Raw genomic sequence first — 122,637 nt, forward strand, 5'->3', positions numbered from 1 at the left:
TCTGAGTGTCAGCTCAGGTAGAAATAATTTCACCCAGGGAAGTTTTAAGGTATTCATACTTTAATAACATTAAGGTTAGCAAGAAACTGACCTATAAAAAGAGCATTGAGGGTTTTCTCTGAGTCAGGACACGCCATTCAAAAAGGGAAGAGCAAGTTTCATGTTGCACTGATCAGATGTTTTATTTGATCCGACTATTTGTTCCACTGGTGTGCAACATCTACTACAAACCTGTTTATGTTTTAGTCACTGGTCTTTCATACACTCAAACACCCTGTTATTATGGTCATCTTTTAGCTGATTTATCACATCGCTGGCCCACTGCGCACAAAACCTTTCCTTCTCTGCTCCTGCACCCACACATTCTCATTCACAAACACATGAACATTTAGACAACCAAACACGAGCGCGCGCGCGCGCGCGCACACACACACACACACACACACACACACACACACACACACACACACACACACACACACTTTTACACACAGAGAGAATAAGCTACCCTGAGAAGGGAATGCTGTATTGGGTTTTCTTCAGGAAGCACAGCTCCTCCAAAGCTCTGGTCAGATGAAAGGCGAAGAGCTGTATCGATCGGCCCCGAGCGGGGAGTGGTGAAGCGAGTGGTGTGTGTGTTCTGGCAGGGGTTGGTGGGGGGGCAGAGCCTGTGTCTGTGTGTGTCTGCCTGATGCAGGGCTGCCAGCCAGGCGAGGAGCAAAAGGCCAGAGGGGTACGGGGGACTGTGAGGGAGGGGGGCAGTGAGATGTCGCGGTGGCCCTGTGGCTCCAGCGTAACCCCCTGGCCCCTCGGTGGAGAATGTACAGCACGTACACACGCGCAAACACGTATGCACACAAATACACACACACACACAATGCCAGCGCCAGTCTGCTGCTGTTGATGAGAGCTGTCAGAGAATGAACAACATGGCTATGAGCGAGAGAGAGCAGGCTGGCAAACATGCACAAAACATTTTTTTTCTTCCAGTTATCTAGTCTTACTTTTAGGAGTATTATGAAAAACATTTTTTAGTATCATAACAGATACTGACTTTGAGAGGAAAAATGCTTTTTTTTTCTTTCTTGTAAAAACAAAAATTAACAAGTGTTAAATATCATAAATGTAATTTGTTTTTAGTTAAATCTGGAGCTATCTGATAGCAGAGATATGGCAAAAAATTAACTCGCTTAACAGCTGTGAAAGTGGACCCCATGTCAGTTTTCAGCATTCTTTATAGTCAGGAATATAAAGCACTGAGTCAGTCTGATGATAATAACTTTAGAACAGCTGAGGTATTTACTTTAATACAATGATCTGGCATCCCTCCCCTTACTTCAAACTTGGGGCAACAGATGGCCGCCCCTCCCTGAGCCTGGTTCTGCTGGAGGTTTCTTCCTGTTAAAAGGCAGCTTTTCATTACCACTGTCTTCAAGTGCTTACTCATAAGGGGTGGTCTAATTGTTGGTGTTTTCTCTATATTATTTGAGGGTATTTACCTTAAAGTATAAAGTGCCTTAAAGTCATTGTTGTTGTTGTGTGGAACCAAATAAATAAACCTAAATTGAATTGGCATTCATGCATTACTTTTCTATTCTTGATTTGTTGTTGAGGATTTTCTCAGTGCTAAAAAAACAAACAATGAAATTGTCTCTTTTTCTGTCACTATCTATAAAGAGTGAAGCTTGTTGGCTATTCTAGTAAAGATAAATAGCTTTTTGACAGAATTCTTGTCTTTCTCTTTGCCTATTTAGCAAAAACAATTAAAGGTGCTACTTTTATTGTGAAATTTAATCTAAACCCAGCCTAAATCCTCATTTCCCAAGTCCAGGTTGGCCTTCTGACTTATGTGGCGGTCCCCTGTTATTCAGTGGACAGACTCCTACTTTGCTTTGGACCGCCATTGCTAATGGTGATCCCTGTCTCACTAAATGATACAAAGGAGCAGTGTCCTCAGCTCCAAATCTTAAATGCCATGTTGGGTTCTTGGTCTTGACAAATAGAAAACGATACAAAATATCGACACAGTCCAAGAGTTCGAGTCAGGACAAGACAGGAGACTTGCAGGAGAGGCAGCTCTGGATGACGTTGAGGACTACCACTGCTGATAGGGAATCTTGAGACACACTGAAAAAAATATGTTGTTGGATTTACTTAATTCAATGGTGGACATTTGTTGCACACAGATGTTTTGCTTTGGCAGCAACTTAAACAATTGAGTTAAATTAACACAATTTATTCATGTTCAATAAACCTGTGCAATTTGTGTTGATAAAATGTGACTTAAACATGTTTTGATGAAGTAATTTGAGCTCTTGAAATATTTTAATCCTTCACAATTTTCTCACTTTATCCCAACACCATTCAATAACTTTTACCCAATACTACTTGGTCACTTAAATACTACATGTTATCTTCAAATTACATTTTGCTATTATATTCTAGTATCAAATACACAATTTTCAAATGGAGGCCTTATAACAGATTATATTGTCCTCTTCCAAGATGGTTGCTGGCATCCACCAGTAACCTTTCAAAACAAAATGTCTAATTTCACTGCATTGACAGTAGGTAAAGAATTAAACTGACATTACTCCACTACTGAATCTATATAAACCAACAGTTAAATAATGTCAGTTCTTCCGTGTTCTCTGGAATCAATCACAGCAAAGAAATTAGACTCTTTCTTTTGAAAAATGTTGGGAAAGAACAAATCAAAACATTCTATTTAAGGCCTCTGACGTCAAGATTCAGTTAAACAACAATTATAACTAAACAATTTGAGGTAATGTTAGTTTCCATTAACATTAAATTAGGTTACTGAATTGGCAAACACCTTCCTATTAACATTACCCATTTTACCCCAATAACTAAAGAAATTAGCACTTGCAGGTCAAAACCTTTATTCAAGAGATGCAAAAATAACATTGATACAGTGACTGTCAAAAATTACAGCACTAATCATACTGTGACATCTTGGTTCAAAACAGCACACTTAGAAATATTCAACGTTCCTTACTTCAACTGAATGAAACTGAAAATACCATTTCACACGGCCCATATGGGATATTTAGACTGCATAACTGTTCATGCTACATCTCTTCACTAGTAAAAGAAAGAAAAAATACAAAGAGAAATTTAAAAATGCTGCCAAACAGAGAACTTGTACAGAGTAAAAGGAAAAACAAACAACAACAAAAAAACGGCTCGTCCCCATGGCAGTTGCAGTGTATATAAAAATGAACCCTGCGATCTGTTCCTGGAATTGAGCTTCAAAAATGCAGCAGAACAAGTGTGAGATTTAAATGTCTTCTCACCTAGAGCTGGTCACCTCACATGCATAACAGTGAGCTTTCATTGCAGGAGCAGTTTTGTCTTAGTTGTGAACTTTTCTTGAGCGCTGAGTTGCTTCCAACTCCATTACCACCCTTTGAATCACCTCAAAAGTGTAGCAGAGTTGTGATGGGTAACTCATATTGAAGGAATAAAAAAGGTCCAAACAGCATGGCTACTGCAAAGGTCACGTTATCCAGATCTTGAAGAACTACTATACCCTCGATGATGATGCCAACATCAGAAAAGTCATTGCCTGGTGCATCCTCTGGAGACAGATGTTCATTGTGGTTTTCTCAATCTGTGCAGTGGCCTCAGTCAAGTCCTGGTTAAACACAAAACATTTTTTTAAGATTCCCTTTTAAACTCATCTCTTTTGAATCTACCAGTTCTAATGTTAGAGTAATTTAAACCAATGCAAGCAACATAGTAAATAGCTATAGCCAAAGAGTGGCCTGCCATGCTGCCATTCATGGTCTAACAGAGTTTCTAAGAGAGGGTGAAAAACATAATTTTACATTCGTTTTTGTTAGAAAGACACCGGCCCATCAGAAATCCAGGTTTTGTCACTCAGAAGATGTTAGAATTTAGACTTTCAGCCCCACAATTTGGTTAGCTGTTGGTCTTTTTTTTTTTTTTTCAAACAAAAGCTAATGTAAATATTGGTGGGATTTTCCTTTGTTCACTAGAATGACAAATTTAAAGTTTTTTCACACTGATGTGACCCCTAATACAGGGGTGGGGCCTCAAGGGCCGGCGGCCGAGTTCACTACCAGGCCTCATGTGAACTTCAAATTATTAAAGAGGACTACTGGTCCTAACCAGTCCAATGAGGATCAAGTGGATAACTAAATGCATTTTTAAATGTTGCAAAGCCACAATCTACTCATAAAACACTCACCATGAACTCCTGCACCAAGATGTTGCAATTGTCTTTCACACAGATGCGGAGCACTTTGATGAGGGACTCCCTTCGAGCATTAATGTCATCCTAAAGTATTATAACAAAGAAAACAGAGATTTGTGAACTTTTCAGTAGCACAGAAGAAAATGATCCCAGACAAAAACTTAAACCAGTCAACATGCAACACCAGCATCTACAAAGCAATATCAAAAGTTCCTGTTTGACATCAACTTTATGGATATATAGTTTCCAGAACATTTATTTTTTTAAAAAGATCAATTTTTCTCAGTGGGCCAGTAAATGCATGACGAAAATTATGGCATCCTTTCGGTGGAATCAGTACTCACAGGTAATAGTTGACTGTTTCAATGGATGCAGCATAAAAATCTTTTACTGACCTAATGCAATACATATACACTTTGTAGTTAAAGAATTTTAAAGTTCTTACTGTCATTATGGCAGCTACATCCTTTAGCTTTGTGCCCTGTTCCCCCGATCACTTTGCAAACACTTTCAGCAGACTGTCAGAGAGAAACTCAGCTCCGTCAGAAACCTTGACTGTAAAGGCATGGTTGGGATGCACTGGAATGCTGCATTTCATCTGAAATGACATAAAATTATTTTGAAATAACAGCAGGCACTGTGCTTGGTTAATAATCAGTAATGTTTTGTTGAATAAAAACTGTGCTTCCAGATCTTATGGGATTAAAAAAAATCCAAAGATGTTTGTTTCTGATTTGCAACCCAAGAACCCACAAGTTACAACCTCATTTTAGTTCAAGTGTGCATTAATGTGAGTCCAGTAATCACCTTTCTGACAATACATACAGGTATAAGTTAAACCTATGGCAGATTTTGGATTTCTCAGTTGTATTAATAGGGTGGTCTATTTGAGTATGCATGCACCTAATAATTATAAAAAACCTATTATAATTAAGTTACAGAAACCTTAAGCGAAAATAGAATATACTTTCTTACCATAACACCTTGAACCCACAATCCATCAGCTGACTCCTGGTGAAATGCAGAATAGATGTGGTCTCTCAATGTGCATCAACAAAAACAAAAACAAAAACAAAAGGACAGCAGGTGAGGGCAGGAGGGGTAGGGATGTAAGCTAGCATAATACCGCTGATGATATTAGCTAAAGCTGTTCAATGTCCAAAATCTCACTAACACCACGGTGCAGTAAATACACAATGTAACTGAAGAGTCAGTTGACAAATCTATTCACACAGAAAACCAAATTATGTTATGAGTGCCTCGCAATTAGGTTTAATGTGATATTACGGCTCTTGTGCCAAAGACAAATTCAAATGAAAAAGCGCCAATTCTTTGACAACAGATAAAACAGCAAATAAGCTAACGGCTCTTTTTTAGCATGTTACATGGCGGCACTTTAGACGTTTAACTACATTTGGCTGAAATATGGTAAATATTAATTCAAAAAATCAAGACATACCAAAAAACGTAGAGTTGGCTGCTCGACTTGACTGAGATGGATGCATTTTTTAAACCACGATCCAAAGCCCGCGAGATGAAATCACGCGTGGTTTCACGAGATTTAACGTTGCTATCTTATTGACTTACTTCACCTGAACATGATATGAACAATTTAATACACCCTTTCTGCATATCATGTCGTTTTTACACTATATAGTTACATTTATCTTTAAAACATGAGGCAATTGTGTTAAATACATGCAAGATGCTTACATAAATCCAAGAGATGGCCAGTCCCTTTTTTTCAGTGCAGGACAGGCTGAGACTTTCAAAATAAAACACCCACATATACAGTAGCCCCTTTAAACTTGCCCAACACTTTTAATTTAAAGGAAACAACTGAACTGTGTTCACATGGAGCAAAATACTATTGTTTTTAACTTGTTAGCGAAGTTAAATTCAGTACTGCAAATGTGAAATCTACTTATACTCTTGTTTTTCCTAACACTATTCAACGAGAAACAAAACTACAGCCTGAGATAAGTAGCTTACACCAAAATCCGTACGGAAGATTAAGTTGTAAATCATCCTCTGGGTGTTAGATAGCGCTGCCACGGGCTCATTATGAATGAAAGCAGGTTTTCTAAATAGGTAAATTAAAAGTTAAACACTGATGGGCTATAATTTCACTTCTTAAAATTATGTCATGTGAGCTGCTACCAGCTCACATTACATTGGCTGAATTCTTATCCCTCCATGCGTCTTTTGACCGGAAGCCACCCGTGTCAAACAACCCAGACTCTTTAAAGGCCTTCAGAGACTGTAGTTGCTTTTAATTCCAGATGCATGCAGTTGTTTTTTGTTTTTGTTTTTTAGCTTACAATTTGTACCTAGTATTAGACAAATAGCTGTGGCATACATAAATTCCCGCTCAGTGGCTTATCAGATTCGTTTAAGCCAATGCAGGACCATATGTTGACTTGGGCCCTCTGTGCTTTGTGCCCCAGGGGAGAGATCGGCCAGGGCGGCTCACTAATTGAAATGTGTTGGCGACTCATTGACGTCTCGGCTCCAGTTTCAGGGCTATTTTGAACCGCAGTGCTGATTGCTGGTTTCACATCACACACAGGAAAAAAATCAATAGTAGCTGGGAGAGCTAGGGTTTATTCTTTGCAAGCAGACATTAATGCTTTGCAGAGGAGGGTTTGATATTTATCATTTGTCATTTTCTCTCAGCAGATCAGGCTGAACTGTAAAACACGTCTAAACTGCTGAGACTGATAACCAGCACTGCTTGTGAAGAGTTTCCAGAAAATGTTCCGATTCAGAGCTGCGTTCACACAGCTGACCAGGTCAAGTCACTGCTCGACTTTTTCCACTTTCCCTTAAAACTTTTCTTGTGTTTCTTTTTGCATGATTTCATCCGAGAGAGAAACTCTTGACCCCAGAAGGGGCCTTGTTATGGAAAACAGGCGCCTTAAAAGTATTTCTCTTTTCAGAAGGTTGAATCTTTTGGTGTCTTCCAAAGGCATCAGCGTGATTATATACTGTCTTTTCAGTTTTATTTGGCAGCTCAGCGGATAGAAGACAACTATTTCAACATATCTAATTGAGAGAATTTATTTACCCAACATTGTCCAATTTCCACATGCAAAAAAACCTATAATTTAGAAATTCTTTAAATCACTAGTTTGGACAAAGAGTCCATTTTTGGTCCACTGTTAAATCTTGTAGAAAATCTAGAAATATTTAACATTCAAGGGCTTACCTCTTAGATCCACAGCTGCATTGCCATTCATTTAACTTAATGATCTCACAGTGCCTGCCTTTGCTGTGGTGGAAATGGTGACCATTGTTTTGATCTTTTGTTGGATTCCAGAGGCCTAATTTGGTATTAAATTGTGGTCATATATGGTACTGCCCATATCAATTAGTTCTGTTTTTATTGCATTGTTTGAAATCACGAAGTCGGATCTCTTGAAGGCTAATGTAGCCGACTATCTGGGCTTTGGCTGCCGGCGCTGCTACCCTTCAAACACAGAGTGAGCCCTTTGAAAAATGGATTGCGGAAGAGATAAGAAATAATTTATGTTCCTATCACTGCCTCGCACAAATATGGTGGGGAATACTGTGCCAATAACTCCCACAAACTCAGAGAGGCATGCTATCTTTTACTGCACGAATTATTAACGGCGCTTGGGAGGAAGGGGAGACGCTGTGCATTTTTTTTTTTTTGCTAGATAGACCTGGCTCATTGCTCGTCGAGGCTTTCAGTTGAGTTCACCACACAGCATTACAATCAAAGATAAGGACTCCTGCTAAACTGCAAAAAAATGGCTTTGAATGCAAAACTGAATAAACAGTCATGCTGAATTTTTTTAAATGTTATAATTTCCAGCCACATCATAACGTAAGTGGAGGTTTTATTTAAAGAAAACGAGAGGCTGTGAAATCATTATTTTGTGTGTGTGTGTGTATGTGTGCATGCTCAGTGTCTGTGTGCTTTTTCTGTGTGTGAACAGGGAATACAAGGAGGAGGAGGGGAGACAGTCCAAAGGGGAGTGTTGAGGGAGGATACTCGGGGTCGGGTGTCCGCTCGCCTCTGTCGGCTGGCGTTGACAGCTACAGACGCTGGTCTAAAATGAGAATCCTCTTGGGCCGCCTGCCTGCCCATCCAGCAAGAAAATAAATCCCATGTGGAAGAGCCGCTGTGTGGGATCACAGACAGCCGCCTGACCCCCCAGATCCACTGGGGGAGGCCAAGGGCGCCGGCACGACAGCATAACCCCCCCTCCCCTCCACTCCCCAGCCCTCCCCCTGGGTTTAATGTTTCTCCGCCTGCTTGCCAACTCTGAAATTCTGGAGTTACAAGACTGTGTTGATCTCACACTTGTGCAGTTTTCAAACTTATTTTAGGCTAGTTTTTTGGACGACTGTTTGGTTAAAGATTTAGCTTTAGGCCCAGGTTACACCACAAAAATAGCAGAGTGGTCTCTTTGTGTTCACAGGCCAATGCAGTGTTAAAAATGTTTTAAAAAGCAAAATGAAAGGAAAACATGACTTAAACCGCTTTGAAGAAGCTGCTGATTTTTGTTGCAGGTGTTTAGAGACTGCAAACAGGAGCCAGAAAAGCTGCCGTTGTAGCACTCTGCACATATTGAAAATGCTGTAGACAAGAATGCTTTGAATTGATAAATTTTGTGCTTTCCTTTCCAAAGACTTGTTAGAATCTGGCACTTTTGATCTATCATTTTTTTTCTTCCCCCATCTTGTGATTTTTGATCATTTTCTGTGTCTGCTAACAGAGGTAGAGTCAAGGCCTCGGAGACTGTATCCTCTCTGAACGTTTGTGATATTAAATTCCACAAATTCCAATTTAGAAGAGCCAAACTCCCTGCGGTCCCTTGAGAAGTTTCAGGTCTAGATCAAATGAAAATGAATCAGCAAAGGTAGCATCCTTTTACTGGAGCAAATAACACCGAACAGGAACAACTACTACAACAGAAGTTTGACCTGAACCAAGAGGTGCCATACTCTGTGAATGCCAAAAGAACCAAAGCGAGTCTGAAACGTGGAGAAAGATGAAATCGGTATCAAGGGCAGGTTAGGATTTTTAATTTTTATAATGGCCCAGATTTTTTTATAATTTGTTTTAGTCACCCTCTTTTGTTTAAAAAAACAAACAAACAAACTGATATACTCGCTCGATCGTAATCTCCATCTTGCTGATACTAGGGATTGTGTGTCCTTATGCAAGGGCTGTTTACCATTGTTACTCATTTTATTATATCACAGCTGTACAGTGTTAAAAATGTGTTGAAATATAGAGTAGAAATTTTAACACCAATGTGTTGTTGCTGTTTTGTGTTAATTTGGATAACCCAAAAGCCTTGTGTGCATTATTAATGAAATACCAAAGTGAGCTCCTGCTAACCTGTGCGCGGTGTACTCTGAGGATTATGATGGAAGAATCATCAACTCTGTTTCATTAGTTCTGTTCCAGAAATCTGATTCATCCACAATGAGACAGGTTTATTATAAGTGCACCTTTTCCCTCTCCTTTAGCCTTTAGCTTGCTCTTTAGCTGAGCAGCAGCAGCTCAAACCCTCCATTTGCATCTGCCCTGGAAGTGTCCCGGCACAGTGTTGGGCTGTAGGTCATCTGTGAAAGTGTCCTATGTCCGGTGTGTGATTCCAACACACATTTAATAGAGTTGGGTAGGTTAGGTTTGTACGCACTGTGTTGTTTCAGTAGGTGTATATCTGCCATGATCAGGACCCAAGAAGCGTGATGGATTGTTGGTGAACCGGAGACAAGGAATTGTAAGCAGGATCAACGAGGAATGGATTGCCGGAGCTCTAAATTGACAGGGAGACAGAGCGTGGGTGGGTTTCTGGGTCGGCAGGTGAGTTTCCAGAGAAGCGAATGGGTGTAGAGGGGAAATGCAGGCTGAGTGCAGGTAAGCAGCTCCTCTGGTTGCTGAGGTGGTGCCAAAAGGAAGCAGAATTGTTGGAGCTATCACCAGACTGCAGGTCAGTGGGCTCCCAAATAGACAGGGTTCGGACGAGGTTTCCAGGTAGGTTACTATGGAGAGCACTGAGATATAAGGTAAGTACACTAGTCTTTATTTGAAAACAGGTTTAACACAAAGGCGGTCTAAGTGTCACCATGTTGATGGGGACAGTGCTGAGGAACTGCCGACTGATGACTTCATTACAAACAGGTGCGGGAGGAATGGCTCACAGCAAGAGGTTCAACCCCAGGACAGAAACCACCAACAGCCACAGTAGAACAATGAATATAGGAAGGAGGAAAAGAGGCAGAAAAACAAAACCTTATAACAATATTGTAACATCTACAGACGGGTAGATTAATTAAAACAGTAGCCGTTGTGTCACACGACTCAAATGAAACTGCTTCTATGAAGACTCTGATTAAAATACAGTTTTTTTTCTCCTTTTAAAATGGAGCTTGTTGAGAAGAATGTGTAGGTCTACGGAGCAGAGGTGATGAGCTGTGTGACAGTAGAGTGAAGTACCAAAGAAATCTTAGTCTTCATATTCTCTATCCTAGCCCATGCCAAAACAGTCACAGCCTGTTATCTAATACAGGTCTGACATCCCTGGATACTGAAAGTCTTAATATTTCTCCATGTTTTGCTTAAAAGAGCCAAGACCAGCTGTGTGATCACAGTTATGCTAATACAGATTGTTTGGTTCTTCAAAGCCGCAGAAGAACCAAACTAAATTCACTAATCTGGAAATTTGTACTCCGACTAGCGTCACCAGCTAGTCGGATACTAGTAATGATGACCATCAAGTATGTGATGAGAGGAAGGATGAATTGTAAGATGCAAAGTATTCACTGTAACAAGAGCTTCTGCTTGAATGTTAGTGGGAATTTACCGAGATGACAAACGCATAAAAAAAATAACTGTACAGAAAGCAACTGAGAAATGTACTCATTTTAGTTTAGTTATTAACTTGTGTTTCCATCCACTGCCTTGATTATATCAGTTATGTTATTATCATTTAATTATTCACATTTTGACTATCAAAGAAGCTGAGGACAAAAAAAGAATAAATACAAAAAGTATTTTTCAAATACGGATGAAGACTTTTTCTTTCTACTAAGGTGAAACTTCGCAGGTCGCAGAACATTTTAATGTTAGCTGTCATGTTAAAGCAATTATACAAAAGGCACAATTTGGGGGGGGAACAAAACTTGAACCCAGCAAATGAGCCAAAATACTAATTCCCTTGTTTTTCTTCAGAACAACTCATAAGATGTGGCAACAGCTTCTATTCAGGTAGCGTAAGCTCACTGAACCTGCTGTTTGCATCATATCACGGGCCTTGCTTTATAACATCTTTATTTAGCTCGCAACTGTTTAGGGGTGATGACGGGAATTCCCTTGTTTGACTCATATGTAAATGATCTCCTCCTGATTGAAGTGATGCATCTCTAAGACTAATGAGTCAGTGTACGCTAAAGGATCCTGATTATAATACCATATTCTCTATACTTAAAATGCTGGTGTTATTATCAGTGCACTACTCACAGCTGGTTCCTCTTGCAGGAAGGGGCAGAGCATCGTGGTTGGGTGATGGCCTATGAGTCAGACGTTTAGTCTTGTTTACGTTGAATAAACCTCCTTGTGGCTGTGACAACTGGTCCAACAGTTGCTTCTAATAATTGAAAAATCCGTGGTCCCCAATTTTTCACTACTTTGATCCATCTAAAACAAAAATGTATACAAAAATGGGGTGTAGCGCTACATCACATGTTTAGGTTAGGCCTATCCAATTGGTTGATGGCACCAACTGGAAATCTGAACTAAGTGACTCCAATCCATGTGGTCTTTGTGCTCTTGCATGATGTTACAGGCTACAGTTAAATGACTATTAATACTAATTTAGTTGGGCAGCATAATAGTGTGGTGGTTAACACAGCAAGAAGGTCCTGAGTTTGATTCCAGTTGGGCCCTTTTTGTGTGGAGTTTGTCAGATATCTGCACTTTAGGTTGATTGGTGATTTTAAACCATGTATTAGGGTACACTGACTCATGCCAGCGTGAATGTTTTTTGTCACTGTGTTAGCCGTGCCATAGACTGGCAACCTGTCTAGGGTGTAGCCAACCTCTTGCACTGGGTCAACAGGGATGGGTTCCACCCCAAACCTGAATTGGATAAACAGGAGACGATGGATTGATATATGTATCAAGAGAACCCCCGTAAACTACAGAATGAAATAGCTAAGGCTTAACACCACAACTTTGGTCAGTTATCTGTCTGCAAAGGTATTAATTTCACCTTAGTGTTTTTAGCTGCTGACTAACAGCTTGTGTATTGTTGATGCTGTGGTTTCGACAAAAACTAGCAAAAGTAAAGTAGAAACATTTTTAAAATGATGTTCTGAAATTTCTTCAGTCCTTTCCACACGTACACGGGTGTTTTAGAAAACGTAGGTTTATCTATGTGTTTTGGCCTTTCGTACATACTTGCATGCCATTTTGGGTCACTGAAAACTGAGCTTTTGGAAACTTGACTTTAAGAAATTCCTTTTCTCTGTTTACATGTGAGCAAGGAAAACAAAGATTTTTTTATTGCAACATCAAAAGTAGGCATCTTTATCATCTTTTATGATGCAAGACTGTGATTCTTGTTATTGTTTGCACGAGGCTTGTGACTGGGACAACATTTCTGTAGAGTTAGGGTCATATTGCCACCTGGTACTTGAGTATGCTCTTGGCAGTGCTGGATGTTATTTTTTTTAGTGTTTGTGTATTGATATTGTTCAAAACACTGCTCATCTAGATGGGATAATTATTACTGTTATTATTATTTTTTTTTTTAGGATTTTAGGAACCTATTAAAGTAAACAAATGGTTGTGCGTGGGTGGTGCATAGCTTTGCAGGAGTCTACACGATGTAGCTTTCCACTGTCACTCTGTAAAAAGTCGTGGGGTCAACAACTGGCCGTGAGGTCCTCTTGATTTTTCTGTTGGTCCTGCAGTCAGCTGTGTATAAAACCAAAGTTGTATAACATAAGAGCTGAAGTGAAACCAAATGAAAGGTGTCCACTGGGGCACTTTTTGAGCTGCTTGTGTTATTTTTAAAATCTTTGGTCTGTACTTGGTAAATTGCACTATTTCTCTTTCCTGCTCAGGCACAATTTTTAACAAATCAGCATTTAACCTAGAAAACCATATCAGTCTGATTGGGCTTTGCTGTTGGCATAGACGCTATAAAAGATGGGCGTAGCTGCTGTTTTTGAAGTCCCGTTTTGAAACTTTGAGATGAGCTTTTCTGGTTGCCCAAAAAAAAAAAAATGGATGTGGTAGAGATGGGTGGGTCTCTGTGTAAAGTTACACGCTTATTAGCAACAGTTTGTCAATCGCAAGGCGTTAGCTAATGATTATATGGTTTCATGATCACAGATTATCCTTAATTTAGAGTTGTTTTTTTATTCGCTATGACTCAAAATGACTGACTGAGCTCAAACTCAACATGAAACTGTTGAGAGGTCAACGCAGGAAGCTGTTTTCCAGTAAACTTCTAATGGACAGGAAGTGTGTTTGAAACCACAGCTGTTGCTCTCTGGTGGTTTTCAGATGAAATGCAAGTTGAGCACACTTCAACATGGGCTTAATTTTTCCAGCTGGGAAGCTACCTGAGTGTTTTATACAGTCTGTGGCTGGTTTTCTTTTTTAGAGGACTGCACAAATGCGTGTCTGTAGGTTGCATGTCCATAATCCTTAACAGTACAGTTGCAATGCAATCGCACGCAAAGGCGTTATCATAAAACTAATGGGATAACATTGGAAGTTTGGGGTATAGGCACTAAAATATGCTCATTTTTAATCAAGGACATTTTTGAAATTGTGAACCTAAGTTCACCAGTTACAGTTAGCAAACAAGGCAGAACATTAGTGAACTTGTGGGTTAAATTCAGGCTAACTGGGTCATTTCCATGTCAAGCAAAACTTAAAATAGTTTAATCTTCCTGTAACTTCCTCTGACTTGTTTATCGTCTCCTATTTTGCCATAGTGGATTTGGACAGGGCGTACTTTGATGCTTTCAGAAGGAACTTTAAATAGTTAATTACTCTCGCCGTGTCTCCGGCGGTGTCTGGATGTGAATGCGGGGGGAGAGACGGAGACGCTTCTGTCTTCTTCCTCTCCTTGTTTTTTCCAGTAGGGGCAGGCCTATATATTTTGCAGCTCATGTCTGAAAGGCTGGCTCCAAGCGCTAGGGGTGGGCTCTCGCTCTCTGATGGTTTTCCAGTGAGTATTTGTCAGGTCAGACTGTGCACCGCCCGGCGGTCTCCGCTCCTCTCCCCGGGTTATTTATTACCACTCTCCCCCGCCGGCAGCGCTGCGGCTCCGGGCCGCTGCCAACAACGGCGCAGAGGCGGAGGCCGCTCTAGGGGGGTTCCCGCCGGACGACAGGGAGAGAGAATGGCTGTAAAACACACTTTGAAGACTGACAAAAGTTGTGCTTCATTAGCCCACACGGCCAAATAAGCCGACCCCAACAGTTTGTGTAAACATCCTTTATGGTTTACAGGGGAGGACTGATCTCTGCGTTTTTGAAGTTTTGTAGACAGCTTATCCTCTGCGTAATGTAGCGCTCATAGACAGAATTTCCAGAAAGCAACAGTGTAATTTAGCAATATGAATGTTTAATTTATCATTTAAAAATATTACAGTGATGAAATGTCAAAAGAAAATACACAAACAGTGCAGTGAAGCGGTGTCTGTATTAAGTTTAGTGACCAACCTGAAGAGAAAAATTCAGTAGTGTTAAAGTCTCTCTTGTTCCTTAGTGGGCTATTGGTTTGCTTTCTATGTATATTTTGGGGTTGTTAAATCAGTCGGTATCTCATTTCTAATCTAAGGGTTTGTACTGCAGGCTCACCAGTTTATTCACATGTGAACAGGTGTTTAGCATGAGACTGAGAAACTCTAAGCTGAGGTGATGCTAATATCTCCACCAGTGTTTTGCTGTGCGAGTGCAAGGCTTGACTAGAGTACGTCATAGCTGAAAGATGCACAAGTGTGCGTCTGTGTAGGCTGCTCAGAGACATCTCAGGAAACACAGAAAGTCACAGAGTGAAGAAGTATTTGGCAACAAAAAGTTAATTATATCAAAAGAACTAATGTTTATATCATCTTTGTGGGAGGTACTTTTTTGTAGAATCTACAACACATTTTATTAAAGCTCCTACACAAGCAAAGCTGCCTGACTTTATGCCCTGTGGGTTATTTCTACTCTAAATTGGTTTCAAATGTAACAGAATTAACTTCTTTTTTTTTTTTCTTTTTAGCTCAAAAGCAACACAAGCAGAGGTAACGCTCTGTTAACTAAAATAAGATACCATTTTACTGTAATATAGCCATTATACATTGATGCTGGGATTTTCTGTTTCACTGTAAATTTATGAGGTGTATGAGCAGGTGTGGGTTTTTCTTTGGTATTTTCTTTTCTATTGTACACGAGACTCTTCCACACTGCAAACTGCAAAAAGGAAGTAAAAAGGTTAAAGGAGGTAGAAAGGTTGAGCAAGGTTTCCCCATCAAATCAAGAGGTTGTTTTTTTTTTTTTTTTGCATTTTTTTTTATGTAAGACGCACAGGTTGCTGATGGAAAGTTTTACTCATTTAACACCAAACCAATTTTTTGAAGATGTGAAAGTTGAGGTGTCGTCACTAAAGTTTGGGGAACCCCTTGAATGAGTCACATTCAAGGATGGGCAGTGGGTGTAAGTAATGGGTGTCCCCTTTATGACTAGTTTCATCAGGGCTCTCCCGACGGTGCAGCCTCTAGCACCAACGCACTTATCAACAAGGTTTCCATCGAGACATTTTGCTGCGGTGAGGCCCGCTTTGATAAAGTATCAGAGCTTCTAATCTGAAATGCAGTGTTCCACTTCCTAGAAACGACTTTTTAAACATATGCCATAAATGTCAGCAGTTCATAATTAATGTCAGTGCTGCTTTTCGGCGAGCTCACCATCACGTGGAAAGATATGTCGAAAAATGTTTGATTGGATTTTTTTTTTTCTTTCTGTTTCAGGCGAGGCTTTTCAGAGAAGTGATCTCAGGTCACTTTTTTCTTCCTTAGCTGTGAATGTAACATCTGTTTTGGTCTCTTCCTAATCCACAAACCCACTAATTCCATTACTTTTCCCTTCAGACATCACAGCTTCTCATATCCAAAGGGAAAAATGTCAATCTACAGCCTGTCATCATCTTCAGTGAGGTAGCTGGCATCTGTTTTTATACATGTCTGCTGTGTGTTTGCCTGCTTGGTCGTGGCTGGAGGCTTTTATACCAGTTTTGGCCCGGGCTGTGGACTCCGGCCTTCCCGTGCAGCGCTTCCGCCTGCGGTGTGGCGTGCCTCTTTCCTGTGTGTGTCAGAGGCAGTTTGGCCTGATTTATAAGCTCTTGACACACAGCGCTTTAGACCCCACCTCTGCTGCTGGAATGGCTATTCCATGTGTTGGTGGTGGTGGATCCACCTGGGTGGTTCTTCACTGATGGGGGTCAGATGTGGTCTTGCTCATAAGCTCCAGGAGCTCAGGGGAGCCTACCCTGCAGACAGCGTGGAGAGAAAGTGCTTTCAGAACGTATGGTTCCAGGTTTTGGGTTATACTCCAGTTAAAGAAACAAAAGTCTGCAGCAGTGGTTACATATAAGACCAACCTTTTTAAATTTGCTATATGATGATTGAGTTTAGTTCAATTTTAACACTTTTACTCAAACAAACCGCCGTTACTTATGACTGTATTGAGGACAAAATAGTCTTAGACCACAAAAATATATTTTTAGTCCATAATTTGACCTTTATTGCATGTCACACCAGTGTCTGTCTTTGTATTTCCTGTCTACATCAAAAAAGAAGCTATATAAAGGACAAAACACAAAAAAAACAAGTTTTCCATTAACTTAGTTATTAAGCACACGTCTAACAGCTCACTATTTTGCTGTTTTTGTAATACCTGAAAATGATATCAATCTTGTTTTGCTTTGTTTTTTTATTATAATAAATAGAAGCACAAGGTTAACACCAAAAATAGAACATGTAGAGAGCTTAACAGGTGAAAATGTGTTCAGCGCTGAAAGTGGCGGCTCGCATAAAGACACTGCAGCAGGTGTGGCGGGAGAGGGCAGAACGGGGTCATAGTAGGTGAAGTATAACAAATAAGATGGTTGAATTTAGACACCAAAACTGAACACAGCAGTGGCCATGTGTGGATCTGGTGGTCTCTGACGTCCATCCAGCAGTCCATTTCTTTTGTATAGGCTAGGTTAATAGTAAAGGACTACTTTAGAGCTGTGAAATTATATGATGATGAAGTGATTACAAGTTGAAAATGTGAGTAAAACTGGCCTTTTTTGTTGTTGTTGGCTAAAAACAATGGCCAAAGCAAAATTTGGAGCAGTTCCTCTAATAGTGAAGTTTAAAATGACACGAAAGGCATATTTTTGGGTTGAATTTTGCTTCAGTTATTAAATTGTATGAGTGCGATTTTGTGTCAGTGTTCCACTTAATAATTATATGATTGTGAGCTTTTGGGTAAACAGAAGGAAAGAGCTGAAAGAAGTTTAAGAGTTAGTTAAATAGGTGGAGACAGTTTACTTCCTCGTGGTGGTTCCTCCATTTTACGCACTGAAGTGCCGTCCCTCGCGGTACCCCCCTCCCTCTGTGTGGGTCTCGCCTAGCCTCCGCTGTTTAAATGGGCCAAGTTGAGAAGCGGCGGAGAGTGCAAATCTTGTTTGGTCTGGGTCTGTGAACTTCAGCGTGACTTCAGCGACATACACAGGGGTTAAAAACTAACAACTCTTACCAAACTTTAAACCGCACCAACGTTTGCGCAGACACTAAGGATTATTAAGTCTCATATTTTATTATTATTACTAATAATAATATTGGGGCGCGTTTCTGATCAGTGGCACATATAACTGTGGTTTAATTGAAATAAAACACGCACTCTTATCGGCTTCTTATTATTGGCTGTAACATTTGGGCTCGTTACATCTCCCCCAAGTTTCCACAACAGAATCGCTTTTTTTTTTTTTTTTTTAAGATTGCACTGGCGATTGGTTTACCTCTACTCGGTGGATATTAAAAAAAGAAAAGAAAACTCCCACTTTTAAAATTCTCAAACGCTAAGAAGTGCGAGGTAAAACGTGGCCGCTACTGATTAGAGCAGGTAGGAGAGTGTGAGGGGCTCAGGGCTGCCCAGCATGTCAGGTATTAACAGAGCGAGTGTGATTAAATGTGGGAGGTAGGAGCTGTGAGGCTGGCGGAGAGCGCTGCTGCCGCTGCGAGCTGGAAACTACTGAATGGGAATCTATCCGGCAACTTCATCAGACCGCTGTCTCTCGGCGACACGGGACTGCGTAAAACCAAGCGGCGCGTCTCCAAGTCTGGGTCAGCCCAACTCGCAGACGAAGAGGACGCTCAAGTTGGATCGGGCGAGCAGCAGCTTTTCACTTGTTACCGGCGCTCGGCTCCCACTAACATGCCTGCCATCAAGAAGGAGAGGCTGGATGGAGACGACATGGCATTGACTGCGTTCAACCCCTCTGAATACTTGGCCCCTTTAAATGCCACCGCTATCCCCGTGGTGACCCCGCATCCGCCGCCCTACGACCACATTTTCGCCCATCATCGCGCGTACTTGGGGCTCCACGACTCGGCGCTGCATCACCAGCACCTCCACCATCACACGGACGACTTAATGGTAGAGAGGTTCTCCTCCATCCCCGACTTTCAGCCCTTCTTCGACAACGGGGAGCCTTGCATTGAGGTGGAGTGCGGGGAAAACAAGGCTTTGCTTTATATCAATAAACTGTGTCAAGGCAGTAAGGGACCCTCAATTAAATACAGGGGCGAGTGGCTCACCCCCAACGAGTTCCAGTTTGTCAGTGGACGTGAGACTGCCAAAGATTGGAAACGGAGTATCAGACACAAAGGTAAGAGCTGTATCTTCACTTTTCTGAAGGTTCACGGGCAAAGGAGGACACGACACTGTGAATTAGGAGCTTTATAGACGCCGCATAGTGTGGCTACTAACTTGAATCCTGTGGTTCGGTACTGAGTTTTGGAGTGAAAGGGTTACAGCAGTCGGTGCGTAAGGAGACAGATGAGAAAGGGCGCATATCCTCCACATACCCTCCGAGCCTTTGACACAGAGTTTGGGCTGCTCTCACACACACCGAGCCGGGGCTGCACTAGGAGTTGGCTGCACTGGACCGAGGTGAAAAGTTAGACGTAGTTTACTGAAATACGTGACAGTTCAGATATATTGTTTTCTTCCACATTATGAGATAAATCATTCCGCTAGGTGCAGCTGCACTTGTGCATGGGTGTTCACGTTTACGCATTGCATGTTAGATTTGAGGAGACTTTATGAGCCGATATTTTGCGTCAATTTAGCATCACAGTTCGTTTAATGCGACTTATTTGTATCCAGTGTTTCTCATTAAAGCTGTTGACTCATTTTGAATGTTTTTGTTGTCATTAAAAAAACCCAAGAAGAACAAAATAGCAACAAAACAAAAAAAAGCAAGAAACCGTTGCCAGTGATTTTTTTTAGCTTGGCATTTACAGCAAAGTATTCTTATGCAGTAACTAGGCTTGGTGCGCGCCCTTTCGCCTCACACTCAGGCGCATGCAGGGCTACTCAGGCAAAACTGACACGCATTAAGAAGTGTGTGGGTGGGGGTGTGGGGGGGTCGCCCACAGGTCAAAACTGATAGTCTTATAGTTTAATATAGCGATTCCTATAGACAGATGTCAGTAAGCTCCTGGCTGGCTCGCAGCCCTGAACAGTGGCTACAGCTGGACACAGTGATAAAATTAAACAGAGAATAGGCAAATCTTTACAGGTACCGACTCTTTCAGGTCTGTGTTGTGTTAATTATCTGGTTATTATTATTTATTTTTGTTATTTAACATTATTTGTTTTTAAAATTCTGAGGTGAAGAGCTGAAGACAGATGCCATGTTAGTGGGGAGCTTCTCCCATGCTACAGGAGATGAGTTTAGTTGATGGAGGATATGATAGGTGTTCTCTGAAAGTGTCTCTCTTGTTTGTTTCCAGGAAAAAGTCTCAAGACTCTTATGTCCAAAGGAATCTTACAGGTGCATCCACCCATCTGCGATTGCCCTGGTTGTCGAATTTCATCCCCAGTGGTAAGAATATTTCTTTTTTATATATATATATATATATATGTATATATATGTATACTGGTGGCTGCTGTGGCTTTCTGTATGTTTTATGTTGGGTATGGGAACACTACTTGCTGAGGTATAGCTTATTTGTCTTAAAGGTAACTTCTTTTTTTTTAGTGTGTAGGGTTACTGTAGTGGTGAAGAATTATCTCATTGGTGGTGAAGGTTATAACTGGTCAAAGAGCACAGTCGTGGTATAAAAAACATTTGTGTCAAAGGTTTTGTCATTTTCTTTTGCAGATAGGCAATATAATTGTTTGTTTTTCTGCTCAGTTAAATCAAAGAGGACAGTTTGCTCTTTCTCGGCTGGCACATCAGTTTATTTCTGTATTTCTTAAATCGCAAAATCTTATTTAAGGGCTTTGGAGTCTGTACTCCTTTTTGTTTATTATATATTTTTTCCTCTTAGCCTATAGTTGAGTTTGGCGTGGGTCAGAGCTGGAAAAGACATACCAGCATTTATTGGTATTTTTGTTGTCAGCTTTTATTCTACCAGTGGGGGTAGTCTGTAAGAGTATATTGTGAAGCAGTCTTTGTAACCTTGATGGAAGAGACCCTACAGGCACACATGTCAGCTTTGATGGTAATTTTCCTCAGCATGAATATCAAATCCACTTTCAGCCTTTCACAGATGTGGCGTATCAAACAGCCTTTTATTCGGAGGCATTGAGCTGTCCAGGTCTAATGCCTGACGTTGGGTATCAGTGGTCAGGTTCTTCTGTCTCGCCGAGTCAGTTTCCTCACCTGGCTGTTGAACTTTTGTTTGCCTAGTGCCTCCCTCAGGGCTCGGCCAAGGGCACGGTGCCAAACCTTGAGGCCTTGCAGGTGTGTCACGATTATAGCGTCACCGCTCTGTGTGTGTGTGTGTGTGTGTGTGTGTGTGTGTGTGTGTGTGTGTGTGTCAGCTTTGAGCAAGCACACTGCGGGCTCGCTGCCGCCAAATCTGTTCACACAGGTGCAGAGGGTTTTGAGCGTGAGTGTGTGTCTTTGCGTGTGTGTCTGTGTTTTCTTTCTTTCTTTTTTTTTTTTTTTTTTTTTATCACCGCGGAGCGCATCTGTTGTCGCTCCCAAGCTCTAATCTTGAGGGAAGGGTGTAAGAGGCTTAGCGAGCTACTGAGCGTGGCTACTGCTGATTATTGTGTGCGAGGCACGCAAGGCAAAGGCGGGTTTGATAAGCCGGAGGTGTTTGAGTGATACAGGTAAACTGGTGACATTTTTTACAGCCAAGGATGAAGACCTGCACCCTGACACATTGAGTTCAGCCAAAACAAATTACCTGAGGGAGGTTGGGGGCAGGAAAAATACACGTCTTATTTTTTAACGAAGGATTTGAAAATGTGAGCGTTTGCTTGCGCTGAGGCTCATTACTGATATCATTGGCTCTTGGCTTGCTATGGCTTGTACAGTTCCACTTCAATTACAGCTGTGACGGAGAAAACTTTGTTATTGACGTAAGCAGAGATATGAGAGCCTTAAGGTTGTTGTTGTAGCCTTTTCTGCCTCTTTCCCCTTTCCTTGGGTTGGTGGTGAAGCCTAAAGTCAAACCCACCAAGTGAATACCTCTATGACACACGCACAGACACACACACACACACATAGACACACAGGCTGAGTATGTTGGCAGTTCTATGTGGAGCAGTGAGGGTTAGGCGGAGGAGGGAAGGCAGCGGGACTTGTATGGCCTGTACTGGCGTCTCCCTTTCTCCCCACTGACTCCCCTCAGGGCATGGCAGCCAGCACTCCCTCACTGATGAGCTCTCGCTCTCTCGCACTTTTACACACACACACACACGCGCGCGCACTATATGCCTGCCTACTGACACAAATTACCTCATGCCGACATTTGTTTTGAAAGTTTGACGGCTGAACTTTGAGTGATCTTGTTTCGCTATAGGCATGAGGCAAGCCATCATAAAAAAGTGCAGCAGCTGGTGGGAAGACGTCTCACCTGCCTGCACAGAAATCAGGGAAGGTAATTTGCTGCGTCTGCCTGGGCACGAGCTGTTTTAATAACACCACGACACAAATTGGTCCGCTACACTGGAAAGTTTATGGATTAAATATGTTCTTAATGTTGGTGTATGAAATTAATTCCTTTACGACTCGCTGTCGAGGTGTCTTACTTTTCCATTATGTAATAACGGCAAGTTGCTTAAAGGATTCCTCTTTATTAGCGTTTGCTTTTGTTACGGTTATTCATTGAGGTTTTCAGATGCTGTTTATTGAGTGTCTATATAATACTTTATCTTAGCTCTGTGTATTTGTCTTTTTGTCTTTGCGTATGTTTGTGTTGATTTGTATTTGTGTTTCTCTTTGCCTGATACCGGCTGACTTGTCAGCTTGCTGTGTGTGCACGTACGAGTGTGTTTGGGTTCGTGTGTGTGTGTGTCTCTTCCCGGGAGAGCTGGGCTTCCTCTGCTCTGTTATTTCAGCGGAACTGGCGGAGGCCGGGAGGAAATTACACTCCCCTCCTCCGGCTCGTAAAGACCTCCTCCAATCAAGGGCTTCTTTTGCAAAGTGGAATTAAACACGCAGCCACGCATATCTGTACAAGCACGTACACACACACTTTTTTCCGTATAACTTCTTTCTCATTATGTTCATAACACCCATTTTCAGTTTGGTAAGAATGGAGAAGATAACTAAATAAAGTGCTCCATGTTGAGTGAAATATAGGAGGACGATGTGTTTGTGTGATGGCTAGACCGTATCCACTGCGTGACGTGTTCTGTGTTTGTGCACACGCACGCACGCATGTTGCTGATGCTACGTTGCTATGGTAACAATGGAATAGGTCATCAGCTCAGAAGTGTGCAGAAACTGCAGTTGTGCCAAGTGCATAACTTTGGTGCGCGTCTCTCTCTGTGTCTCTGCGACCAATTAGATATGGAGCCTCCAATATGTGCATCAGTCTTACTGATAGAGACATTAAAACCGTAATGTGGGTATGACATACAGAAATGCAATCCTAGTCATATACACACACACTTAAAACCATTTTTGTGGCTCTTGTTGTCTTTCCATCTATGAATAATTCAGTTAAAATAAACTGTTTAATTTAGCAAATTACCCATTAGCTTCCGTTAGTGTCCTGTTCAGCAGAGATGCCAAAGACTGAGAGCTGAATGTGTCTGGCAGTTTGTGTGAACGAGCTCTGTGCTGCTCTGTGGTGGGTGCGGACACTGTTAAGATGCCCCTAAAATAAGTTGGAACAGCTGTCTGTCAACCAAATGTGGTTTGTGACAGTGAAGACAATGGTGATATTTCTTGAAAAACCCTCCTCCTCGATATCTGTGTGTGTGTGGAGTAAAGTGTTTGTGCTTGCGTTCTGACGTGCGATTTCCTCTGATAATTGTAGGCCTGATCTGCCACAGCAGACCTTTGTAGACACTATTGTGTTGCTATCATACGTCTTTCAGTACACTGAAAAGAACTCATACCTGTATTCAACCAAAGAAAGAACATTCACCAGTTTGTGATGGTCTAATGAGTTTCTGGTTATTAATATTGACTTTAATAATGAATTTGGTTGTTAGCTGTATACTTAATGTAAACGCATAGAATGTGTATGTATTTTTTAATGTTACAGATGTAACAATTCAATTCAATTTTATTTATATTTTCCCCTCTTCTTCCCCCCCATATTTGTCGGGGGAAGGAAAGCCACGGTCGTTACCTGTCTGTAAAGCTCCCCTGTGGCGACCTCAGTCGGCGTACAAACACATAGAAAGAGTTGGAGAGAGAGAGGGCGATGGAAAGGCAGAGAGAGAGAGAGAGAATAAGTGAGGAAGGAGGAAAGAAAGGCGGGTGGGGGGGCGTGAGAGGCACGCTTGCACGCCTGGCTGCACCGGCACTGACCTCCCAGCGCCGAGCCTGCAGCCTCCCCTCCACCTCGCCGCCTCTCGCCCTCTGTGCACCTCAGCCCCTCCTCCACTATTCCCCCAACCCATCCACCCCCTCCCCTTTTGCCTTGTGCCGCTCCACTGGGCTGCAACTGCCCGCTTGGCTCAGCGCGTGGGGGCCGAGTGTGCAGGAGAGCATGTGTGCATGTGTGTAAATATATCTCTGTGTGTGTGTGTGTCGGGAAGGCGTGGGTCTTGGTCGCATGCCGGTCTGTCCTACAGTGCTTTCTCACTTTTTTTTTTTTCTTCCTCTTTCTCTCACATGGCCTTGAACAACCAAGTGTTGCCTAAAGACTGCACATAAACCACAGACACACACTTGCACACACTGCCATCCACAATCAGATCTATTTTTCAAAGTGCATTTGAACTCATAAGGAGTTGGTGCTTTTGTGCATGATCTCATTGGAGATTGATAGTTCTTTTTGCTATTATCACACGTTTTCAGTACGATATGTGTGAAGGAGTGAACACCACGAGGAGCCACTCAAACAATATTTATTTATTTATTATTAACCAAAATATTGACCTTTAAAGAAACCCCATGCTAATACCTCTGTCAGCACAAGCATGTTCTTACCAAAATTATTCCAAAAGCTTGGAAGATGATGTAACAACAAAATCTTTAGTGAACCATCTCTAACACTATACCAGAATATGTTGGAAAACTCAAATCCCATATTTACTCGTGCTCTCCATACTTGCTTTTAGATCATTGCTCTTGTTCTGTCTGCAAGCCCGATGCTGCTGTGTTATGTATATAAGTATGTTTGTTATTTGGTATTATTTGATGTTATTTTGGTGCGATGGAAATCGGGTCTAAAACCATCTACAAATTTCAAATGGAACCTGTGATACTCATTTGCATCAGTTGCAACTTTTCCTTGATTCTGTGCCTCAGTTAATCCACGCTCTGAAACCAAACAGCTTTAGCTTCCTTGCGCCTTCTCTTGAAGCTAGCCTTCTTTTGGTTGGCTACTCTTCGTAAACGTCTGAACAGGAGCCGCGTAGGTCTTCACTACTCACGACAAAAAGCTGTGCGCACGAGGTGAAAAGCATCGTTAATGTCCCCACTCTCTGACATCATACAGAGACAAAATTAGAAAGGGGGAAAAAAAATATCTGAAACAGAGCTTGTTGCTACCAGTGATCACTGATGCGTATACTGACATCATTATTTGAAACTTTGTTAGCATCCACAATTGTAGCCGTGTATGGACGGAAAAAATAAAACGAGCACTTTAGACTCTAACCTGAACAGACTGGATAGGAGCTTCATCTACAAATAAAATTTTGAAGTATTGATAGGATTTGCTTTAAAGAATAGGGTAATGGTTAGGCCGACAAACATGCTAAATGTTAGTATAGTTCTCAGGAACATGTAGCTAAGTCTTATCTTTTAACAGAAGAGCAGTAACAAGTTACTGTAACTGTTACTAGTAAAATATATGTATATAAAATAAAAGTGATGAAACTGTGTTGCTTTTGTGCACTTGTGTTGAAGCATAACTATGTTTTACTCCACTTGTGTAAAGCTGTGAGTTTCAGCTGTCATTTAAAAAAAAAATTGTTAAGTTTCTTAATGTGAAGCTCACACTAGTCATACAATTATAACCCCACGAGGCAAATAGAGATTTTGTCATTGTCCCTGCACAGTATACTGTGCCTTTGTCTGATTTCTTTCAGTTTTGTTTCTAAACTTGCTGAAAGGTCACGAAGTACGAAATGTTTTTTTCTTCTACAAACGTATGGGGTGTGTCGAAGAACGAAAAAACACCGAAATAACGTGGGGACGACAGTTAAATATCTTTCATGGAACGTAACGAAAAGTAACAGAGCCTGGCAATGAATGTTTTCCGTGAATTCACCAAAGCAAAAGCAACTCCACCAACTCCGTTTTTTGATGACTTGTGACTCCATTAAGAGATTTTACAGATCAGTAGAAATTCTTACAGACTTTATCCTGACTAGCAAAGAAATCACATAAACTTTATTATTAGGTTAGTGGGGGAAATCAGATTAACTGAACCATGTAAACACTTTAATCAAACCATTACCTTAATCTGATTATTCACAGTAGTTAGGTTATGCTGGTCGTGTTTGCACACTGAGCGACCTCAGGTTGACCAAAGCTGACAGATTTGTCGTTAATCACCTTTTTCGAAGGTGCACCTGTGAAAATGTCATAACGGCCGTACCGTCCACTGGAATCGGAGGCGAGGAGATGAGACTAAACAAAGTAGATTTTGCATTTTGTGACGAATTGGTTTTCAGTCTCGCGTAAACACACAACAGACAAATTGTTTGTTTTGGCCTTGTTTCAGAGCTCTTATGCTAGCGCGGTAATGACCGCTTCGCGCCCCCCCGCCAAACCCACCATCCTCATGCTCATCCCCGCCCACTCCCCTCGCTGTCGTCTCCTCATTCCCCCCTCCCCCTTTCCCCTAGTGCTCGCGCCAAGTCGGCCCGCCATCCCGCCTCCACACACACACACACACACACACACGCTGCGAGGTAACGGCAGACAGGCGCGTGACTCATTAGGCATTCGTCCCCCAGGGAGATCGCTGGGGGGGCGCGTGCGAGGGAGAGAGAGCGCCGCAGCTGCAGGAATGTCACGGGCGGCTTCTGCTCTGTGTGTGTGTGTGTGTGTGTGTGTGTGTGTGTGTGTGTGTGTGTGTGTGTGTGTGTGTGTGTGTGCTTGCTAATGCTGGTTGGAGCCAGCGGCGGGGCACTGCACCTTTCAGGAAATAACGCAAGGAGAAAGGGGAGGAAAAAAGGGGGAAAAAAACATACTTATTAGTCCTCTTTTTCCACCAACTGCTTATTTAAAAGTCTAAAATGAATTTAGAGAGAAAACATTAGATTGCCTTATAATTTCTGCTTTAATTTGAATGCTTTTGCTGTCCAAGCTGTGCTTTAGCTGTGGATGTTAGTCTGCGTTGTTTTTCACCAAGACGGCTTTTTGTTGCTTTTAAGCCATGCACTGGCCATGAATTTATGAGCGTTTATGGCTGCAAATGCAACAGCATTACTCACTGAAATATTAAAAATGTATTATTCCTATATGTTAAAATATGAGTTGATTTCCTGCCTCTTCATTAAATTTTAAATCATTTTAGTGAGCCCAGTAGCATATATTTCAGTACTTCAGTAAATCTCTTCCCACCACACTAAAGACCATATGAGACACAGGAAGTCAGTGCTGGCTTCATCAGTCTTTTAAAGTGATGGCGTTATGTCATTAGACGTAGGTCACTCTTAGGTTAATGCTCCTCACGACTTCGGACAAGCCCCCAACAGTAACAGAGAAACTATGTGCTCTATATTTGGCATATTTTGAGGAGGATCAGAAGTTTTTCTGAGAGTGCCCATCTTCTTCTTCTCCAGTGCAATTCACATTGCCCATTCCTCTCATATTTGTCTCTCTGTGAACCCTGTCCTTATATTCCTTTTGGTCCTGAATGTGGAAAGCCTCTTTCATTAAAATCTCTATATGTAGTAAAGGAAAAAAGAAACTAAACAGTGCGGGTCTTCTAGACTTTTGTCTCTGGTTGTTGTATCGGTGGCTTTGTGCGTGTGCCTACCCATCAGCGAAACTACATAATGCATGCAGTTCAGACTTGTTCCATGTTGCAAGCCATATGTAAATGTTGCCAGGTAGTAAAATTGTAGTCCCAGTGTTTGCAGAAAAGCATTCAGGCTGTGGATCCAAACTTGAAGCCTACACAGTATTGGCCGAAAGGATTGCAAGTGGGCTTAAGTGGCAGTTGGTGCTATTCATGTCTTTCAAATTTTGCCATGGAAATTGCGTTAGCATTCATAGAATTAAGATAATCACTTACAATGAATCCGTTGAGAGTGTTACAGATGGGCGTGTTGGTGTGAAAAGTAAAGATAATGCAGAAATGCCTTGAACCTGCATTCTTAGTAAATACCACTAGGGGGGCGAAGCTGTGGTTGCAAGACTTCCACGCATAGAAGTCTACGCCACGCCAGTAAATACTTTCCTGCTGAGTGTATGACCTCAGTCACTCATTTCGGGTTGCACTCAATTAAAACAAACAAACAAAAAAAAAAAAAAAAGCATTTTGGTCATTCTAGGGGTCAAAAAGAGGAATTATCCAGGATATGGTCATTGGCTAGTTGATACTGCATCAGTGTGCAGTTTCACAGACAGAACCATCACCTGCGGTCTCATCCGGTTTCAAAACACTAATATCTCGATGACGGTAATGCTACATTTTAGGCTTTAAAATGGGACTTCAGAAACCATTGGATGACGTCACAAACCGAGTGAACAAAGAAGACCGAAATAGTTAAAAATAAAACCTAAAGACACTAAAACTTTTAACGTCTCTCGAAAATTTGTTTTTAAAGCTCATACATCATTATTACAATACGTAATGCAAAGGTAACATGTTGTTTCACTGGCTAAAGCAGTTGTGGCCACCTTTTAAATTAATATGTAATGGAATAATAAATTATTTTTTATATATATATATCATTCATTGAAAAAAAAATGGACTGTAAATGATTGTAATCGTACTTAACCTAGATATTTAAGTTACCCCAATGCCTTAAATATGCGGGACTCCCCCAGTCATCTTACAGCTTTTATGATGTAATCCTAGCAGGGTTAACCGAAGAGATTCAATAAATGTAAACTATTAGTCTTAGATCCGCTTCTCATATAATTTGCTTAGTTTGAAAGAAGCTAACTAGTTACTGCATTTAAAAATGTGTTACAATCACAAAAGCTTGATTTAATCCTTAGTTTAATAGACAGCGCTAACTTAATTTAACATGTATGAAGGGCTAGAAAAACTCGTGTTTTCTATTTTGAAAAATCTCTGAGAATAAAAACTTTATATTTTAACCTTGAAATGATTTGTGTACATTAAGTTAAACCAGAAGATATTGATTAATGCCAAATATTTATAATTCCTTCAATGAATGGAAGTGAGTGCTTTTGTGTTATGTAGGCTTCAATAAGTGAATGCCATATATAGTAGATTCTGAAGGATGCTCTTGCATCAAACTTCATCTCTTATTATCTCTGACCTGTAATAGCATAATGAACACCTGCACTGCTGTTTGCCCCCAAAGTATCAAACATGCAGCGATCTGTCTGAATCACTGAGAAATTTCAGTTCAGGTTCAGTTAGTGTCGGCTTCACTGCATATTGTGAGTGATTGGCAGAGTGTCTGCGTGTTTCTGGATGTTTGTAGTCATTATAATTGTAATTGTCTATATTGTGCAATCAGTTCATCGTTATGTCCTTATGCGCGCGCGTGTGTGTGTGTGTGTGTGTGTGTGTGTGTGTGTGTGTGTGTGTGTGTGTGTGTGTAAATGTGAAGCCCAGATATATTTCTTGGCTGGCTGACTGTTAGATAGAAAGCGTGGGAGGTGATATTCATAGAGGTGCTTTTAGTGGGACTTTTATGAGAGACTTTTTTCCATGGCTGAAAGGAGGTTGACCACACACAGTAAGGTTGCCTCAGCTCTGCACACACGCATGTTTGTGCGTGCATGTACGAGCATGAGCGCTCAGGCGCCCTTCCTTTGAGCGCTCCTACGTGGGCTGCCAGGGGTGTGTTTGGCTTCATGTTTTGTTTCAGAGAGCCCTCCCCCGTCCTGCGGAAGTGTTGCCGGAAGCAGTGGGAGCTCACCCCCAGTTCTGCGTCAGTGCCACTAAAGAAAGGATTGGGGCTTTCCGGGAGGAGAGAAGAGGGAGGAAGGGAGGGGGGCTGTCAGGCTGGGTATGTCACGGCCATGTGGGTGGTTGTCACGCACACACGCACACACACACAGTCACAGTCACGACTGCTCTTAGACAAACTATTCTTGTGTACACTCTATTGCTGGCTTGCTCCGAGTAAAATCCCCCACTTTGGAGGGGAATTCTAAGGAATATTAACAGGTGTGCCTGACTGTGAGAGCATGCATGCGTTTATGTGTGTCACGGCGCGGGTGTAGTGCACATGTGTTTTCCCTGACAATGTGAAGACAGCAATAAATAGACCTGGAGGTGGAGAATTTGTATTTGCCAGATGTTTGTGTGTAAGAGAGACAGATGGATGTGGTTGGATCCATAAAGGAGTGATTTATTTATTTTTATTCCTTTTTGGGGGAGGGGTTCACTCTTGGCCCCTCCACTCCTCTTGATTATATATTAGAGCTCCAGCATTCTGGACTAGAAGAAGCAGAAGTACCAGAAAGTGATCAACTGTCCTGAAATAATGGTGCACAACTTGTAGAAAGGTCTGACAGGACAGGAAACAGATGAAAAATCTTTTTTTTTTTTTTTTTTTTAAAGCAAGACACAGAAAAGCAGAAAGGCGAGAAATTTTCAGAAATCTGTGGCCTGCTCATCCTGGGGGATGTTTTCATCTTTCTCTGTCCCCTCCCAACTCTTTTTAATGTGTGCCATTTGAGAGACTCCAGAGGGGCTGCACCTGTTTGCCTTTTGGCTAGGAGCCCCCAAATCCCTCCTTCTGCCCCCGCCTGCCACTCATGCTACAGCACCTCCTGGGATGGATGGAGTGAGGGAAGAAGGGAAATATAGGGAGGAGTGGTGGAGTGTGGGGTTGCATGCCGTGGAAGGGATAGCTGGAGGGCTTGAAGGAGTAAGAGCAGAGATGTAGGCACACACAGAGAGTAAGAGAGAGAGAGGGGAATATAGTTTCACATCCAAGTCCATTCTCCCACACTGGACAGACCTTCCCTCTGTGGAGCTTTCTCCCTTTCATGTTTTGACTCACCACATTCTCTTTTATTTCTGTGTTTTCTCTCACCTTTTTCTCTCCTGTGCAAAACCCACATCTGCTCTTCCTCTCTTCCTTGTTAACTTTTCTTCTCTGCCCTATCGTTCCCTTGCTCGTTCTCCAATTTTCTTCCCTGACTCAGTCTCTTTTACTCTATGCATCTCTCAATCCTCCTATCTAGGTTATTCCTCCCCTCCTCTTTATCACCCTTCTCCCATTGCTCTGTGATAGGGTCGTGTTAATCTGCAGTGACCTCTTCAGGTCACATTAAAGGTCGCCCAGCTTCACTTCCCGATATCCCTACGGCCATACTCTTGTCTTAATCCCTACTTTGCTCTGCTAACTCCAGGAAGTTTTGGAACAAAATAAATACACGGTTCACCGACAGAGTTATTTTCTTCCCATAGATTTGCTTTTGAAATAAAAACTCATGTAATAGGCAACATGTAACCTTTATCTTTTATTATATTATATACCCCCCCTTTCAACATATGACAGCTGGGATAGGCGCGCGCGCACGTTACATCTGGCTCACTGATATCTGTAAATGTCATCTCCCCAACATGCTTTTCACTCACGCAACCCCGTATCATCACGCTCCCACCTCCGTGCTTTACTGTGGCACTCCTCGCAGGCTGAACCCCGTCTGAGCCGAACACATTTATCTTGGTCTCATCTGACCAAAGCAGGTGTTCCCAGCTTTTATTGGGTTTCTTTTCATGTCGTTTTTTCAAAGCCTAATCTTGCAGATTTGTGCCAAAGAGCAGGGAAGGGGTTTTTCTTGCACGTTGCCCACAGAGGCTAACGTTATGTAATGTCCTTTGCAGTATCTGAGATATAACAGAGAGTTGGATTTTCATTGATAACGCCTATTCCAAGTGGGAAGCCTTTACCTCTGTGTGCTAATCGCACACTCTCTGCGGTGATTTTAGGGCAACAGCCAGAAAGGCTCTGATTAGCGGCACTAGCTCATTCTGTGCGTTCTGATTACTGCAGTAACTCAGTTTCGGCTGATCTTTAGTCTATCATTTCCTGTGCAGTCTGACAATCAGACTTTCCAAAATTTCTGCCAATTCTTTTTTTTATATACAGCCAGACTTGCAGATAGAAACCCATGGATCGCAAACTGAAAGAAATCTGGTGTTCAGGTCTGGTTTTTTTATTTATTTATTTTTTGACTTTGATTTTCTACTTTGAGTATCTACTTGTGTTTTCATCTCAAAGAGTGGCAACTTTAAATAACTCACATTTTAGTACTTTGTCTGTCTGGAATTACTGAATCCTGTTTTTAAAGTCTCGCCTTTTCTGTGTTTTGTAGAACCGCGGGCGCTTGGCAGAGAAGCGCACCATCCCCCTGCCACCTAACCGGGTGCCCAAGAAGGAGCTGGCCTCCATTTTCAGCAGTGACGACAGTGAAGGCAGTGACCGGGCCAGTGGGGATCATGCTCACATCAAACAGGAGGATGAGCTCCATTACAATATCATGAGAAAAAGGTCAGTCACCTCTGACTTGTAGCTATGACTTGCATGCGGTCGGTTGTTATGCTCTTTTACAAAATTAACAGGTAATTACCCAGAATTTTTTTTTTTTATTGTTGTAAGTCATATATTTTTACTCAGGCTTTTATTATGTCTTCAAAAAAAAGTACTTTAGTCACCTCATGAAGAAAAACATTAAACTAGTCTTTGTTTTCTTGTTTTTGTTTTTGCCTCTCAGATTGTGTTTAATGGCAGATGGATGTAGCTTTAATAAACTAATAGCACCTCAGGCGTGTTTAGTATTTTTATCAGAAGTGGCTTCAGGATAATTTTGCTGTTAAAGGCTCACTTTTAGACAAACAAAGAGCCGCATTTCAAAAATATATATGCATGGTTTTTGCTTTGGGATGTCTAATGGAAGCTGTTGAGCTTTCACGGCGTTAATTGGTTTGTTAGTTTGCGTTATCCTGCTGCTGCCAAGTCTCGGTGTGTCTGTCTTGAGTTGATATCGAATGACTGAATCACCTGAGTCACTGCTGCCTGTTTCATCCTATACTGTAGCAGCTCGCTCATAATAGAAAAGATAAATTTGCCGTCTTTATGGTGTTCAGCTGATCTAAAGATTGTTTCAAAACGCTTATGAAGTGTTTATGAACAACTCGAGTTAGATTAAAGAAAGAAGTAGCATATGTTGCCTCAAAGACACTTTGGCAGTGGTAAAAACATGCAGTGCAGTGCTTCTATAAAGCCTCCCTGGGTCCTCATCATTCACATGACTAGTATTTTATTTTTGTCAGATCTGGAAGGAAAGCAGGAGTTTTTTGAGTTGTGCCATTTTTATTTTTAAGAAGTAGCTGGTATCACATCATAATAATAATCCCCCTGGAGTATGTTTTAGGCATACATCTCAAATGCTTTCATAATGATTGGGGGTGTTTATTCTTTACATTGAGCAAGTTTATGTGTTAAATAAACAAAAATATTAAAGAGTTATTTTCAAAATGAAGATGATTTCTGTGCAGGATTTTTGGTTTGTCATAAAGTGCGAACTGCTCTGGATACAAGTGAATAATCACGTCTCCATTTTCATACATGCAAACAAAGACGTGCAAGGCTACAATGATGTCATACACCGCCACTGGTGGCGTATAGTCGATGGGGTTAGGAACAAAAACTAAACTGAGATGGAATTATAATTTTTCTCGTGTGTGTGTTTGTTTTTTGTTTTAATTGCCACCGTGGAATTTTGTGATTGCTCAGTATGTACGTAAACTGATTGTGATATTTAGAAATCAGACAGATTATTGATTTAAGGCAGAGCCTGTTCATTGATTAAACCCAGAAAGTCCCCAGCTGCATTAAAGGAGCTTGTGCAACCTCATTAAAGAAAGGGATGTTTTTCATGTCGTGAGATTTACGCGTGACACGGCGGACAGCGCAGCAACTGTGAAGCTTTAAATGGATCCACTAACCTCATTTAAGAGGGCTTCCCCTCCCCCTGACACTTGTGCCGCTGGCGTGTTAAGATGATAATGAATTTAAAGAACACTTATGACTAATATGTCAGGCTTTTACCCTTTGAAAGGCGACGGACTCGCTGGAGCCGCAGCTCCGGTCTGTCGTGGGTATCCGTCTCAGCCTTGCTTTATCCCCCAATGTGGGTCTGGACGAACAGGATAATGGGATGTCCAATCATGGAAATGTGATTTCCATTGACCGCAGCTTCGTAAGTGAGTCGTAGAAGGGTCTTAACAAATTGGATTTGTCCGATGGATGTGAAAAATACAGGGCCTCTGTATACATGTGCGTGTATCTGTGCTGTCTCATCCTCACATCATCAGAGCTGGCGGCAGCACCGTCACACCCACTCGGTTGCAGCAACTTGCCTACTGTAACTGTACTTTAATCTAAAAGAGCACATCAGATGTGCCATGTGGTATTTAACCGTTTGATCCTTGCATAATGCTTCATCCAGAAATTAACTTCCAGAAGGATTACGTTGGGAGATTCTCCCCTTTTTTTTTTTGACTCAGTTCAAGTTTTTCACTGCAGAGTTGCATGGAACTTGTATAAAGTGTCACATTTTTCACTAAAATGATTTTGCATACCAATGTCAGAAAGTTTCTGACCTTCTCATTTCCAGAATTCATTATCAGACACTCCACCTTAATCTGATTAATGGTAGCAGTCTCTGTCTTAACAGACAATTGTTTTTCTTGGCACTCTATAGATCTGCATTCGTCCTGCTGAATAAGCATAGACCAACTACAGACTGAAGTGCAGCCAAACCACAGAACTAACCCAATAATCATTATCGCAATAGAACGCATATGGACGTTTCCTGGATATCAGAATGTAGCCAAAGCTCTTATTGTGGTGTCTGCGCTACAGATTGTTAGGATTATTTACACACTGATTGATGAATTTCATCTTGGGGGGGAAAAGATTGACTTTTTGGTTGGTAAAAGGAGTGCAAATGGAGGTCAGCTCAGTGATTTTTCAAACTATTCATCCTCTGCAGCATCCTACCTATGCAGGCTTTATGGCTCTGTAATTACGCCACCTCACTTCCTCGTCTGCTCCCGTCATAATTACTACTGCCGCCGTCGTGTTGTAATGTAGCTCCGGTTAAAAAAGCTTTTTACACCATCAACCTATGGAGTCATTTTTCATAATTTTTCTGTTTTTTTTAATGGCAGGGAAATTTTAAGATTTTTAGCGTCTTACTCGAGGGCAAAACAAAGCCTATCTTAGCATTTGTTTATCTTGGCTATAGATAACAAGGGTTGATTGAAAAGTGCTGACTGAGAGTCTGGATAATTACTTGGCAGCCACCGTGGATTTTGTAAGTTACACCTGCTGACGTCTGCCTTCCAACCTGCAACCTCTGGAAGACAAACTTCTTCATACCCATTATTAGCCTTTGCCAAAACAAACACAAAAGACGCTTTAACAGTTTCTCAGTCATCCACGGCAATTAATTGTATATGCAAATTCTCCCTTCTAGAAAAGAGACGTTAAAGTAATGACAGGGAGGTGTTTGTAACAAAATCAGCAAACATACTTCATAAAAGGGTCATCTTTTCCTGTCTGGTCATATTAGAGCATGCTAATATCCTCCTCGTCATGGAGGCAACATTTTATTTTAAGTCAAAATGTAGAAGAGCTGGCATGAGTTTGAAGTACCTTTCTTACTGTTTGTTACAGGCTGTGGGTGATAACAGGCTGGTATGAAAATGAGCAGCAGGCAGGTGCTTACATTTATGAAGATTAAAAAAATTCTCACATAACTTTGTGGCCCCTTTTTGGGAAGCATCATTGGCTCATTTGTTAACAGGAGAGCTTTACTTAATCTGGCCAATGGAGAAAGACACTGATGCTGAGTTAGCTACTGTATGTCTGTTGCAATTGACATTTTGTCCTCTGGCTTCATTGAACAACCGTGTCATTGCCTTATGCCAGTAAGGGGTCAGAGACAGTGTGAAATTACTGGAAATGGCTCTCCCCTAAAGCACTAATTAATGAGCTTGGAGGTTTTATAGCTTTTTAGAGGAGCTTTCCGCCTTAAAAAAGGAAGGAAAAAAAATGGTCTTGTTTACATGCCTTTGCCATGGCGACATAGTCGCAGCAATTTAGTAGTTGATTGGGCGTTGGCTAGCAGCAAGGCATTCATTGTTTCCACACAGAAGAGTGTTTTCTCACTGTTAACTTGCTGTCATAACACAGGATGGACAGAAAGATGGTCAGCAGTGTTTCAGCTGTTAGGCTCAGATGTGGCTTGAGATATGTTCAGCTTTTCCACGTGTAAAGATCAAAGTGATTGTGCTGTTATATCAGTGCCAATCAGGTGAAATTAATACACAGAATGAAAGTGTCCTCTCTTGAGAATCACCACTCAAACTGCATATATAAATTTTATTTAGTCCAATTTTTCCTTAAAACTAAAAACAAAAATCTCTCTCCAAGTGAGGAGAGATTTGCATTACAGATGAGAAATCAAGAGTAAATAAAACCAGCAGTTTTCTCAAGGAAATGTAGCATGGCAGACTTGCTGTATATCCTGTTTCCATTGTCTTCCCTCACTTGGCTGCTTTATCGACCTCATGTCAGCGTGTACAGCGGGCGCACAACCAGGAGAAATGAAGCTGGGCTACTCTGACTTATTCATGTATCTGTTTCTGTATTTATTCATTACCCCCTCCACTTGCAGGGTTCCCACTTGCATGTTACCTTTGGATTCAACTGTGGAAGCCTGACAATTGTGCTTCTGCTGCTCACAATAAACCAGCAAGAATCCTGATTTAGACTTGATGGGTCTGAAAGGAAGTCTGTTTTTATAAACTCTTTTTAATTCCTTAATTTTTTCATCATAATACTCATGTGCATGCCTTTCTTCTCTCTGGTTGTTGAATATTACATACTGTCTGGTAGTATTTGAATTTTGCTATGGGGCCACCTGCGCAGGTTGGAGCAGGCTGTATGTTTGGGCTATTGTCTTGAGTAGATGAGGGTAGTAAACCTGCGCGTACCAGATGTTTCATAGCAGTTGCACCCTGCCTTTCTCTCCCGTCTCTGTCTCTCTTGCTCTTTCTCCTCCTCCTACTCCTCCTCCTTCACATCCCTGCTGTCTGTCTGTCAGCACTTTCCCAGCGGTGGTGTGAGACATGGCGTCAGGGTTCCTGGGCTGCCAGCTTCTGCCAGCTCACACTGTGACCTCCAGCCCTGCCACCTCAGCTCCACGTGCCAATGCCACAGCAGGGCACTACTGGGCATTTATACTGAGTTGACTCCCGGTGCCAGCAGAAGTCTTTTCATGTTGTTTGGGTTATTTTGAATAGTACTGAATTGGTAGAAGAGAGCACAAGCGTTTCTTAACAAAAGATAAACTTTTATTCTAATACAAATCATTTCTCTTGTTAAGCTATAAATACATATTTTAAATACTATCTAAACAATATTCACAGAAAATTGTAATACAGAGCACACTACTACACATAGTATACATACATAGTATATACCAGGGGTAGGCAACCTTTCTGATGACGAGTGCCATTTAAAATTTCCTCAGAGGTCAGTGTGCCATATGATTCCATTAGCAATAAATTTAATAACGCTCTACATGAACAGTTACGCACTATATAGAACCACTTTATAGAATTATATTTGTTCGCAGATGTTGGCAGCTATCAGTGAATAGTTATCAGCTATTTTGAAACAAAAAAAGACTTTTTATCCATGACAGCAAATGAACTGTACAACAGAAAATGCAAATGCTATTTATGGTCTCCTCACAACAATGATAAGAACAATAAACTGGGCCAATATGGCATGTCTGTTAATACAGAGACACACATGTTAATGTGATCTCTGGTCTCCCACTCAGAGACACAGGTCTCAGAGTGTCCAGCATTCAGACAGCTGCCTGAGGACTCATGTGAGAGAAAATCCGCTCACACAGATATGTAGAGTCAAATACTGTCAATAAGGCCTCTGCAATGTTCTGAAGACAGTTAAACCTGTCAGGTAGTGATGTCCAGCAGGTGAACATGCAGCTCCATGAACACGCACAGCTGTGGATTCCAGCTGCTTCGATGTTATATGTATGATTTCTAACATTTTACGTCAGATAAAAACTTTGGTTGTGAGCTTCAGATAATTATTTAATAACAGACATTTTAAATGAGAATAAGAAAGTATTTCCTTGTGCCCCCCTCTCCCTGTTAGTGCCCTACCTGCCCCCCTGGCAAAACTTTGCTAGACCCGCCCCTGCACAGTTACCAGCTGTCAGCTACTTAGAAAAGGATCCTGGTGTTATTTGTCTCTCAGAATCAGTTCATAACTTCCCTTCAACTCATTCATGTCACCTAAAAGGTAAACCTGTTTCTCCATCACAGCCCTGATGATTCAGTAAGGACATCTCCTGGTTTCCTCTTCATGTTTCCCTCTCACCAGATAACCAAACTGACATCATGACCAGCAGCTTTACAGCTGTGGCTCCAGCAAACATCAGCTGATACTAGAAAGTAATATTAAATACATTCTAACAACAGCTGATCAAGCTTAAACGCGCTGCTGTTGTTTAGCGCGACATCCGGCGGTTTCCTCTTTCTGGCGCAAAGTGGGCGATAAACAAACAAGAGAGCCGATCAGCTGATCATTGATCAGTTTCATGATTGAAGTAGCAACAGGAGATGGAGGGGAGAGAATGAGAGAAGAAGAGGCAGCTGTGCAGCGTAAAGACACAGAATAACTCCAGCTTTGTGTCTTTTTCCATTCTAGCTGAAGTACGAGACAAACTGTGCTCCTTTTCACCTCAACACGAAACGTAATATTTTCTCTCAATACGGGACGATTCCGTCTTTTTACGGGACGATAGGAACTCTACTAGCTGACCTTATGAATAAAATAAAGTTCACTATCAGTAACATCATAGCACCCACCCAGCTGTATAGAAACTCCGTCATGCTAGCTAGTACGCAGTACGAGTTACTGTAACTGATTGTAAAAAGTCAGCACAATGAGAATAAACTCCACCTAAACTTGGTTTATATCTGACCCAGATAGACTGCAGGTCATAAATTCTTAACTGAAGTTCAGTTCACCTGACACTCGGACCGGCGGCCGCCTCGGGTCTCTCCTCCTGCCTCCCCTCCTGCCTCCCCTTTCCCTCATCCACCTGCTGGCCTCCACCACTTGCTAATGTTACTGAATCTGTGGAAGCTCCGCCACCACCAAACAACTGAGTTATTTTTACACACCGACCAGCATCTGGCCAATCCAACACCTTTCATTGTTTATACCGTTACAAAGAAAAAAAAAGTCACCGGGCCACCGAGCAAATGCCCGGTATGCCCGATGGCCAGTCCAGCTATGGTCGTGCCATCAGTTAACCCTTCGCGTGCCACAGTTGGCACGCGTGCCTAGGGTTGCCGACCCATGGTATATACTATAATGCACATACAAAGTTATCTGCTAAATAATAATAATGCTAAATAATGCATTTTCCAATATGTTATGTGTTGCACCACACAGCAGATCTTATTTGTCAGATACTTTAGACATTAAAAATGTTCCAAAAAGCACAAAGGTGGAACCCGTTCCCCTAACTTTGAGCTTTACCAGCATCCTTTTTTTTTTTTTTATGAAAATGCATATGAAAAGGAAAACTATGGAGCCCAAAACTACTGAACATGGCTTCAAATGCTTTTTATTTAACAGTTTCACATGAGAGTGACTCACTTTTGAAGCCAGCCTCAAGTGGTTACTCTGAGAACTGCAATGTTCTGCTTTATACAGGCTAAAAAAAATAAGTATCATAGCTGGAGATGGATTGTATTGAAATTTAAATTCAGCCTTTGTGGAAGTTTACTGATGACATAAAACTGTCATAATCAATGTTAGTAGATAGTGGTATTTAATTAATGACACACTCTGGCTAACCCAGTGTCTGGTTCACTGTGTCCAGTAACAAAGGAACACTACTGACCAGTTTAGAGATAAGCAGGAGGTGACTGTCTCTGGTGCACGTGGGTGATGAGAAGTCGGCTCATGTCCTTCTTAGCAATCGGGCTCAACAACCGCTATATAACCCCCTCCCTCCATCGTTTCCAAGGCCTCCGTCCTTCCCAGCTAACCCTGGCCTTAGGAGCTCCTTAGGGAGCGCTGACTCAGGTGACTGGGTTTTAAACAGCATCCCCAGCCCCCCTCTCCGTCTTCCACGGCTTGAGAGTGACCTTGCCTCCGCTCGCAGACTGAGCGAAGGAGGGGGCTGAGGGAGGGCATAGGTGGGTGGGGATAAGGCTAGGCCCTCATTAGCCCGAGCTGAGGCGGGACGGCTCAGGAGAAGTGCGCTAATTACCCAACTAACAATGTCCTTGCCGTGCACGGCTTTGAGCGGCCACTTCACCATGGGATAATAACCCCGTCACCTCTCTGAGAAGTTCACGATGGCATTATCACGATCACTTTAAATGATGGACAGAGGGTGGTGTTATAATGCAGCTAACTGATTGATGGATTTGGCTGCAGCTTCCCACAGTAGAGCATCTAACTGCATTGTGCACGGATGGCATGGTTTGGAGTCAGTGGGTGACACAAACGCACAATAATGACCTTTAAAAAACCTTCTTTGGACCTCATTTTCGTTTTTGAAGAAAATCATTGCCCTCACAGACGCTTAGAGCTACCAATTTTAGTAAGTTGCACTCTAAAAAAGAAGTCTGTCATTAGTGTAAAAAGTTTGCAGTCACAGACCAATCAAGCGTCTCCTTGCTTAGCAACCGATGGTGACTGTTTTGTCTGCGACTATTTTCTGAGTCATTGGTTCTCTGTGCCTGAGAGGTGACTGGTGAGGCCAGCAGGGCCAGCATGAGGTCCTCAGCACTACCCTTCATCTTTTCTGTTAGCGTGTGGAAAACAGCTTGGCGACCGACAGCCTGACATTACAGAAGGAGCCTGTAATCATGGGACTGTAAAAACCCAAATCCAGCAGCCGCAAACAGTGTGGCCTCGTCATAGTGGTGGCAGCTAAGAACCATTCACCGCCTCTGTCCCATAAACTGTGCTTGCCGTGTCATACCAGACCCCCTTCATAGATGTTTCTGCTTTCAATAAAGTTGCCAGTTAAGGCTGTAAATGAGATTGCTGCTCACACGAGAGGTTGCTGATGCTGTGAAATGACGTGTTAGGGTTACTGTGAAAACAACACAGCATGTATGTGCAAAAATCTCTAAATCCTCATGGGCTTTGGGACAGCTGTGTGCAGCAGGTATATCGCATAACTATGACAGAAGATATGTAGACTGTAACTAAAAAACACACTCAGCCCTGTACCTCTCCTGCCGCACAAGCTGTTTGCCATTACACTGACTACACTCCACACACCGCGCGGCCACGCTACCCTCAAACGCTAAGCGCCTATTTCCCATCATTATGCCATTTAATGCGATCAGGATGGTAATCAGATTGCAAATGAAATGCCTCCATGACACAGTTGTGTGGGTCCGCTGGTGTGGGGAGTTTAGAAAGGCAGCTGGTGGAGAATTTGAAAGGACAGAGCGGCTCCAACCAAATCTGGGTCTAATCTGTTAACCCTCCTCCTGCTCCTCCTCTGGGTACTGAAGGGCAGGACAGGGTGTTTGAGAAATTCTTGTGAATAATAATTTTCTTTCTATTTTTTTTTTTTAATCATGTGAGGAACTTAACATTAGTGTAGGCACAAGACTAGAGAAGACTTGCAGCTCCTTTTTTTAATTGTTAGCGCAATCAATGGTGGCTTATACTTGAGGATTTTATACATTCTTATTAAATAAAACCACTCCCAAGCGCGATCGAATCGTTTATTTATCTTAACTATTCTTTACCTGTCTTTGCATATTATTAGAGCGGGTTTTAAGCTGTTAAACTGCTTATGGGTTGTGAATATGTTCATTAATACATCTTAGTGTGGAAGATGAGTAGGGATGAGACCTGAAAGTGCTGGATGCGGTAGTCTGTCAGAGTGTATTACACACCTCAGAGCTAAGAGCCAGTTGACAGGACAGCCACTTGTTGCTGCTGAGTCTGTGTGAAGATGTGCATTTTATAGAGCGCAGGTCTGTCTGTATGGAGGATTTCGGTGGTAAGTCTTATGTGAAACAGTATGAATGCTGAATGCTGCTGCTTACACACTGATTTGGGTTTACTACTAGTTCATTTCTTTTGTTCATTACTTTTAATTGTGCTCTCTTTCCTCTATGTGTGTTTGTGTGTGTGTATTTTGTGTGTTGCAGTCGTGACACTGACCTCTCTACAATTATCTCCAACCTGCACCACACCAGACAGCACGGCATGCCCGAAGGCCAGTCCGCCTCTGACCACAGCACCAGTACTGGACACACAGGTAGGATCATGATGATGTGTGTGTGTGTGTGTGTGTGTGTTTTAACAGTACACATTTGTAATGTATGCAAAATGTAAGGTGGCTTCTTTCTTTCTCTTTCTTACATTTGTCTTTCTCTTTCTTCCTTTGCATGTAGGCAGATGATACATGCCCCTTTACACCTCCTAAAACACATGTAAACGTTCCATTAACCATTTAATTTACTGTAATTTATGTGATTGAGGGAATTTAACATAAGCGTATTAGTAATTCCTAAAGGTCGCTCATGTTGATTACTTAATGTTCTTCCCACATTCTCTGCCGCACTCCAGGATTTTATTTTTTTTTGGCTAAACCCCCTGTTTTAAATTACCTCTGAATAAATAGCTTTGTTTGCCATTAATCCAGTTTCATGTGAGCAGAGGAACCATGGTGTGCATGTGCTAAGCTAAGAGCTTTGCTTCCAGCTTAAACACAGAACACAGACCACATTTAATCACAGCTATTTGTCAAGTAGACTGTATGAGGATATTGTGCAGCCATCAAAGACATATGGGTGTTCAGAAAGCCTCTGTGTAAGTCACTGTTTAGAAACAAGTCCATTGTACTGTATGTTTCGCTCACATTTTGTAAGTTGCACTTAACTTTAGTGGCGTACAAGTATGTTTATGTAGTTTTTGATGGTACACTTGCAAAATCTTCACATTATCACAGTAATATAAGAAGTTCACTAACTATAATTTTAGGGTTGTTGAAGACTTAAAACAGTTGGAAGGCCTTTCATGTTGAACTAATTAATCTCAAGAGTTTTATTTTTTCTTATCCCTGCTAATTTTTTTTTCTTTTTTTTGATTTTTTGCCTGCAGGTGAAAATATTGATCATGACACATGAATAACCCTGGATTATAAACTTCTATCAGATAATCCAAACACTTTTAAATAAATGCAGTTACCCTTAATTAAATAATTGGGTGCCTTTTTTATCAGTAAAGACCATACCTTTGCTTTGCTGTTACCCGGAGTTCAACCCCTGTCCCTTCTTATCCCATTAGTAGGAGGCACAGCAAGTGGCATAATCACCCCAGACCCAACACTACCATACTGTCTCTCCGTGTGCTCATATACTCTGTCTGCCAGATTAATTGTCCATACGGTGCCTGCGATATGAGGTAGAGTGGGTGCAAGGTGGGGAGAGTATTAGATTGCTAAACAGCCAGCTCAGCCGGTGTCTTTGGGTCCCTGTTTGGGACAGATTTCCACCAATACACCAGTCTAATCAGCTGTTAAACTTAATGGAGAAATCAGAGCCATGAATGATTTTCCTAATGGGGGAAGACAAGAGGGGATGGAGGTGGGTGTGGGGCAGCAATGGGGGATGGTGCGCGCACAGTGTGGCCTACACGTAGGGGGTCCAAGACCCTAAAATCTGTCCGCTTGAGCATTAAAGGGAGATTTAACAGGCTGCCTAAGCGGCTCGCTTCGTGTCTGTAAACGAGTCCAATCCGATCAGCCACTGGCTCTAATTCTGTCTGCCAGTGAAATTAGACACACACTCGTTCTCAAACACACAATTACACACAAATAACATGTAGTTATACATCTGCGTGCCTACGCAATATCAACTCAAGTTCGAATTTGCGTCCACATACTTAGGTGGGTGAAATGTACATGAAGTTTTAAAGCAGTGGATTATTTGGCTTTGGGATTGGCGCAGCATAAATGCTTGTGTTTATGTGTTTATGCTGTTGCATCAGTCACCTCTGCTGTTCGACTCCTCCAGAGGTGTTTAATGTGTACCAGTGAACAGTGGAGGGAAAGAAGGGAGAAAGGCAGCCAGGAGGAGGTGAAGAAAAAGTCTGCAGCAGCGAGAGACGGAGATGCTGTGATGGAGGAAACATTTGGAAATAGGGAGCCAGAAGAAAATGAGATGAATGAGTGCGGTAGTGGTATCAAGGGAGGGTAAGCAGCAACTATGGCGGCGGACTGCTCCGTGTGTGTGTTTGTGTGTGTGCGTGCGTGTGTGTGTGTGGGTCAGGAGGAAAGGGAAGCAGGCTTGCCGGGTCGTCTCTGTGCCGGAGTGGGCCGTTAATTAAATCTGAGAGACAGACAGGAAGGTTGCCTCCCTCCCTTCTCTTCCCATCTCCATCCGTCCCTCCCCTGCTTCGCTCTCTCAATCCCCAGCCACTGGCTATTCAGAGGCTCTGTTAGAGGCGGAGAGGAGGGTGGAGGGGAAGGAGGGGTAGGAGGCAGGAGGGGCAGGGGCGCCGATGCTGAGAGTCTGGCTGCCTGTGGAGACTGTAAACCGTGGCTCTGCGGTCAGACCGGAGACTCAAACAGGCAGATAAGGTGTTTTTGGGCCGCCGCTCTCTCTCTCTTCCTCTCTCTCTTTGCTCCCAACACTCAGGCTCTCAAAAGCAGTTACAGCCTGTCGGCGTGTGTGTGGTTGGGGGTTGCAGCAGCGGTTTGGGGCTTGAGCACATTTTTGTGTGTGTTTGTGCATGCGCACCTTTCCGTGTGCGGTTTCGAAAGGCCTGGTTTTAAATGTTTGCTTGCGTGTGAATCTGCAGCCCAGCGTGTTTGTGCAAGGCCTTTTTCTTTCAAACTGATTGCTTCTAAAGTATTACCAGCTAGTTATTACATGATTAGCATAGAAAGGCAATTCTGCCCCCAAAGTAAACATTCCAGGATGTGTGCTTATATTAGCTCTGTCATACAGCGGCTAAAAAGGGGAAATGTGGATAGTAAATATTTTAAAACATCCCACAGCTTAACAGGGATGTAATTGCACTGCCATAACAAAACGCTTTCTCATGGTTTCTCAAACAGACATGCTGATGGTTCTGTCAAGATGTGAAATTCAAGATGACAAAATAAATAGTTGAATTAATAGTGAAAATAGTTTTGTCCTTCATGCCTGGGCGCTTAAAAGAAACCCTGTAGTTTCTGTAGTTGTATTGTTTCTTTCTTTTCTGCTTGTACTTGTGCAAAGTTACACTTGAGCAGAATCAGCAGTCGGTCGAGTTGTGCGTCACAGAAATATTTCTTGGCACTTTTAAATCTTTAATTGCCTTTAATAACCTGCGAATTGCGCGTTGTTTGAATGGGAATATTAGCTTGCATATTTGGGCATGAACTGTTGCCTAGGAACAGTCTCTGTAAGCAGAAGAAGACGGATGAATGCTGGGAAGACTGAAAGATCTGACAAAGAAAGCAATACATTTAAGACTGACAGAAGATATTAGACATCATTTTTGGATTCAGAACAACCTTATTGGAAAAGTTTAATTGAGAAATTTTCCATTTACAGATTTTTTTTTCAGATATTTAATCTACTTATGCAATATTATATATAAATGTTTCTTGATGGTTTTTTTCCCTTTCTTTTATATGTTGTGTTTCTTGATTCAGGATGATGAAGTATTTTATTTATTAATCAAACTTATTTTTAATTCTAATTAGTTACTTCTTTCATGTTTTTTTTCTTTTGACTTTTTAAAAGGAAATTCAAAAATAAATGGTATTTCCATAGAATTAGGACAGACAGTTGTCAGATTAGTTTTGTAGCCGTTATTTTGGGAAATAGAGTAGACAACAAAGCACTCTGCAGTGGTCTTTTGCTAGATGGGTAGCCTACTCAACCTAGTGAGGTGTACCGATGCCTACATATTAGTAATTTTAAAAAACTTTTTTCTGGGTGACTGTCATAGTAGTCACAGTGGTTGTCATAACCGACATTATAAACAAACCACTGGTACTGCTGATGGAAACTTCTCGTGTAACGCCATCTGTTCAGAGGATTCCTACGAGAAGGGACTGACTGTATCCGGCTGAAGGCAGTGAGGACGACAAAGACAAAACCTACTTTTGGTTTTATTTGGTTACATAATTATGATCTCTTGAAAATATCACACTCACAGATTTTCATTTTAAGGTCAGATTTTTGGGGGTTTTTTTTGTTCCATTCCTTTTGGGATTTTTTTCTGGCTCTGTTTGTCCGTCTTTCAGTTTCTTCCATCATATAAGAAAGACGAGCACTTTTTGTGGCAGTTTTCCTATTGGTGAACATTTGCACATGTTGTTGTGGTGCATCCTCCACTCGTGCCAACTCCATCAACCACCCCCAACCCTCTCTCATACACCCCCACCACCACCACACCGCCCTTTCCCAGCTGCATCGGCCCGTAAGCCAATCAATGCCAGGGCTTTCAGGGCCGGCGGAGGCCCCGGCGCACGGAGGAGGGATCAATAAGTTATTAGCACCATTCTGTCAGCTGTAATGTGGAGATTGATCGGGGGGCTGCGGCTGGCGGCCCACCCCACGTCCCCGCCTGTCACCCCACCCCCCCAAGCTGCTCCCTCCACTCAGCCGCCTCCCCCTCCCCTTCCTCGGCCTGATAAAGATGACAGATTAACGGAGTAAGAGAGGAATTAAGGAGTCTGGCTGTCTGAGCTGTCAACGCGCTCCACAGGATGGAGAGAAGAGAGGAGGAGGGCTAAAGTTTGAGGAAGAAGAGGGGTAAAAAAAAAAAAGAGTAGGAGAGGAAGGGGAACGTTCTCCTGGCTGATGATTCGCCCTGCTGGTGTCACATGAAAGAGAAGTCGTTTAGGTCCTGCTGTTTCCTCTTTCTCTTTCTATCCCTCAGCTCTCATCTATCTTTTCTCTCAGTGGGAGGAACAGCAGATAAGGAGGAGGTTAACTAGCAAGGAGGAACTGAGGAAGAGGCTGGAACATGGTGTGTTCACATACATGTCTGAAAAAAAGGCAAGACTGCAGATTGTCTGTTGACCAAGAAAAGCTAAAACATGGGGTTATATCATTAGAAGCAAACGCTGTCTGCACTTAATAATTGCTGTATTTTGACAGTTAAAATGGCAGCCTTGAAGGCGGACTAAAACTCTTGACTCCACGACCACTAATTCCTTAGCAATATTAACAAGCAGGTGATAGGGAAAGGCCTAAGGTAGCAAACTTGACTGTAAGCTGTGTTAGTGGGAGTAAAAGGGTTAGTATAGATGCTAGCAGAGCTCAGGGTTTGGCATTAAAAGGGAGCGCCGGTGCTCTAAGAAGCCCCATTTAATTGGCTTTAAAAGCTTTCCGCCCTCAAATCTCGGGCCCTCGGGCACTCGCTCAGGAGACGCAGTGTCTTGAGTGAGGTCGGCTCAAGAGACGACTCAAGTGTGTTTGATCATGAGAGGCTGTGGGTGTGGGTCTAAGCGCGTGTGTGTTTGGTAGAAGAGGGGCTTTAACTAATGGGGGTTCTCTCTCTCTTTGTTAATATTTCACTAATAGGATAGATGGAGACCTTCGTTTTTTTTTCACCTGAAAGGACCAGTGAAAGAAAAGTACCAAGCGAGATTTGAAAACGAGAAAGAAAAACGGAAAGAGAGATCATAAAAGAGATTGGAGAAAAAGTAGAAATGGTAAAAAGCATCCAGTTTGTGTGTATGCATGCACTTGTCCATTAGCGTTACTCCCTGTGCCCCCCGCCTCCTCCTGCTGTTTCTTTTGGATGGTATAGGGAGTGGATCTCCTCAGGACCTGAGAGGTAACATCAAACACCGGATCATTAGTGAACCTCCTCCCTCTCATCCTTTCCCGCTTGCTCGCTCGCCCTCTCATCAACACCGGCACTCCTTTAGCAGCACAGCAAAGTCCTCAGAGTCCTGTCTAAATCCGTTTTTTTTTCCCTCCTCTGTTTCCCCTTACAGACAGGAACAGGCACAAGTTTGGCTAATAGGTTAAAGGTCAGAGCTCAGACACCATATCAGCTTTACTCTCACGTACCACCAGCAATATTAATGCTGGACACAGGAAAGAGGCGGAGCTAACTATATTTGCGTGGGTGTTGCGATGATGATGACGACGTGTTTTATTTCTACTCTGTGTTCGTTCTTTCTCCGCACTGTTTACACCTGCTGTGCAAATGATGAAAAATTGCTTTGCTGAAAAAGCAGAGAGAGAGAGATGAACCATTCTCCTTGAGGGAGGGGGGGGAACTCGCCTCACCCTGAAAACTATGCATTGAGATGGGAAAGAGAGAAAGTGGAACGAAGGGAAGAAGAACTCACTGCGATGGGTTTGGCTGTCTGTGTGGAGGAAGAAACAGTTGGAGAAAAATCAGAGATGCATGAAGTAGAAATAAAGAGAGAGAGAGAGAGAGCGCAATGACAAACGCCTCTTTCCTTCCTGCCGGCGCTGCGTGCGATGTGCTCTGTATCTCCTCCTTCTCTGATAAGGCCTGTATTGATTTGAGGTGTGTTTGTAGGGGAGGTGGCGGGGGGGTGGGAGGTGATGGGATGGGAAAGGAAGGAAGAGAGAGATGAGAGGGGAGGAGAGGTAAGGGGTGGGGGGGGGGGAGCAGCTCTAGTGGCAGGGGTGGGGACAACAGGGAGGAAGAAGAGGAGCCAGAGAGGTGTTAATGTGAGAGTGAGATGCTCCTGAGGTTCAAACACACCCAAATGACACTAACGAGAGAAGGAAGGGGATGGAGAAATGAAGAGACATGAGGGTTTATGGGAGGTCACCGAAAGTTGTTGTAGAGGTACAAAAACGAAAATTAAAATAAAAACACGTGAGGCAGACATGATGTCAGCTGAGCGGTATTTCTGAGAGGATCTCGTGCACTTTAGTTCAGTCAGAGGGTTTTGCTTCAACATCTGGAAAAAAGGAAGAAAGAGAGAGGAAGGATGGTGATAACACTTGAGGACAGACTGTTGGAAAGAGATTATGGCACAGAGAGACAGAGCCCCCCTCCCTGCTTTAGATAGACAAACAAACACGTGACTAAGGGGGGCAGATCCGTCATCCACGGCAGTGCAGGGCCTCTCTTTTCTCTGACAGAATATGCACCTCTCCAGACGCCCGTGCCTTGTTTCACTCATTCTGTTTTTCATCTTTCTCTCCTCCTCCTTGGTTATTTTTCACTCGCACTTCTCTCTCTCTTCTACCATTTCCAAAGCAGCCACCATGCACACAGGTAGAGACACAGGAGAGCGGCAATATCGAGTCTTTACTCTGGTTTTTGTTTCTGATTGGTTTCCGTGTGTGTTTACAGATGACCTTCTAGGCAAGAGGAGAAGCTTCTCTCCCAACAGCAGCAGCGAGTGTCCCTCTGAAAGCAAGAAGTTACGCAGTGTATCCCCCAAAGGTAGGCAGTGTATTTGTGTGTTGTGATGTTACAGATGTGTGAAACTGTTTGAGGGGAAAAAAGACGGAATGACTAAAGAGAAAAGATGGAAGTTGACTCGGCCGCTGGTGAATGTCAGAATGTTGACCCCAAATCATGTTTCTCCAAATATACATGCAAACATCCCTGCAGAGAAAGGTGTTATGGGTGACTACAGGTCACAGAGGCCCACAGAGCAAACGATGTGCCAGATCTCAGTTTGTCACATGCTCCTGGTTGAGATAGGAGCATGTAGAAGCAGCTATCTCGTTCCCCTTTCTTCCTACATATACACACATTAGAGGGTGCCACCAAAAACGAATAAATAGTTAAATAAAAAACAAAGTTCTTACTTACAAAGTGATTTAATATCAATAAATGAAAACCATTTAGGAGTTTCATTTTTAGCCCTGAAAAAGATCAAACATTGATCACCTCTATATATGTGTGTGTTCCACAAAAAATGAATGAAAACTGTGATTTGAGGGCATGGGCGCCTGTCCCGTCTGTCATCTTCCAAACAAACACATGTGTACAGTAATATCCTCAGGCAGACACACTCATATGAGCATAAGCATTTGCTCTCTAGGTGAAATTAGCACAGCGTAAATGACGGACCTTGACAAGGCACACCTTGGTAAGACGGTGCTCCTCTGTAGTGCTGCAATCCGGGCGCTGTCCTCTATTATTCATATCTCCCTCGTGTGGTGTGAAACCAGGCGCCCGGCGTGGAGCTGGCACGGCCACCGAGTCTGTCCCTCTGGGCTCCTGACGAAGACTTCCTGACTGATGCATTATACAGCAGGCAAAACCCAAGGGCAGCTCACCACACATCTTATCTTTGCAGACTCACAAGCGCTGTGCATACACTGCACTTCTTATTTGACAAACTAATAAAATCTTCTTTCTGAGGGTTAAAGTATGGATTAAAATTTAGATGAGTGAAAGCAGTTGTGTGTGATTCGGATGTAAGACTGAGCTGTGTCGAGCTCGGCGTGATCCCTGTTTTGACCTTTGGCCACCAGGTGACCTTTGACCGACTGCAGTCCTGCCTGGAGCCTCTTTCCTCTTTCTCTGTGTACAGAAGCACTCATTCGTGGCCATTATCGTCTTACTTAGACACAACCCTGCCTCTGAAAGATGCATGGGTTTGTTATTGGTTGAGAATAGTGTGTGGGTGTTTGTGTATTCTGGCTCGGTTTCCTTTTAAGGCAAATGGAGGTTTGTGTGTTTTGAGTTTGTGTTTTTGTGCCTCTCACAGTGTGTATGGTTAGGTTTCTGGTTTTAAAAACACAATCTCTGTATATGCTTTGCATATATACATACATACATTCTTCCTCTGCTGTACATGCACAAACTGAAACTGAAACAAGAGAAACTGATAAAGCAGACTCTGTTTCTGTGTGTGTGTGTGTGTGTGTGTGTGTGTGTGTGCAGCCAGCTGTCCAGAAAAGTGCATTTAAGCCTTGTCAAAACATTGCTGATCCTGTGTCTTAACCTTGAGCTCCGTCCACACCCAAAGCCTGACGCGGCACCTGTACGTGGGTTAGTATTTGTGTGTTATCTATGCTAAGTTACATCTTTTTGCCTCCAAGTGTGGTGACACAAGAGATCCTTTAATGACTAATGCAGGTGGAGAACAGACTAAAAGAGACAGACTGTGAGGGTAGTGTGTGGATGGAGCCAGAGAGATTGGATACCACTGTGTAAATGATGTCTGTTTTTCTTTCAGTTGCAAAGTCGGCACCCCCTGCTGTGTTTAGAGAGCAGGAAAACTTTAGACAGGCACAGACTAGTTGCGCACGCACACACGGACGCACACACAAACACTCGAGGACCTTGGGTGGATTAGCTGGAGCTTGTCGGTGGAGACAGAGATGCTTGCGTGTTCGCTTCCTCCCTCACCACCTCCACCCCACCTCCGCTCCTCAGCGCCACTCCTGCTCGCCTGCCCGGGGCCAGACTCAGGTTTCAATAAGGAGGAGGGTGGTAAAAATAACCCCTGCTTCTTTCCTCTGCTTCTCCCTCCTCCACCTCATCCTCTGTCTCCCTTTTCTAACTCCCTAACCACCTTCCTATATCCCCCTCCGTTCTTACCTTAGATCATGTTACTATTGACAGGGAGGGGGAAGAGGGAGGTCAAAGGCAGGGAGATTAAGTATGGGGGACTGACGGCTAGATAGACATCATACACCGCATTGTCTTCGCAACACCCTAAACACAACAGAGAGGTGTTACACACACACGTACCCACACTAACAGTGGTCGAAGCTGAGAGTTGTTTTGTACTGTTGAGTTTTCTGCATTATATACAGTAAGTTTCATCACTGCAGTGTTACCGGAGCTACTGATGCGCTTTGTGTAAGAGAAATTGTGAGTTCATGATGGGGTCAGGCTCTGAACATTAACAATGCATGGCTCTACGCATGTAGCTTCATGTGAAGAGGCTTCCAGTCCACTGGACCTTCATGATCTTTGAAAGCACATGTTCTGACTCATATTTAACATATGCATAAAACTTATACTTGTTTTATTAGGTAAAATGAGAAAATATGACCAAAAAATGCTTAATATTTAGGTATTTCTCAAAGGGTCTAGTACCTTTAAGAACTGAAATCAAATCTTAACTAGAAAAAGTTTGAATCACTATTTCTTATCTGACAATAAAGTTCGCAGTAATGTTAAAGCACAGTGCTTCATGTGTCTGATGTTGAATCGGCTTTTTAGCTGTTGAACTGCAAAATTTCACAAATCTGTGACCTCTGGTTACCATTTAGAGCCACTAATGCTTTGAGGCTGCTAACAGTATTACATTTCATGCAACCTCTTGCTTGTGGCGTGCTCTGCACAATCGTGACATGCAAATGAATGTGGACTGTTCTTCCTATAAATATCTCGTGTGCCACTGAGGTGATAGAAATTTATGGGGAGAGCTTCAGAGCCTGGAGATCAAGTTAAAAGAAATTTCCCGATCAGTTTGCTACTGACAATCGCTAATCCCTCCCCTCCTTTCTGCAGAAAACTCCCAGAGCCCAGGGGTGGAGGCAGGCGGCAGCCACGGCCACATGAGCCCTGAGGAACATTACAGGCGCATGATGTCAGCGCTCAGCGAGCAAGGGTCCTACGAGGAGCAGCAGCAACGCCTCTACCAGCTAGCAAGCAGCATGGGTCTGCCCGGTCACGGTCAGTACACAAAGCTCTGTCTTGCTATTTCTAATCTTTCCCCACTCCACAGATTTTTAAATTCTTAATAGTAATATATATTTAGAAATTCTTACATAAAAGATCTAGAGGTTTCTTTTTGTTCACTTTAATTCAAGCATCTTTTAAGAAACAAAACAAAATAACCCTCCTCCATCACCTGTCGCTAAGTCACTGAGGTGCAGTGCTACCTGGTAACCCTGGAGTACAGCTCTGTGTTCACACTACCATGTAGCACCGTGCCACGCCGCTGCCATTGTGAAACCCCGGCCACTGAGACGGCTGACATTTCTATTTGCGGTGCTTGCCCACCCAGTGTCAAAGTGTCTCTCAGGGTGATTTCTGACCACCCCGACTCTCCGTTGTTAACAACACCCACAAGCCTTCACATGCATCAACGCCATGATTGATCCAGGAGCTCTCATTGGCTGCCTGCCAACCCTCTAAGTCTCACCCAGGAAACCTCTAGTGTGTCACATATTCACTGAGTTTCTATAGACATAAAATTCCCCAGTTTTATCTTGAGGAAACTGGAGTTTGATGGGCGGGGAGGAGAGAAAATGAGAAAAGTTGTTACAGATTGATAAGCTGGCTTCCTGTTCTTGTCGCTGAGCGTGAAATGTTAATATTTTTCTCACATTTTTTCTACAGGATGTAACATTGACTCCGACCAGTGTCCTTTTTTTTTTTTTTTTTTTTTTACACGAGTCTTTCTTGCAGTAGTATAAATCCAATCAGTGCTTGGGCCAAATTGTAGTTTGAGCAGCTTTTATTTTTATTTGATTAGTAATGATTTTTAATTGCCGGTTGCAAATCTAGGGGCGAAGCCTATAAAAGCTTTAATTGCCCCCCCCCCCCCTCTAGAGTTTAGAGGCAAAATTCTGGGGGTTTTATGGCCCTGGGCTAAGTCTGATCACCGGCTTCCTTTCCCAGAAGCTCTGTCGGTTTTGAGGCAGGCGCTCTGGCGCGATGCTGACATACTCGCTTCCTTTTCTTCACTTCCACATTCCAAATCATTTGATAGTTTCCACATTATCCTTTATTCTGCAAATATGCTTTCTTTATGCGACCAGCACTTGTGCAGAGAAGAAGAGGCACGGGTAAAGAGGGGAAAAAATTTATATCTATGGAGAGGAAATGAAGAAGGAACACAAATGAGGGAAGAACAAATAAATAACTTCTCCTCGAGGAAGAAATATAAAACAAGTTACAGTTGCCACACACTAAATGAACCCATCACTTAAAGATAATTTCCTTGTGACATAGCACACTCCTGTTTATATGTGTTAGATGCTGTCAGTGGCTGAGGAGCCACGGGCAGTGCAGGCTTTGCTAGTGCTGACAGCCACCCTTCCATATTTCTCTATAAATCCACTGGCTGTTTACAGGTTTATTTGCCAAACACAACACTGCTTCCACATCCTCCCTTTCTCCAATTAACAGGTGGCGCTTGTTAGGAACCACACTGTGAACAGTTTAGGATGTAGGACAGAGGGATGGCTGTTTTGTCTCTTGAGAGGCCGATGTGAATCATTTCAGCGAGAGCGAGCCCCTTGACATTGACCTGGTCTCCAATGAGGCCCCCATGACCCTCTTCTTTAACCACCTACGCCACCCCCACCCCCCCGGGGCCCCTCATCTCTCCTATACATTTGCCTCTCATGCTTGCTTTTATACCACCTCCCCTCTTCCTCCTCCTTTTTCCTTACCGCCAACTCTCCCTTTAGCCTTGGTCCCCGCAGAGCATCCTTTCATGTGTTTGAAGTGTGGGGCACAGAAAATGAAAGTGTGCGTGCGTGGAGAGGTGGGGGTGAAGAGCAAGTCTCCTTGCATGCGTCTAGATGTGTGTGCACGCAAATGTGTAGTTGCAACGTGTTGTGTGAGAGAGGCTCTCTCTCTGGACCTGATGGGCAAAAGAAGAGTACCAAAAGAAGTGATTGGGGGTGTGGGTGTGAGGGGTGGGGGTGGGGGGGTGGAGGGTTGAAATTGGGGGTGGAGGTGGAGGGGAGGAAGGGATGTAGAAATGGCCAGGAGGACTTTCCCTCCCTCTTGATATGATGAAAGGAGAGTAAAGAAGAGAGAAAAGAAAATGAGAGGTGGGGGTAGAGATCCAGATGAAAGTGAAAGGAGGGGTGGGATGGGGGGGGCGTCTTCTCCTGTTTTGTCTCTTGGAGTTCAGTCAGCGTCGAAATGTGGAGCTGTGCGTAACACCTCTAGCACCATCCCAAAAAAGTGAAAAAATCAAGCAGTGCGTTTGGTCAAAGGACGAGGACGTTCAGCATGAGCACACATGCCGCATATTTACAGCTGCATAAGCCTATGATACTGGCTAAATGCTGATAAATGCTTCTTCCTGAAAAGATGCTTAATTTTCTGGTGTATGGTGCGCTTTAGCGGATAGATGCTGGCTTTTGTGTACCTGCCAGTCCACCAAATCCATCACGGGGCCGGCCAAGCTGCATCAGCGCAGCGCTCCCCTGTATTCTCGTGCTGAGGAAAGCCCGGCTTAACTGAGGGGATTTAGGCCCAACTCCCGGAATGGTGGTGGGGAGAAAAATGGGATGGCACAAAAGAGGGATAAGTGGAATGGGTCCGAATGACAAACTGGGACTTCCCAAAATAACTCATGCAAAGAAAGAGGTGTGTGTGTGTGTGTCCATCTGCAATTAGGACTCTAATTTGTAGTCAGAGGGGCTCTCCTCTTGTGTGCCAGCAGCTGCAACATGAGACAAGAGTTTTAGAGGGGAACATTCTGAGTCCGAGCACCTAATCTGTCCCCCCCCCCCCCACACACACACACACACACACACAGAGAAAAAGAGAGGGTTAGAGCCCCAGGTGAACATGCTGCTCTCAGTTCACATGAAAGAGAATTCAAGAGAGAGGGAGGGAGAGAGAAAATATGGACCCAATATTGAAGTGATGCATCGTTTCCATGGAGTGAACATGTAGAGAATAACAGGAAGAAATAATAGACGGAGAAGCAAAGGTCATAAGGCTTGTACTGTGTCGATTTAAGGGAGTATATCACCTGTTACACCTGTCAAATTCAAGGTCTTAGTTACTTTTGGGAAATCATATTTGGGGGTTTTAAGATTGATTTTCATATTTTAAAAATAAATGTCCGGCTGGCTGGACTCCTTTAAAAGTCTAATGAGAAGCATGATGGGAAGTGTAGGATCTCAAAAACACAAACAATGTGTCTGGAAATTTATTAATGTTAGGACGTATGTCGCATTTAGAAATGAAAACATGACAGTGAAACCAAAACGCTGGTCTGCTGCTCATCAGTAAATAAATAAATAACAAATACTTAGAACATTAGTAATTTAATGAACTTTAATGAACGGCAAGTGTTTCATGGCCTCTTAACTTTTCAGAATCCCCTGGAAACATTTATGGCTCAGTGTCATCTGCCTCAGCCAAACTGTTATTTTAAACATCAACTAAAAGTTGGTGTGTTTGTCTCTGCAGCTTTTATTGTGACCATTCTTTCTCAGTTGGGTGCTTGGTGCTCCTAAAGACTAACAAAACTGCTAAAGTAAACCCTTTAACTGAGCCAGACATACAAAATAATTGGTGGAGGTGGGACTGCGACCAAAGGAAACTTATAGAGGTCAACTATCCTACCCTGTCTTCACTGCACCTTGTATGCAAGTGCTCAACAGAGTGTGTGTGTGTGTGCGCGTGCGCTTTGGGGCTTCAGTTCCCTCTGATCCTTCCCTTATCTCTCACAACCCTCCCTATCCTCCTCCCCCCCATTTACCCACACACACACACACCCTTGTCTGCCGCCAGCAGAGTCCCTCGCGGCCTGGCGCAGCAAACAGATCGATACACCGGAGCTAGGCCGCATTAATATCTGTCGCTTCACCCCCCCACCTCGGCGCCCGCTCAACTGCTTCAACACACGCACACACGCGTGTACACACACACACACACAGCCGGGCACATACACGTAAGCACCTAAATCACGCAGACACACAGAAACACACATCACACCCGTACCGGCGGCGGAAATGGCCCCTAGCTCCCGAGGGATCTGTCTAATTAAAAAAAAAAAAAAAAAAGTTGGGGGAGGGTTGGGGGGATGGATAGATTGAGGCAGAGAGTGAGAGGGAGGAGAGAAAGCAGGATGGATTTTTCTCTCATTAGAAGCCATGTCTCCTGGTGTGGCCTGGCCTGGGTTGATAATGATGAGTCCTCTTCTCCTTCGAGGGCGAGAGAGAATCGGGGAGAGGGAGGAAAAGAAAGAGAGGGAGAGGGGGATAAGAGAAGAAAGAGATGGAATGAGGCAAGAGGTGGAGGGCATAAGGTGCAGGGGAGAGGGCAGGTAGAGATGGAGGGAGAAGGCACGGTGGTGGTGGTTGTGAGGGGTAAAAACACTCTGCACATACTGTGCTGCTTTTTGCACAGCAGGCTTTTTTTTAAATAAATATCAGAAAAAATAATAGCAGAAATTTTACTTTTCATTCACTTAAATGGGGTCAGCTCAGTTCCAAAGCAAGACACATGGCTTTAAACTCTGTGTGGATATCTGTATATGTAGATGAATGGATAAGAAAATCCATCATTTCAGTGTAAAGATGGAATGAGGCCGAGTGGAGTTCTTAATGACTTATTGGGTGTTTTTATAAGCTGCCTGCATACTTGACCCTTAAATCCATCACTACAGGATAATAAATAACTTTTGAGAGCATGTGCCACTTCTGTTTTTTGTTCTAATAACTTGTATCACATATTAAAAGCCAAATATCAGCAGCTAAATGTATAATTAGTTGAATTGTGTTTTTACAAATGTTCAGTAAAATACAACTGGATGCTAAACTTCATCACCCTTTCTCCCTTTACATCCTCTTTCTTTTCTGATCCATCTTTTCTTTCATATTTATCCCATCTTTGTCACATCAACACTATCATCTCATTTCTTTTCCTCCTGCCGTGCTTTCCCCTGTTTTGCCCCTTTGCTCCGTAATGCAGACATGCTGCGAGCTCGCCAGGAAGCGCTGGCTGCGGCGGTGAGGAATCCAGTGGCCTTAGAAGCTCACCTGCCCTCGGCGGGAAGCTCTTCTTCATCCAGCCAGAGACGCAAGCAGGGCCTGCCGCAGCATCGGGACGCACATTATACCGACAGGTAAAAACATCAGCGCTGCCGTAACCAGCTGTAGCTGTTGAAGCAAATACCGGCATTATTCATTATTAGGAAAAAAGAAACCCTAACACCTGCATCCACCTGGCACATGTATATAACTTCATACCATAAGAGTTGGAGTTAATCACCTGCCAGTTTGCATCAGCACAGCACTGTATAGCACCCCCACCTTCCTCAGCGAGATCTGATCTCATATTTGGCTTTTCCTGTGTGCTGCAGAGTTGGTGTGAGCGTGTGCATTTCCACATACATGGCTAAACTGAGGATCCAATAACCTCTTGGCTACCACTGTGGAGTTGCACGCCTGCACGCCAGCTCTTCCTCCCTCCCCCCCAAAGCGCTGGCCCCTGCGCCTCCCAAACAAAGCCAGGGGCAGCGGGAGTGGGCGGGTAATTGCTTGTCGATTATTTATGTGGCGCGGGGAGAGGCGGGGGATCGATAATGGGCCGGCGGTGCGGCAGCAGGGTGTGTGCGCTTGTGTGTGCATGAGAGAGAGAGAGGCAGAGAGGGGTTGGTGAGGGGCAGGAGGGGGAAATAAGCAGGAAGCAGAGCGGCCAGGCGCTGTGTGGTGCAGCTCTGGGAGACTGTGGGGGTGTATATAGTGTGTGTGTGTTGTGGCAAGATTGGGGGGGGGGGGGGGCTGAGTGTTCATGTGTTTGTTCCATTTTTCAAGCTGGCGGTCTGCATGCATACTCATCTATGCGGATTGAATCTGGGTTTGTTTGTGTGAATATGTCTGCTAATTTGTGTGTGCGTGCGCGTGTGTGAGAGAGGCCAGTGGTGCAGTGTGAATGTACTCAGTGAGCCGCGGCTGTTCTCCGACAGCACACAAAGTAATTAGCCACACAGGACCGGGGAGAGTTAACTAGGCCTCACCCTACCTCCATCCGTCCGTCCGTCTGTCTCTACCTCACTCTTCCCTGCTTGTGCGTTCTGTTTAACCCTCAGTGAAACAGTTTAATCTGTCTATCACTTGTGCTATTGTCCAAGCAGTAGTACAGGAAGAAAAGACAAATGGACCTAAGGCTGCTCGATATAACGATATATATCGGATGACCATATAAAAACGTCTATCGTTTCATTTTACGCTATTGTTTGTTTTGTGGTGTCGCAAAATAAACTGTTTACAGCAATATTTTTTCATGGTTTTGACGGTCACTGTAGTGGCTATATTAATTTCTTAAAGTTCTCTCTTTCTCTTATATTTAATATAACCACACTACGGACGGACAAGCGCCTGTTTTTATGCGTTGTCGTTAGCAACAATGACGGTAAAATCATCACGTGTCCGCTTGTTTATGTTCCACATAAACCTTTCGCAATAAAGCTCAAGATCCTGTTGAGACTTTTCAAAATAAACTGAATCACGTGAAAGAGCCGATTATTTACGGATGAGAAGTAGAAAAGAGCGGCCAGGTGCTAAAAAATAAACCTTAGACTCAAACGTTAGAACAGGCTTTTCCCCGCAGCACGCTGTGTAATAAATACGCACAAAGAAAACGGCGGCCTTTACAACTTATGTCTAAAAATGTATCGTTTCATGCATCGGTTAAAACACTCGACTCCAGCTACACGACGCGCAGCTGGAAACACTTCACGCAAGTCGAGCTGCCCGAGATTCACAGAATTTACAGAAAATGTTACATTTTTGTGATTTATATCGTTATCGGACGATAGAAATAGATAAATAACGATAAACAGAACTAGTAAAAAGAAGAGAGAGAGATGTGGGGGGGGGGGGGGGGACAGAGAGAATGAGTGCAAAAGTGAGGAGAAAATTAATATGGAGATAATTGGTATATTGAAAAAAAAAAATAACAGCAATAAAATGAAGAATGAAGGCTGAGGGAGTGAGTTAGAGATGGAAGCGCTCCCCTCTCTTCCTCCCTAACTCTCTCCGTGGCTCACCTTTCCATCGACCCCTCATCATTGATTACCTGGGGCCCATTAGGGCCCATTGTTAAAAACAAATCATTAGGGCCGCTCGATGGGCTTAGAGCCTGGCGTTCCATTTGTCTGGCCTTAAATGGCACTAAGCTCACCAAGCATCTGCAAGGCAAATAGGGGAGGGGTAGAGACAAGTAAAGAGAGTGTGTGTGTGTGTGTGTGGGGGGGGGGGGAGACATTGGAGCATAAAGCGGGAATGAAGAAAGGGAAGCAAAAAAGGAAGAGAGGAGATGGGAGATGGCGAGATGACGGAGTAACAGAGAGAGCGAGAGAGAGATGAACAAAAATAGGGAGTGAGGAGATCGGGAGAGTGTGAGATAAGGGGAGGGTGGGAGAGGGAGAGAGAGCGCAAGCGTGGAGGGAGCCTCATCCATTTTAATGAGCTTCCTGTGTAAATGTGTTCCTGCGGAGAAGGAGCCGAAGGCGGCCGCGCGGCGCTCCTAATCCCCCCACGCTCCAGTCATTAAGGGCAGCCCTGTCACACACACTTACACAGACGCACTTATGCACACACACACACTGCCTGGGCTGCTGTGGGACGGGGCCGCTGTCGCCACTCTGACAGGTCGCCACACACCAGTGAATTCCCCAGGAGCCCCTGGCCTCACTGCAGGCAGGAGACACACAGGCTGAAAGAGAGAATCCAGCGATACAGTTTTGCTTGATTATGAGTCCACCTTGCATTTGTGAGTCTGCCTATTTTCAGTCTCTGAGTTTTTTTGCCTCATCTTTTTATAGCATGTCAGTGGTTTGCCAACAAAATGCAAAGATGGTGCAAAAAAAAAAGAGAAAATAAAACCACACAGAGAAAAACAGACAAGTACACACAAACACATGTAGGAGCACCCAACACACACACACACAGCCCCAGAGCAAAACGACTAATGTCTGCCACTCCTCCCTCAAAATTGCCTCCTATAAAAAGAGGAAGAGAGGGAGAGATGAAGGAAGGGAGTGGAGGGGAGTGTCAGACAAACACTCCTTCTCTTCTCTCTCTCTCCTCTTTCTCTCTCTCTCTCACTCCCCGTGATTAGGCCTAATTATGGTGGCGCAGACGCCTGGCAGCCCCAGTCATGCAGCTTTAATTGACCGTTATTCATTTGAGGGCTAACGCTAGGCAAGGGTAGGCGGTACAAGAAGAGGGAAGAAGAAAGGGGGAATATCAGAGGGGTGTGTGGGGGGGGGTGATGGGAATTTGGCATGCGGGAGCCATGGTCGGGCGGCGCGGGGGGGGGGAGGCTTGGGGGGTGCCTTAACGTAGCCTAGTGGAACTGCGCGTCGGAAGGCTAATTGCTAGCCCTGAGGGATTAGGCCAGGTGATTACACACTGGGCGGTGTAATTACATAAGCAGCGGCTAGCGGGGCCCCGGCTCGCGGCTCCAGGGTCACGCGCCACAGCCCTCACCCAAGATTAATTGGAGCTGCCACTGGAGTGCGAGGCACCGCCGGAGAGAGCGGTTATACGATTAGCATTAACATTTCAGCGGCGGAGGCGATCGATGAATGCTGCCGCCCCCCCATTCCCTCCCCTCTCCAGCACACACACCCACCCACCCTCTCAGTGCTGCCTCTGCCACCTCACACCTCCCACACCACCCCATCTCATCCACCAGCTCTCGTAGATGTGCCCTCCCTCTTCACAGTTCCCCTCTCTCTCTCTCTCTCTCTCTCTTTTCCCTCACCATTTAGTGAGGCGGGAGACATGCAGGCGCTGGCTAATTTGAACACGGTTGCAAAACAATATTTGCGGTCGCATGTGTCCCAGTGTTGGTTTTGACTCTGTTGTTTTCCTCAGCTTGTTTCCCGTGTATGCTTTTGTGCGGCAGCAGTCGCGCACAGCTGAGCTCTGATTGGTGTGATTGCAGCAGCTCGGGGAGCAGAGAGGGGAGTGAAGTGGAGACGTGTGGGTAAAAGAAGCTCGAGCTTGAGCTCAGGAAAAGGCTCGAGAGAGGGTAGAGAGACAGAGCAGGCGGGCGGCATCATCATCCACTCTGGGATCAAAGCCTCGCACACTCTGACGCCTTCAGTGGGTCAAAGTGCACATGCCTCACTTTTCACACATTACGTGCTGCTTCAGAAGCCATATTCCCGCGCCCCCAAGGATGCACGCCAAACTGAAAGAGGGACAGAATGACAGAAGGGAGGGGAAAAAGGGAAGTGATGCACAAGGCGAAAACAGGATAAGATGAAGGGATGAGGAGAGATAAAAATACACAGGCAAAAGGAATAACAGTAGAGAGCAGACAGATTTTTCAGAGGTCATAGAGAAGGAGAGAGAAGGGAGTAAAGAACAGAAAAAAGGTGGGTAATACAGAGGGAGAGATGGAGAAAGAGGGGGAAAGGTGAGAGGCACCTTTCCCCCTCAAAGAGGACAAAAGACTAAGCCAATAATGGAGAGGCCTTTTCAGAAACAGGGGTTGTAGGATGCTCCATCTTTTCACTGGCTTCAATGCAGCCTGGAGAGAGGGAGGGAAGCAGGGAGAAGAGCACACAGAAAAAAGGGGAGAGGAGGAGAAGAGAGGAGGGATGAGTGTTAATTAGAAGGTCCTTCAGCCCGTGGCCCCGGTCAAGACGCAGGGGCCGCCCCAGCTGTCGGAGCATGACACACTGGCATTGTGCATTCAGCCCTCATTATGTGTGTGGGTCTGGAGTTGTGGCGTGTATGTGTGAGGCGGCAGGGAAAGGAAAGGCTGCAGTCCAGGGTACAGCAATGGCCAGCGGCGCTTGCTGCGGCGTGACAAGACTGATGAGGCGCTGGGGCGACATGAGGGCCTCTGGAGCACCACTGATAAAAATACACTGCATACATTGGCAGTGTGGCACCATTCGCGCACGCACACACACAGACACACAGAGCAGCAGCTGAAATTTTCTGAGAAGAGAGAGGGGAAAAAAATCAAAATGTGAAGTGAAAACTGTTCCACTGACGTAGGAAGTCGCGTGTGCTGAACATTTGTGTTATTTCAACCTATTTAGTAAAATTAAAATTGAGATTTGTGTCCACAGAGAAATGTCCCATCCTCCACCCCTACTGTCCCCTCCAACTGCTCCTCACATCGCCTTAGGACCTCACTTGCGGCCTCCTTTCCTTGGCATGCCCTCTGCTCTTTGCCAAGCCCCTGGTGAGTCATAAGTAATTCTAAGGCCAGATGGATACTTTTGCACAACACACAAAGAAAATCAAATTTTCACCCTAGTATTTCTTTTTGGCACTTTGATTTAGTTTGTAACATGTTAACTCAAAGATTCCTCCAAAACTTGGGACATTGCATTGTTACATTTGTGCTGTTTTTGTTACAGGTTACGGTTTCCTTCAGCCAGCTCAAGCAGAGCTCTTTGCCCGCCAACAGGAGCTCTTGAGAAAGCAGAACCTGGCCAGGTGTGTTTAATAAAGTGATGATGAAAGCCTACATCAAAAGTATTAAGATATGGGTTTAGGAAGCTTTTGGACTGTGTGGTAAACCTCTCTGTGTTTCGCTGCCGCAGACTTGAGATGTCAGCCGAGCTGCTGAGACAGAAAGAGTTGGAAAATCTCCACCAGCGACAGCAACAGCAACGTCTGTTGGGCTCTGACCCTCTGGGGGCTCTACCTCCTGGAATTCCTCTCGACCATCCAGCATTGCGGAGCCTCCATGACATCCCAGAGGGCCATCCTCTCCGCGAGGAACTGGCCCGCCGCACGAACGCAATGCTGGTGCTTCGACACGGGGCTACCACGCCTCTCCTAACACTCAACCACCAACAACAGCAACAACCGGGGGCGTCGTCCACACCCAAAGACACCCAGCCGCAGAGCTCCACTGCTGGCACAGATGCCGAATCCAGAAAGATGGCCCGCAGGGTCCCCCAGACGCAAATCCATAGTGGGGATCACAGAGAAGGAAGGGAGGACAGAGGAAGGGAGGAAGACATGGAAGTGCACGAAGAGGAAATGAAGGACTCAGACAGCGAGACAGAGATGTGCGATGAGAGGCTGGAGAGAGTCGGTGCCAAGTCCAGCAGTAAACCCAAGGACAGGGGTAAAGACACTGGCAGCAAGGGAGTGTGTGACAGTGCCAAGGAGACTGTAGAGCGCTCAGGCAGGCTGAGCGCCCCTTGTAGTTCTGCAGGTACAGAGTCCCCCAGTCGCCACCTTTTTACCACTGGACTGGGCAAAACCGATCTGAAGTATCACCTGCCACCAGGGTTCCTGCCACCGCTACCTGCTCTTCATGCCCAGTCATTTCCCTTCGGATTCCCCTACGCCAACCCTTATTTTCACACGGGTGAGAGACTCAGACGCGCACACACGACACACAGAGCTCAGAGCTGACACGTGAAATCCATTAGAATCACTCTCTGTGCGTGTCTCTAGTGTGGAGGCCTCTCCCTGTTAGGGCCTCTTCCTCTGACCCCAGGGTGACCCACATGCACGCCACCAACAGCACAGCCACGTGGGCAGAAGGGAGGGATTGAGGGGGTTGTTGGTTTGCAGGCATAAAGTGGGATGACATAGCAGCAAGCGGCACGTTTACTTTATGAAAGCATAAGAAAAGACTGGTAATGAGCACCTGAAGGAAACTGTAACAGTCATTTATTAAATGAGTTTAAGATATCTATTAGTTTACTTAACACAGACACTTAAAACCAAACCAAAAAAATACACATTTGAAAACAAATAGCACCTTTGTACCTGGTGTGTGTATATATTGACACATCATTTTCACCCACTGCTGCTTTTTCAGGCTCTTTGGGAGGTCTTTTCATGGATGGGGAGGACTCGGCCACAGCAAACCCTGCGGAGGACATCAGCAAGTGGAGTGTGGAGGATGTGTGCGGCTTCATAAGCAGCCTGGCAGGATGTGCTGAATACACACAGGTGAGAACGTAGAGAGCAGGAAAGAGAGAGAGAGAAGGGGACTGAGGCCAGGGGCAGGCTGATTATTAACCATAGAGGAAAAACAGTGTACTAAGATATAATTCAAACCCCAAAACCACTGCAGTACTGTCATTATATTTAGGTAGAAGCAGTAAACCTGCAGCTTTTTCAAGGTTTTTGTGAATGTGTGTGGATGCATGAGAGAGCATGGTCATGTTTAATGGTTTGAGCCACGTTTGTGTGAATGACGGTGAGTTTAAAGTGCATGTAGGTGTAGCTTGTGTGAATGAAACGTGCATTTGTGTGTTAATCCAGGCTGTGCGACGTTCCAAAATGAACTATCCAGAGAAAGTTCTCATCATTGGAAAATGGAAACGAGTAAAATATTAGGACTAGGTATTCAATTCAACTTATTTTATATAGCGCCAAATTACAACAACAGTCACCTCAAGGCGCTTAATATTGTAAGGTAAAGACCCCTACAATAACCCAGAGAAACCCCAACAATCAAATGACAACCTATGAGTGAGCACTTTGGCAACAGTGGAAAGGAAAAACCTCCTTTTAACAGGAAGATTCCTCCAGCAGATCCAGGCTCAGGGAAGAGCAGCATGTGCTGTGACCAGTTGGGGGTGATGGAAAGGAGACGAGACAAAAGACATCTTGTGGAAGAGGGCCAGAGGAACATTTCTGGAGTCAGAGACGTGTATGGGGAGGGATTTGCTGCTGTCCTGACTCCAAGGGAACTGATAAGGAACAAAGTAGACACCATAATTAGGCTTCAGCTGTCTTAGACTCGGAGATTTAGATGAACCTTTGGAGTCATTTTTGCACAATAAATGATAACCGTATATACATATGGCATAGAAAACATCCCAATCCCAACATTACGATGTTTAAAATGATAAAAGACTACAGTCTCTACAATTTGAATCATCCATATTGCAAAAATGTTTCCTGATAATCTCCAATTGCGTTCTCAAAATGAGTATGAAACATTTTGGAATAGAGCCCACTGTTCTGTAGTGTTCGTGTGAGCGAATGTGTAGGGTCGTGTGTGTTTCTGTGTGTGTCGGGGCTGTGGCTGAAGAGGCTGTGTCTCCGCCAGGTGTTTCGGGAGCAGGCCATTGATGGAGAGACATTGCCACTGCTCACTGAGGAGCACCTGCTCAACACCATGGGATTAAAGCTGGGGCCCGCACTCAAGATCCGCTCACAGGTACACCTCACAGACCTGCGCGTGTGAGAGTGTGTGTGTTTGTGTATGATCAAGTGGACCCGTGTTTGTCTGAGTGTGCGTTCCCGTCTGTAGGACCGAGACAAACTGCTAGAATAGTATAGCTGATTCCCTTAAACTAGCCTGCCCCACATTCTCAGCCTCTCTTCTTCTCTCTCTAAATTCAGTACACATTAGTCCATAACCCAATGCTCAACAGGCTGTACTGACAGTCATGTGATCTCCTCTCGTCTCCTCAGGTGGCTCGCCGCGTTGGCAGGCTTTTCTACATGACAGGATTCCCGCTGGCATTCCCGTTTCCACCTTCTGCTGCCCTGCGACCCCCAGAGCGCGATCGGGACCCCCTGACTGCGCCATCTGACACACCCTTGCCCCTCTCTCTCTCTGTGCCACACCGACCCACTTCCACCAGCAGCAGTTCCTCCCCTTACAGCGGCCCCACCCCAGGTTGCTCCTCCCCCAAACAGGAAAACGGCAATGTGGTAGGACGATACGAGGCCAAAACCCCCTCATAGGAGTGTAAGGGAAGGGGTGAGAATGGAAGACTAGTCTCATGAATGGGGATGGGGGAGTGTAACTTGAAGCAGACTGACCTCTCAATACCTTCACCTTTTGAGCTGAAATTTACGGGACAATAACAGACTTGAATTAAAAAAAAGACAACTGGACAGTATGGACCGTATCCGACAAACCAATCAGCTGAGTTCCTCTGCAGGGGCTGTAGCCGAGCAGAATCCAAAGAAACTGGGTTGAAAGGAAGAGACGTGAAGCGACAGAGAAAAAGGAGACAGCTGGTCACAGCAAGCCTGCCAAAAAAATGGAGCAAAGCCCTGCCACAAATGCGACATTCTTGCAAGTCAGACAGTCAGACGCTAGCGGAAACTCTTCCTTCCTTCCTGGGCTGGAGGAAGCTCTGCTCACTCGCTCACTCTCTTTCTCTAGTCTCTGCATCTCTGACTGCTCTCACCCAGAACCCTGCAAAGCCCAGGAATTTAAAAAAAGAGACATTTCTCCCTCCCTCCCCTCTTCCTCGCCCCTTTCCCTGAGGCCAAACAGCAGCGTGGTGCTGTATGTTGGTTTGTTTTTCTTTTTTTTGGTTATTTTTTTTCTTCTTCTAGAGGCTGGAGTTGAAACGTATATGCTGAGCAGCACCAGATCTGACCAGCTTCCTCTCTTATCACTGCAACTATGCATTCCGCTGTCCCGATACCAAAGATGACCGGATATGTGGAATTGAAACCATGTTTCACAACGTGTCTGCGCTTCTTTTTGCATTAACGGTCAAACAGGGGAATGCTAGGCTTAGTGCCTCACTCAGTGGGACTCTTATTTGAGATGACACAGGTAGAGCCGTCGTTTACTGACAAACAAAGGATTAAAAATGCTAAGAAATGGAGAAGCCTCAATAGCAGCTGTGGTTTGTACCCCTTATGTCATTGTACGCTTGTGTTGACTACTGTGGGAGGTAGGAAAAACATGCAAAATTGTACAGAATCATGCTTAAGATGAAAATATCCTGAAGATTACATACGTGGTACTTTTACTTTTTGTTAAATGTAGTTGCACGATTAAGGTTTTCTTTACTGGAAAAAAAAAAGTGACTTGCTGAACTTTGGTGGTACTTTTTGTTCATGAGTTTTTGTTTTGCCCTTTTTTAAAAAAAAGTGTAATATTAAAAAAACAAACAACAAAAACGTATGCTCCAATCTTGAATGCTACTTCAGCATATAAATATGAGGACAAAAATATTTATAGGACTTTTAATGTAGTAGATAAAACAGATGGTGATATGTATTAAAATTAGCCCTCAAGATGGAATTCCAAAGATACTTTTACTTTCTCTCTTGGTTGCAGGGAAAAGAAAGGCACAAGCTCTTAATGCAAATGTTTTGAATTTGTTTTTTTTTTTGTTTTTTACTACGCAAACAAATTAAAAATGGTCTCTAGATTTCCCTTCAAAAGTTTGTCTTCATCCTATTTTTCTATTCACCACACAGGTGAAATAAATGCTAAAGAAAGCCTCTCTTCTTTCTCTCGTGTTTGCTTCAAATATCAGAAATGCTCTTTCCTCCTCAGGTGTTTGTGGTACTTTCGTTAAAGAAGAACATGCAGGAGGCGGGGTGTGTGTGTGTGTGTGTTTTATAAAGGGGAGGTGACCCATGGGGGGCACAGTTCGGGTCAACACCAGCTGTCGGAGTGTGAGGTTCAGCCGCAGGCCAAGGCCTCCCTGCCTGTGGGGGTAAACCTGACCCTCCTCATATACCCACACACGCACACAGCAACAGAACCAGGAGCAACCCTCGCTCACACTCGCCTTCCTCCTTCAAAGCGGTGCGCTCTTCACTCTGCTGGGACTTCCCCCTCGCTTTAGGCGGGCCTCTGCACCAGGAGGTTCAGAATTCACTGAAAACCACAGCAGAGGAAACGTGACGACACACAAGAGTTGCTCTGCAGTTGAAGGATTCACACCACACGTAGTTCACTTGTGTCCTTCCTACACCAGTGAATACGTGCCGTAAATGTGCCTCGTGATAAAGGTCAGAATCGCCATCGGTTTGGCTGTGGATTCTGGCAAGCTGGGGGGGGGGGGGGGAGTAGGACAGCCGTGTTTGAGCATGTGCGATAGACAGACAGAAAAGACAGCGGTCCGGGCAGGGGGTGGGTGAGGAGTTGGCACGGAAACAGACCAGCCTGTGTTGCTGCTCTACCACCTGGGCAGAGAGTCTTGGCGCAGCATCAGACACCACCCTGCCAGCCTGGCACCACACTGCTGCCTCGGGGCTGAACACCCGCCTCTCTGTACCCGCTCCTCTTGGCCGGCCCTGCCTGGCTGGGCCCGGCTCAGCCAGCCTCATAGCTCCTTCCAAATAGCCCGTTCTTACAAAGCCTGGGGGTGCCTACAGGTGTGCACATGTACACAAATTACTCGTTTCAGGTGCACTTGTGCATTAACATGCACATACACGCTTCAATTAGCATCTTAAAAAAATTCAAGGAGAGGATTTTTTTTTTTTGTATCAGGCTCAGTGTTTAATAAAATTAAACTTCTCTGTACTGTACATAGACAGAAAATTAAAACAACAATAGCAAAGAGAGGAAATACTGGAAATATTGACCGCTCCTATAGACCCTCAGTCGTCATCAGACAGTTCCAGGTCTTCGATTACATCCTCCTCTCCCTCAGCCAGCTTTATCAGAGCAGAGGAGGACAGCGGCTGAGGAGTCTTGGAAGCCTTTTTATCTCCTTCCTCTTCATCATCATCATCATCTGGAATATAGACAAGAAGTACTTAAACTTCACGCTCAGCCACATCAGAAACCTCTCAGGTATCGAGTAGTTTACGTGCACACACGTTAGAGTAGAACGGCATTTTTAACAAACCTCTTCTAATCTGACACATTTCTACAATGTTGTTTACTCTCCAGGCTCGGCTAATGAGTGGCCACAGGAGTTGCTACCAGCTGTGAGACCACCATGTTAAAATGTGATGTAAACCATCTCTCAAAAGTTACACACGGATGATAAAAGCATAACTGAAAAGCATAAATTTAGAGTTGCGCTCCTTAAATTCCATTTCTGTTCATTTATACATAATAAATTCATTTAAGAGACTGAATTAATTTCTGGGGACAATTTAACTATTTCAGTGCAAATGCTTAGTCTAAATTCTAAAATCGCTCTTCCCTCCAAACCAGCAGCCGAACCCAGAGATGTTTTAGCTTAAAAGTTCAGACTGTCGAGACCCAAATCTGGCATCATGTGGCAGTTTATGCCTGAAAACCTGCTACAAAAACAATTAAATATTTATTAAAATTCAATTTTTTGTACTTGACTATATTTGCATTATCTAGAGCAGGGATATCAAACTTAAGGCCTGGGGGCCAGACGCAGCCCGACAGACTCCAATCTGGCCGCTGGACTGTTTTGGAAAATATGAAGAACATAAATTTCACAGCTTCTCTTACTGATAAAGAGCTTTTCCACGGCCACACTACACTAAAGTAATGAATTCATAGATGATATCTATTAATAAACTATGTCCACAGTGAAAAAAACTAACATTTGCTTTTAATGAACAAAAACTTTCCGGTCTGTCTTTCATTTGCTACAGCTGCATTTCTATATCGTGCAGAAAAACATATTGTTATAATTCTACTACTTCTTTTGTTAATATTAGAGATGGCACGATACCACTTTTTTATTACCGATATCATAAATTTGGATATCAGCCAATGCCGATATGAATCCGATATAGTGTGTTTTTAATCAATAAAACTGTTTTTTAACCCTGGAGAAAACCAATAGAAAACCAATGGGGTCGGCTCTGACCCCATTGGTTCTCCAGGGTTAAATATCTTGCTGCATTTTGTGTAAGTTTATACTCAAGTTTAAAAAACAAAACAAACACTAAAGCTATTCTGTTATACCTGTATGCAAAAAATACACTGCACCCAAAATATTTCATAGTTCAGCGATACTGATCAATCTAATAAACTTAAACCTGCTCCATCCTCCCTATTCTGGTATTTTAAAGAGTAAGCAACCTAACCAATAGGGTTGCAATCTCCCAGCAAAAAAAAGAAAGAAAGAAAAGAGAACCACCCCCCACCTCATGATGCTTAATCGACGTAATCAACTTTAATTTGATGCAGTGTGAAAAAAAATGCACAGAAATCAATTATTTTTCAAGAATAATTAAATAGATTCAACGTCTTTCTTCAACAGAACTGCAGACTGCACAGATCGTACCTTCCCAAAGGAAAAAGTACTATAGCTTAGTAGGGTATAGTTTCTATATACATTAATGGACTTCTATACATTTTACATCAGATTAAAACTTTGGGTGTAAGATTCAGATATTTATTTATTAAACACTAGATATTTTAAATGAGAATAAGAAAGAAATGTATGTCTTTGTGCCCCCTTTTCCCTGTTAATGCCCTATCGGCCCCCCTGGCTAAACTTTGCTAGATCCACCCCTGCACAGTTACCAGCGTCAGCTGCGTAGAAAAAGATCCTGGTGTAGAAAGTAATATTAAATAAATTCTAACAACAGCTGATCAAGCTTAAACGTGCTGCTGTTGTTCAGCCACTGGTTTCCTCTTTCTGGTGCAAAGTGGGCCAAAAACAAGCAAGAGAGACGGACTCGCGACAGAAAAGCCGATCAGCTGATCATTGATCAGTTTCACGATTGAAGTAGCAACAGGAGAGGGAGGGAGAGAGAAGAGGCAGTCGCTCCATATATCGGTTGTTAAGCTTAACGTGGGAATGCTTTACAAACACTCAGAGATGAACTTACACACTTGCTTTACTTCTCTCTGGGATAACTTCCTCGGAGATGAAATGCCGGTTTGGTAGCGAGGCTACAAATACTCAACCAGACCGCTGACAGGTCCCGCACGCCACAGCTGCTCTATCACGTGATGCATACTGTTCCCACGTGCTACGGTTATGAGCAGAGTTACGCCATGTCGCAAGTTTTGTGAGGTGCTTGTTTGATATTTAATGGATCGGATTTCATTTTTTATTTCTCTCCGATATCCGATCCAGTAATTTAGGTCAGTATCGGACTGATACCCATACGTAATATCGGATCGGTCCATCTCTAGTTAATATACAACCAGGATTAAATGTGCAGATAAACTTCAGGAAGCACTGTTTCACTGGGCTGGCCCACTTAAGATTAAAGTGGACTATATGTGGCCCACAGTGTAAAACGAGTTTGACATCCCCGCTCTAGAGGCAAACAGTAATTTTAAGTTTTACCCTTGTTACCAGCCAGCCTCCATATTTCTGGCCCTGCACTGATAGAAAAGGGTAACGCAGACGCCTCTACACAGCAAATTAACCAAAACAGACAAATTAGGACCTTAAAATGTGTCAAAACTGTTAATTGTGAATACCGACCTAAGTCTTCTCCCTCATCATCGCTCAGGTCAGACAGGTCTTCAAAATCATCGTCATCCTCGTCATCTGACGCACGGCTGCTCTTCTTACCTGAGGGGAGATGGTGGAAAAACATTACAGCGCGCTGAAATTTGTCTAGTCCTACTTTCTTCAGACGTTCCTAAGTTTGCACCGGTGCATCGCTGACGTCTGACGACTTTGGAGACGTGGATATGTGGGCCAGGTATCACAGGCAGCTGGAAGTGTCTATTTCCTCCTGAGATGGAACTGAGAGTCGATTACAGGCGCCGCCGCCGCTGCTGCTGCTGGTGCACAAACACCCATGACAGTTTACTACTGGCAATTTCAGACATCTTATGCTCACGGCCTAAATATAGCAAATGGAGATAGCAGGCAGGTTCCACAGCTTCCACGATAATGGCAGAGTTGGTGTGTGTGTGTGTGTGTGTGTTGGAGAGATGTTGGGTTTTTTTCTTTTTGAAATTTAAGGTGTGCTACTCTCAGAGTGCTCTGTGTGTGTGTGTGTGTGTGTGTGTGTGTGTGTGTGTTGTCTAGCCAAAGGGACAACTGGGGTCCACATGCTTTGAAGTTGAGGTGTGATGAGAAGCTGACGGCATAGGGGAGAGAGAAGGAAAACAGAGCTGTTTCCTTTATGACACGAGCACACGCGCACACGCACACACACATAAACAACGTCTATTAAAACATCAGGTACTTCCCATCTGAATTTAAGATCGCAAACGCGCTCTCGCCCTCTCTAACTCTTTGTTGCTCACATGGTGCTTGCAGATTTCAGTTGTACCTTTGAGGTTGCCCCCAAATGACCTGGATGACTTATTACCACCACGCACACAAAAATACACACACGCACACACACACCAATCTTAATCATCTGCCCCTTCTCGCACTCCCCCTCTTTCCGGGAGTGTGTGAGACCGCAGAGAGCTTTGGTGAGCTGCCTGAAAGCTTTTGGCTCTTCGAGACTGGACGGCGAGGCGGTGGGTGTGCATTTGTGTGCTATCATCGAGATGTGTCTGTGTGTGTGTGTGTGTGTGTCTGCGCACGTGTTGCGAGGACATGCGGGGGCAGCTGGTTGGAGTCTACAGAGCCAGAAAAAGAGAGAGAGAGGGAGAAAAAAAAAGGGAGAGAGGCCACCGCTGGCTGTTCCAGTGGGCTGGTTTGAATTAGGAACCCCCGCTGGGATCCAAGCCTGTACTTCCTGTTGGGGTGGAGGTGGGGAGGGCAGGTTCGTGAGTGTGGAGGAGCTGAGGAAGGTTGAACGAAAGAGGGGTGAGGGAGGAGTGGAGGGGATGCTTGCCGGCAGCTGCCCATCCGTTTGTGGGGACTCTCCCCACAATGAAGTCCAGATGCATTTAAAAAAAAAAAAAACCCTGCCGCCTGCTCTGTTCCTCAGTGACCTTGCCGAGGGTTTTTTTTTCTGTTTGGAGCGTGTCCGAGTGTAAAGCTATAAAATCGAGGTTGACCTGTGGACGACCCGCAGAGGACGAGAGACAAACGGGGCGGGGGGGTGTTAAAGGATGAATGAGCTGACGGCGCCTTTTGGCGGAGAGAGTAAGAGAGAACCAAACTCTCTGATAAGCGAGAGATTTTCTCTTCAGTTTGATTTGGGATTTAATTTTAATTTCCACGGAAACGGCCTCTGTGGATGCTTTCATATCTCGGAGCCTTACGGCAAACTGCTCTGCAGGTGATCTGCTTCGTGTAGTCAAATCTAGGAGACGTCACACAAACGGATAACGGCAGGGAAAAAAAAACAAAATCACAGTGAACTGTCATCACCTCTCAAGCTTTTACACTGCTGTAACAAAATGCAGCCCCCTAGAGGCCAAGTTGGGAAATATACCATAACCTGCACCAGTCCACAAATTGCATCCTTTGCAGGGCCGGATTCAGATAAGTGGGGGAAACCAGATATGAGGGGGTTAGCTCACATTTGATTTTGAGTCCTGCATCGTCATCTTCATCGGAGTCGCTGTCAGACTGGAACAGACCCTTGAACTCCTTTTTGTCCTCGGCCTTCTTCTCTTCAATCTTCTTCCGTTTGATCTCAGGAAGGTTCAGATCCTCCATCTTTATGTGACACACACACAAAAACAAACTGCAGTGCTTGTACACATGAACATTCATGAATGAAAAACAGTAGAAGTGACTCATAATGACTGAGTAAGGCGACTACTGGCAGGTTTCTTTGGTTTGATAATTACCCTTTCCTTGCCAGAAATCTCCAGCTGGATCTCCTTCTCTCGCAGCTTCTTCCACTGGCTGTAATATTTGCTCAGGGGGGTCCCCTCCTCCTGGATTTGCTTCTCCCAAGCCGCCTGACAGAGAACAGATATTTAGATGGAGAATGCACACAGGTGTGGACAGGACAGGTATGTGTATGTGAAAGGAAATGCAAATCTCCATCCTAATAAGCATAAATACACAGGTGGGTTCTCTCCCTTTCTTTTCCAGGATCTGTTTAGACAAGCCTTTCAGCAGGTTCATATTACACCTCCACCTCCAGCTGACCGGGAGAAAGAGACAGACGAGTGTGATGAAAGTCAGAGAAAACAGACGGGTTGAAGATGCCTGAAAGAGGAGATCTTCTTCAGCCCCTAAAGGTCTTTCTGGACAATATTGATTAGGCCCAATCACATTATCTGACCGACAAATCCAATAGTGCGAACAGACCGTGGCCTCTTGTACCCGTTGGCCTAACATGTTTATCACAATTTTCAGTGCCGCTATTAAGACAGAGTGACACGTGTGCACCGGAAGACGGGACGAGAGAAAGAAAACGTTACTTCTGAATTCGGTCAGACAAACAACTAAATAATTTCAGATGAGAGAAAGACGAGCGATGGCAGAGTGTGACCAGGATGGACGCAGGGCGTCGTTAATTAGGCTAGCTCTCAGTTTGGGTGACATGTCAGCAGGGGGGCTGGTGGCCGGAGGGGGGCCGTGGCCTTTCCACAGCGACAGCAGCAGGGCTGTCCCCTCTCCTTCGCCCGCGGTGACACCTCTACGGCTGCCTCCGTGCCAGGGAGTCAATGCCATGGCGACAGCCTCCGCTGAGCACAGAGCCGTGGCGACAGGCGCTGGCACCGTGCCGCGTCGTCTGCCATACTATGTAAACACACACACAGACACACACACACTTTCATCAGCTAGATTACAGACGAAGACCATCCGCTTCCATTTCATCTTTAAACGCTTTAGACGACATTTATAAAAACATCACAGTAACAAACAGACAAAATGATGCATTTCTGAGGGTGTGGACATGCAGCCACTTCCCACGAGAACATAAAAAGCACAAGTGATTTTGTTTTTCCTCCTTCGGTTATAGCAGAAGCGCTAACACACCACGAACTTGAACCATGACTTCAGCTCTGAATCTCCTTGGGTATAATTAAACGCATCCACACAGAGGCAATCTTTCCCCCGCCTGAACCCTGCCTCTGCTGACACACTGGACATTTCAGCCATAGCTTTCTAGGCTGGAGGACGTTTGTCCCATGAAGTGATCAGACGTCACTGTGAAGCTTTCCAATCATGCGAGCGCTCACTTCACCGACAGCAAACCTTGCCATACGTGTCTGCGTAGATTCTCAGTCATCCAGGTCATGGTAATCTAAGGAGCTTGAAGACGTTTCAGCTCTCATCTAGGAAGCTTCTTCAGCTCTGAATCAGAATGAAACATCTTCAAGAAACTTAAAGAATTCCAGACGCTTTTCTTTCCAAACTTCCAAACACCAGAGTGTGCAGATGCACTTATGCGCCCAGACACACCTTCAGACGGGCGAACTCCAGATTTAGTGTTTAATGAGACGGTGAAAGAAAGAGACAGCAAATTATTTTGCATACGGAGCACTAATGCGAGAGCTTTGCAAGCCACTTTTTTTTTTTGTGAAACCATGCTACATCACGATGCTACAGAGTAGTTGTAATCTGCTGTGATAATAGACTGTTAGCGTATCAATACGATTAGCCTTAAATTCTACAACAATTCCCACAATTCCTTTGTGTTTGCCGCCAGTCCATTGGTAGATGGTATGCGCAGGCGGCTCAGAGAGTTTAATGGAAATTGGAAGCGTTTTTTTCGCTGAATAAATGGAGCGATGTTTTAAACGTTTAAAAGAAAATGGAAGAAAACGAGCCATCAGGATGAAACAAACACACAACCTGCAGCAACTTAAGGAACGTCTGACAATAAAGGGAAAGTTTAGAAGTACAACAGCGAGTGGGAAAAGGACTTTCCGTGGCCGAACTATGAAGCTAAGGCGCAACTTTTTGTCAGCACTGCTCAGAAGCAGTGAAAAAGAGTAAACCAGACAATCGTTACGTCGTGGAAAACAAGATATTTAAAAGAGACGACGTTAAAAAAAAAAAAGAAATACAATAAAAAAAAAAAAGGAAATGCTTGTTTCAAGTTGCTCTGTCCTGTTCTAACAATACTGTTCCATAAAATTATGCCATTTGCCGCAACTCTAAATTGCTCTTCAGATCAAGCATCGAATGGAGCGTGCCGAGTTCGCTGCCATTAAATGGCTGAAGGCAGGAGGAATGTTAGAGAAGTTCCCGAGCATGCAGTCTGAGGGAGAGAAAGGTACCTTTCAGGTGTCGTATCATATCAGAGAAATATTTCCTGAATACGTTCTTCAGTTACCGTACTGGTGTTTATTTTGTTGTTAATATGATTTTAAGGGCATGGAGCTGAAAGGGCAAGTTGTTACTGTGGATGTCACCTAGACATCCACCGCTTTGACACACCTGACACCTGTAATTATAGAGGTGTTGCATACAGACACATTCAAATATCACACATGTATGTCACTAAAACACACACACACACATATACATACATACACACATGCAGTACGTATACTTGTACACCTATGTGTTATACACACTAATACTAGTTATTGTGTTTGCATTTTTACCGACAAACACGTTTGTCTGAAAAGATTTCTAGTTATTGTGTGTTCATATTACACATTACTGTCAGTGTGTTTAAGTAAAGAACTGCACTGCTTTTGGTTATTAGGGATTTTAACAAAACTAGCAAGCTTTGTAGCACCAGTACTACAAGCTAACAAAGTCAACGTTCTTTGCCCTGGACAAACTACATCTGTTAGCCCTGGACAGCCCACTATGTTGCCAGCACTGCTCTTTGTGATGCAAATTCTTTAATCTTACAGCAGATCCACCATCGTCATCGCATAGTAGTGCACTGGTGATCTACAGACGCTGCAAGCTCTAAAGAGACTGTGTCTGCATGTTCTAGAGAGATTTGTGGAACAACCAGTATTGCAGGTCGCTCTTTGTAGTGAAGTGTCTGTGGTGAACTTCAAAATCCAGTCCAAAGACACGCATGTTGAGTGAAACTGGTCGTGGATTCGAGGAAGATGGGTGATAAAGTGCTTCGGTTTATAGAAAACCCTATAAACCTAACCCTATGAAGTACTGGTGTACTTAAGTAGGATTTTCAGGTATCTGTACTTTATTTGGGTATTTATTTCTCTGGCAACTTTTTACTTTTACTTCCTACATTTTCACACAGATGCCTCTAATTTCTACTCCTTATGTTTGCAAAACAGGCTCGTGACTTTAGGTTTAACGAGTCTGGGAGATTCAAACATGAAACTGATTTGAGCCTAAATGGAGGGAACAGTAACACCTACTGGTTTATCCATCAAGAGGGCTTATCACATACAAAGAGATGAAAGAGGCAAAAACATGTAATTGATTGAAGCGCTACACTTTGGGGGTAAGTTATACTTCAGTATAATAACTTTGCATGGTCCAGGGTTTGTATGAAAATACCTGGCAGTTAAGTTCAGGATAAACAGGTTAGCTTGCAGTACTGTGGTAAATGTACAGTAAAGCGCTGTGTTGGACTGGTGCACAGTGGCTGTGGTGCTCATGGCCAGTGTTAGGTTACATACAGCAGAGATGAATTTGAATTTAAGCTAATGATGCTGAGACTCGTTCATTGAATCAGAATCAGAATACTTTATTCATCCCGAGGGAAATTCGGCCTTTACACCAACTGTATACTTTCTAGCATAAAGACAGTATAAACAGGGTGCTGTCAGTGTAGAGGATGGAAATCAAGACAGTCTATGAAGCATCTGCTTACATCTAGTTGAATTCAGTTGTAAATGTACAAAGAGCAGTAAAGCTCAGAGCAGCAGCATCAGGTCAGCTGATTATAACATGTAAACAAAGACAAATCCACTGTCTCAGTAGAAATGATTACTATAACTGATCTCAGAGTTCCCTCCATTAAAATCCTATTAAAACTCTTGAATTTTCTTTTTAGCTGTGAAGGTAAGTTCTAAAATCAAGTTTATACTCCCTACTGCTAATATAATATAGATAATATAATTTTATTATTATGTTAATACAGCATGAGGTTCAGATAGTGTTGCACAAAAACTGCTGGTAGAAATGTCCTTCAAAGATCTAATTTGTAGTTTCTTACTTACTTTTCAGAGCTTATGTTTTCACTTTTTAACCTTTACTGGATGGAGTAAAGCCACCGTCCCACTGTCTGCACAGCCAAGGACTTGCATCAGGCACCACCCTTAGTTCAAACCTTATAGCTATTGATGAGTCTATTTATAGGAAAACTATCCAGTATGAATATGGGAGATACAGTTCATTAGGTTGAAAACTGGACAGTAACTCAGTGAAGCACTACTGGTAACTGCATCTTGTGTATAACTGGCCCTTTGAGACCTCCCGGGGTCTACAACCAGAGTAAGCACAGGGTCATTCTTACCTGAGTTTAAGGTTTATATAGAGAGGTGTTCTCCATTACCAGCTTCTGCCTGTGGCATTAGATGATCTGTTGTTAGATGGCCTGCAGCACGTAGCTCAACTGGAAACTATCCCAAAGGAATATAAAAAGCTATTTTTCCCTGCAACTGGATTTCTCTGGTGCTCTTATTAGAAATACTGGAATATGATTGTTGAACATATAGTTACACGAACCAATAATTATTACCCATAAGGGCTGTAATTTATTTACAGATGACTGTAAATACTCACTGTTGTACCCCTCTCCAAACGTCCTTCATGTTAATGATTTGAAAATGTGGATCTATCGCTCCATCATACGTGCTGCTACTGATTTTCAGTCTAGTTCTTGTGTAATTTGGCCCTTTCTTTATGTTTCCCTTCCATAAGAACGGCTTTTTGACAACCAGCCCTCCACTAAGAGTGTGTGATGAGGCTTCAGGGAACCGTATGGATCAGTTAAGGAGTCAGATGCATCTCTCAAGTTCTGTGTCAGGTGTTTGCAGGATGCTTTCCCATATTTTTCCAGGACATGACTTTCAGATACTGTTTGTCCTCAACACACAGTACACCATTTCAAGGAATGCCAATTTTTTTTAATCTAATAGCTCTTTGGGAATCACCTTGTTGGTGCAAAGATAGTATTTTTCAAAGTGTGTTATCTTTGGCAGTTATTTATAGATTCAACTAAAGAAATGGGAACTGTTTTTGTGACAGGCTACTAGTAACAAAGTGGCAAATGGTACGTTACATGTAGATGAGTCATGTGTAGACAGAACACTGGCTCATGCATTGAGTTACATACCTTTTCATGTCCAAAGAAACGTTTGAAAAGATATTCATAAAGTCTGGAGAACTGTTGCTCAAGACTGCTTTTAAAATGAAATAAAGTCTAGCTTGGAAGCAAAAATAACAGTAAAATGTTTTTTCCTGTTGCCCATCTTGCATTTTGTTGATGACCTTTACGTTTAACTGGCCTTGAGTAGTTTTAAAATTTAAACCTATTTAGTGCCATTTTCAACATATTATTTATTTGCCCTTATTATGTGGATCAATGGAAGAGCATTGCTCTGTATTTGCAACTCATTTCTATGTTAAAGGTTTTCAAAAGCAGAAGGGCCAAACAATCATCGCACAAACCAGACCCACTCACCACAGCGGAGGCATCGGCCACTCCAAATGTGGCCTTCTGTCTCCGTCCTGTGATGTGGCTGCTGTTTTCCTGTATCTTCTCCAACAGCTGACGCACCGGCTTAGAGTAATTGGCCACTTTGCATTCCTTCAGGAACGCTTTCAGCTGCAGGGACATGGAGGAGGTGCATGAGAAGGTAAGAACAAGCACAAAGGATGATTATTGTTTCCCCTAAAGGAAGCTGATTCGGTTCAGCAGATCCTGAATCATATATTCAGGTGAAAAACTTTGGGAATAGCATTCAGTGTCATTGTCACTTTTTTAGACAATTGCTAAGTCAAAAAAATAAATCAATTCTAGTCTGCTTTAAGATCACTTTGAAGTATGCCTCACCTGAATGATGGTGGGCAAGGCGAGCTCAGGGAACCCGATGGAGCTGGCCTGAGTGTGGAAGTAATCTAGTATCAGGTCGTACAGCTGGTCAATCATCCCGTCCTAAAACACAACAGGACAGCAACGATCATAAACAATGTTCACAATTTACAAAATGACATCATTTTCCTATTTCATGTGAAACTAACTCGAGTGGATCTATGGAAGCATCTTCCTCGCTGCAAATTAATCACGCCAATAGCTTTTCCCAGCCTGGTATTAACATTTAAATGTTTACTAACCAAGAATCAATAATGCATTACAAGCTGTTTTAATTGATCTGTGTCTCTATCCAGATCTATTTTGGGAAGATTTAATGTTGAACTTCTAGTATGCAGTGTTTGTGTTCATGGATATTGGCATTTTTGGGACAGACAATATACTTCCTGCTTATTGGTCGGGGCTAACTTAAAATAAGTCTCCAAACCAATCACATCTCGCTTAGCATGACGTCTATACCAGTGAACAGAAACAAAGTGCAACATTCACATAAGCTAAAGTTTTATTTTATATGAACTCACTAAATCACTCAAACAGTGCGAGCTGATGTGTCTGCATCACCCTGCCATTAGGAGTGATGCAGTGATGAGTGGCTAACACTGGAGCCAATACTGAACGACTGTATTTTCACTGAAAAGCAGAAAGGAGTCTATATGAACGACAAACTGCGCAAGTCTACACTGGCAACAATAAGCAAGCAAAATGCGATTACTGGCCAGCACATTATCACAATGTTGTGCTAATCAATATACTCTGTTTGCAATGTATAGTGCTAGCACACAGATCCATCACAGCTGTGGATGTGTGTGTCCCTGGGACATGAAGTCACCTCCGGCTTATAAACAGGAGATCAAATGGTTACCATTTAGGTAATATACCAAAAAGTAACATGACTAGCCGAGATGCCGCCCCAGGAAAACCGAATGCATTGAAAATAATTACAGTGTAGCATCAACAGCTTGAAGGCTGAAGAGCAGCCAGGTTTCCACAGCAGCTGCATCTACATGTCGATACGGCAAAGACTGGGAAAGGCACTGGGTACCAGTACACTAGCTTGACCCCAGAGGCAGGATTTGGTTCTCCTCCTGGTCTTGAACCGACAATCTTTTTGCACGTAATGCTAACTTTGTTAACCGCTACACCACAGAGCCACTATGTGACGGTAACAGTGTACAAACTTTAGCACTTCATAACAGCTATATTCTCTATCAACACAGACTAAAAACAAATAGGAAACCACAGAAAAGCAACCTGAGATTACCAATTGTGTTACTCAGAGCTCCCTGTAGCCCCTAAACCTTTTAAAGTTTCAGGTTAAATGAGGACCTACTTTATACAACAACAACAACAACAACTATTATTATTGTTGTTGTTACTATTATTATTATTTAGCCTTTAGTAAAAGCTGAATACGTAAAGATGCCATCTACAGGGCTAGAAGTTAAGCTGCCTTTCTGTGAAATAAAACATCTGAAGCCTGTGTGGACTGAGAGGTGCTCTGATTCAGACCGATCTGTTTGTTCGGTCAGGTCTGCTGTGTGTTTACGAGACGGGGGTTCACGGCAGTTGCCTGGGTGACAGCGGTGAGAACAGACCTAGCGAGCGGAGTGCGGGGGATAATCCCACAGAGCTGCAATCCTCTTGGCTGCAGCACTGAGCGAGGTGACTCAGGGTCAGTCTGAGAGCTCTGACTTTCAGCGTTGTCCTCAATCCACACCCACTCTGTCACAGAGTAGCACTAAAATAACTAAGACTCCAGGAGCTGCTCCATCTCAGCACACTAAAGACAGAATCAGCAGGAACCGCTGTATACCAGCTATAAAGAAGCACCTGGTCTAACACTCTTAACACTAGCGGTCACAGTAACACTTACCTTGTAGGCTTTCTCGATTAGGTTGACCTTGTTAAGCTTCAGGATGACTGCAAAGTTGATGGGTTTCTTACTTATTCGTCCGGGTTTCTTGTTGAAATCAACTTGCTGGAAGATCTGTAAGAGGAGACAAACAGTAAACTCTGATCTACTCATACAACAGTGTAGTGCATACCATCTCAAATATAAAACATGCTCTTTTTAATCAGTCTGTCAGTCTCTTTGTTTGCATTTTTTAAAAAGGATGCAGATTTTGGTATGAGTAACATCCACCTGTTTTCTCAACTATCCAATCCAGACACATCCCTTAATGAAGGAATCAATAATGCAGGTTGGGCCTACAAATGTCATAATTAACATCACTATTTATTAAACCAATTAGCTAATAAATCTGTTTTATCTGTGAGAAACCAAGTCCACAGCTACCGCTTGCATAGGACTTAAGAGGGTAAGTAGCAGCCAGGTGCTGCTAATCAAATGCACTTGAATTATTGATCATCAGCGAGTGTGAGCACCTCTCTAAAAGCAGAAGCTTTGCTGGTCCGCAGTATTTAGACGTGTGTTAACATAATCCCAAGAATAAAAGACATCAACAGTGATCTTAGAGAACCAATTGTTGCTGCCCATCAAACTGGGATGGGATCTACTGTTAAGTGAAAAACAAGACCGTTGCCAATCTTCCCAGGACTGGATGTTCCAGTAAATTCACCCCAGGATCAGACCATGCAATGCTCTGCAGGCTGTAGTTAGCATGTTAAATGTCAAAGTTAATGACAGTACAGATAGAAAAAGACTGAACAAGTGTGGTGCTTGTTGACAAGAGGGGGTGTCTTCTCTCTTAAAAGAACACGGCAGCACGGCTTAAGTTAAGCTGCATTTGAACAAACCACAAGATTTCTGGAACGATGTCCTTTGGACAGATGAGACCAAAGTGAAGATGTTTGGCTGCAACGATGCCCAGTGCCATGTATGAAAAAGGAAAATCAAATCCAGCATATCAGCTCAAACACTTCAGGTTAACTGTCATGCACGGTAGTGGAGGAGTGATGATCTGGGTTGTTTTGCAGCCACAAGACTTTGCAGTCATTGAGTCAAACATGAACCCCCACTGTGCACCAAATGCTTGAGTCAAATGTGAGACCGTCTGTCTGACAGCTGGCTGAAACTGGGTAATTTAACGGGACAATCATCCCAAGCACCGCAGGAGATCTACAGCAGAATGGCTAAAAAAGGAAAACGACGGTGTTGCAAAGGTCAAGTAAAAGTCCAGACCTCAACCAGACTGAAATGCAGTGGCAGGACCTTAAGAGAAAGTCATATAGAAAACAATTGCTTCAAGTTAAAAGTGGTTCTACAAGCAACTGAATCATATGGTGTGCTTAGTTTTTCAAGTCCAGCGGAAACTTTATCTCCTGGCTGTAGGTTGATATTTGGAACTGCTTCTACGCGTTAATAAAAGCCGCGACCGTCTCTGTCTTGAGTAAATCCGCATTCAACTTGCTATTCTTCAAAGACAACGCAGCTAAAGAAAACATTTATTCTGCGGGATGCTGAAAGTGTTTTGACAATTATCAGTCAGCGCAGCTCATTTTAAATACTGCAGTGTTACTGAGATGACACATTTCTATCTTAGTCTGTGAAAGTACATTCTAGCCAACGTGTGGGCTATTTGTCTACAAGCTTTAGCTTTCACATCTGCCCACAGTGCGCAAGTGAATTTCTGTCTTGTATTTGTGTATCAAGCTATTTCTGACTCCCTGTATCTCTGTGCATGTGTGTGTGTGCATGTGTGTGTGTGTGTGTGTGTGTGTGTGTGGTCGTTAATGCTCGCTGTGCGCGAAGCAGAGCAACGCTCCTGGCCGGTGCTGTCTGTACAAACATAGGATGTGGTGGCGGTCTGCGGGGGAGCCAGGGGAAGTGGGAAGGCATGGGCCAACCCTGGTGCACTCTCTCTCTCTCTCTCTCTCACACACACACACACACACACACGCACACGCATGCACACAGCTACACAAGCAGGAAGCTCCAAATCATACACCCCCCTCGGAGATACGAGAACACACACACAGGCACAGACACACAGGAGGAAGGGGCTGCTTTTGCTGTTCTAATTAAAACAGTAGCAGCGTACCTCAGCCTGACTTTAACAAGGGGAACAGTAAAGGAGAAAAAACACAGGAAGCATTGTGCGTCACAAATAAACACAGCTTGCTGTTGGGGGTTAGATGGAGCGAGGGAGGCGGGGGTTGGAGTGTATCTGTGTGTATGACGGGGAGAGAAGTGGGGAGTGGGCCATAGGCAGAGAGGATGTGGTCTGCACAGCATGTTAGGACCAGAGTGTAAACCACAACCGTGTCTTTATCGCTTCGGTCAAACTGCTGCATGCACACAAACACATACAGACAGACGTGCGCTGACCACTCCCAGCGGGCCGAGCCAGTCGCCAGCACATGTCTCTCCTCCAGCAAACCACAACAAAGCCGCACAGCGTGCATAAAAACTTGCGCACAAAGGCACACTACGCGATCACGTGACTAGCACCTGATCCAGAGAAGATGTTGTCAGTTGGTGACCCGTGATTGGTCTGATAACAAAGGTGTCTCTCACAGCTCTACCCTTTGAATGTTTCCTCCTAAGCTTCTACAGTTGTGGCCGTTGAGACCAAAGTGCATTTCGTATGCCACTGATGTTTTTCCGCAGCAAACCACCGACGGAACATTTCATCACATCTACCTTTTCATTGTTTCCATTTCACCAAAGTCAGCCAACGGGCTGTTTATTGTAGATTATCTCAAACTATCCGAGGGCCTCAAGTTGTGTGTCGGTGCGAGAGACTCGAGCCACTGGAAACCTGACCCCTCACTGATACGCTGTTAGCTCTGCACGCTGGTTACTTGAGATGACGTGAAGCCTTACCTCCAAGAGGAAAGGCAGAACGGGCACAAACGTGTTGGTGCTGCCAGACAGCAGAGTGAGCGCTCTGCAACAGTGCATCCTCAGAGGGTAATATCTCGCTGTGGGAACCAGTCTGAAAGAGAAAATAGTGATCAATGTCTCCACCTGCTGTTGGCAACGTGTACAAAAAAAAAAATAATAATAATTCTCTTCCAAGATTTTGAAAGCAACACAGTTACAAAAATTTTGGGTGAAGGAACCACAAAATATATTTTAAAAAAAAATGCAGATTGCAGGAGTACAAACAACGGTTCATCTCATTAGGTAAACCTGTTCATGTTTCTTAATGCAAAGATCTAATCAGCCAACCCAAAGGCATACACGTGCCTTCTGACAGAGTATTTCAGAAACTGTTAATCTACTGCGATTTTCCTGTGCAATCATTCTAAGGTTTACAGGGAACATTCCCAAAAAGAGAAAATATCCTACGCGAGGCAGATCTTTGGGCAGAAATCACTTGCTACTTTTAAGGATCAGAGGAGCTTGGATGCTTTAAGGAAGACAACAGTAAGTCAAATCACAGTAAGTCATTATAGCCAAGGTATGCAGAAGAGCATCTCTGAAGACCACTCCCATCCCAACAGGAAGCTGAGGCTACAATTCACACAGACTGACAAATTTTTTTAAAATGTTCCCTGGTCCAAGGAGTCTCAGTTTCTGCTGCAACATTCAGATGTTAAGGTCAGAACTACATGAAAGCTTGGATCCATCCTGCCTTCAATCAAATTTCCTCGGCTCACTTTGGGACCCTCAGTACCAACTGAGCATCATTTAAACGCTACTTCTACTTGAATACTGAATCACGTCCATCTCAGACTGCACCCATCTTCTGATGGCTGCTTCCAGCAGGATAACGCACCATGTCACAAAGCTCAAATCTCAAACTGGTTCCTTGAACATGACGATGTACTCAAACATTCATCAGATCTCAATCCATCACAGCATCTTTGGGATGTGGTGGAACGAGAAAGTGACATCATGGATTTACACCCAACAAATTGGCAACAACTGTGTGATGTCATCATGTCAATATGGACCAAAGCAGGAATGTTTCCAGCAGCTTGTTGAATTTATGCCACAACGAATTAAGCTAGTTCTAAAAGCAAATGGAGGTGCTAGCGAGGTGTAACATAAGTGTATGATATAATATAAGTGGCTGTTTAGTGTGTATTTGAAGCCAAGTCGTGGCTTTATTTATACATCAGACTCTGGGGTTGAGTTTTTAATCTTTTAAAAGCTTTTTTTCCCTAACATATTTATGTATACTTACTTCATGGTGCCAATTATGACTTGGCAGAGTGGATAGATCAGAGGCTGCAGTACCTCACTGGGGTGGAGTGTGCTCAGGACCCGACACCACAGGAACAGACAGTGAATATACTGCCAGTTATAAACTGATTGATACGTTTCCTATTAAAGAAAAAAAAGGGGTCAAATGTGAATGAGGGTGAGCATCTATATAGCAGAGAATAGCTCTGTGTCACTGCGCATGGTTGCTCAGTCAGTATATAGCTTTAAATTACTTTTGTAAACTGGACTAAGCTCCAATCATACATCCCCGTTTTTGCGCATGAGCATTTCAAAAGCAAATATATATTTGAATTTTATATAATTACAAAAACCAATCCTTAAATTGAAGCCCTAAATGACTCAAGGCAGATGTATACTTGTCAGTCTCTATAAATACTGTTTTATGTGAGCACAAACAGCAAAAAGAAGCCAAACAACCTTCTTCTTCATGGTCATGGCGTTTCTGAGGTGAATGGCCAGCTGTCGGATATAGATGAAGGCGTGCTGGTAAGTGACCTGCGTGTCCAGGGCATACATCTCTGTCAGAGTTCTCTGCATGAAGTTGATCATGGGCAGCACGTTGGGAGATGTGAACTTGCAGTTTTGTACATAAGAAATGTACATTTGCTGCAAAGAGGAAGACGGTTATTCTTAAGAAGCCCAGGCTGGATTTGCTTTTCCCCCCCTTTTGCCTCAGTAAAGATCCAGGTTTGTTGTGAACACCTCAATTCCTGCAGCTCACCTTAAGAATCGGGTTGAGGTACGTTTCCTGTTTCTGGCGGCAGATTTTATTGAGGGCCAGGAAGGCAAGAACCCGACTCGTCTCTTCCCCCGTGCTCCACTGCTTCATTAGTTGCTGGAGTCAGAAACAGGAAAAGGAAACAAAAACAGAGACACATTAAGACATCATTTGTCAATAAATACTGACATATTTTACTCCGTGTCATCAAGCTAAGGTGGAGGTCTCACCTTAATCAGGTGGCGACACTGTTTGGGTAGACACAAGTAATACGGTACGAGCTGGTTGGTGTGCTTCAGGACCGCGCAGATGACCGTAGCCTCCGTTAGGCTGGATAACAGCTGCAGTTGGGAAACAAGAAATAATTTTAAAGCAAATATTCACAAAAATGAATCCCTGTATTCTGTATTTCATGTATCTGCCTCACAGGAACACACAGGCCTGAAATCTAAGTGGTGAAAAACAAAGAGACACATGAAGTAAAGAGCAAACCTGAACCACTCCACTGAGATACATCTTTATGTCCATCTGATTCTTCTGCCATCTTGGACTAGACGAAGGAAGCACTGACCTGCGAACAAACCGCAAGACAAACAAAGAAATGAGTGAACAGGTTCTCTTTTCCCTCTTCTCAGCTACACCGAGACAATCGATGAGAAATGAGACGAGTGTGAATATTGTGGATTTTGTACTTTTTTTGGTCTTTATCTGGCTTCAGGTTAAGCATCCTCTGCAGAGCTCCGTGGATATCTTTGATGCAGAACAGGACCAAAGCATTGAACACTGCAGACAGAAAAAGAACATCATGCATGCTTAAGTGTTGTATCTTTCATAAATAGCACAAGGACTGAATATTAATGTGCTTATGTCATCACAATAATACAATTCTAGAAACAATCGATCTTTAAAGGAAAGCTTGAAGAACTGCCAGAGGACTTTTTGTAACTGATAAACTGTGTTTTCAATTTCTTCTCTGTGACAGAGATCGGCATGTTTGTCTCTAAATAAGCTGCGCTTCTTTTATTCTTCGCTTCTTTTTATTTATATAATGTAGCTTGTTTATCCTAGCTCATTTTTGATGTTTGTGAATCTTATGAGCTTCTTACGGAGTGCTTAAAACGTTAAAATAAACATTAAATCTGCACTGTAGATACATCGTAACAGAAACCCTCTGAAACACTACAATGTAACCTGATGTGCAAATGTAACTACATTTTGCAGTTACATTTGTAACTACAAATATAACCGCTACTGTGATTGGCCTGTTCGATACTCTCAATTCCTCCTGTGCATTTACCTTTTTTTTTTTTTTTTTTTTTTATTTGTTGACTACACTTTTTTTAATTTATCAGTCAGAGAATAAAAATGACCACCTCAACATGAGGACTCAGAGATGTCAGCAAATTTCTAACTGCAGCTTCCCAGAAGTATCAGAACGGAGATGAACGAATGTTCAAAAAAGTGAAAAACAAAAGCCCCCCCACAAAAAAACAAAAAAACCCCAAAACAAAACAAAAAATAAAACCCCACCTGACAACAATAACAACAAGTCCAAGCATTTTATATATTTCTATCGTGGCTGGCACTGCATAAACAACCATAGGGACACGACTACAAGCTAATTAATGAGTAAAATATCACACAAAAGCATGAACGCTTCCAACAGCATGTGACAAGTCATTAAGGACTGACAACAAATTATGGTTAAATTATTAAATTCGCTAGGTATTCCCTTACTGGTTGGTGATTGGTTGCCGGTTGCTAGCAGATCACAGCAGTCGACAGCAGTTTGTATGGAAGATGCTGAACTGTCTCCACTGCATCACCGTATACCTCTTTTAAAAGAGGTCCTTTAGCCATTTTCATCATCCAGATGGGGCGACTCGTTTTCCAGTCGCCCCATCTATTGTCTATAGGGTCGTGATAGCAGTGGGTCCAAATGTCCCGTGGACGTTACACCGATGGTATACCTGCTGCTCGGTGTATGGCTTTTTAATCAGACTTGAGGACCACTGTGTTTCCTTGTTGCCTGGTTTCAAAACTGGCTGGATTTTCATGAAGGAGATGCTCTCATGACCAATGACTAGCCAACCAGTGGGATGCAGTCTGTTGTCGTCACATTTTCAGATCGCTTGAAACCCCGGCCGAGTAGATACTACAAAAGTACGTGGTACCAGGTACTACCACATAATGAAAAACCCCAAAAACCAAGTCGATCTGATCCGAAGAGGTGCTAATGGAAAAGGGCTATTTAAGACCAACTACTCACCAACCAGTCACAGAATTAAAACTTTCACATAGCAATCAATGGTTGCCAGGGGTCACAGACCCCCCTCTCTAGGACTGCATAAATAGTGCTTTCAACAATCACTTGCTTACCGGTTGGAGAACACACATTTTTCCTTTGTGACTGTTGGATGGTAAATGGTTGCTGACAGGCCTCTAGGCCTGTGTGACTGGTGTTTTAATTTCAAATTAAACTGTTATATACCCATATATACATGAATACAGATATGAGGACCCACCTGAGCTGTCAGCTACTTTGTAGCGGCACTGACCGCCCTCTTCACCCTTCGTTGTGGCGACAGCAGCCTTGAAGGCCTGCGTGACTTCTCTGAAGAGATGAGCTGTGGGTTCTTTCTTCATGGCCACTTTCCAGTCGTCTATCATTTTGTCTGTGACTTTGATAGTATCTGCTCCCTTCTTGGCTTTCTTTGAACTTTTTGCTGCATATTCATCGTCATCATCTTCTTCATCCCCAGAGCTGGCCTCCTACAAACATGTAAAAAGGCAGCATGAGGATCTCCTAATTTCCAAAAGAACTCACACCAGAAAGTAAGTAGCCCTCTTACCTCCAGTTTAGATGGTAGTTTGTGGTACCCTCTCTCGTCTTCATCGTCTGAGCTGTCGGTGTCGTCAAAATTTAAAAGTGCCTGGTCGTTTTCCTGCAGAAACTTGTAGAACTCGGGATCTTTGCTCTTTAACCTGGACAGCTGCTCCTTGTGCTGAGAGGCCTTACCTTTAGACTTTTGATCTCTACAAATACAGAGTATGTACAAAACGAGTTACAGAACTTTGAGACATTTTCTGCATTTGCACTTTTCTAACAGTACATCATACAGAAAAGAATAATCAGGCCCCCTGGAAATTACGCCCCTGCCAAAGCATCTCAGTCGGGTTAGGACTTTGACTTTGATTAGGCCAGGCAGCACATATAGCAGAATAGTACCATAGCTAAAGGGGTGTGAAGTCAGTTGGTGAGTCTGAAAAGTAAATGGATATGACCCCAATTGAACAGAATACAATATCCAAATATTTTACACTGGAAAATGCTGCACGTGTGTATACCCGTATCAGAGCGTGCCCACATTTAAGATTATGTTTCACCCCCTAAAGGTCTCTAAATATAAGGACTCACTTCTTAGGGCTTGGAGAGTTCTGATCTGTCTTCTTCTTGAGCCCATTCTGTTTGGGAGGCTCTTCGTCCGATTCAAAGCCTGTCAGCAGGAACTCATCCACACTCAAGTCTTCTAATTTCCTACAAGAAAGAAAACAATCCATAAGAAGCAAGTCGATCAAAATGTGTGTGTGGTCTAACTGTCCTACAGTTTTTAAGTTCACGTGTAAGCATTTTTGTTGGTTAGCTGTTCACTTGTCAGTCAGATGCAAATATCTCCCTAAAACACTCAGGAACCTTGTATTATTATTATTATTATTATCATCATCATTATTATTAATATTTTCATGAAGCGAAACCACACTTAGAATACAGCAGTCGTATTCGAGTTAGCATGACGACTTTATGCTAGCACTTTAGTTACTAACATACAGTCGTAAAGAGTTAGAATGACTTTCACGACTAACTGGCCAGACTTTAACTTTCAACATCAACATAAAATACTGGGTAAATCTCATTGTATTCATAGCATAATAAAGAAAATATTAACAAACCTTTTCTGTTTCGCTGCCATGCTGGATCTAAAAAACGTGACGCCAAACCGCAATACCCACAATCCTCTGGTGCAAAGCGATGGAATTGGTTTTATGTTTCGCGGATACTGATCGTATGACGGTACTTGCGTTTATAATTACACCGACTAACCGAAACATTATTATTTTTGATAAAATGCTAACGAACTTTATTTGTTTAGTTTTTGATGAAAGTAAAGTCGGCACAAATACAGTGAACAAATAATCAACTGATTATTTAAAACAAATATACGGTAGTGCGTTCACGGAAACCTCGAAATTTTCTTGCGCGTGCAAGATCGGACACTGTTTTGATGCAACACGTGAGGTTTAAATAAAATGTTCAGCTGCATTTACCAGACACAGGAAGCCAAATATCCAGAGAGGAGTACAGTATTTTTTAAACGTTACTTTGCACGGCCTCAAAGCTGGGCAAGCTTACAAACCGAAGGAAGTCACTGCTGTCATCGCATCGACACCGACGACGGCTGGTCGTGAGTACCCTGTGCTTTAATTTTTTTCAGGTTAGCTAACGTTACCTTAGCGGCTAGCTTCATAGACAGCTTATTTAGAATCACTGGCTATCTCACGTAGAGATAATAAAGACAGGGTGCTTATTTTACGTCAGTAGTAGGGTGATAAGTGTATAATTTGCACGTAAATAACGAGGAAAAAATTACAGAAGCTGTGCATTATTGAACACGTTTGTAGTTATGTTTCATTTTATTTTCCGGGCTAACCAAAACGGGGTATGTTTCATATTGTGGCCAATCACAGCGCGTCACTGAAAACTCCGCCTTTCACAGTAGCACAGACGGATACGTCGAACACACTTCCGTGTTCCGACAAGACAAAAGTGGTGGCTTAAGGTCGCGTGTGTCTGTGGGCTCGTAAACTGAACATTCACTGCATTAGTTTGCCGGTTGGTCATTTGAAATGACATACCGGTGTTTTTCAACCATGTCTTCCTTTTTAACGTATTAAAATTTAACAGCATGAGCAAGCCTTGCTACCTTCGGCTTCGACAATTACAGCGTCACCTTAACAGACCGATGTCAGCTTTCAGGCAGCTCTTTTTTTGCATTGACGTCAAGCACATACAGCACAAAACAGAGGCTTTCTTCATATTTCCTATGCTCGAGTCACAATATGGACCGATAAGTAGACGGTGATAGGATTTTAGAGCCTTCTGACTGCGACAGCTCTTCATTCATCTCCCCTTACCTCCTGGAACACACTGTCTTCAAGGATAACTGCAAAACAACCACCGGTAAAGCCATTATACATTCATTTTCTTTCCTATTGCCGCTGCTGCAGCTGACATATGCTCTTATTCAGTGCTGATGGAGTGGGGGTTGGGGTTTCCGTATATCACATAGTGATATTTGGATAGGAACATCCCTGTGTCCCCCAATGAAATTGTGCATTCAGCAGGATTGTGCAGGCACTATTTATCAAGGAGCAACTCAGCCTCTGTGTGGATACCAGCCAGGGTTTGGGGGTAGAGACGATAAAGGGAGAAACAAGCCTCAGATGAACAGGACAAGTGTTTCAGTTTGTTAGTTTAACTGTGACAGTTGTTTTCACATCTACCACAACATCCCGTGTTTCCATGTCTCATTTTCCAGCATTGTCTCTTACTATTCCCTTGGGCATGAGAGCAGATTGTTCCCTCATAGAGGAACATGGCTGGTGTGCGTGTTTTTGTTTTTTTTAATGGGCTATTGTGTTTTGGAAAATGGGACCCAGGGGTAGTAGCCAGGCAGCTGTGATGACATTTGAGATGGTGCTCGGTGGGATGGGGGAAGAGTGTTGAATTGAAAGCGACAGAGCCGTTATTAGGATGTACTGATCATAACAGGGAACTGCTTATTTGACAGTCATGTGAAACTTAACATAATCAGGAAAAATGGTACAATGGGTTTCAGCATTGAGCATTGCACTTCTTGGACTTCAAACTGGTCAATATTCTCTCCTGATGAGATTCTGCTTGTTGCATAATTGCTCTGATTAACTCAAGATTGTAAACCTCCTGTCATATGTCTAAATAAAGCATACAGAGGCTGTTTGTATGTGGTGGTTCAAAGGGAATGTTCCAGCTTGGTGTATTAAATAGATATCCTAAGGTATGTGTGATTTTTATTTATTTGTTTAATGTGTGTGGCTGTAAGGTCCTGCAGGCAATGACCACACTTATCAGGGGTCCTGTAGTTTAAGAATCCTTCTTTATCATTAAAGTTTAAACATATATCACATATATTCCTTTATTTTCAATCATATAAGTTCTTCTACACCTGTGAATGCTCACATTAAATAACAGCAAAGTTTAAAATAATGACATCAGTCTAAGTACAGCTAATATATTTAAGCAAAAAAAAAAAAAAAAGTCTAAATGTGTGGTTACTGTGATTTCTTTTTCACTTTTGGCTGATATTCTAAATATTGTCATCTCTGATACAGCACCTCTGGCTGTGAGAAGAGCAGCCCCACCAAACCGGCTGTTCAGACTGTATGTTTTGCGAAGAGCAGTCCAATCAGAAGGCCAGTCAGATCAATTGATTTAAAAGAAGAGCATGTAAAATAGTGTTTCGGTGTTTATCTGGGGCTGGGTCGTAGGGGCAGCAGTCTAAGCCGAGAAGTTGGTCTCTTAAGCCACATCCTACGATCTTATCCAGGGGAACATTGAAGGGTTCCCAGGCAAGGGAAGGAGCTTGAGGGAGAGCCCCTTGTAGCCACATTTTAATTATTCGTCTGAACGCAGGGCGAACCAGCGTCTGCTCAGTGGCTAAATACTTGCAAATCACTTGCCAGCAAGAATTCAGTGTTCCTCTGTTTCACACTCACATCCACTCCTCGCTTGTCAGGTCAGGTTTCAAATGGAAAAGATGGTAGTGATGTTGTGCTGGCTGTGTCCATCTTTCGTGTGTGTGTGTGTGTGTGTGTGTGTGTGTGTGTGTGTGTGTGTGTGTGTGTATATATGCATGTGTTAGTCCCCGTAGGGAAATTACTCCTCTGCATTTAACCCATTCACCCAGTGAAGCAGTGGGCAGCCACCAATGCAGCGCCCGGGGAGCAGTGTGTAGGGACGGTACCTTGCTCAGGGGTACCTCAGGGTAGTTGTTCAGTGGAGTCGAACCCCCGACCTTCCGGTCATGGGGCAACCACTCTACCTACTGAGCTATCCCTGCCCCCCCCCCCCCCTTTTTTTTTTTAAATTAAAGGCATTATGTGTGTGTATGCGTTAGTCTGTGTATGCGTTATATACAGTTTATGGGATGAATTGTGGGCTCCAGGGTCCTGTTCATCCCAGATAAATAATCCTTTTTTTAGCTGCATTAGATAAATAAGAATTATTTGAAAGCTATTCTTCAAAGGTTACAAACGTGGAGCTGCAAATGAGTATGAAGGTTATATTTTTGATAGCGTGGCCTCCCCAACCCCATAGTCAGCTTCTGCTTATAAGCCTTTCACACTTTTAAGGTATCACTGCATCGGAGTTAGTGCATTATATTTTGTTTTGTTTAAGAATCAGTCTGTTCTTGGCCTGTGGTTTTCTACTCTTGCTTCAATCTGGTTTCCTCATCTGGTCACTACATATTCATCAGACAACAACTTCTAAGATGCTGCGTGATGACAGTTATGCAACATGCAGAAGTGTGTTCTTCCATTCAAGAGCAGAGTGGGGGAGTTCACAGCTAAATGTGGTCCAATTAAATTGCAAGTCAGGATGGATCACACTGATTTGATGGCAGGCTCATCCATAATGTCCATCTTTTGAAACTCTCTGGTGTGTCATAGTGAGATCTAATCATTCCTGAGACTGAATGTGAAATAATCAGGCCATCCATCCTACTACACTTTGTGATTGTACTCAGATTTCTGTCATGCTGGCAGGACTTCCTGTCATAGCTGACAGGATGGGTGCTATAACTGTATAATGATTGCCCAGGACACCTGTCATAACGGCTCACTCCCTATAGATAAGCAAAGCCAAGACTTTTGTCTACCCCCCAAAAAAAGGATTTTATTATGATGATGATATTAGTATTGGCCGACATTAAAAAGCTTTTCTTGACGTTTCAGTTGCCAAGAGTGTGGCCCAGGCACGAGCCCACGACCGCAACGTCAGGCACCATGATGGAGGGGGGCATGCAGCTGCTCAACCGTGATGGCCACAGCATCTCGCACAACTCAAAGCGCCACTACCACGACTCCTTCGTGTCCATGAACCGGATGCGACAGCGTGGCTTGCTATGTGACATCGTCCTTCATGTCTCCAACAAAGAAATCAAGGCGCACAAAGTGGTGCTGGCGTCCTGCAGTCCATACTTCCACGCTATGTTTACCAGTAAGTTCAGTCTGTGTTATGGACCTTGATGATGCATATACTGTATACTCTCCCTGAAGTTAACAAAGATGAGCAAGTGGCATGACAAACTCAAACTGCAAACTATTTTTCTCTGTTGTTTGAGTTTGTTTACATTAGAACTTGTTTTTGCGTGGGTGCGTGCCGTTATGGCTGTTCCATCCTTTCAGCATCATCGCTTCCTTCCACCTATTCCTGTCTGGGGCACAGGTGGTCATGTGAGGTGTGTGTAAGTCAGATTTCCTCCCAAACACTAGCCCTTTGTGAGGATGCTGTGTGTCTCCAGACAGTCATTTGCCTGGAGACTCAGCTGCTAGACTTCATGTCATCTGACAGAGTCCCTAATTAAGCTATTTTAACAGAAAACCTCAGCAGAGGTGTTTGTGAGGTTGTCTAACTATGAGTCGATGAAGCTCGTGACTGTTACTGTAGAAGCTCCAGGCTTAGTTCTGTGGGAGAGAGAGTGTTTATATCCAGGAATTTCAAAAATCTCACACACTTGAAACGACTGATTTAATAAACGGTAACAAATGAGCTGTGCTGACATTTTGCAGCAGTGCTGTAAATGCTATGAGATGCCATGTGTCAGTATGATTGAAGAGGGAGGAGTTTTGCTATCAGCTGGAGCTTTACTCGGTGTAATTTGTTAAAATTAATCTGATCTCATTCTGTGCGGCCACGCAGATGAGATGTCTGAGAGCCGTCAGACCCACGTGACCCTTCACGACATTGACCCTCAGGCTTTGGAGCAGCTGATCCAGTATGCCTACACAGCAGAGATTGTGGTCGGGGAAGGAAATGTGCAGGTAGGCTTGACGTTTTAAGATTCACATACACAACTGCTAAACCACTTTTTTCTTTCTTTTTCATATGGCACAAAAAAATTAACAGACTTTGCGTTTCCACCTGTTGTAGACACTGCTCCCAGCAGCGAGCCTGTTGCAGCTCAATGGGGTGCGGGACGCCTGCTGTAAGTTCCTCCTCAGCCAGCTGGACCCCTCAAACTGCCTGGGCATCCGAGGCTTCGCTGACACACACTCCTGCAGCGACCTGCTCAAGTCAGCACACAAGTATGTCCTGCAGCACTTTGTGGAGGTGTCCAAGACTGAGGAGTTCATGCTGCTGCCACTGAAACAGGTAGGGGTGATGATTAATCTATCATGAATAATGCCAAAGCACAAAGGACACGCAGCAATGCTTACATCTATAATTTTTCCCCAGCATAATGTGTACACAAGCACAGCTTTTTCTTTTTTAAACCGCATCAACATGCCACGGGGAAGTTGTGTGCTTTTGACATTCACTAGAGAAACTTTTTCTCCTGCCTGTTTTCACTGTCTTCTGCAGTTTTGTCATCTGGCAAGTCGGCTAAGCCAAACTATCACTTATTCATTAGCAGGGCTCAGCGGTGGCAGCACTCTGGTTCCTGTCTGGGAAGTGGTAATTAGGCAAAGCCAGTGACATTTCCACAGCTGCTGTGCTGTTTAGAGAGCTAACAGCAGTGTTTGCTCCTCTGACGTAACAATAATGGTTTCTATTTTGGTTCAATTTTCTTTTGCTTGTTTTAACCAACGTTTTAAGAGAAATGCATCTTGTAGGTGTACCCATTTATTATTTTAGAGTGATGTAAGGAATGCTGGGCCTTGGGAAAGAATATAACCCTGGTCAAATGAGCTGCTCAGCAGCCAAACACTGCTATCAGTTACCTGTGAAGAGGGCAATGTTTGGCTAACAAGAACTGCAAAGTCCTTTTTGGAGTAGATCCCGAAGGAGTGAAAATATTTTTTTAAAAAGTTGTTGCCCAAAATTGTTGCAGAAAAGGCAGAAACATACGCTAGCTTCTTACTGCAAAGTGATACAAAATCCAGCGGGACATCCTGGCATATTGTATTTGACATTTATGTGTTGGTATTAGTCTATTCCTGGCATGCTAAAGAATAAAGTAGTGCTGCTGTTGGGTTATTTAAACTTCCTGTTTCCTGCAGTTTAAACACACCTACCTGAGTACAAAGTTTACATGTTTTTATTTTTAAACTTTTAGAGCAATTCGTGGTTTTTTTTAAAAATTGGTGTTCATGATATCAGACAGCTTCTAAAAGCCCACAGAGGCACATCATGTTTTTGTTTCAGGCAGGGGCTCACTGTAACATCTAAAGAATTGAGAAAATATATATTCTCTTAGATGAAATGTTTAAGAAGGTAACAGCAAATTAAAAGGAAGTTGAAGAAAATTAACAAACTGCTACTACCATCCCTTTCCTGTTATTTTCTCACTCTTTAAATAACAATTCCCACAGTCCTAAAGCGATGTTGTTCCACCAGAGTAACACACTAAGCTTCCCTCTGTATCTGGCCTTCAAAGCCCAGAGACTGAATCTGCAGTGTGTGGGCACAGTCCATTAAAACACTGAAACTTAAGCTGCATAAAAGCAGATTAAAAATAGGCCATTTTCTTCATTCCTGTTCTTCTGTCTCTCTCTTTCTCTTGGCTTACTCCACTGTCGTGTCTGCAGCTGTTCTGTGACTGTCATAAATCTGCACCAGATCAGGATTTATGTACTGGCTGCTCTACAGGACTCCAAGCTCACAGAGCTGTGAAATATGCCCCATATTTCTTCTGATGTTCTCTGGAGGAAGTGGCAAGGCACGACAGGATTGTGACTTGCCAAATTTGGTGATGTAGAGTCGTATGCGTGACATTTTGAAGACAACAGTCGACAGATTCCTCCTAATTACTGCGTTTAGCTTATGAAGACATGAGTACTTTGACACAGTGGCGCTCATATGTCCCTCAATCGTGCTGCCATGCTATGAAAAGGCAGTAAAGGCGTTTTTCTCCATATGCACCCACACATTCTGGAGTTAATTTGATGCACTATGTGCATGCAGTGGTAGGAGGGACTGCAGGGTGGGGCAGTGGCATCAGCAGTATTTCTGTGTGTGACTCTGGATTAGAGGAGGCTGTTCCTGGGAGGGTTTTGCTCTGATCTGGCCAGGCAAGACAGCAGCAGCAGCAGCTGGCTTCCTTGGTCCCACCCAGCCCTGCCAGCTTAGGCTTGGGCTGGGAACACTGCCAGCCAGCCACTCAGAGTCCAGCATTCGTTGTGCCACAGATGCACAATTGAAGAAGTGGTAGCTTAAACTATTACTTAAACTGTATCACGGCTCACGTGCACACACACAGGCTGTAATATAATGCACAAGCGAAGTGTGCACGATGTCAGAGTCGTGCTTTATTGAGTCATCCTTTTTTTCATTTTGAATTGAGACAACAAAACAAAAGGAGATGCAAGACTTCAGCTGAAGTCACCATATACAGGAACTAACACGGTCTGTGACCCATGCAAATTACTTCCTGTGTGCCGATTTCTACAACCACAAGAAAGTATTCTGCAAATGCTTTTCAACGGTCCAAGTTGATACACTATGATTTAAAAAAAATAAAAAATAAAAGAATAATATAAAGTTGTAAGCGATAGTATAATTTCACTCTTCCTATATGCTTTGTCTTTGCGATGCAGGTCCTAGATTTGATCTCCAGTGACAATCTCAATGTGCCATCTGAGGAAGAAGTGTACCGAGCCGTGTTGAGTTGGGTAAAACATGATATAGATGGACGCAGGCAACATGTACCTTGGGTAAGTCGTTTGGGGTGGGTAACATGGAAACCATTCCCCTTTTTGTTGTTTAACTCTATGTAGCGCCACCCGCTCATCACCCACTCTCCCACTGTCTTCGCTAGCTGATGAAGTGCGTGCGGCTGCCATTGTTGAGGCGAGACTTTCTGATGAGCAACGTAGACACGGAGCTGCTGGTGCGTCACCACTCGGAGTGCAAAGACCTGCTAATCGAGGCCCTAAAGTATCACCTGATGCCGGAGCAGAGGGGTGTCTTAAGCAACAGCCGGACGCGCCCACGACGCTGTGAAGGCGCCAGCCCTGTGCTCTTCGCCGTTGGTCAGTGTGCATCTGAAGGTACCCATTAGGGTACACTTGGACCACACACATCTCTAGCTCACCAGTCACTCATGATTTTTACAAATGCCAGCATTTTTTTATTCTGTGTGAACTGCATGTTGGAACTTGAATAGTGCGCCTGTGTACACACACACTCACACACACACGTCAGATGTGTCTCCATCGACTGTTTCCAAAATGAACAATCTGACCTTTACACCCACTATGATTGGAGGCTGTGAGGCTCTAATACTTCTCCTCCCTCATTTTTGACTTCTAGCGTTGCTGTTTGGAATGACTGTAAGCACATTTCATTTTCACTCCTTTTAAAAACCCGAAGTTGAAGTCCTCGTTTTCTCATGTCACCATCCTCCTGATGACATTTGCGTTTTTGCTCAAAGCATTTTTCCTCATTTTTTTTAGTGTATGTTTGTTCTTTCCCAGGTGGTGGCAGCTTGTTTGCTATCCACGGAGACTGCGAGGCGTACGACACCAGAACAGACCGTTGGCACATGGTGGCGTCCATGTCCACTCGGCGGGCACGGGTGGGCGTGGCAGCAATTGGGAACAGACTATACGCTGTTGGAGGGTAGGTGATAATAATCGCAGCGTTTGACCCTAAAAAGTTATTTGTTACTCAAACATTACATTGTGTGATTTGAGGGGAAGCAGAATTTGTGGATAATTTGCATTTGCTTGATAAGCTGGTGAGAGCTTTCTTCCATGCAAAGCAACTTTTTATCTTGTATGTTCACCGTTTGTTGCAAAGTTGTGCATTCATTTATATCCGTGTCGCTCTCTTTAGCTATGACGGCACCTCTGACCTTGCAACCGTGGAGTCCTATGACCCTATCACTAACTCCTGGCAACCTGAGGTTTCCATGGGAACACGACGGAGCTGTCTAGGTGTAGCTGTCCTGCATGGCCTGCTGTACGCTGCGGGGGGTTACGATGGAGCTTCCTGTCTCAATAGGTATGCACAGCCTGTTATTATGCTGATGAATACTGATCATTTTAAGCTGAATTAAATACACGTGAGCATCTGTCTTTTTTCACCTCTTCTTTTAGTGCAGAGAGGTACGACCCTCTGACCAGCACATGGACCTCAATCGCTGCTATGAGCACTCGTAGGAGATATGTTCGAGTAGCAACTCTGGGTAGGTACTGGCAAAAAAAACCAAGCTGTGCTCCTGTATTTACTTTTCACTGTTTGTATTTTAATAACTCACATCAAGAGGGAGTTGCCATCTCGGTATGCGACCGCTAATATTTACATTCTCAGTATTTACTCCCTTTTCCCCTCCAGATGGCAGCTTGTATGCGGTGGGAGGTTATGACAGCTCCTCACATCTCGCAACAGTGGAGAAATATGACCCCCAGGTATACAGCTGTTAAATTTATCATTAGAAAAACTCGTCTGTTGCCAGGTTTACCTAGACTGGATGCTGTAGACAGAGTGAAACGGTACAAATGAATCTGCTGTGTGAATATGTGCTCGGTCTCTTGATTGGCTGAATAGAGCAACACGTGGACCGCCATCGCCAACATGTTGAGCCGACGCAGCAGTGCCGGGGTGGCCGTGCTCGACGGCATGCTTTACGTCGCAGGAGGCAATGATGGCACCAGCTGCCTGAACTCAGTGGAGCGCTTCAACCCCAAGACCAACACCTGGGAAGGAGTTGCCGCCATGAATATACGCAGGTTAGCCACATTTACAAAGAGAACAGAGGTTATGGTTTGTTTGTTTTTACATTATGCTGCACCGTAAGAGGCAGAAAGAGAAGAGATGAGAAAAAAATCTGGGATGAATTCAAGGTAATAAATTAAACACACCTTTAGCCAACTGAGCCAGCAGGATGACCCAGTTCTCCCTTTACGCCTGCATAACTTCAGCTGGGAGTGAAGAATATGGAAACAGCCTCTGTGGGTTTTTTTTTGTTTTGGTTTTTTTAGCGCTGTCCAGCTTTTATCCTTATTTTTGTGCTTCTAACAAGCACGACACCTTGCTGAAAGGATTTGAGAAGCACCACAGGCCAAGCCTCAGTTTTACTCTAACCTAAATAAAGAGATAAAACCATCTTCTTTGAAAAGCTGAAAAAATATCTGTAGCTCTGTCTGTATGTAGCTTGTCAGAATAGTATCTCGGCTGCAATTAGTTCGCTGTGTGCAAAAGGCTCGGGTGTCGGGGCATTTGGAGGATTTTTTTTCCCCTTGTGCTGCCAAAACCTTCTTAAGGCATAAACATCAAGTGGCCTATTTTCCACAACAGAGTTTTTATGTTTTAATTTTCTTAGAAGATGAAAGCTGAAACTCATCTTGCAAGTGATTATCAACAAAGGCATACGTGCACGCACGCTCGCAGCATTGTATTGTCACAGGATCTGCAGCAGGGAGGAAGATTTGGAGATGTAGCTGTTGAGGATTTGTGATAGCATCGGCAGATTTGCTCTTTCCCAGGGCAGACACACTTATGCATCCGCACACGCACACTTGGTTATGTATGAGTCAGTGTGTTGTAGGAGCAGAAAAACCTGACAACAGTTGACTGTGCAGCTCCATGAATAACCCATGGCATTAATCAGCTGTGTGCCTTGGAGTTCTTTTCTTATCCAGTTGCTGAGAGGCTCCATTTCCACAGTCCAAAACAATCACACTGTACTGGCTACTAATGTGTCACACGCTATAGCCACTTCTAACGTGTGCTGGTGTGGGAGACATTGTAGAATAATAGTCTTGTCCAAAATCATCTCATTGTGTTACGGTCACGACGGGGATATTTGAAATGAACATTAAAACCAAATTTGTTCCAAGTCCTCTTTAAGCGCAGAAAATGTTTCTTTTTTAAATTATTTATTTTTTACACCGATCATTTGCTTTGATTAAGAATTAAGTATAGATGTTCAAAAAGTACTGCTTTTTAAAGGTCTGTGCCATGTCAGGTTGCTTTAATCCCCAAAGCTAAATATTAAACAGAGTTGTGTTACCCGAGCACTGCAACAGGCTCATATACACATTATGTTACATTAAGGTTTTTGGTAGCGACAGTCCTGTGTGGTTTTTGAAACCCTCTTGTAGTTTTTTTTGTAAAAGTTCATGTTTGACTCAATAACTGCAAGGTGTCCAGGTCCTGTGGTTGCAAAACGAGCCCCAATCACCACCCCTCCACTACCATGCTTGACTGTGGCGTGAGATGTTTGAATGGATATACCGTGTTTACGGCAGTAATTTTGTCTGTCCAAAGTTCATTGTTCCTGAAGTCTTGTAGTTTGTTTAGGTTCGTCTTTGCAAACCAAAGCCATGTCACCTGGTTCTTTTTAGAGAAAATCGTTCCAAACAAGCCGCACGTGTTCACATTTTTAAATTTTACTGTCATAAACTTTAACATTTAACATGCTGAGGCCTGCAGCATCTGAGACAAAGTTCTTGTATTTTTTATTTATTTTTTTTCACGGCCTGACTTTTATGTGAATTTGCTGGGACATCTTCACTTGGGCAATTGTGGCAATGTGTTAACAAACACCTGAATGCTTCAGGCAGCAAACTGCCAAACGTTGCTGCTTTTATAGAGGTGCGCAAACTTGCTGATGATCAAAGTGCAATTCATCATCAGCACCTGGCTGCTGCTTAGCTTATTTCCTGTGGAAGCAGTAAGGGAGTGCTTAACCATAGGACTGCACAGAGTCGTGTGAAAAGCTCTGTAAACAGCTTGTGTATATGATTATATAACATCTATAGGTAAGAGACAGCAGAAACTTTCTGGTTTCCACTTTTATCTTAAAATTTGAGTGGCATTGACTAATGGCCTTTGAGGAGGCTTTGGTTGCATGTCTGTGTGGAGAGCAAATGAGAAATGCTAGATGCCAAATTTCATCTGATAACTATTGGACATTGTCTGACGCTGATTCATTTTCATTATCCTTCTATTTTACTTTTAAAAAGAAACGATGGAGAGAAAATTGGCAACACCACAAGTCCCCAAAATTGACAGTTTCATCCAAAGGCTAAGCCAGTACACTGGTCATTGGGTGTCCCAATTGCTTCTCTTCTCTTTGAACACTGCAGCTTTTAGCTGTGGTTTCAGACCACATGAATTTGCTATTTGTTTCTTTGTCCGTTTCAGCAGTAGCGACTTGCACACATCATATTAAATATATGTGAGAACTTACACATTTAAATAGTCTTTTTCCCTTCCAGGAGCACTCATGACCTGGTGGCAATGGATGGCTGGTTATACGCAGTGGGAGGCAATGATGGCAGCTCCAGTCTCAACTCCATTGAAAAGTACAACCCACGCAGCAATAAATGGGTCGCAGCCTCCTGCATGTTCACACGGCGCAGCAGCGTGGGTGTGGCTGTGCTGGAGCTCCTGAACTTCCCGCCACCTTCCTCGCCCACCCTCTCGGTTTCTTCCACCAGCCTTTGACACGGGGTCATTGTTTGGCTGACCTCAGCCTCTGCTGCTACAGCCCAGACTGGCTCTGGGAAGAGACGCAACTGCTCTGTTTGAAACAAAGAAGATGAGGAGGAAGAGCGCTGGTGGTTGGACAGGTAAATGTGTGGAGGCGAGGGGAACAGATGGGCTGAGGCCTCGGTGTAGTGTGCTTCAGAATTAGTGGCAGTTTTGGTGAAGATTAGTGCACCAGAATTAAAATACAAACAAACATGCTGGTAATGGATTTAAAGATCTATGTTGTTTTCACTGATTATAGGAAACTGTAATGTACAGTATTTCACAAGTAAATTTTTTATTATATCAACAAAAAGTCCTTTTAAAAAATCAACAAAACTTTCAGTTTTGTGCATTTGCAGCTTCAGATACATTCTTAGCCTCATTGATTATATTAATTTGAGGTTGAATGAACAAAAACTGGGCTTACTGCATTGCATGTTCTAAATTTCCTCTAACAATCTGGCTGTTTTCAATATTCCCCTTAATTCTGGACTACACTATATCTGGCCTTAGTACCTCCACTGTATAGCCATAAAGATACCGGCTCCCTCCCATATGTGAACATTGACCAATCGTTCTTCAAAGCTCCACTTTTAAAAATAAATAAATAAATAAAAATAAAAAAATTTCCCACCGCTCTGGTGTTTGACACACCTAAAAACACGGTGGCCCCTTAATTCTGTCGTGTGTGATGTACATGTATTTGGTTTGATGTTGCGGTCTCGCTGCAAGGTTTTTCTTTGACACCCAGAGGTTTTGCAATAATGTATTTAAAAAAAACAAAAGAGAGAGAGAGAAAAGCTGAATGATTTATTTTGGAATGTAGATTTTTACTGGTTGTACCATGCATGTTTATGTACTGGCACCAACAAGATAGGAAAAAATATATATATTGTAGTGCTGCTTTGCCACACTAGGTGGCAGTAACAGGCAATGTTGTAAACCCTCACTGCAAGAGCGCATGGACACCAACAGCATAGAAAAGCTAGGCCCTCAAAACTGTAAATGAGTTTGGATCCATTTTCTTTTTTTCTTTTTTTAAAGATATAAAACAGAGATGATAAAGTATATGTATTTATAAAAATGTATAAATGCTAATATATATTCTGTTTTAAATATGCTTAGGGAGGAAAGGAGATCCGACCTATGCCTACTTCAGAGTGTTTTTAATATATTTATTTAGATGTGTGATGTGCATATCATCAGTGGATATGACAAAGAATGTCTAAAGCATGAGAGGGGTAGAGTTTCTCCTGTTGCATCTCGAAATGCGGCCTTCGTTTTGCATTTCTAAATATTTCTTCACTGCCATAAGCATGACCGCATTTGACACTGCATTTGTGACAAAGGCTTTAATCGCTTGCAAACCTGCTGACCACTCACTGAAAGAAATCTATACTGTTTTTAATCCTGCTTCTTGATCAGTTTTTTCCAAAAATGTGGAAGTGGATATCATCCTGGAATTCAGTCAAAGCAGAAAGGTCTAGTTTAGCTTCAGTATGCCAACACTTGACACTAATCAGTAATGTTGTTGACACTTGGTGCTGTCATATTCCCTTTTTTATTACCTCATCATATATGCCGTATGATTAACCACAAATATAATGTCACTGAACCTGTTGTGGGTGATTTGGGAATCTCACCTGCATGTCTAAAGTAAATGGGACCTGGGTTCATTTCACGTGTCGTGCAGTGTTAACCTTTCCAAACTTCTGAGAAGTTGCCTTTTTTCCTTATTTTGAAGGATTTTTGTTGAACCTTTTCTGTTTATCTAAAACAACCTTGCGTTTTAATTTCTGTGTAAGTGCGGACGCTCGTAGAGTTGGAGTCGTGATGGCCTTATAGAGACGCTGTGATGAAGTCGATACAAGGCAGGGACAGACTTTAAAGACAAAAGGTGCACAAAACCACACAAGACTTTAGCCTCCATTCTGTGGATCCAAATGTACATAGAAAGATTGCTTAAGATATCTTACATCTATTTGTGCAATTTTATGTGACTGTAGCTTCTTCTTTTTTTTAAAGTTTGTGTTAAATGTGGTGATATTTATTTATGGTATGTTTCTTATTTATGATGGACTTTAAAATGTTGGATTTTGCACTGTTGCCAAATGGAGCAATACTATACACTTTAAAAAATGAATAAACATGTTTTCAAAGGTGAAAATTGTTCTGGTGATTTCAAACACACACAGAAACAACTGGTTGCAAGTGACATACAAAATGAAAAGTTGTAACTGAAGAGCAAAGGTTTACCCGTCCATGTATAAATGGTCCCTACAGTTGTGTCCATAAATTATTGGATAGTTCACCACCGTGCATTTTTAATTAAACATGTGACTGACGTGCAGACTCTCAGCTTTAATTCAAGGGGTTTAAAGCTTAAAGGCCTGGCAGACCATCTGCATGTGGTGATGTCCATGGGTCCTAGACTTCAGGCTTTCAGTGACCGCAAAGCATTATTAAACAGGAGTATTTAAAAACTATCCTTATAATTAAATAATAAATATTTAATTATGTTAAAATTATGTTAGTTTGTCAAAAAATGTCTGTAATTCCTAAACAGGTAATCATATTTTGATACAGGAGTTTTTGAGAGTTCTACATCATCAAAAATAAAATAAGGCAGCAAATATGATTCATATTAAAACTTGTTTATACAGCTCGTGTACTGCACTTCATTTTAAAAGTCCACTGTGGTGGTGTGCAGAAGCAGAAATGCAAAAATTGTCTTTGTCCAGGAAATTATGAAACCTAATTGCATGCACATATTTATTCTTTAGCAACGGTGTACTCGATACCATCACATGTAAACAATGCAGCTCTCCATTTATCAAAGACAAACAACAACAAAAAAAGGCATGACGTTTATGGCGCTGGGAGCACTGTGACACTCGGAATAGTAGGTGTATGTTGTTTCCTAATAAAAACTGACTGACACACACACAGAGTAACAGTTGTGTTTCTAACAGTTTGTTGCTAGGATCACTCTACACAGTTCTCTGGTCCATTCCCAACATACTGCTCTTTCACAGTGATCTACGTGGACAGCTGAGCACTCTCACTTTACCCGTCTTGACCTCAGTCACATGGCATTAACACCTGTGACTGCGTCTGCACACACACGGCCCCATAAACTCGTACTCTTCCAAAACACATTCAGAATAAGATGTAAAACGCCTACGGCTGTCTTATAACCACAGTAGGATGAGATGGAGATCTCTGTGCTTGCTTGATGATATATAACATAACCTCATGTATGTTCACTATAATAACCTTTTTCTGAAAATAACAAAGTCTACCTATCAGAAATGACAAAAAGGTCTTAGACTAATTTAAGCACGTTAATAAATTTGAAAATGACTGCAGGTTTATTGTGGGTGATGCTGCAGGCTGCTTTTTGTTACTGATGACTGTTAAATAGATACATTTGAAATTGTACATACTGGTACTGATATTAAAGGGACATTTCACCTCAATCAAACACCTGAACTTTAGAAAGGTGGATTTAAAAATATGTTGGGGTTTTTTTTGTTCCTGTCTTTGCAAAGAACAGTATCAAATCATACTGATTATATATTATGGGTTGGTCTTTTGTTTTTTAAAATAAAACCATTCTTATTCTTTGGACAGTACGCATTAGCCAGGTAGCCAAGAAAATCTGAATTGTGGGGTACTGCTTTCCAAACCAGGGTGCACTTCTGAGGAAGTACATATGAAGATGAGTATGGAAGGAGACATGAGAAGCATGACCTGGAAAGTTTGTTGTCAGTCTAAACTCAGTCATATCTGAACACACAATGCGTTTTTTATTCAGTGCAATGACTGATCTCTAATATATAAATTTCCACAAAGAAACCTAAAAACCATCAGAGATGGGCGTTGCTCGTTTTAAGTCTACAACCTGCTTCATGTTTGTCTTTAATTTCAACATGATCTGCTGATGGTTGCCACCTTCTTTCTAATAGAGACAATTTACCAAGAAATAAACAAGCACAAGCTAAAAAATGTGGGCCCAGATTGTAACACACATGCTCACTGCGTGGCACCATCATGTATACGCAACACTACAAATACTGGTGGGTATTGTTGGGGGGGGTTGCAAACCTCAGCTATACTGTTAACATTATTCAGTAATGTTGAGCTTAACTTGTAGTTCAGAAGTCAACGGTAGATGGAAAGTTCTGTCAGCTCTGCTGCTATCAGGACGCTAACGACTTTACAGTCTGTCTGGTCGAATGTGCTCACTCTGGAAGAGCTGCTACAGCTGATCTGGGGGGCCGTCTGTCCTCCCAGCATTCCTACCACTGCAGCATCTCCTTTTCCCCTGGTGTCAGCCTCCGCACAGCCTTTAACAAGCCACAGAGATGCTGTCACCTTCTCTGAAAGGGCTGCAGTGTCAACTTGGATTACTGCACCTACTGTGAGGGGGCTGATACACTTTTTGACTCTTTCAGCCGCATCAAAGACTGACTTATAGCCCATGGCAATCCAAAGAAATGATGTGGAAGGTCTTAAATCCTTAAATCCAAGAACAAATTGTGTGCTCAGTTGGAGACATAAAGTTCACTGTAAAAACTCTTCTTTTCTTTCAGCACTGAGAGTAAGGCCGTTTGAGTTAGCTAGCATTTAACTGCTACCTAAATAATCATTTAAGCTGGAGAACTAAACCATAGAACATCTCTATAAGGCTTTCTGTTATCTGGAAGTCACTTATATATATATATATATATATATTTAAAATCATATGAAATCCAAAACATGATGCTTCAATGTAATCAGTTTTTTTAAACACTTGCTGATTGTTCATGGGAAAAATTCTTTTGTGTGTGTTTTAACTTAAAAAACACAAAAAGTTCTTAAATTAAGCAAGTGAGTAAAATCTGAGAAATTGACCATAACAAACTGCTACTTTTGCTTTGGAGCTAGTTGCTAGCTGATTTTTTATTAAGCTTTTAAAGTCAAGTGCTGTCATGTGAAGCTGCCATATATCACAATTCAAACAACAGGAACACATGGCACAAATCAGAGTACCAACTAATAATATTTACAGTATTTTTACGATAAATCAAAGTCAAGGACAAAGATGTCCGATAGCAAAACAGGAAAATTATTGTGTGCGAAGCCCCAAAAGCAAAAGTAATGAAGACGTAGATTTAAACGATTTGAAAGAGAAACAGGAGAGCAAGATAAAGCTGCAGTTCATATCGTAAATGCAAATGCTTTAGATTTGCTTTTAGATTCTCATTTGATTATACACTCACTGGCCACTTCTTAAGGTACACGCACCAGTACTAGGACCCCTGTTTTCCTCAGAAACGCCTTAATTATCCCAATTATTGGGTGGATTCAACAAGGTGCTGGAAACATTCCTCACTCACATTTTGGTCCATATTGAGCTTCACACGGGTGCTGCAGATTTATCGTTTGCACATGCGTGATGACAATCTCTTGTTCCACCCAAAGGTGCTCTACTGGATTAAGATCTGGTAACTGTGGAGGTCATCTGAGCACAGTGAACGAATCATCCTGTTCAACGAACCAGTTTGAGATGATTGGAGATTTGTTACATGGTCCTGTTGATACGAGGCAGGATGGATTCTTTTATTTAACTTTCATTGTCATTTTTTGTTGTCATGTTTTTTGTTGTCATGTGTTGTCATGTGTTTCCATGTGCCTACAGGAAAACCTGATTTACAGACAAGCTTTCAAGAAATCATCCACGTAAACAATATAAAAAATAATAAAAACAACCCAAAATCATAAGAGATAATCCTCCATAATCATTTTACTGCCCATTTGTGGAGAACTGTGCCAATAGCCTCAGTTTCCTGTTGTTATCTGACAGCAGCAGCCGGAGTGGTCTTCCTGCGGCTGTATGTTTCTTGTGCATTCAGAGGTGCTCTTCTGCAAACCTTGGTTGGAAGGTGTGGTTATTTATTTACTGTTACATTCTAATCAGCTGGTAAAAATCTGGGGATTCCCCTCTCAATGCTCACAAGGAAAGAGTCTGTTTTTCTAGGATATTTTCGTTAATTTCTTTTAGTATCATTCTCTGTAAATCCTAGTGGTGGTTGTGTGGGATTTTCCCACACAACCACCACTAGGATCAGCAGTTTCTGAAAAGCCTATTGTGCATTCAAATAAAAAAATAAAAAAAACATAAAAATACTAAAATTTGTGAGTTAAGTGCTTTGGTAGATACACTCTAAGAACTAAAACTGATAATTACTTAAATATTTTGGTGCAACACTTTTACACTCAAAAATAATGAGTAAATGCAAAAACAATCACATCTCTTAAATACACCTTATTAATTGAGTAAATCCAACTAAAATGGAATAAGTTGTTATGAACAATTAAAGATGTTACAGTAACATACAAAATTGAGTAAATACAATTGAAAATCTAAGTTAAAACAACAGTAACCAAAAGTTCAAACTACATAAAATATTAATTAGGAAATGCTGAAATGCTTGGCACATTTAACCTACACCATTACAATTATTTGTTTTTAAATAATGGTGCAATTTACTTAATATTTTTAAGTTAATTTAAGCAAAAACGTTAATTACAATTAAGTGTTTATTTTATTTATACACACACACACACACACACACACACACACACACACACACACACACACACACACAGGAAAAAAGAACCACGTCAATTCAACATTGTTCACAATGATTTATTTTAAACAGCTTTTTTGTGAATCACACATTTAGCAGATTCCTTCTCTGAACACAGTGAGCTGAAATCTGTTCTACATTCAGTGGATAAAACTTGGATAAAATTTCAGTCACAACAGCCTTATATAATAAAATTGCATCCAAATTGGCATGCTTGATAAAACTCTGTAAAACTGGCATATTGATGCTAACAACAAGAAAAATGTACCTGCCATACAAAGAATAAAAGTGGCTCAAGTGAACGCAGTGCTTTACCTTTTCAGAAAAGGTCAAATGACAAAAATAAAATTAAGATCCCAAAAAGATATAAATCCTGAAAAAAAAAACCCATTTGCACTGTGACATAGTTTTTGAACATCTTATTTTGATTCCAAAAAATTGGGAAGATTATAACTAAAGAGTGACCAAAAAACATCCATAATGATACTCTACCATTTACACCTTAATGTGAATCTGGAAAGTTAATACAAAAACACAGTTTATGGTACAAACATTATTTATGAACAGGAATGTCAAAACAATGTAATGTCGCAACTGAACCTTTTGATGAGCATTACATGTCACTTAACAAGTCTAACACTTTAAGAACAGCCCTGTGAAATTTTGTCTACAATGAACAGAGGTCATTTTTCAGTCTTTGAACCTTGACAGAAAGGTTTCCTGGATCCAGCTCCATGAACACTTTTCGAAATGCTTCAAATGTGCATTTGAAATTCTTGGGGTATTTCAGATCCAGAGCATAGCACAGTCCCAAAAGATAGCAACAGGCTTTGCTCAGATTCCCAAGTTTGCCCAGAACAGTAACGCCTTCAATAACAATACCCACATCAGTAGGTTCGCCTGACCTGTCTTGATTCTGCAGCAGGTAAATCTTCATCACCTCCTCAGCCAAAGCCTCTTCAACAAAGACAGCATCAGCACCGTCCTTTAAAAAGAGAAACAACTGTTTTAAGCTCACATATTTCCAAACATTGAAACAAAAAGTTTCATTTGTATGACATCACCGGTACTCATAATATGTAGACACTGTGCTCCAAAATCTTATAGCAATAGCAAATGCAAATGCTATTCTTTTGTATGCTTTGAAGTGTTTTTTTTTCTTTAGAACAGTATCTTAAAACTTTTCTATGATCTCACAAGCTAAAATAAACTACCGTAATTGTCGGGCTATAAGCCGCTACTTTTTGCACCAGCTTTGAACCCTGCGGCTTTTAGTCAGGTGCGGCTTTTCTCTGGATTGTCCATGATTTTTGTCATATCGTAAGATTTGTTTTGTTTGTTCCGCTGTTGCCTGGCGGAAGGGCATGTGATCAGACACACAGTATCGGGGTTCAAGAGTGGTATGTTGGTCACATGTCCATCCGCCAGGCAACACAGTGCCGTACAAGTAGCGCGAAAAACAAACTTCAACGTAGCGCTACGCGTTCAGCGGGAGGCGTGGATGACGAGCGGTGATAAACTTGCGAAAAGCAAGTTATGCTCAATTCCACCGGTGGATTCTGACAGCGTGGAAAAGTGTGAAAACATCCACGATCACCAACGGATTTGAAGGGCTGGACTGTTGCATGATGGAGAGGAGGACACCGCCACGGCCCTTCAGAGGGTGTTCGACTCTGACACTGACAATGAGGATTTCTTTGGTTTTGAAAGTGACAACGAAGGAGAGAAGCGGAGAGTGGATGACGAAGCCATCCTGAGCCTGTTCGTTTCCGACACTGGAGAAGAGGACTTTGGTGGTTTCAGTGCGCAGGAAGAAGAGAAAGATGGTGGTGAATGACTGACTTTTCTTCTTGTTAAAGCCGTGTCACTGCACCTGAGCCTAAAAGGTAGTCTGAATCTATTTTTCTGGTGTGCTGTAGGTTATTGTTATGTACTACATTTGTTACTCATTTATGAAGCACAGTACATGTGTCCTACTTGTAATTACCGCTACTTGTACATATACCTAAAAAGTTATGCAAATATGTACCCATAACTTGTTTTTCAAGATATTAATAAAAGGGGTGTGTCTCCAAACAGCCATCTCTTTCCTGACAATTCCCTTTGTGCATATTCTCTTACATATGATAAGTCAACATTGAAACACCTGCGGCTTTTGGTCAGGTGCGGCTAATGTATGTACAAACCAGGATTTTCCCCTGATTTTAGCTTGTGCGGCTAATATTCAGGTGCGCTTTGTAGTCCGGGAAATACGGTACTAATATTCCTAAAACAGATTTATTGCACCAACCTCAAAGGTTTTGATTAAGGCACTTGGATCCTCTCCCAGATGGTCAATGAAACATCTGATGATGACTTCTCGTTTTTTCTCGATGGAATTTCCACTCTGTAAAACAGGAAGTCTCAACTGAGGCAAAATTTGCACATTTAAAACATGACTTACCATTTCTAGCTTAAACATAACTATTTTTTTTCTGTTGTTGACCTGTTTTCACACCCACCATCAAGGTAAGAACACCTGTGGAGCTAAAATATTGAACAGAAACCTAAGAAAAGCCGTTTTTAGTGGAAGGGCCTCTTCAATGCTGTGTTGGAACGTTTTTGTGGTTAGAAAATGCAATCTTCCTTACCTGAAGCAGAAGGTTTAACTGTGCCCTGTGGCGTTGTCCAGCAGCACCTTTCTTGGCTTGAAACAAGGACAGGAGTTTGGATGAATACAAGTCCAACGATGACATGAACTTTGGTTCAAGGTTCAGGGTCGTGATCCTATGAAACGCTGCACTGACCTGGATGGGAGAGGACAAAAAATCTGAAGGCCAAAATTCTGATTCAATCAAAAAAAAAAAAAAAAAAAAATCTACCATTTTTTGCAACCTGGACCTTATTTTCTAACATGCAAAAGATTAATTTACACATCCAGACATAAATCCATATAAGTGGAGTTGTTCAGTATGCAGACTAAACCCTCAACATAAAGTATTATCTTCCACTAAGCTTCTAAATTTTATGTTATGAATTGCTTGCACTATTTCCCTGTGAGATTGTATAATCTTAGAGGGAAGAGGCGGAGCCAGGTTGCCCTCTGAACCATCGTCTGCCAGGCAGCGATGCGAAAGGAACACACCGCTGAAGTGGCGCACATATTCAGAATCGTGTCAGCGGCTTTACAGAGAAAGCCTTTCAGCTCCTCTGGCAGCTCTGCTTCCTCCACCTTCCTGGAGATGACAAACGCTAGCAAATCAGTGTTGTTAGTCAATGCAGCTGACTGAACAGTGCATTGATGTGCGCGATCAGTGAACCTTGCTATCAGCTGGTCAAGTTTGGCGGGATGGGCCGGTCGCTGTCCAACGACCTTGGTCATTTTGGTGCCGAAAACTGAAGCGAGGCTCGGCTCCAGAGGGGGAACAGGCGGAAAACTCCGGTCTGTGAAGCCCTCTGTGAAGCCCTAGGTAGAGACCGGCGCTCTAATCTTCGCTGGCTCTGCTGCTGCCTCAGAGAGGTTGGTCATCATCCCTGGGAACTGAGGCCAGATGGGATCTGGGCAACGAGAGTGAGTGGAGCCATACCTTCCCGCCAGATCATGGCCTGTATTTATATAGCGCTTTACTAGTCCCTAAGGACCCCAAAGCGCTTTACATATCCAGTCATCCACCCATTCACACACACATTCACACACTGGTGATGGCAAGCTACATTGTAGCCACAGCCACCCTGGGGCGCACTGACAGAGGCGAGGCTGCCGGACACTGGCGCCACCGGGCCCTCTGACCACCACCAGTAGGCAACGGGTGAAGTGTCTTGCCCAAGGACACAACGACCGAGACTGTCCAAGCCGGGGCTCGAACCGGCAACCTTCCGATTACAAGGCGAACTCCCAACTCTTGAGCCACGATCATCAGATGGGGGTGGAGCAGGCTGAGGGACGGGAAGTTCCTTCTCACCAGCTGCCTCCTGGATGATGCCAGGCAGATCCAGGAGCAGTGCACCAACAACTGGGAGCGGCGTCCTTGCCGACATGTGAAGGCCAGGGGTGGATGAGCGTCGGCTCATCCACCCTTCTGTCACCAGGCTGCCCAGCTGGGAGGCAGTGGAGCTGCCACCACTGCCGTTTTCCTCACGGTGGGTGGAATCATCCAATTCCGGCCCACCATCGAAGAACTCGATGGCTTCTTCCAGCGAGTGCCTCTCTTAGTGGGAACGCCTCCTCAGCATCAGCCTTGAAAAAGGCTGACCTCCGCTGCTTTTCCTCTGGCGGGAGGAGCTAACAGGAGCAGCAATAGGATTAAGGTGTGAGGGCAAGGTCTGCATGGTGAGGACCGAGGCAGCCCACGCAGACGGCATGTCGGTCATACGACATGATGTAGCCGGTCTGGCAGGATGGACACAGACGGATGGTCTCGCTGGACATCTTCTGGCTGGCTGAAGAAAAACGGTAGAGCCGATTTCCTGGTCTCACCGTAACTTATACTAGACCAGGGTGAGGCCCACACAGCAGGTGGGCGTGGACTAAAATACTTCAGTGCTGCGCGCACAAGGGGAATACCCACTTAAAGGGCTGCGCCTATACTCATGGTGACACTGGATGACAGGCCATGAACTCATCAATATATTTACCGAACTGAAAAATTCTCAAATTTAGATTTGGCATTTGTATGACTAAAATAACCCACCACAAAACCAGTATAAATATTTAGGTGGTATCACCATCCACTACTCAGCTTGTATAAAACAATATCATATCCTTCCAAAATTTAACACATCAAGTCCTCTGAGTAAAATTACCTGCTTTACTTTGTAGTTGATGCAGATTTTTTTCCTGGTGGTGAAGATGGTGCTGAAAAAATACAAATCAAAACTTTATCATTACAAAACATATCACTGAGTAATCTGCCATAACACCAATCTCTTATAAGAAAGTTTAGCTTGGATTGAAATAAACATTTATTTATGTAAATTGGGAGTAACTAGGCAAGGCAAGGCAAATTTATTTGTATAGCACAATTCAACAACAAGGTGATTCAAAGTGCTTTACAGAGAAACAAAAACAAATAAAAAGCATGATTTAAAATTGATTAAAGCAAGCAAGCAAACAAACTAACTAACAAACAAAACAGTATATAAAATCAAAACATAAAATCACAACAGTAGATAAAATCAGTAGTTAAATGTAAGTTTTGAAATTTAAGCTTAAAAGTGTGGATTTGGTGCTTTATTCAAATGCAGCAGAGAATAGGTGAGTCTTCAACCTGGATTTAAATAAACTGAGTGTTTCTGGAACTATACTATACTAACTATATACTAACTATACTGGAAATGATGGTACTTTTGGCTTGACCAAAAGGACCAAAGCTTTTTTTTTTCATTATTTTCTGGGATCTGAAAGGAAGTAGGGCCCCCAGTCTAAATTTACTTAAGGCCCCATAGTACTTTGGACCGGCCCTGGATGAGGTAATCTGCTGACCCGGGCGGTCCTCTCAGCGTTCTCTCAAAAACTGACCCTGTTCGGGACAAAGCTGAAAGCAGCGTCTTATATGCTCTGAAAGACCCCACATAGAACAAGAAAGCTAAGCAGCATGGTTGCTGCTATGAACTGTTCCGCGGGCAGGTCTTCTTAGTTACCAAAGCCATTGATGACGTCTGTTCATCTCCTGACAGAGTGAGTCAGGCCGCGTGACTACCGCAGCTCCCGCACCGCGACTCAACAGGGCCATTTTCTAGAAATGTCTGAGCACACCTGCTTTCACGTGGTTCCTAAAATGCCCCCAATTAAACGGTCAGGTCGCTGGTACCGGGACATTCCGGTCAAATTACCCGGAACGCAGATAGCGACTCAGAACGTAAAAGGATAAAAGGGTGCGGTTTCCCGCCGCCTTGACTGGAAGACGGGTTGAAAACTTAAATTAACGTGCACAAACACGCTGCGAAAAGTGAGCCACCATGACAAACGCTTTCTTCAGAACATGTTATAAAAGAACGGTGTGGATAAAGACAGCTAATGTAAGAATTGGTCACTTACCTGAAAACGTTACCAAGTCTGCAGTGGATGTGTGTCTGTCTCGTTCAACGTGCAGAAAATCTCCCATGAGGCCATGCTCCTCGCGTGCGGTACATGCCAAAGGTCATTAGTCTTACTCAAAGTTTTAAGTTAGTATTGGGGGACAAAATTATATTGATTTTTGAACCATTAATAATTAAAGTTAAAGACAATGATAAGTATGAATACCAGTGTCTCAGTTATTATGAGTACTTTCTATGAGATATATTGAGTAGATTTAAATAATGCACCCTGTGTTTCAAATACAGAATTTTTTCTTTTAAATAAACTTGAACAAAAGAGCTCAGTTCAACTCAAAAACTGGTGTTGAAAATTTAAGCATTCTTTTCAGTATTTTCAACTCAAGATAACACTTTTGTGATTTTCAAAGATTTAATCAAGGTCATCTAACTTAGAATTATAATGATATTTACTAAGCCCCTGAATAATTTTTTAGGGTGTATGACACAGATGATGGGATAATGATACTATAGCAGTTTCACTCAGATTTCTTTCCCCACTTCATTTTTCGCAGTTATCAGAGCCAACAGTTCCAAGGAAATGATACAACCTGTCTAACACGCTGGCACAATACGTCCCTTTGACTCAATTGTTTTCCAGAGAAGTGAATGTCATGGTCCTGGGTCTTTTGACCCAGCGTTTTAAGTTTGAGTTTATTTTGTTCATTAGGTTATCTAAGTTCATTTGGTTATTAGACTCCTTGTGTTTTCTTCCCCTGTATTTAAGCTTCCCCTCACCCTTCGTGTTTCATGCTGCGTGTCTTATGTTATCAAGTTTGTATTATTATGCCTAAGTGTTTCTAGTTATTATTTTCCCCTCGTGTTTCCAACCATGTTAAATCTCCCCTGCTCTTCATGCGTTTCATGTCTGTCTTACGTTGTCAAGTTCGGGTTGTCATGTCTATGTCTCATTATGTTTCCTGTTTTATTGTGAAGAGGTCTGGTGTTCTGTGTTCATCATGTTCAGTTTTACTCTCCCACTGTGACGTCATTATGTTCATGTGTGCCAGCTGTTTCCTCATGTGTCTCCACTTCCCCTAATCACCTCCTGTGTATTTAAGTCCTCTGTTTTCAGTGTGTGATTGTCAGGTCGTCTGTTGTCCACGCCATGTTTCCTATGCCATGCTTCCAAGTTTCTTGTCTAGGTTTTTCTTATTGTTTGTTTAGATTTCCCAGTTTAGGTTTGTGTTAATTTTGCTTCAGTTTGCCTTGCCCTTTGTTTGTACCTTTTTTACCAGCCATATTAAACGGCTCGCTTTTTGTTAACATTAAAGTTTTGTTCCCTGTTCCTTGGAGTCTGCATTTTGGGTCCTTTTTCAATTCATACAGTCTGCCCTCGCCAGACTGTGACAGAGAAAGTATGTAAATCATAAAAGATCACATCAAAAGGTGTTGTCTGGTTCCCATACTGGATGTAATTAGGTCTGTGTGCACATTTTAAAGTGCAGAGTGAAAGCACTCTTCTTTTTTATCACCACACTTTTATAACCCAGTCACAAATGAATGTGGAGTGTGTGACTTAAAGACAGGAACCTACTGAAGTAAGACACTATTAATCTGACTATGACAGATCTTCCCTTCAAAGGAGGCCACGGTCTAATTAAGATTCCTTGACGGTCGCCTTGTGTGAGAACTTTGGCACGTCTCATTCTCTGTTGGACACCTGATGTTGGGGGCCTCACATCCAGGCTCCGTTTTAGTGGCCTGAGGTGTGACTTTAGCACTGCTGCTCTCACCCGCTGAGCCTGGGTAAACACCAACAAGTGACTTCTGTGGGAGAAACACAGTTCAACCTACCACCGATGGAGGTAGCGTGATATACAGTGTCGTGAAAAAGTATTTGCTCCCTTCCTGAGTTTTATTTTGGCATATTTGTCACATGTATATGTTTCAGGTTATTGAACCAAATTTAATATTAAAAACCAAAAACACAAGTAAATGCAAAATGAATATTTATAATGATGACTTCATTCATTTGAAATTCATATGTAAAAAAGTTATTTCCCCCTAAAACCTAATAACAGGTTGTGCCAAACTTGGCAGCAAGAACTACAATCAAGCGTTTGTCACGACTGCCAGTGAATCTTTCACATCACTGTGGAGGAATTTTGGCTCACTCTTCTTTGCAGAATTGTTTTAATTCAGCCACAATGGAGGGTGTTGGAGCATGAATGGCCTGTTTAAGATCCTGCCAAAAAAATCTCAGTCTAATATAAGTCCGGCCATTGAATAGGCTACTCCAAAACCACCTTATTTATTTTCTTTATTTTTTGTGTAGGTAGGCTTGCTGTTGTTTTGGATCATTGCACTTCTGCATAACTCAAATGAGGTTCAGGACATGAACTGATGGTTGGACATCCTCCTTCAGGATTTTCTGGTAGAGAGCAGAATTCATGGCTCCATCAATTACAGCAGGTCGTCCTAAAGCAGCAAAGCAGCCCCAGACAACCACACTGCCACCACCATGTTTGACCATCGGTGTGATGGTCTTTTTATGAGAAGCTGTGTTAGTTTTATGTCACATGTAACAGAATTTAAACCTTCCAAAAAGTGTGAAGTCTTGGATATTTTCATCACGATATTGTTATGTAAATCTAAGACGAGCCTTTGTGTTCTTCTTAGGCAGCAGTGATTTTCTCCATGGATGCCATTTTTGCCTGGTCTCTTTCTCACCACTGTGCCATGTTTTCTCCATTTGTGGCTAATGAGTCCCACTGTGGTTCGCTGGAGTCTCAAAGCCTTAGAAATGGCTTTGTAACCCTTTCTGGACTGATAGATATCAGTGACTTTGTCTCTCAGCTGTTTCTTTAGCTCATGCTGTTATATGTTGCTTTTTGAGGTCTTTTAGGATACTTTACTTTGTCAGACAGCTTCTATTTAAGTGATTTCTCGATTCGGTAACTCTGGCAGTAATCAGGCCTGAGTGTGTTTAGTGAAATTAAACTCAGCTTCGTGATTTAACTTTTTAAAATCACGATTTAGCTTTTCACACATGGCTGGGTAGGTTTGGATAACGTTTCCCTCTTAATGAATGAAATTGTAATTTCATTCATTAAGAGAGCATTTTGTGTTTACTCGGGGTTTTTTTTGCTTTGTTTTGTGTGATGATACATGTAAGTGTGACAAATAAGCATAAAAAAAGAAATCAGGAAAGAGTGCTGTCAAATAGCTTTTGACTGCACTATATTTGGAAAATGGAAACAAAGTCGTTAATTTCAATAGAAACTGTTTGGAAATTATTGTGTATAGCGGATTTGTTTGGAAAATGTGATCCTTCCTACATGAGTCAGAACAAAGAAACTGACTTCCAGATAAGGACTTGTTTTTGACATAGTTCCAAGTATTTCCTCTTCCTGTTGAGTAATGTTAAACTACCTGTAGGAGACGTGACGTGATGAAACGTTTCTCCCACAAAACACTACGTCTGCTGTAGTCTCTGTGCTGTAGGCCCAGGAAAGTCCTGTGTTACTAAAAGCTTCCTGGTCACATAGGTTGTTCAAGGATAACACACGAGTTTAAAACGCCACCTTTACTGAGACAATAAGCATTACAATTAATATAACAGCTCACATTTTGGGACAGCAGTTGCCTAAAGGTATTCATGATGTCACACAAAGGAAAGTAGCGCTGTATAACGCCTGACCAAACGATGCATAATGAGCCGTTCATGGATCGCTGGTGTCTGTTGCAAATGAGATGTGGCCCGCCCCTGTTGAAAAGGTGTAGGTACTTTTAGTGACCACATAGGATTGCAAAACACACCAGAAACAGGAATTTTCACTCCAGCTAATGTGTGGCTTGTTCGCTTTATTGCTAATGGGGGGAAAAGTATGGCCACAGCTTTGATCCAAGGCAGAGCATTAGGCATCTTTAAAAGGTGGCCTAACTACTCGAGTTAAACTGTAAATATGGATATTCACATATTTGACTTTTGTGCTTCCAACCTTTTCAAAAACTTGTATATTTAGTAACTATATTCAGGCTTCCACAGTTAAGCATCAATTTTGCCAGTACTTCGAGAGGCCAAGATTAGGAAGCTTGAATATCTTTTTACCTCCATTTTTCCAGGAAAGTCATGGTGAGATTTAGAAATACTACAAATAGTATTTATGCCATGAAATGTAAGTTTGACCTGAATTATCAGGTCAAACTTGGGTTCTGTCTCATACAACCTGTTTCTGTGCTAGATGGTGAAATATCTGGAAAACGTATTATTGATAAAGGGCGTGCCTGATGAGGCACCTGACTGACCAAAGCAACTTAAAGTGGATTTATCTCACAGGAAAAATTCCCTGTTTCATTTTTCCTGTAATATTATGACTATGAGTGTGAGTCACTTCTGGCTGCATGTGTGAATTATCTGGTTCATCTTCCCGCTTTTCCATGATGATGCACAGCCAGACCTGAAAAGTAAAAATAAATGTTTAAAACCAGTCTGTTTGATTACTCAGTAAAATATCTGTGACATCTTCAGACCCTGTCTTTGGCGATCTTTTGTTTTGATTGAACTGAAAGTAAAAATGTAGCAACACGTGAAAGGTCTCCGGTGCTGAAACCAGGGGAGACAAAAATCCCTGAGATTTGTCAGGAAGGGGATTCGGAGTAAAAACAAAACCAAATACATGGGTCCATGGGCTGTGTGTCACAAACCCCCCCACTGCTAATATATACATACTGCTACCGGTACATAATCATTTGCTCACTAGCATTATTTTAAATTTTAAAGGTTAGATATATGCTAAAAGGAATCAAATCTTTATTATAAACCTTACATATCATTATAGTTGAAGTTATTATTATTATTTCATGATACTCTTAAGCAAAATTTGCCTGGCAACAGCCACATTCAGTCTTTCTCCCCCTCTTTTTGCTTGGGTGTTTGCTTATCTCGATCCCACCTCTTATCTGGTCTCAATTCTATCGTCTGCCGCTTACCGAGACGCTTTATATTCACTTCCACTGCTGATTAAATTACTCGAGCCCCCCAAACGGGGTTTCAGAGAACATTATAACGCAGTCAGAAAGATGGCATAGTTTGGAGGCTGATGACTGTTAGCGCCTCAGGTGTATCTGTTTAAACAACTGGTTGAACAGGCTGGGATCAACTGACTAGTGATGGGATTTCCGGCTCTTTTTAGAGATCCGGCTCTTTCGGTTCGGCTCACTAAAAAGAGCCGGTTCTTTCGGCTCCGAACCGGCTCTTCAGGTTGTTTTGTTGCTTTAATTAATTTATTATTAACAATAATATAAAATTATGCACAAAAGGAATTACTAACGTAAAAACAAGTGGTTTTATTTATATATGTTTATATATAAATATATGCGGTGGCCCCTAGAGACAAAACACGTACAAACTCCAAAACACATTTCTAGCATTAACTGAACTTCCAAAGCAGAGCTACTAGATCACTTAAATTACACAATTGAAAGCATGTGTGTATTGTTTGTGTATTTATACACAGGCACTCATATATATATTCAAATAATTTAAAAAAAAGTTCATTTACCTGTTATTACCACACACCAAATCCGGTCGTTGGTACTTGCTGGCTTGTGTAGCCACAAGATAACAAAGGCTCAACACTGCGCCCAGCATCCTGGAGCACTTCTGTTGTCTTTTGTACGTGTTTTGAGTTTTTACGTGCTTCTGAGTTTTTATATGCTTCTGAGTTTTTACGTGCTTCGGAGTTTGTACGTGTTTTTACGTGTTTTGGAGTTTTTACGTGTTTTGGAGTTTGTACATGCTTCAGAGTTCGTACGTGATTTGAAGTTTGTATGTGCTTTGTCTCTAGGGGCCACCGTAAATATACTTTTATTTATTCACTCCACATAAAATGTAATAAATAAATCATATAATACAAAAATCAACTATTCACATTTCAACTTTTAACTATTTAAATTTTCAGCTTTTTCCTTTCACAAATTTAAAGTGAAAAGAACACAAAACACTGCAAACCACAACACAATTAAATATAAATTATAATATGAAAACTAAAAGAACATGCATATTCTCTGTCATATGGACCTGCATGAATAAACTTTCTCAATCCTTTATCATCTGCAACCGAAAATAGTTGTGGAT

The 122,637-nt window shown here is 42.8% G+C and overlaps 4 protein-coding genes and 1 long non-coding RNA gene across 11 annotated transcripts; 2 read left to right on the forward strand and 3 right to left on the reverse strand.

Annotated features, from left to right (window-relative positions):
• Positions 1-2,128: 2,128 nt before the first annotated feature.
• On the reverse strand, positions 2,129-5,889 carry LOC147304944 (uncharacterized). Its single transcript, XR_015126688.1, has 4 exons — positions 5,216-5,889; positions 4,686-4,838; positions 4,235-4,324; positions 2,129-3,658 (listed from the first exon to the last, which is right to left on the reverse strand). It is a non-coding gene; the product is annotated as an uncharacterized LOC147304944 (long non-coding RNA).
• Positions 5,890-17,958: 12,069 nt separating this feature from the next.
• samd11 (sterile alpha motif domain containing 11) lies at positions 17,959-68,013 on the forward strand. Of its 5 annotated transcripts, none has more exons than XM_086278210.1 (14): positions 17,971-19,163; positions 20,293-20,384; positions 32,412-32,587; positions 42,343-42,452; positions 49,391-49,408; positions 49,487-49,579; positions 52,616-52,780; positions 57,779-57,932; positions 62,904-63,019; positions 63,198-63,276; positions 63,384-64,162; positions 64,622-64,755; positions 65,864-65,974; positions 66,232-68,013. In XM_086278210.1, exons 1-14 carry the CDS (start codon positions 18,464-18,466, stop codon positions 66,505-66,507), a joined length of 3,003 nt encoding a protein of 1,000 aa, XP_086134336.1. In that variant the 5' UTR covers positions 17,971-18,463; the 3' UTR covers positions 66,508-68,013. The 5 variants fall into 5 exon arrangements, with proteins under 5 accessions (XP_086134341.1, XP_086134339.1, XP_086134336.1 ...); XM_086278211.1 differs by having other exon boundaries at positions 49,394-49,408; XM_086278215.1 differs by lacking the exons at positions 65,864-65,974; positions 66,232-68,013 and adding an exon at positions 65,344-65,857 and having other exon boundaries at positions 17,959-19,163.
• A 971-nt stretch (positions 68,014-68,984) lies between these two features.
• Positions 68,985-91,197, reverse strand: noc2l (NOC2-like nucleolar associated transcriptional repressor). The gene is made up of 18 exons (XM_086278997.1): positions 91,077-91,197; positions 90,544-90,663; positions 89,978-90,161; positions 89,651-89,897; positions 87,818-87,908; positions 87,618-87,696; positions 87,356-87,466; positions 87,129-87,242; positions 86,825-87,013; positions 86,367-86,506; positions 85,058-85,169; positions 82,145-82,258; positions 80,233-80,334; positions 79,861-80,004; positions 74,126-74,239; positions 73,853-73,991; positions 71,901-71,990; positions 68,985-69,260 (listed from the first exon to the last, which is right to left on the reverse strand). The coding sequence occupies exons 1-18, from the start codon at positions 91,094-91,096 to the stop codon at positions 69,124-69,126; spliced, it is 2,247 nt and encodes a 748-aa protein (XP_086135123.1). The 5' UTR covers positions 91,097-91,197; the 3' UTR covers positions 68,985-69,123.
• Positions 91,198-91,397: 200 nt separating this feature from the next.
• Positions 91,398-106,038, forward strand: klhl17 (kelch-like family member 17). Of its 3 annotated transcripts, none has more exons than XM_086278999.1 (12): positions 91,398-91,588; positions 95,178-95,442; positions 96,145-96,266; positions 96,376-96,597; positions 98,982-99,098; positions 99,203-99,434; positions 99,861-100,005; positions 100,222-100,389; positions 100,485-100,573; positions 100,723-100,796; positions 100,936-101,117; positions 103,611-106,038. In XM_086278999.1, exons 2-12 carry the CDS (start codon positions 95,229-95,231, stop codon positions 103,837-103,839), a joined length of 1,794 nt encoding a protein of 597 aa, XP_086135125.1. In that variant the 5' UTR covers positions 91,398-91,588; positions 95,178-95,228; the 3' UTR covers positions 103,840-106,038. The 3 variants fall into 3 exon arrangements, with proteins under 3 accessions (XP_086135125.1, XP_086135124.1, XP_086135126.1); XM_086278998.1 differs by lacking the exon at positions 91,398-91,588 and adding an exon at positions 91,626-92,364; XM_086279000.1 differs by lacking the exon at positions 91,398-91,588 and adding an exon at positions 91,628-92,364 and having other exon boundaries at positions 99,203-99,416.
• Positions 106,039-110,539: 4,501 nt separating this feature from the next.
• Positions 110,540-117,855, reverse strand: LOC147304948 (uncharacterized). The gene is made up of 5 exons (XM_086278392.1): positions 116,518-117,855; positions 115,284-115,335; positions 113,132-113,287; positions 112,792-112,887; positions 110,540-111,486 (listed from the first exon to the last, which is right to left on the reverse strand). The coding sequence occupies exons 3-5, from the start codon at positions 113,234-113,236 to the stop codon at positions 111,169-111,171; spliced, it is 519 nt and encodes a 172-aa protein (XP_086134518.1). The 5' UTR covers positions 113,237-113,287; positions 115,284-115,335; positions 116,518-117,855; the 3' UTR covers positions 110,540-111,168.
• Between the last annotated feature and the right edge of the window lie 4,782 nt (positions 117,856-122,637).

The sequence above is a fragment of the Aulonocara sp. 'chitande type north' Nkhata Bay genome, linkage group LG20 (genome assembly GCF_057382095.1).
Source record: "Aulonocara sp. 'chitande type north' Nkhata Bay isolate Kocher_YH1m ecotype deep benthic linkage group LG20, A_spYH_male_GT1.1, whole genome shotgun sequence".
Lineage (NCBI taxonomy): Eukaryota > Metazoa > Chordata > Actinopteri > Cichliformes > Cichlidae > Aulonocara > Aulonocara sp. 'chitande type north' Nkhata Bay.

Bases quoted from the DNA above. Each gene is read 5' to 3' on its own strand.
- LOC147304948 (XM_086278392.1), bottom strand. From the start codon at position 113,236: ATGTCATCGTTGGACTTGTATTCATCCAAACTCCTGTCCTTGTTTCAA. The intron at 112,888-113,131 runs GTAAGGAAGATT...CCTGTTTTACAG, and splicing joins AGTTAAACCTTCTGCTTCAG to AGTGGAAATTCCATCGAGAA. The intron at 111,487-112,791 runs GTTGGTGCAATA...CTCTTTTTAAAG, and splicing joins CCTTAATCAAAACCTTTGAG to GACGGTGCTGATGCTGTCTT.
- klhl17 (XM_086278999.1), top strand. From the start codon at position 95,229: ATGATGGAGGGGGGCATGCAGCTGCTCAACCGTGATGGCCACAGCATC. The intron at 96,598-98,981 runs GTAGGGGTGATG...TTTGCGATGCAG, and splicing joins TGCTGCTGCCACTGAAACAG to GTCCTAGATTTGATCTCCAG. The intron at 100,006-100,221 runs GTAGGTGATAAT...CGCTCTCTTTAG, and splicing joins AGACTATACGCTGTTGGAGG to CTATGACGGCACCTCTGACC.
- noc2l (XM_086278997.1), bottom strand. From the start codon at position 91,096: ATGGCAGCGAAACAGAAAAG. The intron at 87,014-87,128 runs GTGAGCTGCAGG...TCCTCTTTGCAG, and splicing joins ACCTCAACCCGATTCTTAAG to CAAATGTACATTTCTTATGT. The intron at 82,259-85,057 runs GTAAGGCTTCAC...CTCCTCTTACAG, and splicing joins TTCTGCCTTTCCTCTTGGAG to ATCTTCCAGCAAGTTGATTT.
- samd11 (XM_086278210.1), top strand. From the start codon at position 18,464: ATGTGGGAGGTAGGAGCTGTGAGGCTGGCGGAGAGCGCTGCTGCCGCT. The intron at 20,385-32,411 runs GTAAGAATATTT...TGTGTTTTGTAG, and splicing joins GTCGAATTTCATCCCCAGTG to AACCGCGGGCGCTTGGCAGA. The intron at 63,020-63,197 runs GTGAGTCATAAG...TTTTTGTTACAG, and splicing joins TGCTCTTTGCCAAGCCCCTG to GTTACGGTTTCCTTCAGCCA.